We start from the raw sequence: 144,179 nt of genomic DNA, 5'->3' as shown, positions 1-144,179 counted from the left end.
TGAAATGTTCTAATGTTCCCGTTTCATGGCACTTTTAAAGTATCTAATTCTGCTATAACTGGCCAAATAGAAATTACATTAAGAACCAGGAGAATTCAGGGAACATTTGGTTCTCACTCTCCTGGAAGAGTCTTCATGAAAATTTGAAAGACTTAAGATCTTTCTAAAGCAGGTGGAAAAAAAAAGGGGGGGGGGGTGAACAAAAGGTTATTTTCACCAGCTAGTTGTTTTTGGCTCTTTCTCTGGAGTGCACCTCCAAATATCAGAGAAGCAAGAAGTCCCTGAATAGTAATACGAGAAGGATATTAACACCATTAGACACACAAGGAAATGTGCTGCAGGTCCCATTGCACAGCAGCATACAAGTTGCAGAACAAAGACTATAAAGATTTCCTGTCCTTTGTGTACAGTATTTTTGAAGTCTCCTGATTTATTTTGGAACACACAATCTGAATATATTTGATGTCACACAGAGCCCATGTGACTAAGCTATTTCAAAAGGTTAACAACAACCTCTTATACAATGAGGGAGGGATAGCTGTGGTTTGGATGGTACTTGGTCCTGTTGTGAGGGCAGGACACTGAATTGGATGACCTCACAAGGGCCCTTCCAGTTCTATGAGATAGACATATAAAGATTTGCAAAACCCGATGTTTCTTTGAACAGTACTTAAATCAGTGCAGAAGACATAAGAATCTCACCTAGAAGGAGATTATTTGGTCATAACTGTAGTTAAACTACCTCAGTGGTAGATGTCATTTGCACTATTATTTGATTTAAAGAGGAATCATGTACAGACTGTACCTCTCCAGTCCAGCACCCTTGGAGCCTGACCAGTCCTGAACCAGACAATTTGCTGGAACACTGAAGGTCAATATTGTCTAGCAGCATTACCAACACTCCGACCTCTGACTGGGTTTTTAGAAGACATTTTGGGGTAAATTAGAGCTAAAGAATAGCACAAAACACTGAACGTTCCAGGATTAGTGGCTGTAAACAAACTTTATGGGACTGTGGGAAGCTTGGCCAAGCTCATGATAAGTGGACATTCAACTAACAAAAATCATGCCGGACCACGGATGTCACCAGACCAGAGAGTGCCGAATTAGAAATGTTCAACCTGTAATGAATATCCATTCCCAAACTGGATTTAATTTTCTTACCGAGAATATTCCATCAGTCAAAAGACTCACCAATACTAAAGTATATTGTTTCTTTCAGTAAACTATAAGCATTGCAACCCTGACATGTATAACGAATGTCTCCTCCATAAAGATATAATCAAATAGACCCTTGAGTTGCTTTACCTCTAGAGTGTCGGTTTGAATCCAACTCACACCAGAGAGTATGTCTGATGGCATTAAATAGCTGGTGGATCCCACTAGCCTAAAAACCATAAAAAGCCTTCACCACCAGAATGGCCCTGATGAACACCAAGCAGCCAAGGACTAAATAGGCCATAGGAACTTCAGTTCCTTCTCACATTTCAAACATATTCTTCTTCACCAGGATTTAGATACACTACTGGGTGGATTCTAGGAAATGGTGCATGCCAATTGTTTGTGCTGTACCAATTCTGAGGATACATGAAGTAGGGCAATTTCCAGAGTCTTTCATTGGCATTAATTCTCCTTAAAATTGCTTTTAAAAAATACAATTTGTTTGTTGCTGTAGTGGCTTAAGCATTTCTTTCTATTCTGTACTGTCAGTGCCCACGTTTGCAGCATAACTTGCTTTTGGAAATCACCCATGTCTGGAGTGTGCAACCCCTTGGAGCAAGAAAAATAGATGATCAACCGAAAGGGTGACCTTATTATTTGGAAATGACCAGGCTCATTTCACACTAATCTACACTGATAACAACTGCCTTAGAGGGAGAGGCCCCAGTCTCTAAATAGGGAGTATAGTGACATGGACATCTTGCATACTTGCCAGGGTGGAATGCTGGCAAATGGATTAGAATATCTAATCAGACCCTGACCTTTAAATTAAATGCACCCAGTCAACTACCTTCAAATTCTTCAGTGATTTGCTTTCCTTATGCAGTTTTATCTGTATGTGTAAATGCAAATAGTAGAGAAACTCTCCCCTTTGACAATTAATAATTTAGGGGATTTTCTAGTCCATTGGGTAAGTAGAACAGAATGGAGGAAAAGCTGTTTAGGGAGCAGTGAGAAAGGAATATCATTCTCTGAAATAGCAGGAAAATATTTTTAAGTGTCCTCTAGTTTTGCATGTCTCAATTTTTAATTGGACTCTTGAGGCACCTGAAATTCCCAGTAACTTCAGATGGAGTTGGGAATGCCCATTGCTTTGGAAAAACCAACCCATGGATTTTCCTAAAAAAACCCAAGTCATCAAAAACCAGAGACCAGTGATGAAAAAGTTTGCTCTAATGTAGCGATCTGTAAGGATATCTGCTATATACGCTGGTTTTTGACATATTTGCAATTCCGTCAGCATTTAAATCTAAATAAGGAGTATTTTAAAAGGGTAACAAATACCATGTGATGGCAGTGCGGCAGTATTCTGGCAAATAGAAAAAGCCTATTCAATAATGCTTCATTTCAGAGCCTCTCATGGAAAACTGGGGATTTGTTGACAAGCACGTATCTGTGAATGGAAGCTTAGCTCACACTATTTAATGCCATTATGATTACAACTGTGAGCAGCTGGAAAAAATGTTAAAAGTTTTCATGGATCAGTGAATCAGAAATTTTTCCTCTTAACTGTTTAACCTGGTTCAATTTACTGTATATAATCCAACATTTTGTCATTCTGCAATCCATTAAAGTCATTTAGCTGCCCACAGAAATGGATCTATAAAAAAAATCTGCTCTAATAAACACTAATCTCTGTTTGATTTCACATGCATTGCTCATGACATTTTTGTTTTATTTAGCCCCAATAACTATGGCCTGAATTTTGGTGTTTGTGGTCTGGAAGGAAATATTTCCATCACACTAATTTATAGCTGGCATAGGAGTGGGATTTATTTATTGTTTTTATTTGAGGTTGGTACAAAGAATGGAGATCAATTCTCATTGTCCACTCCAGATATTCACAGAAGCTGGAAGCCAAGTTAGAGGTTCTCAGAGACCAAACTAAGAAACTTCCTTGCTATTGTAAGTAACGAGTGTTAAAATGAAGCCCCATGCCACATTAGCCAGCGTTGTTTTGTCAAGCAACAGGTAACCCAAAGAGACCTACAGAATTATCTGAAAAAAAATTAGTTGCTCGACCAAGGCCTTATAACTTTAAGAAAAATGAGAATATTGTTGTAAGCCACTCTTTGAAGAGAGTCATACTGCATTATTTCTAGTTTGGCACATTATAAACTCATACCTCCTGCAAAAAACAGCAAGGAGTCCCATAGAACCTTAGGGTACGTCTAGACTACAGGCTTTTGTCGACAGAAGTTTTGTCGACAGATACTGTCGACAAAGCTTCTGTCAACAAAGCAGCTTGCTTTGTTGAAAGAATTGAATGTAGTCTAGACGCTTTTTGTCGACATGGCAGTGTAGACACAAAGGACAGTTTAGATGCAATAATGCCTTCTGTCGACAGAACTTTGTCGACAAAAGACGTTATTCCTCGTAAAATGAGGTTTACCAGCGTCGACAAAACTTCTGAGTTCTGTCGACGTTATGTCGACAGAACTCAGTGGTAGTGTAGACGCAGGTTTAGTTTTGTCGACAAAAGTCAACTGTAGTCTCGACACACCCTTAGGCCTGGTCTACTCTAGACCAGGCAGGTCAGCGTAAGGTATGCTACCCAGCTACACAAAATGAGAAGCTGGATTTAGCTTACCTTAAGCCGAGCCTGCAGTGTAGATGCTGTGGCGGAGGCTAGCAGGAGCACACACTCTTGTTGGCTTCCTTTACTCCTCACAGAATGAGGAGTACAGGACACCGGGGGAGAAAGGGTGCTGCTCTCAGCATTTGATTTGGGTATCAAAGGCTAGAAGATTGATCTCCGGAGGGTTGATCTTCTCTGTAGTGCAGACAAGTCCTTAGAGACTAACAGATTTTCTAGGGCATAAGCTTTCATGAGTAAAACCCACTTCATCAGCTGATTTGTAGTAGTGCATATATATGCACACACACACACATACACATGCCTCCATAAACTCCACTCCGTTCACCTGATGGACCACATCCAGGTACTGGTTACACCTTTAATACGTGGCTACCCCTCTCAGACTTCATACCTCCTGAAAGTTATTAATTCATCTTCATTCTGCCTACTAAAGATGTGTGTATGTGTGTATTTTTGTGGCACAAGAGGCATTGTCTCTGGGCTAGACCAGCAGATATAATCATGACTCCTGGCTACTTGGTGAAGTAATGTGTTGGGTCAGAGCTCACCTTTCAGGTTCCTCTTCTGCAATAATACTTATCTGATGGCCAGGCTGGGAGGATAAATTCATTAATGTTTTCAAAATGTTCTCAAAGTGAAAGGCACTAAATAAAAGTAATTCAATAAGCTTCGGATTTGACCTCTCCTTGCACTATTTATTCTTGGAAAAACACCTTTACAAAGCTACAAAATGCTCCTAGGCTTCCCTCTCTGTCCCATTACGGTCTCAGCACTTCTCCTCCCACCCTCACCTCCTCCTATTGCTGCTGCTCTTTGATTGTGCTGCCAATTGTATCTATGAAGTTGGATATCACCCCTCCGGGTTTAAAATCCCATGCTACCCAGATGAACCGGGCGGGACATAGATTTGTCCAGGGCTTTGTACACGCCTCTCTGTATCTTTTAGAAATGAAATGTCTACCTGTCTGTCCTTCTCTTTGTGCAACAACTCCTCCACAACATCTAGGGACACCAAATTTGGTAGGTTGCATTCTCTTGCCCTGACAAAGCAAGGTCAGGGTTTGGCTGTGCCAGGAACGCAGAAGGTAGTGGGGATGGAGCTTTTCTCCAACACATGGAAAGGGAGGGGCAGAGAGAGGAGGGTCGTAATCTTCACACTCGCCCCAGGGGACAACGAGCAGGGGCGGGATACTGTAGTGTGAGCATTGGAGACAGCCACACCAGCACGAGACTGACCGGCTTCATGTTGCCAGCCAGGCTACTTTCTATGGGTAAGTGTCTCCTCACCACTCCATAGCTACAGGGCCTGGGCATTTCCTCATCACCATGCTGTGGGGCCTAGGAATTCCTTCCCCCTCACTTATGGGGGCCTGCGCAGTCTCCCTCCCACATCCCTCCATACAGGTGTGTGAAAATTCCCCCCCCACCACCACTGCTGTGAGGCTCCTGTGGAGCCTAGTGATTTCCCCCTCCCTCCCTGCCACTTCACCCAGAGCATTGGGATCCCCTTCCATCACCCCCACACAGAGTCTAGGAACGTCCTGCTACCCCCCTCCCTCACACCCGCCGCTCCTCTTGAGGCCTGGGGATTCCTTCCCTGTCCCTGTGTGCTCACAAGGGCTGGGTGTGGTCTTACACACCCCAGCAATGCCAAGTTAACCTGCTAGTAGGATATAAACTCCTTTTTCATGCTGCTTTGTAGCAAGCTGTGTCTCACTGCTGCAGTGCTGCTGCTGGACACTCAGGGTATGTCTACACTACCACCCAAGTTCCAACTAGGGTGGTAATGTAGTCAACCGGAGTTGCAAATGAAGCCCGGGATTTGAATTTCCTGGGCTTCATTTGCATGTTGCCGGGCGCCGCCATTTTTAAATGTCCGCTAGTTCGGACTCCGTGCCCGCGGCTACACGCGGCACGAACTAGGTAGTTCGGATTAGGCTTCCTATTCTGAACTACCGTTACACCTCGTGCTTTCAATTACTAATCATAGAACACTAGAATGGGAAAGGACCCCAAGAGGTCCTCAAATCCAGTCCCCTGCCCTCACGACAGGACCAAGCACCATCTAGATTACCCCTGACCGGCATCTGTCTAAACTACTCTTAAAAATCTCTAATGTTGGAGATTTCACAGCCTCCCTAAGCAATTTACTCCAGTGCTTAACCATCCTGACAGGAAGTTTTTCCTTATGTCCAACCTAAACCTCCCTTGCTGCAATTTAAGTCCATTGCTTCTTGTCCTATCTTCAGAGGTTAAGGGGAATAATTTTTCTACCTCCCTGTTGTAACACCCTTTTAGGTACTCGAAAGCAGCTATTATGTCCTCTCTCAGTCTTCTCTTTTCCAAACTAAACAAACCCAATTGTTTCAGTCTTCCCTCATGGGAGGTGTTTTCTAGACCTTTCATATACCTTTTCATAGACCATTCATAGAATCATAGAATAGAATAATAGGACTGGAAGGGACCTCGAGAGGTCATCGAGTCCAGCCCCCCGCCCTCAAGGCAGGATCAAGCTCTGTCTACACCATCCCTGACAGATGTCTTTCTAACCTGTTCTTAAATATCTCCAGAGAGGGAGATTCCACCACCTCCCTTGGCAATTTATTCCAATATTTGACCACCCTGACAGTTAGAAATTTTTTCCTAATGTCCAATCTAAACCTCCCCTGCTGCACTTTAAGCCCATTACTCCTTGTCCTGTCCTCAGTAACCAAGAGGAACAAATTTTCTCCTTCCTCCTTGTGACACCCTTTTAGATATTTGAAAACCGCTATCATGTCCCCCCTTAATCTTCTTTTTTCCAAACTAAACAAGCCCAGTTCATGAAGCCTGGCTTCATAGGTCATGTTCTCTAGACCTTTAATCATTCTTGTCGCTCTTCTCTGTACCCTTTCCAATTTCTCCACATCTTTCTTGAAATGTGGCGCCCAGAACTGGACACAGTACTCCAGCTGAGGCCTAACTACTGCAGAGTAGAGCGGCAGAACGACTTCACGAGTTTTGCTTACAACACACCTGTTGATACAACCTAGAATCATATTTGCTTTTTTTGCAACAGCATCACACTGTTGACTCATATTCAACTTGTGGTCCACTATGACCCCTAGATCCCTTTCCGCCATGCTCCTTCCTAGACAGTCGCTTCCCATCTTGTATGTATGGAACTGATTGTTCCTTCCTAAGTGGAGCACTTTGCATTTCTCTTTATTAAACTTCATCCTGTTTACCTCTGACCATATGAAGAGAAATAAAATCAAGTTGGTGCTTAAGGAAACAAATGTTTACATGACAAGAAAAATGTGGGTGTCCTTTTTCAATTCCTTTGTACAAAGTATAAGAATGATTTACATTACATTTTGGTCTGTGTAACACTGCGCCTCTCACCAACAAAGGCGCCTCCTGCTGGACACTCTAGAAATTAGCTTGTCAGCTCTGGAGTGCCCCCTTCAGGCTGGTGTCTTGCCCTATGTTACCTCTTTTTCTTCCACTTTTGTGTTAGGACCCATGTCCCTCCCAGACTGTGGTGTCCTCCCCTCTGAGTACTGCCCTGCCACAGTGCCCCCACACTTTGGGGTCCTCCCCCTCTGAGAACCCTCTATACCCATCTTGCCTCAGTGACCCACTGCCAGTCTTCATCTAGCGCAGTGTTTCTTAAACTTTTTAAGACTGAGGAACACCAAACAATATTTTTTTGTATGGGGAACACCAAGGATTTTTTGTTGAGCCTTTAAGGGCAGCCATTCCCCAGGGAAAAGGTTTTTTTTTTTTTTAAAGGAGGCTTGTCCGTTTAAGGATGGCCATTTTGAATTCTGTGCTCTCCACGGCACACCTCTGACTTCTCCAGTGTGCCGTGGAACACACTTTAAGAAATGCTGTTCTAGTGCTTGCCACAGAGGCAAACTGCAGTCTGAAATGGCCATTCATCATTGGCAAGGGGGTGTGGACTGGCTGCTTTGGCCTACCCTGGCTGGTTCTCTGCAGCCCTAGTAGTTTCATGCCTTGCTTCAGGCCCTGAAGCCTGGGAGCTTACCTGGCCAGGGCTTCCCCAGCTCTGCCTGCCTCCTCCCCAGCCCTGCCTGCCTCCTCCCCAGCCTTGCTCTAAGTCATGAAACATCCAGTTTTCCTAGCAGCCAGTACCCTCATACAACACAGCTGGAGCAAGGGTGAGCCATTCTCCACCCCTCCAGAAGTTTTTATTTATACTGCCCTCAGCTGGGCCCTGATTGGCTAATACCTGCTACAGCTGCTAGCTTCATAGCTCCACCCCTCCAGCCCTCTCCCAGGTTTTAACCCTTAAAGGTTAAGGCTGGGTTTTAACCCTTAAAGGGCCAGTGCAAGACAGACACCCCATCACAGTCTGACTGTTGCTATATGTAAATCTCTTTTCGGGATAACTCCAGTACAGCATAACCTGTAGGTACATATTTTGTATGTCTCTCTAACCTTATAAAAATGTTTGATTTGGATACAGAAAGATGTTTGGTCTCTATGATCATTTTCATTTCAATTTCATTTGTCCCAAACTCAGTTCTATTTCTCAGAACTTAGCTCCTTTTCAAAGAAAAACTCATAGGCTGCGTCTAGACTGCATGCCTTTTTCAACAGAGGCTTTGTTGACAGGTCGACAAAGCCTCTATTGAAAAAGAAGGTCTAGCCTACGATCAGTATTGTCAACAAAGCAAGCCACTTTTTTGAAAGAGAGTCTAGATGCTCTTTCGAAAAAGCACAGCTTGCATGCAATAGCGCCTTTTTACAAAAGAGTACTTTCGAAAAAAGGCGTTATTCCTCATAAAATGAAGTTTACTGCTGTCGACAAAACTGCCACATTCTGTCGACTTACTGTCGACAGAATGCGGTGGTAGTGTAGACGCAGGTATAGTTTTGTCGACAAAATCCAACTTTTGTTGACAAAATCCCGTAGTCTAGACACACCCACAGTGTTCTTACATTACTGACTGTGTGTTGTTCACTCTGTACGTTGCCAGCAAAATTTGTCACCTAGCCTGGAATCCCTCTATCAGGTTGTGAACTTGGAAAGACTTGGGTTCTGTTCCCTCTTTTACGGCACAATTCAACAGGTCATTTTGACTCAGTTTCCCTTTCCACTTTTTGCCTCTCCTGTCTATTTAGACAGTGAGCGGGGGGGGGGGGGGGGGGGGGGAGGGGCAAGGATTTTCTCTTACTGTGTGTTTGTATAGCACTTAGCGCACTGTGGTATTATTGTTATTTATTTAAACACAGACCAGGACTCCCTTTGGCCAGCTGCTGTACAAACCCAGAGCAAAAAACAAAGCTTACTATCTACATGAGCCTGAGGCTTCGGAATGCACACACAATACAAATAATAAATATTATGTATAATGAAACAGCGATTACTGTTAGTGCTCAAGCCAGACAGTCATGAGGGACTCAGCCACTGAGGAATGTGGTGAAAGCATGGTGGATTTTCGTTTAATTCGCCCACTAGAATCCCATTAACAGCTTTAAAGCTTGCTATTAACCCTCCCTACCTCTCCAGTACCATAGCATCCAGTCCCAACTGCTACCCTGGTGTTTCTTTTGGACCTATGGCTTCATAATTTGGGATGATTTTTCAGAAGACATTCCGATTAAATTGACACAACGCAGTGCGCAAAAATAATGATTTCCCTTTGTGCAAGGAAAGGTATTAGACCAGCCTCCTTTAAAAGAGGCTTCTAAAAGTAGCATGAGTTTCAGAAGAGGCATATTTGCATTTTGAAGGCATCGAGTAAGAAGGAGGGAAGAGAGATAGAATGTGGGAGAAGAAAGAAGAGAGCACGCACCTCCACATGACGTATTTATTGGGGGCAGTAGCAGGCATGTAGATTATAGTATTACCAAAAGAAAGAAAGAAAGAAAAGGATTATTTTAATAATTATGAGATTGAAAAATAACAGTTTTCAAATAAAAATTCAGGTTTTCATGTAATCAATAACTTCCAGAAGATTTAAAGAATATATTTATATAGAGGCACTTAAAATAAAATCATGCATGGGCAATATTATTTATTTCAAATAAGGATGATAATTTCAGTGTAATTATTCTAACTCTGATGAGTTGGTGGTTCACCTATGTGTCATAATCCCCACACACCTAACTGCTAATGAAGAGTCTCCTTTAACTCAGTTCCTTTTTTTGGAACAGAAACTCTACTGTCAATTCAGAGTGCCCAATGGCCACCTTTTTCAGTGCCGTGACTACTGTTGTACCACAGATTTATTATTTTAGAGAAGAAAAGAGAGTGAGTGAATGAGATAGTTGGAAAATTGAATTTCTATCCTGCAGGAAATTCTAATATTTTGGATTTTTGTTTTCTGAATCAGAACAAAAATTTGAAATGTTGACATTTCCAGCAGGACAGAAATAAAAAGAACCTGCTGTACCACAAAGCATTTTGGTCCAAGAATGTTGACATATTATAATATAAAATATAAAACATTAAGTATTAATTACCTACAGTATTGTATTACAATTAATAATAAAATACAATATAAAAGTAGAAAAAAATTATCGGTTGTTAAAATGAAATGTGCAACAAAAATGAAATATGTCCCCGAAATGTTTTGATTTCAATAACACAGCATTTCTCCATGGAAAATTACTTAGCTCATTTTTTTGCTACCGGCTCTAATACCACTTGCGATGAATTCTTCTGTTTTGTCACAGGTCAGATTGAATAGCGACAATGACTGTACAGCGTTCCAGCTTGTCATCTGACCTTTGTAACTCAATACTCTCCCACCTATCTAGAGGTGGGCAATCTGCAGCCTACCAGCAGTAGGTGACCCATTGTGGTTCTATGTGTAACCCATGAGACATTTTGTTTACTGTTGCCAATGCACGAGAGTGGCCAGATTCTGCTGGTTTCCCTGCGCTTCATGTTTTTCCTACCGGTATTACCACAGTGATACGCACGGAAAGCAAGAGCACATGAAGTGAGGTGAGTTCTGATTGCATACAGTAGTGATTGTGAGAGCTAGCGCTGCTATGGTTCAATCAACACAACCCACAAACTCTAGGTACGCCAGTGCAGTAAGCAACACTCCCCTATCCTGGGAGACTATCTTGGTTATGACAATCTTGTGGCCCCCTGAGATGAAGAAGGGCTATTCATTTGGCCCCCTCCATGGCCTAGCTTGCCCATCACTGACCTACATGCCACAAAGACCACCAGCACTAGCTAGTGGTCTTTGTGGCACATAGGTCAGTGACAGTTGTGGTGCTTGGTTTTTGATGAGGCCCTGGATGGAGACCTCACACTAATGTCACACTGACCCAGCAAGCCGTTCTCAATAGTAATCATATTTCTGGGTCCGATTTGAATCACCATAACCACAGCTGAGAGGTTCTCTAATTCCCAGTACTCATGTCACATGCCACCATATCCCTCCTTTCTTCCCTCCCTCTCATTCTGTATGTATAAACTAGAACATTTGTTCTCCACTGGGTAAGTCTCATTAGAGCCAGCAAAACTTTTGAGTGTGCAGTTTCTTTGTCAAAAAAGGCACTTTCTATGGGGCAAAAGCAAGTTGAAGCACTGTCAACCACTTGAGGAATTTCAGGCTTGTGTATTTACCTGGGCAACCCAAGTTCAAATTACCACTGTGGAGCACACGTTTGTACCCAAAACTTTTCCTTCACTAGTATTGGCCCTGACCACCAGGCAATTTGCTGGTGGAGGAATCTCAAGGCATGTCTACACTACAGGGGATATTGATACGGCTGCAGTCAATCTTCTGGGGTTCAATTTAGCGAGTGCAGTATAGACCTGCTAGATCAAACGCAAAGGGCACCCCCGTTGGTGCCAGTACTCCTATTCCTCACAAGGAGAAAGGGAAGTCGATGGGAGCATTTGCTCCCCTTGACTTCCTGCTGTGTGGATGGGGATTTAAGATATGTTGATTCCAGCTACGTAGCAGGAGTTGTGTCTCTTACTTCACCCTTCCTATCTGCTGTAGATCAGGCCTCAATGTCTCCTGTTAAAGCTGTATCATTTTGTGTAACTAATTAAATTGTCATTAGTACAAGGACTCAATCTTGCATCTTCCACCTCTCATACAACTGCTATAACCAGAGGATAGAGGGTCTCTGAGGGTATGGCTACACTGCTGCTTTTTTCGATCCTTTTGTCAGAAGAGGCTTTTTCGACATTTGGCATGTCTAGACTGGGCCAAACGTCAGAAAAAAAAAACCTTTTTCGAAAGCCCCCATATTCCTAGTAGAATGAAGAATACAGGGGCTTCCAAAAGAGTGTGTTTGCTCGTCCAGAAAAAAACTGGAAGAGCAAATGCATCCCTGGATGTGGAAGAATTTTTCTGGGATACCTCTGGTATTCCGAGAAAACTCTTGTTGTCTAGCCGTACCTTGAGGCTCAATAACCTTCTTTCTCTTCTGGTGAGGCTGTTCCATTTATGCAAAACACTTGCATAGTCATTGGGCCAGAGACAGTGAGAAGAACCACACAGCCTGCTCCTCTCACAATTTTATAGATTTAGACCATCGGGGGAGGGATAGCTCAGTGGTTTGAGCATTGGCCTGCTAAACCCAGGGTTGTGAGCTCAAACCTTGTAGAGGCCATTTGGGGCAAAAATTCATCAAGGATGGTATTTGGTCCTGCTGTAGAGGCAGGGGACTGGACTCAATGACATTTCAAGGTCCCCTCCAGTTCTAGGAGATAGGCAATCTCCATTTAAAAAAAAACATCTGGAAACAAAATGATTTGGGTCTAAAGAAAGTTTTCTTTGACCTGACATGGACTTTTTTGATTCACCATTTTCCCCCCGGACTTTTCTGACTCAGTTTGACCCAAAGAGAATTGTTTGTGTCTGTGGCCCTGCCGTGAAACTGAAAAAAATCCATTATCTTTTGAGTTCTATTCCTCATTCCTACCAGCTTTAGTTATTTATTTGGCTATTGCAAAGCATGAAAACATAGTTGCCATCAGAGAAATTAGATCTAATCTGATTTCTTTAGCATTTATCTTTTCATTAAGAACCAATTTGCCAATAGTTCCAGCTTTCTGGACAAAACAGAGAAATGGTCTGAGGTAAATAGGAGAAGTTTAATAAGGACAAATGCAAAATACTTCACTTAGGAAGGAACCATCAGATTCATACATACAGAATGGGAAGTGGATGGATCCCTGTTCACTACAGAAAGGGATCTAAGGATCATAGTGGACCACAAGCTAAACATGAGTCAACAGTGTGACACTGTTGCAAAAAACCCAACCATAATTCTGGGCTGCATTAACGGGAATTTGGTAAGCAAGACACGAGAAGTCATTCTTCTGCTATACGCTGCACTGATTAGGCCTCAATTGGAGTATTGTGTCCAATTCAGGGCACCACATTTCAGGAAAGATGTAGAGAAACTGGAGAAGAGCCACAGAAGATCTACAAAAATGATTAAAGGTCTAGAGGACATGAGCTATGAGGGAAGACTGAAGGAATGGGGCTTGTTTAGTTTAGAAAAGAGAAGACTGAGAAGGGACACGATAGCAGTTTTCGAGTATATAAAATGGTATTACAAGGAGGAGGGAAAAAATTGTTCTCCTAGACCTCTGAGGATAGGACAGGAAGCAATGGGCTTAAATTGCAGCCAGAGAGGTTTAGGTTGAACATTAAAAAAAACTTCCTGTCAGTGTGGTGAAACACTGGAATAAATTGCCTAGGGAAGTTGTGGAATCTCTAACACTGGAAATATTTGAGAGCAGATTGGACAGACATCTATCAGGGACGATCTAGACTCATGTTTCCCAATTTTATTTGGCCATGGAACCCTTTTAAACTCGAAAGAATTTTGCGGAACCCTTATAACGGTCTTATATATGGAGATGAAAAAGTAGACCACTGAGAGTGAGTCTGGGGATTTATGGTGGTATATAACAGGTGATCACACCACTGACCATGCACAGCACTGAGTAGTGACATCATCATCCCCACTCTCTGGAGCTGGCATTACACAGGGACACTTATCATGGCAAACACAAATAAAATGGTTTTCAGTAAAATTCATAAATGCTTAAATATTAATTAGTTTTTAAAAATCATAACATTTTATTGTATTGGAATTTTCTCGCAGAACCCTTATTTTCACTTTGCGGAACCCCAGGCTTCTGCTGAACACCGTTTTGGAATCTATGATCTAGACGGTGGTTGGCCCTGCACTGAGGGCAGGGGTCTGGACTTGATGACTTCTTGAGGTCCCGTCCAGTTCTAGTGTTCTACAATTCTATGAAGAGCTCACACCACCGAAAGGGAGGTTTGTATGTTTCACAGAAGCCAGGGAAAAGTTTTTCATGAACATGCTTTCCTTCTTCAAAATGTATGTCTAGTTCTGAGGATAGCAGTTTCTTGCTGTCATTAGCTTGGGCTCTTTCCAGGACAGCCAGCCTGAAAGAAAGCATATGACAAAGTGATACAGAAGGGAAATATGGTAAGATGTTCACCATTCCCGTAAAGCACAATGGAACAAATCCTTCCTTATACAGCAGAAATGCACAGCAAGGGACCTGCAAGTGAAATGGTACATCTAAGGTGACGATATGTCCCTTTTTGGCCAGGGCAATTCCTTTTTTAAGCCCTGTCCTGGCCATCCTGACTTTTTTTTGGCAAAATTGGGCATTTTTCCTATTTGCTCTTTCTGATTTTGATCAGTTGGCAGGAGCAATGGGGGGGGGGGATACCCAGTTTGCCCCAAAGAAGTGGGGTGTGGTGGGGAGGATTGTGTGGGAGGAGACGTTCCTGGAACTGTGTGCCTGGCTCGCTCCTACCCTCCTGAGCTGCGACACCCATCTGCAGCCTGCTGTCCCTGTTGGTGGACAATCAGTTCTATGTGGGCAAGTTCTATGTTGGGGCCCTCCTTATGCAGGTAAGGCCTTCTGGGGCTGCAGTCCTGGAAGGCGGAGAGGCAGGAATGGAGAGGAAAGAGAGAGAGGTAGCATACCCGCATGCAAGAGGGACAACAACCTCTTTGGGGAGGCCATGAAGGCTTCCAGTGATGGGCAACAACCTTGAGGAGGGGGTCCAAGGTTTCAGCAAGTGTATTGGAGTGGATTCTGGGTTTACAATGGTGGGTAGAAAACCTGTTTTCTCTTTGGGAAATATGATCCCCTCAGGTTATATCCCTGCAATTGTACCCAGGCTTGGCTCTCAGGTGTGGCAGGTTCTCATCCTCACTTTGTCTGCATCTTACTAGGTGCCCATGGATAAGTCACTTCCTGCTTGCAAAAGAGAAACAATTCTCTCGACTTCCTTTGCAAAGCGATTTGAGATGACGGACACAAAATGCTGCATAGGAGCTAAGCCTTGTGGTTATTATCCTCATGTTGAAAGCAAGAAACTGACATTCATGACTGTTGATTTTTTTCCATGATAATGTATCAGTGACAGACCGTTGGGACAAGAATAACATCAGTCTCTCTCTGCAGTTCCAGTATCTTTTTTCTTCAAAGAAAATACAATCTCTCAGAGTAGAGAAATAAAAGGCAAGTCAGAGAGAAAGCTCACACTAAGGGCAGGGAGAGTTTCACAAGGAGACATTTGAGCAAATGAAATTCCACAGTGTGTTTTGTGATGATTTCTTGTCCTGTGTTATATAGAAGGGGAAAAAAGTGAGAGGCTGACTAAAGAGGATCTGATGGAATGTCATAAAAGGAAGCACTTTGGCATGTGATATCATACAGCAGGAGTTCTGAAACTTTTTGGCCTGTGGTCCATCCCACTCAACCCAGATCTTTCTGTGGACCACCAGACAACCACTCATGATGACAAAAATGGTGCAGGAAGAGATGAGGGTGCAGGGTCTAGACAGGAGGTAGGGTGCAGATGCAGGCTGGAGGTGGGAGGTAGGGTGCAGGAGTGGGGTTGTGGTGAGAATCTGTGAGGGAGGGTGAAGAAGTACAGTGGAGGGGTGTGATGGAGATGGAGTGTGGCATCTGAGCAGGAGGAGGGTGATGGATGCTTACCTGGCTTCATGACACATGCCAGTCCCAAGCACCACCCCCTGCTGCTCCTGTTGGCCGTGATTCTGGCCAATGGGAGCTGCGGGGAAAGCCTCATGTGAATTGACACATTTGCCTTGAGTTCAGGAATCAGCATGCTAAATATTCTTGCTTTGTTGAGTTTCATCTTGACCATAACACTTTAATCCTGTTACTTTCTGTAACTTGATTTATTAAAAAAAAACCCTAATTTTCTTTTCTTGCTATTTGCTCCCCTCACCCCAACTTCCTTTCAATTAAATCTATCACCTTAATATTAATCCAAACGGATGTTGTTCTGAGACTCAATGCGTCTCATTCTGCAATCAATATATGATAAACACAGATTCAGTCTATAGTCTTCCAATGCTGCATTTTGCAAAACATCTCTTTGAGCTATCTGATCACGCAGCCAGTGTTTTCTAATTCCATCTACTCTCGACATTTTAGCAGCTAAATGGAGTCCAACCACCAGCAGAGAAAGGAAAAGAACCTCCAAACTTCTCCACTTTAAGATATTCAGCTGCAAATTTACCTATATGATGGTTTTCATTTTCTAAATGGGTGGAAACAGTTTAGAAAATGTTGGTTTCTGAAGTACAAGGGCCTACTAATATTTTTAGCTCTACCCACTCTCTTCCCACCTCTGCACAGTGCAGAAATAGCTGCACATGTATTGATTGACATCCGAAATGGCATGCAAAGATGGGCAAAAGAAATAAAATGTAGAGGGAGGGGTGGATGTGGATTTCAGAACACTTCCAATGATGGAGGGGTTTGGTTCAGGTGTCCTATTTGGAATATTGGGCAGATAGATAGGTGCATGAGCAGTATTTATATCTAGCTCTGGGTCAGGAATTTAAATGTCACTAGCACAATACTTATGGGACAGTCTATACCCAGACTTAGCAACTGCCTGTTCAATGTCTCCTTGACAACTTGAATGGCTCTTTCACAGGTTCAATGGCTGCTAATAGGTCTAACCGGCTTTTTCACTTTTAAGTTAACTAGATCGTTTCTGGAGGAAGTAGAGCCACAGACCAGGGATAAAGGTTGGTGGACATTAAGACCCAGTGGGGCCCCAACTTTTCAGGTGCCCTATATAACTGCATATTCTGTGTATGCTAAGGACAGCTCAGCTGTATGTGGTCACATGTCTGTATGGACATATGGATGCTTTCACTTGTACCAGTGCATGGGAGGCAGAGTGGTACAGTGGAGGGGATCTATTTCTAGCTCTTCCACTGACCTACTCTGGGACCTTGGGCAAGTCCCTTCCTCTCTCTCTGCTTTGGTTTCTGCAGCTGTAAAATGGGGATCATAGAATCATAGAATACTAGGACTGGAAGGGACCTCGAGAGGTCATCGAGTCCAGTCCACTGCCCTCATGGCAGGACCAAATACTGTCTAGTCCATCCCTGATAAACATTTATCTAACCTACTCTTAAATATCTCCACAGATGGGGATTCTACAACCTCCCTGGACTATTTATTCCAGTGTTTGACCACCCTGACAGTTAGGAACTTTGTCCTAATATTCAACCTAAACCTCCCTTGCTGCAGTTTAAGCCCATTGCTTCTTGTTCTTTCCTCAGAGGCTAAGATGAACAAGTTTTCTCCCTCCTCCTTATGACACCCTTTTAGATACCTGAAAACTGCTATCATGTCCCCCCTCAGTCTTCTCTTTTCTAAACTAAATAAACCCAATTCTTTCAGCCTTCCCTCATAGGCCATGTTCTCTAGACCTTTAATCATTCTTGTTGCTCTTCTCTGGACCCTCTCCAATTTCTCCACATCTTTCCTGAAATGTGGTGCCCAGAACTGGACACACTACTCCAACTGAGGCCTAACCAGCACAGAGTAGAGCTGAAGAATGATGGTCCTGATCTCTCCTGGTAGACCAAGTGTGTCCATTTTGCCATGTTGATTTCTGCTCGTGAACTTTTCTACACTGCAATTTGGCATGAACATTTTTGAAATTTTATCCTATTGTTATTAACATTGCCAAACACCCATCCCTGTGACCACAGGACCTTATTCTCCGCTGTAGTGGGACCAAGGGGCCTGAGCCATCACCCTGTCCAGTTCGGTATTGTTTCTGGCAGTACATTCCCAGAAAGAAATGAAACATTATCTACCCCCAGCAAACACCAGAAGCCTTTTGCATGCATCAGGGAAGGGAATAAACATATCACGACTGAGCTTCAGTCACTGTAGCTGTTTAAAAGAATAACGTGGCCAGCAAATCCCCTTGCATTCCCATTGTGGATTCAATTTGAAGCAGAATGATTTCCTATTTAATGTGGATAAGTGTAAAGTAATGCACATTGGAAAAAATAACCCCAACTATACATGCAATATGATGAGGGCTACTTTAGCTACAGCTAGTCAGGAAAGAGATCTTGGAGTTATCGTGGATAGTTCTCTGAAAACGTCCACACAGCGTGCAGCAGCAGTCAAAAAAGCCAATAGGATGCTAGGAATTATTTAAAAAGGGATAGAAAATAAGACAAAGAATATCTTACTGCCCCTGTATAAAACTATAGTACGCCCACATCTTGAATATTGTGTACAGATGTGGTCTCCTAATCTCAAAAAAGACATTTTGGCATTAGAAAAGATTTAGAAAAGAGCAACTAAAATGATCAGGGGTTTGGAATGAGTCCCATATGAGAGGAGGATAAAGAGACTGGAACTTTTCAGTTTAGAAAAGAGGAGACTGAGGGGGGATGTGATAGAGGTATATAAAATCATGAGTGGTGTGGAGAGGGTGAATGAAGAAACATTATTTACTTGTTCCCATAATGTAAGAACTAGAGAACACAAAATGAAATTAATAGGTGGCAGGTTTAAAACTAATAAAAGAAAGTTCTTCTTCACACAGCGCACAGTCAACCTGTGGAACTCCTTGCCAGAGGAGGATGTGAAGGCTAGGACTATAACAGAGTTTAAAAAAGAGCTAGATAAATTAATGGAGGTTAGGTCCATAAAAGGATATTAGCCAGGGAGTAAGGAATGGTGCCCCTGGCCTGTTTGTCAAAGGCTGGAGAAGGATGGCAGGAGACAAATTTCTTGATCATTGTCTTCGGTCCACCCCTTCTGGGGCACCTGGTACTGGCCACTGTTGGAAGACAGGATACTGGGCTAGATGGATCTTTGGTCTGACCCAGTATGGCCATTCTTATGTTCTTATTTCTTCCATCAGTTCATTCCCCCAAATCAGTATATGGAATAAAATAATCAAGCAGAAACATCAGACTAAAAAGTCCATTATTCCAATACAAAGAAATGGACCCTTTGGATTTATGGTACGTTTCTTCTCCCTCCCGCTCTTCCCTCCCCCCCCCCCCAAAAAAAAAGAATAGAACAGAACGATAGACTGATATCTTTTAAGTGTTCACAAATCTAGGAAAGAACTTTTTTTTCTAAGCACGAGTAGCTAATTGCAATCTCTTTACAAGTGTTGCCACAGCCTTAGTGTAACTGGCTTTTTCTTCAATTGGATATAGCACATGGAATAGTCAGAAATACTACAAAAGAGGAGAGTTGGATTTAGTTTTGCATTTGTAAATCTCCATTTGGATTTTCCAGATGCAAAATCTAAAACTTCGAGAAAAACCTTCCAAATCCTGGCTATCCTGGTGAGGAATACATTGTACATGTGAACGGCCGACGGTCAAAAGACCATTACTGGTCATTCCGGCCTACGAGATAAATAACGAAATTGTCACACTACCTGTGCCTTATTGGAATGGCGAGACTTGTTGAAGGTTCTGAAATGTTCCGTTTACATTGTGGGTGTGCCATTGGAGTTCCCCTGTCGCCTCCCTCTGCAGATTCTGCTAGAGGTGGGACGTCCCTGGTCTGGCACTCTTGGGACCTGAGCAGTCCTGAACCATGGAATTTGCCAGGTCAGAGGAGGTCAAGTATTCCCTCCTGGCTGTCGGCACTGTGCCCAAGTGCCAGCCCCAGCCACTGAACCTTGTTGGGGTTGTGCTCCCTGCTGCCAGCCATGCTGCCTCCAGACCTGCCCGGCGTGTGCTCCCCACCATGCCTGCCCCTGGCCCTGGGGGCTGTGCCTCCCACAGCCAGCTTGGCCTCGGCTGCACTACTGAGCCTGGCCAGCCAAAGGTCTCTGGTCCAGAAATATCCATGGTTCTGCTGGACCACAGATATTGCTGGACCAGAGAGTCTCAGATTTTAGAGGTTCAACCTGTAGTCCCTGAAGTGCCAGAATGCTGTCAACTCTTGGTCAGCTTCTGTCATGGGTACGTCAAATGCCTCTTCCTGAATGATTCACAGCCAAAATGGTTTCAATCTCTTTTGTACATCATCCACCTGGGCATTTATCTCATTACCAAATCTGAACCAAACTCCTGATTTCCAGGCAGCACTAAATAGGATCAGGCAAGGACCGGAGATGCAAAGCTTCCTCCATGTGTGAAGTAGTTGGGATCGGAGCTGTGTGTTTGGAGCGACCTGTAATCAGCAGACTAAAATACCTTTCCTGTGCCATTCTGTGCCTTCTAGATAGGTGCACTGTTTCATAAATGAATTGCTTTTATTTGTATTGAGGTAGTGCCGTGTATTGACTCAGTGATCAGGCACCCAACATGGTAGAAACTATCCACATTAGGAGAAGATGGTCCTTTTCCCCAATAGTTTACTATCCAAGACTAAATCTACACTGTCACGCTATTTCGGAATACTGAAGTATCCCAAAATAGCTATCCCGTATCAACAAACCCATTATTTCGGGCTCACGATTCCAACGTCCCTGTAAACCTCATTCCACAAGGAGTAAGGGACCTTTTGGACTAGTGGGTTAGTTCAAAATTTGGTGCTGTGTAAACAGCGTCAAATGACAAAATAAGCAATTTCGAAATAAGATCAAAATAAGATAAACAATTTGCATAGCTCAAATTGCGTATCTTATTTCAAACTACAGTGCAGTGTAGATGTAGCCTATGGCACCAATCTTGGAATGATTTACACAGGAGTTCAAAGGTATGCTCTGTAAGTTGTGCTATTGAGACTACAGTGTACAAAGTCAAGTATACGCATAAGACTTTGCAGGATTGGATTCTAATTATAGGCAACGTGCCAAATGGATATAACAAACATTGCAGGAACAGGGGGGAAATACTGAAAGACTTATGATTAGTAGAATAAGCAGTGCTTTGATGATTAGTGATTTCATTCTATTCCCCTTCCCTCTTATTTTGATCTGAAATGGCCCCCTGAATCATGATTTTCCAGTTTTCTCTATGGAAAACATAACCCCCTTCTCCCCGCCCAAAAAACAGCTAGCTTTTTGTTTTTCCAGAGATATCTGGATTTGGCTGGATATGTCAGCTGGATTCTCCCTCTATCAAACAGCAATATACACCAAAGGACTTGTGTTTGGCTCATTGAACCGAATGACTGCCAGGTCTTGTACCTAAAATATGCTTGTAAATAGCATCTTTAGTTCTAAGGCTTTAATCTCAGTGATTCAAAATGAGAGAGCAGTTCAATTAACTCATTAGTAGGATAATGAGAGTTCTTATTATTATTCTTCTAACAAAGACAAAAGAGCCATGGGACTTTCCAATCTTCTGGGAAGTACTGGCAAGACAGGAGCCCATAGTGTGACCATATGACATGCTAACACTGGACATTTTTTTAAACACACAAATTATTTCATGAAAGGTGGTTCCTGCTCTCAGTGACCAAGCATCCAACATCCATGGGCTTTACTGGGAGATGGGTTGTGATTATGCCTCAGATTATTACCCAGAAAGGAAGAAGTTAAAGGCACAGAGGGTGTTCTGACAGGATATACCTGGCTCACAATCATCGTTCATTGTACGATACTCAGAAATCGGTTTCTTTTTAGCTGTTCCTTTCTATTTGGTAACTGGGTGGATGTGTCTGCTTCCTTGCTTTTCCTTTCAAATGGCAGCCAGCCAGCTTCTTATGAGAAGGAGCGGAGGCCGTTGGTATTTATTCGCGGCTGCAGATTCCTGATCAAAGACAGACAGGTACCCATTAATCTAAATCCATTGGATTTAATGTACTAGGCAGGATCTGGAATGCTTGATTTGTATTAATATCACCCCCTTCTCATCTCACACCCCTCTCCCTCATCATGAGAGCATCATGCGGCACAGTTTGTCCTTCTCCATTTCAACTTGGCAGTGCCCTTGGAGGAGCATCTGACGCTGCACGTAACCCTACTCCTTGAAGACTTATGCACATGCCAAGGAACTCTTTCCAGAGGGTCATGGGCCCTCATATTGGACACAGCACTGAAGGGCGTATTTATAATGTGACCTTTTGCCAGAGCTGCATCTATTGATCTTATGTGACAGTTGCCAACCATGCCAACAATGTAGCATCTCGGCTAAGGATGTTCTAGCATCTCTGCCAATAGAAAAGAGACAGGACATAGTTTTAATTAGCTTAGGGGCAATTTTCAGTTGAGGCTGCAGGAAGTGGATAGGACCAGATAGCACTTTGTAAACTCTCAGCTAGTTCAACACATCACTTATCACATAGGATTTCCCTTTCCTTACTTCTTGGCCCAGTTATAAGTAGTCAGGGAAGGAACTGTTGAGTACGGTACAGAGAAAAGATACCCAGACCCCACCATCCATATATGAAAACACTGAGGCTTAGCACTGAAAAAATTCCGTCAGGTTGCCACCATGATAGCAGTATCTGGCCTTGTTGTAGGTGGCCAAAATTTCTGCTTCTTGGTCGGGGGTTGGGAGCTGGTGGTCATGGTGTGTGTGTGTGTGTGTGCGCGTGCATGTGTGTGACCATGCACAGTTAAGCTAGGTCTACACCCATGTTCCCCCTAATCTTTTCCATCAATGTGTGGAATAATTTTTTTCATCCATGTGTGGAATAATTTTCATGTGCAAGGAGGCATGTGCAAATGTGCACCATCAGGACAAACACAAAACCTAGCTGTGGGTGCTCTGCTAATCAGTGGGGTGACATTCGAATTACTCCTGAATGGCCGCACAAGCCCACGGCTTACAGGGAACATAGATCTACATGTATGGTCATGCAAAGACTATATACATTGCACCCCTTCTCTCTCCAATATATAAATAATGGTGAAGATAGTGAAGCACTGATTAGGCGAGTAAATAGCCTGTATGGCTCTCTGTGTTTCTTAACAGTGCCTCCCACAACTATGGAGGTGTGACGTAGTGGGGGTGCTGTCTGCTCTGTAACCCAGGGTCCCCCAGTGCTGTCATGTGTGATTCCCCTTGACTCACCCACATGTGTATTGGCCCAGACATGAGCAGATAACACTGCTCTTCTTAGGGGGAGAGACAAAGGAAGGGAACTGGAGACGAACACCTAGCTGGGGGCAGGATCTGGGAGTGAGGCGATTTTGGGAAAGAACACATGAAGGGAACAGACTAAGGTGGGTGCTGAGGGTTGAGGGGGGGCGATAGACCCCCTAACTCAACGGGTCTGAGGCATCTGGGCCCTGACTCCTGTAATCACATTGCGTCTGTGCTGTGCTGTTTCCTGGAGGAGCAATAACCCCCCTCTATTCTACTGGCTGGTGGAGTCTGTTCTTGCTGTTCACTCCGTCTGGGGGCACCTGACATTAGCCACTGTCGGCAGACAGGATAATGGGCTATATGGACCTTTGGTCTGATCCGGTATGGCTGTTCTTATGCATAGCAGCGTAACGGAGCCTCTCCCCACTACAGATAAACCTCTGGCATCAGAGAAAGGCTCTGGCAGAGGAAAGCAGCGAGGAATGAGTCTGGCAGCTCCCCACTTCTGGAGTGTGGACACAGCTTGGCCGCGTCTAGACTGGCATGATTTTGCGGAAATACTTTTTACGGAACAGTTTTTCCGTTAAAAGTATTTCCGCAAAAGAGCGTCTAGATTGGCAAGGATGCTTTTGCGCAAAAAGTGCTTTTGCGCAAAAGCATCCGTGGCCAGTCTAGACGCTATTTGGCACAAGAAAGCCCCGATCGCCGTTTTAGCCATCGGGGCTTTTTTGCGCAAAACTATTCTTCCCTGTCTACACTGGCAATAACACTGGCAAGTATTCTTGCGCAAGAGGGCTTTTTCCCAAGCGGGAGTGTGAAAGTATTTGCACAAGAAGCACTGATTTTGTACATTACAAAGTCAGTGTTGTTGTGCAAATACTCGCGGCCGGTGTAGACAGGCAGCAAGATTTTGCGCAAAAACGGCTGCTTTTGTGCAAAATCATGCCAGTCTAGATGTAGCTGTAGAGCGAAGCAATTAATTTGTTTTCATTGTGTCAGCTGATTGAAAAGAAAAATCTGTTGCGGTTTTTCTTAATGGATAGGCTGTGATGCCAGACATCATGACAAGCAGTCCCGGGGGATGCAACACATTAGAAATATTATTACTATTCTAAAATCATGCCAGTCTAGATGCAGCCCTTGTGTTTTCAGTCCGGCGCATAGCTGCATGGACCCTGTGCCCTGCCACTGATGGAGATAAGACCTTAGTCTCTGAGGGGCTGGAAAGGACCATCCATTGCCAGGGGAAGCAATCGATCCATTTCACTACTGAACTGAAAAAGCAAAGAAGCGGGCAGTGAGGGGAATCAGTGGTGTTATTATTGATGAAGGGATTCTCTTATTGACCTAAATGTGCCTGCTCAGCAAAGGATGCTGAGTGACAGAAATAGAGCACACCTGGGGGGGAGAAAATGTCACAAGTTAAAGTTGATTAACTCTAGTGCGAGAGGAGAATGAAATGGAAAAGCCAATTCTGTCTAAATGGAACCTCATAGAAACTTCTCCTTTACCAAACCTGCTCCCGGTACCCAATATCAGCCTGGCACTTAAACCCTCAAAGGGGTTGAAATCAACACGAGTCAGGATCATAAGAACATCAGAACGGCCACACTGGGTCAGACCAAGGGTCCATCTAGCCCAGTGTCCTGTCTTCCAAAAGTGGCCAATGCCAGGTGCCTCAGAGGAAGTGAAGTGAACAGAACAGGGAATCATCAAGAGATCCATCCCCTGTTGCCCATTCCCAGCTTCTGACAAACAGGCTCGGGACACCAATGGCTAATAGCCATTGATGGATCTGTCCTCCATGAATCTATCTAACTCTTTTTTTGAACCTTGTTACAGTCTTGGACTTCACAACATCCTCTGGCAAGGAGTTCCACAGGTTGGTTATGTGTTATAGGAAGAAATACTTCATTTTTTTTTGTTTTAAACTTGCTACCCATTCATTTCATTTGGTGAACCACTAGTTCTTGTGTTATGGGAAGGAATGAATAACTCTTCTTTCTCCACCCCAGTCATGATTTTATTATATATCCTTGGAAATAGCTGTGATCCTACTCATCATCACTCACTTCCAGAGTTTAAACGAGCATCTGACATAAAAAGAATACAGCAAATTAAATGTTTTGGATTTACAAATGCTGAACAGCAATGGGGGCTTAGGCAGCAACCAGAACCCCTTGCACAGGTCTAATGAAGGGTTGATCCCTATCAATATCAATATTTTCATCTACTACAGTAATTAGGCAGTAGTGGTTGAGTAAGGGAAGGAAGCATCCAGGAATAAACATCCAACCCTGGACACCATTCAAGAGAACTGTCCGAAGGGTTATGATAAAGGCCATGGGACTGGACAGGTGGTTTCATCCAAGGTTGCAAAGTGGCAGCAGGTTACACAAATGCACAAGGAACAAGGAATCTAGCTAGAATGCCCTGCGCATTTGTGGTGTGTGACTGTGGGAGGGAATAGGCAATGCGTCCTGGGAGACCATTTTCCAGAGCCAGACTAGAACACCTTATGCCACATGCTGATTCATTCTGTAAATGCGTGAACGATTCCTGCAAGAAAAAAAAACAGGGGACTAACACGGGCAAGTGCTTTGCTCTACAAAGCTTGCAAAAGCTGCAATAATGTGCTGCCCTCTTGTGTCGAAAAGGATACAATTTCCTCCCTCGAAGTGCATTTGCAAAAGCAATGACCCATTTTTGGGTTGGTATGGTGAAACACCTTGCAGAAAGGCTTGATTTTCCAAAAATACCGAGGTCCTTTCAAGGTGTTCCAAGAGCCACAGACAAAACCCCAAGTACACAACATCGCTTCTGAAAAGGAAAGACTGTTTCTGTCCTATTTAGCAGCGGAAAGGAACACCACCTCCCCACCCACACCTGCACTTGCTTGCTCTTCTCTGAATTCTTACAAAAGGAAAGTTTCAGATCTTCGCACAGGTAAACATAGATCTAAATGAGCCAGTCTCTGGTAGCAGCAGCAAATATGAGAGGAAGGTAATAACAAGCTTGATCCACAAAGGGAATTTGGAAGCACCATCACAAGACCTAGCATTAGGTGTCCAGCTGCCCTGAGGAATTCTCCGCCTTCGCTTAGGTGCCCGGTTCTCCATACAATGGGCAGAATTATGTGCCTAATAAAAGGGACCCTCAAATGCGAGTACACTCAGTGAGGGATCAGCCAGGGCTAGGCAAAAGGAAATGCTGAGGAGAGAGGTATGGCCTAAATTCCACCAAGCGTATGTCTACACTTGCACCCTCTTTTGAGAGAGGGCTGCAAATGAAGACATTCGAAATGGCAAATGAAGATTTAAATATCCCGCACTTCATTTGCATAATTGTGTTATGGCGCTATTTCAAAATAACAGACCCTGTTAAGACACGGTTATTTCAAGAGAAAACCCTTCTCTTGAAATAACTGATAAATCTCATTGTATGAGGAATGTGGGTTATTTCAAGAGAAGGGTTTTCTCTCGAAATAACCATGTCTTAACAGCGTCTGTTATTTCAAAATAGTGCTATTTCGAAATAGCGCCATAGCGTGAATATGCAAATGAAGCATAGGATATTTAAATCCTGGCTTCATTTGCAATTCCATTTGCATCCCTCTCTTGAAAGAGAGTGCAAGTGTAGACATACCCCAGAGAGTTAAGCAGTGATACTTGTCTCCACTTGGGATTCGTGGCTGAGATCCTTTTCCCAAGGGTCATGCCTATGCCAGCTCAGTCCATTCAAGCAACAGAAAAGGGGGGTGGGGGTGGCATCAACTTTTCTGCAGCCCAGTGGCTGGCTACACTCATCTGTCATGAAGGAAATCCAGCCTCAAATCCCCACTGCCTGAGTCAGAGAAGGGGTATGAACCCATCTCTTTCTACCCCCTTGTGAGTGCCCTGACCACTGGACTATGGGGTAGGGTGAGGTTTGATCTTCACTCTCTCCTGTTGGTGATAGGGATATAAAGCATTAACCAATTACCCAGGAAGCATTCGCCTTATTGGCATCCTTACCATGGTAACCAGCTAACCAATGCCTGGCCAGAGCAGGCCACTGCCCATGACGTGGTATGGTAGGTCTTGCCCACCCTGGTTGGTACAGCCCTCAGTCTGGTGGGTCCAGATGGGCTGGAGCAGCCCCCTGACAGTGCTGTGCTGCTCCAGTGGCCCTTGGCAATGCAGTGGGCCGGTTAACCGGTAAACATATAGTTTAACTGGTTAACATTTTAAATGGGATTTTATATCCCCAGTTAACCATGCTCCATTGTTCATAAACATTTTTCTTGCCATTAGCTTAGGGGCAGGAACCTGGGTCTCCCAGGAGAATACCTTGACCCTTGACTATAGAGAGTACTCATAGTATTGTCTATCACTCTCTATAAGTTGCACGCCTATGAATATCCAAGCTGTTTTGTCATGAGAGTTTGGATTGGTCACTGAAAGATCCATACAGAATGTGCCCTAAGTAGGGATTGGTCACTTAAGTCACATGGTATATTTTCTGTTCTTGGATTGGAAGATCTAAGGCCTAACTCCCAGCCACTCTCCCCACCCCCACCAGGCTTCTTCGCAATCACAGGCTCCCAGCGCTGATGGCGGCCCCGCCTCCCAGCCTGGGAGTCCCAGCTGGTAGGCGGGGCCGCGATCACTGCTCTGGATGCTTCAGAAGCCTAGCCGGGGCGGGGGGGCTGGCTGGGAGTCCCAGCCACTCCCCCCATCCCCGCAAGGCTTCTGTGCAATCACAGGCTCCCAGCGCCGGTGCAATCACAGGAGTCCCATCTGGGAGGCGGGGTTGCGATCGCCATTCTGGGTGCCCCAGAACGGTGTGGTGTCCGGTATTTTTTGGGAGACGATCTGGCAACCTATACGGTGGGAGAAATATATAACACAGATTCATTGTTTGTTTTCTATGCTCTATATTCAATTTTCTGTTATCATGTCTTCCTTATGTGTACAGGTGAGCACTAATAAGTCTCTTTGCACAAGGGTATCCCCCTAAACACAAATACATGTTCTCAAATGGATGAAGGATCTCTTTGTGCTGAACTAGATGTGCTGGGGGAGTGGCAGCACCCATTGGCTTGATGTGGCTGTCATCATACCCAAGGTTTGCACTTTGGTGTAATGGTCCTTGGTACCCACACAATGCATACTGTGACAGCCCCCTGGAGGGTTCCTCCCCAAACATTCAGAGGAACAGGGTGAACATTTGCAGAGAAGCAACAACCACAGCAAAAGTATAGTGTGAACTGGAGAAACTATGCAAACAACATTCAAAGACACCCTTTGGGAGCATTAAAGATGTTGCGAGCTTTCTGCCTGAAGAATTCCTCAGAAATCTTGTTGTCTGTGAACTGGAAACACTCAGAATATTTAGCATGCACAGGTCTTTAGTGGCATGCTCCTTGCTGAATCTGAGCCTACATCATGTTGTTGCCATATTGCTAAAATCTATGGCTACGTCTACACTGGCATGATTTTCCGGAAATACTTTTAACGGAAAAGGTTTTCCGTTAAAAGTATTTCCAGAAATGCACGTCTAGACTGGTCCCAGAGTTATCGTTATAACGATGTGCTTTTCCGGAAAAGCGGCTGATTTCTTACAGTAGATTGTCATTGCTTATGCGGAAAATCAAGCGGCCAGTGTAGACAGCTGGCAAGTTTTTCCGGAAAAGCGGCTGATTTTGCGGAAAAACTTGCCAGTCTAGGCACAGCCTATGGGTACATCTAGACTACATTCATCTGTCGAAACAAGAGATGCAAATTCGGAGCTAATTTGCATATCTTCTTCCGATCGTGTTATTGGAAGAGGGTTTTTTTTTAAGTGAAAGCAGTTTAGATGAGTTTTTTTTAAAGAACCCCCCTTTTTCGAAAGAACCCTGTACACCTCATTTTTTAAAGAAAGAAAGATTATTTTGAAAAAGGGGGGCTCTTTCGAAAAAACCCCATCTGAACTGTTTTCACTTTTGAAAAAAAACCTCTTCCGATAAGACCATCGGAAGAAGATATCCAAATTAGCTCCAAATTTGCATATCTGCTCTCAACAGACTAAAGTAGTCTAGATGGATCCTATATGTTTCTATATGCTGAGATTTGAATTCTGTGGAGAAAAGGGGGGAAAGGCTATAGGGTTTTTTCCTTCCTTGGTGGTGGGTTTTGTAAGAAAACACCTGAAATGTTGCCCCAAAATGCCACCATATTATTTGGAACGTACCTTGTCCAGCTCTCAAAGTATAATTCAACTCTAACTTGCAAATTTAACTAATGTTTAGTACAGGTTTAGCCTCTCTAGTCTGGCACTCTCTTGTCCAGCTGCATCCATGATCCAGCATGAGTTTAGTTAGCAGAATGTCCACTTTTCATAAGAGTGACCAAGTTTCCTTCAGTCCCATGAAGTTTGTTTACTGCCACCTGTCCTGGCTCTCTGTAATGTACCCCTAACAGTCTTCCAAGAGCCCAGCAAGAAGTGGAAGTGTTGGAAATGCTGCTAGACAATATTGACCTCCTGCAGTCTGACAAATTCTCTGGTTCAACACTGGTCAGATCCTGAGGGTGCCCAACTAGAGAGGTTTAACCTGTAGTACCATTGAACCTTGCTCTGTTTGGAACTGCCTGGTACTGCCTGTCATTTTTATGAAGGGGCATGGAGGCAGAATGATTGGCCACATGCTAATGATGGTCTGTGTTCTCTCAGCTATGAACAGAAGCGAATGTCTGTTAACGTGACTCAGCAGGATGTCACACAGTCATTAAAAGACCTCCCCAAGACAAACCCTCATCAGTATGGTAATGAATATGTGATGCAGAAACACCAGAACATTGGTTATGTGGCTCTTTTGTTTTCTAACATTCGATTAGCATCATGTCCTCTGAGCGTTCACTGTACTGAATGGCTTAATTTCCAAAACTCACCAAAAACGTATCAAAATAAGATAATGCATGACATGGGACACCTAAAAATGTGAATCCTTGTAAATGGCAACCTTTGAATAAGAAATTATGAACAAGAACGAATGGTTTGAATAACTGGAAGCTTTCTCGCCTCCCGTAGTCATTGCCCTTAACTTTATCCCAGTGTTACATAAACTTATCTGTTATATCCACAAGATGGAGCTCTAATGACACAAATGAAATTCGATTGAAATGTATTAGAACAGTGGCTCCCAACCTTTTGGAGCATATGGACCCCTTTTCAATCTATTAAAATTTCACTGAGCCCCCCTCTCTGGGGGAGAAGAGAAAAAAAAGAGAAAGAGAAAAAAAAGAGAAAATTAAGAATGGATCATTATTTTTAAACTTTCCATGGATCCCCTGCAATACGGACCACAGGTTGGGAACCACTGTATGAGAAGAACACAAAGAAAACCAACTGTGATATGGTGCTACACACATTTTAAACATGGGGCAATTTCCAGTTATTGCCTGGTTTGTTTGGAGTTTTTTACAAAAAAGTCAGTGGTTCTTTTCTCTGCCTTCTCACTAAGGAACACAAGGTAGACTGGGAGTACCTGAGGATTCTCTTCAGTTTCCAGGGTACCTAGAAGAGAGGACCATTGATGGAGGTCTCATCACGAGTGAGAGGTCCAACTTCCAACTTTTTCTTCGGAGCACCAAAGCAGACTCCCAGGCCTCCATCTTGAGGTGGTGTAAGGGGTTTGTTTTAGTTTAAGCTAGCATCAAAAGAGTTGGAAGTTGGATGGTGCTTTCGTGACTTCATTCCAGGAAAGAAAAATGAAATATTAGCAGTACGCACATTAAGGACATTGGCACAAATAACATGAGCAACAAAGTCAAAGATTAAACCAACACATTCTCTAATATTTCCTGATTTGGTGTCTATGTATGGCAGTAGATAATATAAAATCATAGGTATATAGGGTAACACAGTTATGGTGTATGAAACACAGTATTGCTGACTGATTGGAAACTCTCTGCCTCGTTCACTAGCCTCTTTTGTTCAGTTGGGAGAGCATTCAACAAGATTGAAAGATCCCTGCTCTAATTTCAGATCTGGATAAGTCTCTGCTTTTGAGACCTTATATATAATGCTGAGGAGCAATAGAGAGAACCTTCTGATAGAGAACGAGAGCATTATGTAAGCCAAGAATAAAGGCTCAGCTTCTGAATGTTACATAATTGTCTTGAGCATCTTACGTGTAAGTAGAGATGCAAAACAGAGAAATATTTCCCTCCCCCCCCCTTAAAATACCATGGGAATTTCATATCTGAAATGAGTTCTGAGATCAGAAAGCTGACAGGATCCCATAGGAATGGACCCCAAAGACCTACGGTTTAATGCTTGACCATTTTTTAAAATGTGTTTGCTTTTGTTTTGTTTTTCCCTATGTACTTCTCTACTTCCTAATTTTGGCAGGAGCTAAAGAGAAAATGTGAGGGGAGGCCGTTTTATTATACCGTCCTCTAAACTGGCTAGAACATAATCTCACAAGAGGGAGACTGTGCTGACAAGTTGTCTAAGTTCATTCTTAGACCAAGAAGATTTGGATAAGTGGAGAGAGAACTTTTGGTTGCTTATCCAAAGTGAACATTAGTCTCTCTTGAGACCCACACCCTAAAGTATCAAGATGTGATGATTCTGCACTATAAAGGGTTGAATGGTCTTAAATTGATTGTCCTTGGCCAGGGACACTCCTAGACAATTGGGGTGAGACAGGAAGGCCCCCACAAAGATATTTGCAGGGGGAAATGCAATGAGAAATACTCTTGCTGCTGCAAAAAAATCATTTAAAGAAGTAACATGGGCAAAGCCCAAGCAGAAATTCCAACTAGAGGCTCCCTCCTCAGCCCTAAGGACGTGGCTGGTACACAAACTCAGCACATCATGTAGGCCATGCATGAAGAAGCCCCATTTCATCCCGGCTCTCTCAGCCAGGGTGGTCGTCTGTGTGGAAAGCCTAAAGCAAACAAAGGTAAGCTACGACCAGATGTGGGTAGGCTTTCAGGTTCACTTGGTGTTCCAGGCGTAGGCAGCACATGCACGCCCGCCTGTGCTTTCTGCACCGAGAAATGGGGGATGGGCGGGATGGGGGAGGATAAAGCCTAGTGACCAGACCACACCTCTTGCAAACCTTTCCCTCCACAAGGCTGCAACACCGGAACCATCTGAGCAAATATAGGCCTTACTCAAAACCTCAGCAACTGCTGATCCGTCAAGGCTATGCTAAACAAACTCTGCTGAACAATTTATAACTTGACCCCACATGATGCCTGGGCTCCGTAAATGGAGTCTCTGAAAGGCCTTTTCATGCCAGATACACAGGGCTAAATTAGCCAAATCTATAGCCCACCCGCGTCACCCCTCTTTTCATTCTTCTGTGAGAGGTGATCCCTGCGGCATACTGGTTTTCAGAAGCCAGTGGGTGCAAGCCATTTCTCCTTTCCTATTTTTGACAGCATGCACCTTCCTATTGCCCAGCACAAGAAAGCTTGATTTTCTTACAATTAAAATGTGAGCCGCTGAGAGAACGCGTGCTCCTGTGACACCTTAGCGCATGTCTACAATGGGAAATTATTTCAAAATAATTAAATTTGAAATAATAACTTCTGAAGGAACTACAGTAGACGACCAATAATCCGGCACCTTTGGGACCTAAGTGCTGCTAGATTATCGGATATGACAGAGTACCAGGAGGTACGACAAAGGGGCTTACTCCCAACCTAATCCCCCTCCGCCCACCTTATGGTCAGGTCCCAGAGCCGCCGGTACAGCCACGAATCTCCCTCCAGGCTCTGGGCCACGTTGCTGAGCGACCGGCTTTTCAACGAGCTGGCTGGGATGCCGTATGCAACCCCGTCCCTCTCTCCTCCCCTTCTCTTTCCCAGAGTCAAACACCTCCCCTCCCTCCTGTCACCCAATCCCCCTTCTCCATCAACCTTGTGTCCAAGTCCAGAAGCAGCTGCCTGTGTTCAGCGGCTGGCTGCTAGCACGTGCAGGATGTGTGCACTGGGGACCATGAATGGAACAGCGCGTGTGTCAGTGCCCCGGCCGTGAGAGCCTCTGACCTGAGCAGTTCTGGGTTCCAGTTGATGCCGGACTATCAGGAGTGCCAGACAACTGGATGCCAGACTATTGGGCTACGTCTACACTGGCAGGATTTTCTGGAAATGCTTTTAACGGAAAAGTTTTCCGTTAAAAGCATTTTCAGAAAAGCACGTCTAGATTGGCAGGATGCTTTTCCGGAAGAGCACTTTTTCTGGAAAAGTGTCCGTGGCCAATCTAGAAACGCTTTTCCACAAAAAAGCCCCGATCGTCATTTTCGTGATCGGGGCTTTCTTGCAGAAAACACTACTGTGTGGTCTACACTGGCCCTTTTCCGGAACAGTTTTCCGGAAAAAGACTTTTGCCCGAACGGGAGCAGCATAGTTTTTCCGGAAAAGCACTGATGATTTTACATTAGATCGTCAGTGCTTTTCCGGAAATTCAAGCGGCCAGTGTAGACAGCTGGCAAGTTTTTCCGGAAAAGCGGCTGATTTTCCGGAATAACTTGCCAGTGTAGACACAGTCTTGGAGTTTTCCTGTATTTTGAAATAAGCTTATTCCTTGAGGAAAGAAGAAGTACAGATTTAAAAATAACCAGCCTGTTATTTCAAATTAACTGGCTAGGTATTGTGGATGTACCACTTATTTTGAAAGAAAGGGGGTTATTTTGAAATAATTCCCTAATGTAGACCAAGACTTCGGCTACGTCTACACTGTGACGCTATTTCGGGATACCAGAGCCCGTTATCTCAGGCTTGCTATTCCAACGTCCCTGTAAACCTCATTCCACGAGGAGTAAGGGACGTTTTGGAACAGCGAGTTATTTCGGAATTTGGCACGGTGGAGACAAAATAAGCTATTTCGAAACAAAATCGAAATAAGATACCCGATTTGCATACCTTATTTCGAACTACGGTGAAGTGTAGACATAGAGATAGGGACTCACCAGAATATACAGAATCATGAGCATTTGTGGACAAAACCCACTTCATCTGAAGAATTAGAGTGGATGTCACTTTGTGATGTCAGTCTTCTGATGTCATTCTTCTTAAGCAAGTGACATGACAACATAATGTGCTGACACTGATGGGGAATTCTAGATAATTCCACAGGTTATGTGGCTTGTCTGGAGCACTTACTGTCATGGCTCCTGGATCCTGTTCCTGTTGTGTGTCGTTGGGCAAGTTCTGTTCTTCTGTGCCTCAGTTTCTCTCTGTGAAAGGTTAGGTTATAGCTTTATAATCTGTTTTGAGTAGGGTGTGGTGAATCCATAGAACAAACAATAGTGAAGAAGACTAAAACTCATTATGTTGAAGGATAATATGAGGGGGGAAAACCCACCATTCTTGAGAAAATCTGAATGACAGCTGGCCTGTGTATTGCAGACAGCATCTCTGTTTTAATGTCACATGATGCAATTTTGCGTGCACAATTTAGCTCCTGAGACTTTGAAAGGAGAATCCAGGATGAGAGTTCCAGATAGAACATTTGGCATACGGAGACAGTTAGATAGATGAGCTAATTATATGGGTTTTAAAGTTTTGGGGCGACTCATCTGTTGTGTCCCTCCAGCATGCAGGACATCAATATATTGTAAAAAAACAGGCATTATGGTTCTTTTGATAAACAGGGCAGCTTCTTATCTACTCTGCTACTCTGGTGTGCCTACACTGCATTTTTGTACTGTGGGTGGACGGATACTGCTGAAGTTTACACATACACACAAAGAATGTTGCAGGAATTAGCACCTTAGAGTCAGTCTAAGTATGCCCAGTGGCTCCTGGTGGGTTTGCATGCTGGCAGTTAGTCTGAACTGCCCATCTGACTCCCCAGCTACATTGCTATACTTCATATGCTAGCACTTCTCAAATTGTCATATCACTACCTACTCGAGCTGGGAAGCACGCTTTCAGCTGTAGCTAGGTGTACCCTTCGAGGTAGAGCTGACCAGAGGGTGACAATTCCAATTTATGGCAACTTTTGAGGTTTCAGAATTTGTTTTTATTCCATGCTGGAATGAAAGCAAAACCTGTCAAACATTTTGTTTGTGAAAACTGCCCGAATTTGAGTTAGTTCTGCCCCAGAGTGTTAGAATGTCCATTTTCTAATGAAAAATTGGAGGTTTTAGGTTCATGACTAGGCATGGGAGAATTTGATTTTTATCTTTTTATCATTTCAAAGCATAATCCCAATGTTATGTTAAAGTGTTTTTTTAATAGTGATTTATGTTTAGACGGTTTTGCAGAATTACAACATTTAAGCATTTTTATTTTTATTTTTTTGATGGGAGCTTTTGGACAGGGTTTCAATCATAATTATTTTATGACAGTTGAGGTTGAGGTTGAAAAAAGTTAAAGTTTTGTAGCCTTTTAAAACAGAAATGGTCAGGCACACATGTCAAAATATACAAAGTAAATATCCTTCAAGCAAGCAAGCAAGCAGTATTTTTCTGACTTGGCCTAACTAAAACATTTTGATGAATATTTATGGAAATAGTTTTCATCAGTATGTGTGTACTATGAAATCAACGTTTACTAACATTTGCTGATAAAAATCGAATATATCCCGAGTTAGATAAATACCTCATTTATATCTAAATGATGGTGAAGAGAAGGTGCTTAGAATGTTAGTGTAACCACAAGCCCAAAATAGATACTTTCAGATAAGGCTTTGATCTCAAAGCTCAGATCAGCTTCACTGAGAGATTTGTTCTGGGTTTGTGAACTTTTTGAACAAACCTGGATCCAGTTTGCAGCACATCTGCATGATTCATGGTTCGACAAGAAGAATATTGTGAAGCTCAGGGATGTTCAGAGTCAGGATTGTAGAGACAGAGGTTAACTGCAATCACTGGGGTTCTGTCAACAAAAGTGGCCTTTTATCGACAAAACTATACCTGTGTCTACACTACTGCCGAGTTCTGTCGACATAACATCGACAGAAGTCGGCAGTTTTGTCGACGGTGGTAAACCTCATTCTACGAGGAATAACACCTTTTGTCGACAGAGTTCGGTCGACAGAAGGTGTTATTGCAACTACACTGTCCTTTGCATCTACACTCGCATGTCGACAAAGTGGCTTGCTTTGTTGACAGAACTGGATGTAGTCTAGACACTCTTTGTCGACAGAAGCTTTGTCAACAGTATCTGTTGGCAAAGCCTCTGTCGACAAAAGCCTGTAGTCTAGACGTACCCTGGATGTGGATTCCACCATCCCCACCAATCTTTGGTTCAATCCCATCTTATTTCAAAACTAGAGCTGGTCCACATGGAGTGAGGGCAAGAATTAATGTTTTGCAAAAAATATATATATATTTCCCATTGAGGCAAGCATTTCTATTCAGAAACGGCATGTTGCATTTTGAAAGAGTTCAACCTTTGTCAGTCAGAGCCATGCCAGCATTGCATTTGAGTAGCTCTTGGATGCTGCACTGGGTGAAACCCGACGGCTTGTTTTGTGTTGTTACAGTTCTGGGCTTCACTTGAAATCAAACCGAATCAGATTATGAGCCTGGCAAGAGGGCCAACACCGATCAAAACTGCTGAGTTTCTTAGAAGTCTACTTCTGAGTCACCAGTGAGTCTCTTATCCACACACAACTAACAGGTTTAGTTCTGTCCAAACCACAGCACAAAAGACAGTTCTCAGTGAATTGAGAACAGAAGCATAACCTGGCTTCAGTTGACGTGCTAAGTAGAAAGTCCCTGCACAGACTGCAGTTAAGTAGCGAGATTGCCATTTCATGCCCATATAGGGTGTGTCCACATGGCTCCATCCATGGAGCCATGTAGATTAGGCTGATTGGCAAAGGAAAATGAAGCCGTGATTTAAATAATCGCGGTTTCATTTAAATTTAAATGGCTGCTGCGCTGAGCCGACAAACAGCTGATCAGCTGTTTGTCGGCTCAGCGCTCTAGTCTGGATGCTCCCGCGCCAACCTGAAAGCCTTTTATCGACCTCCCCATTATGCCTCGTTGGATGAGGTTTACAGGGGAGGTCGATAAAGGGCTTTCATGTCGGCAGGGGAGCGTCCAGACTAGCGCGCAGAGCCAACAAACAGCTGATTAGCTGTTTGTCAGCTCAGCGCGGCAGCCATTTAAATTTAAATGAAGCCGCGATTATTTAAATCACGGCTTCATTTCCCTTTGCCGAACAAACAAATCTACATGGCTCCGTTGACGTACCCATAGATAAAAGGCAAATAATTTAACAGGCCAGCTCTACATGAAACTAGTGATAATAGTTGATGTGCAGGCTACTGGATGGATCTTTGCAAAAACCTACTTGCTGAGACAGAGCAGGGTAATTTGTCACCTAGAGCTTGGTCCCCAATGCTTGTTGCTGAGCGAAGTGGAGCCAGAGGATTAGTTGGTGTCGGCTTTGTTTCTGCCAAGACAACGATGTAAACAGGGACTCAAACACCTGCAGCATTCAAGGGGAGAAGAAGAGACGAGGCTGGAAAAAATAGGTCTTTTAAACAGCCACTATCTATCCGCTTTGGAGACAATACTAATTTATGCCACATCCTGTCTACTGCTCAGTAAGCTATACATCTGCTGTATTTCCTCCATAAATGTCTTGTAAGACCTGGACTGAATGGCAGTGACAGATAGTGTCGAATGTCAGGGACATCAGAATTTCAGCACAGGATGTTCCATTGGCATCTGATGGGAAGGAAGGCTTTGTGTCTAGTGTAACAGGCGGGGGCTGTATAGGACTCTATTCAGTTCCAAGGCCAGCTATTAACTTTTTCTAGATGAAACCTATTTGTACTGGAATGTCCTCAGGGATATGATGTGATGTGAATTAGTGTTGTCTCAAAAGAGGGTAGAGGCAGACCTTTGAGCTCCTGACATGGATGATGCTATAAAATAGGAAATATTTTGATTATTATTGACATGTAGCTCTTTATAAAGCACTGTGTTCTGACAGCAAAGCTCGGATGGCAGCCAAAGCCATCACACTCAAAGAAGCTGCTGTCAGGAATGGTGTTGCCTCCTTGTATAAACACTTGCATGACCTCACTGACAAGAAAGGTCATTCACTCAGTGTGGTCTTCTCCAGTTCTGGCCAGTTAATCAATGTGGAAGCGGAGTGTGTGGCATATTGGTGTGACCATTTCAGCCAGCTGCTCCAACGCACCGCTGATTTCTTTGGATGTTGATACTAAAGCTTCTGCTGAGTTGACCCACACTGCAGATATGTTTCTCAATATGCTCTAAAATGTCTCACACTGAGTAGAGTGAGAAAGCTCCCCCCTTTCTGGGATTAGATTTGATTAACCGAGAAGCATAACAGCCGCATAACAAAGTTCAGCTCAAATTTTCTCCCCGGTCTTGGCTGTTCCTGAGGTTGCTCCTCAGGACTGCGCTCAGCCCACATGCTAGATCCTCTCTCTCTAACCACACTCCCACCTATCTGGAATGATGAACTACCTGCCTCAGAAAGTCAGCAGAAGCCATGTCAGCTCAGCCATTGTGTGTGTGGTGGAGAGTTCCAGGCGGACACTGACAAATTATTACAATTTGCTGACAAATGTGTTACCCAAGAACATATGTGGCTGTCAAGTTTTGAAATTAATGAAAAAAGAAGGAGAAATTATAGTCAATAAAATAGATGTTTGGTGGTTACCACAAAGGGAGCAATGAGGGTCTTAAATATGAAAAAGCAGGAGGCCTCCTTGGGTGTCAACTGTTCCTTGTTTGGAAATGGGGAAGAGGGTGTGACCTGCTGTGAATTAATCTGCCATAAAGCATTCTCTAACATCCAAAATGAAAATCGGAAGCAGATGAATTGGATTCTGTCTTTTCACTGTACGCAAGGATGACATACAACTGAATCTCTACCTCAGCGTATCACTGCAGCCAAGGAGACGGACATCTACCTTCCCACCTGAAAGAATGTGACACAATATGAACCCTTGCAGGAAATATGTATGACAAAGGGACACTACGCATGCCAATAAATTAACCACTTCAGCTGGCTGATTTCTAAATTGAGTTAAAAAAGCAGGGAGAAAATCATACAGTATCTTAACTGCAAAGAGAACCAGGCCTTGGCACTCTGAGGCTTCATCCACAGTGCCGGTTCTGCTGGCAGTGAGTATGCAAATGAGGTGTGGGTTAGCATATCACCATGTCTCATTTGCATAATTTATGCACGTTTTTGTGCAAAGACGCATAAAAGAGAGGCATAAGGATCTTGCAGAAAACAGAGTTTTTGCACACAGAAAAAGTCCACACTACTTTTTTCCCCACAAAAATGGCGTGCGTACATGATGCAAATGAGGTGTGGCAATATGCTAATCTGTGCCTCCTTTGCATACTCACTGCTGGCAAAACCAGCAGCGTAGATGAAGCCTGATAGTTCTGACTCAAATTACACAGACATAATGGCGGGGATGTCAGTGGATTTATTCCTGACGTGCCTTTCTTCTTTTTACACACTGAAACAGCCCAACGGTGATTGTGTATACACAAGGTCTTCTGGTGGGGTATATTAGCAAATTCCTTATCATTATTCTATGATAAGGTCTTCTGGTGGGGTATATTAGCAAATTCCCTTGGAGGTGCAGTGCTTGATCCCAGTTGCCCATGAACTACAAGTTGATGAGAGGAAGAAAGGATTGAAGCTTGAAAATATAGCGGATTGTTTAGAGTTTCCATTAATTTCCATGGATACCAACAAGAAAATGACCATAAAACTGGGTCGTTCTTTGACACAATTCCAACATACTTCAGTTTCATCATGGTCAAAATCTATCTTCCCACCTGCTTTTAGGAAGACGCTGCTATTGTACTAGTAGCCGTGAATGTTCTTATAGGGAAAATCTCAAGAGTCACAATGGTCCTTGGCTAAGAAATGACAGGTAGTGATGAAGAGACAATTATTCTTCTTTTATACTTTTTGTTATGCTTCAGCATGTGGTATTAGCATGTGTTTCTTGCCCCCGACCCTCCTGCCCCCCAAAATAAAACAACCCAGAAAGTGTGGTATGGGAGATGAAGGAAGAGAAGGCCTCCCTGAAAGAAGCAAGGGGAGCATAAAACTGTCAGCTGTGTGTGAGCTGAAATTCCCACGACCTCTGGGCTGAACATTGTAAATAGACTTGGCACCAAATTCTTGCCTCGGGAAAACAGAGTGGGGGCAGGGCGGGGAAACAAACAAATAAATAAGTAAAACCCTCAGCTGAACCCTGCGCCAGGCTCTTCACACAAATGCGGTGGCATCTTTTCTCTTCTGACCCTGTGATCAATCCAAAGCGTTTTTGGATTTGTGGGCTCCCTATTCCTGTACCTCCTCTGAACGGGGAGCAGAGCATGCAGGCTGCAGGAGGCTGAGGGAGATGGTGGAGAGGTTAGTCTGTAATTTACTCCCACTGTATGGCCACAAAGAGGTGTAAAAGAGCCTCCATGTAAAGAGGAATTTCGCCTACTTCGGGAATCCTGCAAAGAGCTCACGCTGTTGTTTTCGGAACAATACGACATTATTATAATTACAGGCCTTGGTAAGCCATAAATGCCTGGCATGCCCTCCCCTCCCCCGCCCCACGGTTGCTTGCAGCCACCACTGTTAATGTGCTACATTCTTATGCGCACCAAGGAACAGGCTGAATTATGCAAGTGACCCATTTCCCCGTCACTCGCAATTACACACCAATATTACTGACATCAGTGTGCACAGGCGGAGCAGCCCAGCACAAGCAGAGCACTTTGGGGGAGTGACACAGACCCTCCGGCATAAGCCAGGGTGGAACAAAATCTGGCCCACAAGTGTCCCCCAAGTTGGAGCGTGCTCAGAGCCAGCCTACTATTCTGCTAGTTCCCGTCCCATCCGTATCACTCTGGCCCCACCTGACAGCCCCACTCAGACTACAACATGCAAGAATATGGTACCACATGCTACGAGACAGAGGGGCTCTGGTTCCCCCTCTAGAAGTTGCGCCACACATATTGCCCCAGGAAGGGGAAGTTCATTGCTTCAAGGCTTTCGAGGTATGTCCACGCTGCAATAAAATAGTGTCCCAGCCCAAGTCAACCAGGCTGACCAGGGTGGGGAGGGAGGAAGCGGACAAGTGCCCTTCGGCTTGGTGATACAAAAGGGCACAGAGCTCCCATCTGCAAGAGGTCTGGGATCTTTAAACCACTGCCGTGTGGCATGCTCCAGACCTCGCTGAGGGCTGACCGGGGGAGGTGCCGTGTGTAGCCTCAGCCCTGCCTCTTATGTCTGAGGCCCCACTCCATCCTGGCTTCTGGAGCTGGCCCCCTTCTGCCACCACCCTCCACCTTGCCCAGCGGTCCAGCCAGCCTGCCAGCCCCAGTGAAGTCAACTGACTCGGGTTTCTTCTGCAGGGCTAAAAACACGAGTGGAGATGCTCCGGTGGGAGCCCAGGCTCCGAAACCCAGCAAAGGGAGAGGGGCTTAGGGCTTAAGCCCAAATGTCTACACTCTGTTGAGCCTTATGATCCACATTCCATGGGGCCAGGCCTGTTGAAGAGGGGAGGGGGGCAAAGGAGGCAATTGCTCAAAGGGGCTTATGGGGCACGGCGGCTACTACGGCAGCGGTCTGAGCTCCAGGCCCTTTAAATCACCACTGGAGCCTCGGGTGGCACGTCACAGAACCCTAGGCGGGTGCGCTCTGGGCAGCACTTGGAGGCGGAAGGCTGCAGCCCCCCAAAGCACTGCCCCTTACAGGAGCACAGAGCTTGTCCGTCCCTCCCCCCTTGTCCAGGGGCCCGGCTCGTCTGTCAGCTCGCCAGCCTGAGGCTATCAAGCCTGGGACTTGCTCTGAGGTCTTTTTTGTTTGTTTGTTTGTTTTGTTGTGTAGGCACCTTCTGTTGCTATGAGCCGAGGATGCGGTGAAGGCTCGATCTTTAACGGGGTTCAAAAAAGAGCTAGATAGATTCATGGAGATTAGGTCCGTCAATGGCTATTAGCCAGGATGGGTAGTGATGGCGTCCCTAGGCTCTGTTTCTCTGGAAGTGGGAGACAGGGGAGGGATCATGTGAGGATTGTTGTGATCCCTCCCTCTGGGGCATCTGGCATTGGCCACTGTTGGCATTATATAGTGTGAAAAGTAGGGAGGTTCCCGATGGGCCCTCACTGAAACATTTTCCTTTGCTTTCGGTGGTGGGATATATCCTTTCCTCCCAAAGTCCATTCAGTAAAGATCTAGCCTTCACCGCATCCTATGGCAAGGAGTTCCACAGGTTGACTGTGCGCTGAGTGAAGAAAAAAAATACCCTCTGGCAATATGTAAAAGAGCTCAGAACATGTCAGTGAATTGGATCCATGACGTTTATGAGGCTGTCCCTATAAAACATTAGTCCCTCCCCAGGTTTCTGTCTTTGTACTGGACCAACTTCTGTTGATGAAAGAGATCAACTTTTGATGTTACGCTCCAGAGCTTGTCACTCTCACCAACAGAAGCTGGTCCCATAAAAGCTATTACCTCACCTTCCTTGTCTCTCTCCTGTCCTGCGATCACCTCACCTAGGATCACAGTGCATATCTGTAAGGCAGGGTCTCTGGGATTCCCAGATTTACTTGCTTTTGGGATGAACACTAAGCCTAGCCTAAAGCTGTGTTTATGGACAAAAGGTGCTGAGGTCTTCTCCCTGCATGATAACTGTAGCAGATGCGAGTATGTTGCCTGGAAATGCAAAGCTGATTAAAAAAAATAGCCCACAATGTCTTTGATGGCAAAGCTGTGTCCTGAATACCAACAGAGGCACTCAGCCCCTCAGTTTGATGCTGATTTGCATCACCGGGGTGGGGGGATGGGGATGTTTCTACCATTCAGGGCATAATGAAAAGCCAATCAGCCGCTTTTTAAGGCGCTTGTGAATTTCACAGTACCACGGAGCTGCCCACCTTTTATTTACTGTAAGGGCTGAGGTTTCCATTGGCGGCCTGATTGTGCATCTCCCCACAATGAAAACATTGGCTCTTCCTGATTCAGACAAAGCAATGCAGGCATTCCCTTTCGGCTGCCTGGAAGCTGGGTTCAGCTGGTTGCCAAACCATAGAAGCATCTGCTTCTGCCATCCAATCCGCCACTTTTCCCTCGAGGCCTCATATCCAGACATTGTCATTTCAACACGAGGCGCTAGAGGTATTTATTAATCAACCTTTCGCTGAACGGAAGTCTGGTGGCCCTTTCTTAAAACAATCTAACCCCCTCCCCCGCCATCCCTAACACCACACAAAAGAACATTCCCCCCACCGCTCGGTTTGACAGAACTGGGAAGAGCTGAATGGTGCTTCTCTTTAACTGCCGGGTGTTTTGCATGCCTGTATCAGAAAGTTGGACATTCCCCATTGTTTTGGAAACATTCTGTGATGGATCACATTTTAATTGGCATTGAGGGTTACAGAGAAAAGGGGTACCATGGGAAGTTATTAGAATAACAACACCGCACACCTGCAAAAGTATTGAAACTTCATGGCAGGCATATTAACTGGCCCCCAAAGGGTTTTTCCCCCCCTTCGATGCAAGTTCCTCAATAATAGAGCTCAACACACCATGCCTTTTGATGTTTCTTTTTTACCTTTCACTTCTAGTAAAAATGCAAGCTTTGATTCATTGTATTTTACAATCCCAGCTTGTATTAACAATATCTAGCTCTTATACCACACTGTTCACCTGCATATCTCAAAGCACATTATAGAAGAGGCAAGCATTCTTATTTCTATTTTACAAATGGGGAAATTGAGGCATAGAGTGGGAAGTGAGTTGCCTGAGGTTTGGAATGGTTACTCTGAAATAGCTTATTTTAAAATAGCATGTCTACACTGCAGGGAAGCCTCAAAATTAATCCGAGGCAGGCTTCCCTAATGTAAACGTACTGTCTCAATTTAGAGCCCGAGGAGGAATAACTCAGAATAATAGTCTTTTGAGGGGCTATTTTGAAATAGCAGAAGTGGAGTGTCTACATCGCACCTATTCTGAAATAACTATTTTGGAATAGGTGTTATTCTTCGTAGAATGAGGTTTACAGAAGTCAGAATAAGCCTTCCGTTATTTCAAAATTATTTCAAAATAACGGAATTGCTGTGTAGACGCTCCTATAGTTATTTCAGAATAACAGCCTTTATTCTGAAATAACTTTGCTGTGTAGACACAGCCTTAATGGCCAAGTGACAGAAAAGAAGTTGGAACCTAGAGCTCTTAATTTGCAATATAATACGCCATCCACTGGATCAGATTAAGAGCTGGTCAGAAAGGGTACGTCTGCACAGCAGCATTATTTTGGAATAATGTTCCTTATTCCAGTATAACATTATGAGCATCTACACATCAATTCTGTTATTTTGAAATACATTTGAAATAATGGAAGGCTTATTCTGACTTCTGTAAACCTCATTCCATGAGGAATAACACCTATTCCAAAATAGCTATTTAGGAATAGCCGTTACAGGCTGGGGACCAACCAGCTAAGTAGTAGTTCTGCAGAAAAGGACCTGGGGATTACAGTGGATGAGAAACTGGATATGAGTCAACAGTGTGCCCTTGTACCCAAGAAGGCTAATGGCATATTAGGTTGCATTAGGAGGAGCATTGCCAGCAGATCCAGAGATGTCATTATTCCCCTTTATTTGGCTCTGGTGAGGCCACATCTGGAGTATTGTGTCCAGTTCTGGGGCCCCCACTACAAAAAGGATGTGGACGCATTGGAGAGGGTCCAGTGGAGAGCAACCAAAATGATTAGGGGGCTGGAGCACATGACCTACAAGGAGAGGCTGAGGGAGTTGGGTTTGTTTAGTCTGCAGAAGCGAAGAGTGAGGGGGGATTTGATAGCAGCCTTCAACTTCCTGAAGGGAGGTTCCAAACAGGCTGGAGAGAGGCTGTTCTCAGTAGTGATGGATGCAGAACAAAGAACAATGGTCTCAAGTTGCGGTGGGAGAGGTCCAGGCTGGATATTAGGAAAAACTATTTCCCTAGGAGGGTGGTGAACCACTGGAATGGGTTACCTAGGGAAATAGTGGAGTCTCCATCTCTGGAGATTTTTAAGTCTCAGCTTGACAAAACCCTGGCTGGGTTGATTTAGTTGGGATTGGTCCTGCCTAGGGCAGGGGGCTGGACTTGATGACCTTCTGAGGTCTCTTCCAGCTCTAGGGTTCTATGATTCTATAAGTTCTATGATTCTATGAGTAGCGTGGACAATCCACTGCTGCTGTTTTGAAATAGCTCCTCCCCAGTGCTATTGAAAGTAATTACTCCTCAGTGCCTCCTGGGGCTCTAAATGGAGGTAGCATGTCCGCATTAGGGGAGTCTGCCTCAGACTAATTTTGAGGATTCCCTGTAGTGTAGACGCAATAATTCGAAATAAGCTATTTCGGAGTATTTCTTCTGGAATAGTTTATTCTGAAATAATCGTGCTGTGTAGATGTAGCCAAACTGTCCTCCCCCTCCTTCCCCATGGAAAGTGTTGCCAGTTTATCCCAAAACCAAAAACCTGAAAAGTTTTCTGCTGAAAACACCTCCAAATTGTGGTTTTCAGTGACATGTCAAAGAGTTTTCAAGGAAAACAAACACTTTCTGGAAAATATTAGTTAGTTGAAAGCCCAATTTTTCCCTAAGGGGGGAAAAAGTTTAGAAGGAAAATTTTCAACCACCCTAATTCAAAGTTGCACTTCAATCAATAAAGAACTTCCATTTCGGCTTGGAAGCGTAGATACTTCTATACGTTTTCATTCTATTAACCCCTAACACTTCACTCTTCCTCATTTTCCCAGGACTGTTGTGAGTGCAATACTGTTTATACAGAACTACACAAAAGCAGTGTCCAAACTACAGCAACTGAAGAAGCACTTCTGTAAACCAGCTGTTGGCTTTCTGACCACTATCATCTCTACCCAACTATACAAGTCCACAGGACATGATGGTCAAATTACTCGGTCTTCCTTATCTGCCCTACAGTTCCCATCTTGGAACAGCCTCAGTGGTAGCAACAGCGGGTAATCTATCTATTCTATCTGTCTGTCTGTGAGTCTGTTTGTTCAAGAATGTCTCCTAAACGGTCAGAGGCAGGGCCACCACATTTGGTAGGCAGCTTCCTCTTCTCCTAACTCAAAGTAAGCTCAGGGTTTGGCTGTGCCCAGACAACCAGAAGCCCCAGGAAAAGGACTGTTTTCCATACTATGCAGAGAGGGGCTGCTGTCTGGAGGGACGTGATACTGAGAGTGTCCACGGGGGGCAGCTGTACCACTGAGTGGCCAGCAGAGCTGGGGTTCCACCATCTTGCCTGCCAGCACACCAAGTAGCTCTCCCCCTCCCTTCCCCCCACTCCAAACCCTTCCTCCCCTGTTCCGGTCCTTGGCCGCAGTGCTGTGTGTGGGGAAAGTCCCCTGGCAGCTGGGGGTGGTGGTTTGGTGGGAGAAATGATGGCCCTGATGGCTGGGGGGGCAGGGAGAACAGAAAAGGCCTCTGGCAGGTGGTGAGGGGCTTGGGGTTACCAGGTGTCTGGTATTCAACCGGACAGTCCGGTTCTTGGGCCCTCTGTCTGGTTAGAAAAAAAATGTCTGAAAATGCTGGACATGAGCAACGTCCGGTATTTTCTGGTTTTCTCGCTGGGTGCCCGAGGGAAGCCTGGCGGGGGGAGTGGCTGGGAGGGGGCGCGATTGGCGCTGGGAGCCTCTGGTTGCATCTGACATAGGAGTGAGGCCTTGGGGAGGAGGAGAAGCCCCGTCCGTGCTTCTGAGTGCTAGTCAAGCACGTTGTGGAGCCATAGCTGGACTTGCTCGCGCTTCGCCAGGACCGTGTGCGGGACGGGCAGCGCCCTGAGATCTGCATGTGACTGGGTCAGTCCCGTTCCCCGATGGCCGATTCTCTCCCCCCCACCAGCCCCGCTCCCTCGATCCCTCCTGACCAGCCCTGCTCCCCCCAACGTCCCCCGACTAGCCCTGCTTCCTACTGGCCACCCCCCCCCGATCTCCCCTGGCCAGCCCCAGTGCCCCCATCTCCCCCCGTCAGCCCTGCTTCCCATCCCCCCCCTACTCCCAGCCAGCCCTGCTTCCCTCCCAGCTGGTCCCCCCCATCAAGTGTGTCCAGTATTTGTTTTCTGAAGCTACCTGGTAACCCTAGAGGGGCTGAGGTGAGAGAAAACCCTCGTGCCAGATGGGACACCCCCAACCCCACCCTGAGCCCTTCCTCGCTCTCCAACCATCATTTGCACACACCCCTGCCCCCAGCCTCCTGCACTCCCTGCCCCCCACATTCCCAAAGCCCTGTCCTGAATCCTGCACCCCCCACACTGACAGCCCCTGCCCTGAAGGACCCGGACAACACCAGGTAAGTCTGCTAGTTTTAACATTAAAAAGAGGCTGATGTCAAGAATTCATTTCTCAGTTTCACCAATATAGTTTGTGACTGCGTTGGAAGTAATTTACATTTGCACTGCTGGAACTAAGAGCAAAAATGTAGCCATAAGCTTTTAGATACTGTATTCTGTGAGGGTCCAGTGAGATTTCAAGTACCTTCAATTCCAATTGGATTTGAGGATGCTGAGCAAATGACAGAAAGTACTCTGTTTTACCTGGGCAGTCTTACTTATCAATAAGGCCCTTTGTTTCCAATTTTTTATTTTGTTTAAATTAAAATTAAATTATTATTTTTTTGATAAAATTAAATAATTATCAAAACAGGTTGAAAATCCACGCAACAGACGAAAACGGTTTTCTGAGTAAATATCAGAGTTAATACTGGGTAGTGGGAGGAGAGAAAAAGAGCAACATACAGCACAAAGTAAAAGTTTATCATTGATTAAACCATTTTATCTAATCCCCACTACAAAAGTGAATAAGGAAGAGTTATTTAATATATGGAGTTACATCATCTCATAGAACTGGAAGGGACCTTGAGAGGTCTTTGAGTACAGCCCCCTGCCCTCACAGCAGGACCAAGTACCATCCCTGACAGATTTACCCCAGATCTGTAAATGGCCCCCTTAAGGATGGAGCTCAGAACTGTGGGTTTAGAAGGCCAATGCTCAAACCACTGAGTTATCCCTCCCCCCTATAATGTACGAACTAGGGGTCATCAAATGGAAATCATACCTAGCAGGTTTAGAACACACAAAAGGAAGTTTTTCTTCACTCAACGCACAGTTAACCCGTGGAACTCCTTGCCAGAGGATGCTGTGAAGGCCAGGACTTTAACAGGATTCAAAAAAGCACTAGATACATTCATGGAGGTTAGACCCATCAATACTTATTAGCCAGAATGGATGGGAATGTTGTCCCTAGCCTCTGTTTGTCAGAGGAGAGGGATCACTTGATGATTACCTGTTCTGTTCATTCCCTCTGGGGCATCTGGCATTGGCCATTGCTGGAAGACAGGATACAGTCCAGATGGACCTTTGGTCTGACCCAGTATGGCCGTTCTTATGTTTTAAAGCACAATTCATGGCTGGTGACTTGCTCAGTTACGTTTGACATACGGGGCTTCAGTGCAAATTCTAAAGGTCCTGGGAGCCCGAGGATTGCAACTGTGTTTTCCAAGTATCATGTCCCAAGCATGTTCTTCTATGGTGGCTCATGCCAGTTTGGCTGTGTGATGCCAAAGGGAGTTGGGGTAAGGTCTGAATTGTCGGCAAAAACAAATAAATCGCCCAACATCTGAGCTCTGTGCTGCACAAAGAGTCCCGCAAGAAGAGGAGTAGGAAAGTTTAGGCTTCCTGTTACATGGAAGAGCCCAGCAACCTGAGAAACCATCTATGCATTCATTCTCAAATGCAGGTTTCCAGCCCTTGGCCTTTTGGGGGGCCTGGAAAGGTAGACTCACAGGAGGGGCATTTGCCACTGGTTATCTACTAGTCCTGGTCTGGGGACTATCTGCTAGTCCCTACACTAGGGAGTTGTTTCAAAATAACCCCCCCTATTTTGAAACAATAAGCAGAGCATCCACACTGGTTATTTCGAAATCTGTACTCCTGCTTTCCTCGGGGAATAACGCTAGTTCGATTTTGTTATTTCGCGGTTTGTTATTCCGAATTTAGTTATTTTAGTGGAGATAGGCCCCTAGACATCACTGGGTGCTCATGGTCTCCTAGTACAGGAATCAGGCAATGTATGGTACTCACGGGCAGTTAAAAACTTGGGAAAGATGTTGGGAAAAATCCAAATATTGAGCTTTTTGTAGGAATTTTTCAGCTGTGTGCAGTAAAAATGGAAAACGCAAGGTCCTATGTATGAAGCCTGATTTTGAGGTAAAATATCAGACCTAGACGGCATGAAACCAGCATGCTGCTCCCTGCCATGGGATTGTTACGTGACTTTGGGAGAGTCATTTAACCTCTCGGCATTTGCTCTTCTCCTCTGTAATTATTAATGTAGCTATCTTACACGTGAAACAAGAAGATTCTTTAATTAACATTAAATCATAGATTTAATGACACAAGATTTAGAGCTGTTGAGGCGAAAGGTGCCACGTAAGCAGAACGTATTATTTCTATGGTCTAATTCAGTCTGACTTCGATGCAGCCTCCTCCGTGCGCTGCACAATGTCTTGCAGGGCATACTTCCATATTTGCTCACCGGTGTGTAGATGGGTGTTAGTTTTTGCACATTGAAAACTCACCTGGCATTCAAACTGCCTGTGTGAAATTCAAGTGCATATTAGCCACTGGATCCACAGTCTAATGCACTTTATATTACTCATCTGATTGCACAGCAACGCCAGGTGAATTATGAATATCTACTGTATGAGACCAGCAACATAAATATAAACAGTTTTACTGGGAAATGATTTACCACGTGCTGCAATTTTTTCGGTGTAAAGCTCACACAGCCCCGCTTGGCTCCTTGGCTTCATTCCCAACTCAGTTAGGCTGCAAAACTTCCGATGACACAGGTGGGATTTTAAGGAAATAAAGAGCATCAGGGGGAACGCCATGCGCTTGTTGATCCATCTGAGCCCAAACCTCTCCCTGCCCTGGTCTTTGTATCTCTTCTTACGCATCCGTGACTTTGGTGTCGGGCCCAGAGGAAGGACCCATAGCCGAGATAAAGAGATCAGAGCCAAGAAGCCAGACAAGAAATATTTTTATCAGATGGGATACAGATGAACATCTGTGCAGAGGAAAAAAAGCCAAGATCTGCGTCCTTTCAACGTGAGAAGTCAGAGTAGACGACATATTAAAATGGGCCTTTGGGGCATTTCTTCTGCCTTGCACTTAAAGTGACAGCCTCCTTCATTTTATGGTTATCTTTTAAGCAGTTTCTTCCAAGTCATATTGTGAGCCCCATAGTTTTACAGAACCAGTGCCCTCTCTCGGATGGCAGAGCCGCAGCTACCTGTGGCGTTGCCAACAAGGGCTTTTGCTGTGAGACACAGCTAAAGGAGGATCCTGCCCTGTCAGTTATTTCCAGGCATTACCTCAGAACAATTGTTCCTAAAATCCCCAGTGTTTTCACTGCTCCACATCAATTGCCTTTATTTTCGAGACTAAAAAGAAGTGACAGTAGATGACAGCTGCAATCGGCTCTTTTTGCTGGGCATTCTCATTGTCCAATGTCATTTCTGAATTGCTCTGGCTGGTGGTGGTGGAGGGAGGGTATTCAATATTCAGACTACCGATTCAGGCATGCATCCCCTCTCCATGACCTCTGGGGAGCTGTGTGAAATATTGGAATCAGCTCTCCAGCTACAGTTAGTTGAGAATTTTCCAACAGAATTCTCCCCTCCCCCCGCTGGAAAATGCCAATTCAGCAAAAACAAAAGCACTGGTTTAAATGAATTTCTCAATTGTATTTTTTTTAGTTTCAAAACTACTGGAATGTACTGTTTCAACAGTTTCTAAACCAAAAGCTTCATTTTCTGATTCAAAATGACTTTTTGTTTGGAAATTTTATTTAATGTACACTAAAAAAGAGAAAGTACGTGAACACGGGTGACCCAGTGGATACACAGTGTACTTCAGCTCTCAGAAGGCCTTTCCCCCAGTCCCACATCAATTGCTGTTAAGCAAAGTAAGCAGTCATGGGATAACTAGTTAAAAGATAGGAAACAAATGATAGGAATAAATGGTCAGTTTTCACAGTGAAGAGAGGTCCCCCAAGTATCTGTACTGGCATCAGAGCTGTTCAACTTATTTATAAATAATCTGGGGGGGAAAAGGAGCAAAGAGTGACATGGCAAAATTTGCATGATACAAAACGACTCAAAAAGTTCCACACGGACTGTAAAGAGCTACAAACAGATTTCACAAAATCAGGTGACTGGGCAACAAACGAGGGCTATGTCTACACTGAGGAGAAAAGTCGGGAAAAGTCGGTTTGCAATTTGCATATCTTTTTCTGCTTTTTTCCCGAAAGAAGCTTTTCCAAAATTTGGCCCATCTACACGGGGCCAAATTTTGGAAAAAACTCCTCTTCTGGAACATCCCTTATTCCTCTCACCGAGAGGAATACAGGCATGCCAAAAGAACATGTCTGCTTTTTCGGAAACTGTTCTGAAAAAGCAGATGTGTTCCATGAATGTGGCAGAGCTTTTCCAGGATACCAGAGGTCTAAACATAGCCTAGGACATGAAACTCAGTGTTGATAAATACAAAGTAACAAACATTTGCAAACACAGCCCCAGCTATACATAAAAAACGATGAGGTCTAAATTAGCTGTTCCCACTCATGAAAGAGATTGTGTGGTCATTGTGGATTGCTCTCTGAAAACATCTGCTCAATAGGCAGTGCCAGTCAAAAAAAGCAAATGAAGTGTTAGGAACCACCATGAAAGAAAGAGATAATAAGACAGAAAGTAGCATAAGGCAGTGCTATGCATTCCATCTCAAAAAAGATGTATTAGAATTGGAACATATTCAGAGGAGGGCCACAGAAATTATGAGAGGGGGTATGGAACAGCTTCCACATGAGCAAGGATTAAAAAGACTGAACGTTCATCTTAGAAAAGAGACGACTGAAAGGGGGCTCGGACAGAGGTGTTTACAATGAGGAATGGTGCAGAGAAAGTGAATAAGGAAGTGTTTTTAGGCTTTCAAATAATACAAGAAACAAGGGGCGAACCCGATAAAATTAATAGGCACCAGATTTAAAATGAAGATAAAGGAGTATTTCTTCACACCGCACACAGTCGACATGTGGAACTCATTGCCAGCGAATGATATGAAGGCCAAAAGTGTAACTGGGTTCAAAAAGGAATTAGATACGTTCCTGGAGGATATATCCATCATTGGCTATCAGCCAAGGTGGTCAGAGACATAACCTCGTGCCTTGGGTGCCTGTAAATATCCACTGGCAGATATTGGGACTGGAGGACATCAACGGATCACTCAGGACTCTGAAAAAGATTTGGAGGTCAGCTAATGTGATCTTCAGCTACATAAGAAGGGGGATCCTGACTAGATGCAGAGAGGTTATTTTATGTCTGTGTTGGACACTGGAATTTTTCAGACAGTTCTAGTGTCAAGGTGAGAAAATCCTTGGCGGGGAGGGGGGGAGGAAGGAAGGGGGCAGCTCTTGAATGGAAGGGATGGGGCTGGAGGTAGACTTCTCCCTTGGTCTGTCATTTACTGCTGGTGGCCTGGAGCCCCAGGGTAGAAGCTAAGAGTCCTGGAACTCCTGTGGCATTTTGAAGAGCCTGGGGCTACTGGCCACTGCTGAGGTAGCTAGGAGCCCCGAGTCTTTTTCAATCACGGGGCCCTGAGGTAGCTGCTCTTTTTGCTCCCCTTGTTATTTTGAAATAATAACTCCTGCTTTGCTTGGGGAATAAGCTTATTTCAAAATAGTCATTTTGGGAGCTATCATTTCGAAATGAGTTATTTCGAAATAACTCCCTAGTGTAGACATGCCCCTTGTTATGATGTATGCAAGTTCTACTGTCCTATAGTAACCCCATGTGTGTGCCTCAGTTTCCCAGGAATAGCTAGCTAGCGATGGAAATGGTGAGTGTGGTAACCTGATGCTCTTTGTAATCTGAGCCCAGGAAGGGGGTGGGACCAGGTGACATGTTTTGCTTGGGGAAGGAAGACAAAGGCTCGAGGAGGAGCCTGGTTGGGGGGCCGGGGTTGGGACCAGTCTGCAGGGAGTGTGGCAGTCTGAGCTGGCTTGGGATGCAGGACAAAAGCCAAGCCCTAACTCTGAGGGCCCGCTCCTCAAGATGGATGGTAGCGACTGTCTCTGGTTCCTGCGCTGCCACGTCTGTGCCATGCTGCATCCCTGTTGTCTGATAAACCTTCTGTTTTACCTGCTGGTGGAGCGTCACATCTAGTTGTGGCCGGGGAGTGCGACCAGTGACTCCCCTGCACCGGGTTGATGCGGGGGAGCAGCCCCATGATGCCATCTCAAGTGAACAAGCAACACTACATGAAAAGGAAAGAAAGCAAACAAAAGCACCCAGCACAACAATAATTCGTCAGGCATGCTCCACAGAGCTAGCATCCACTGGGCAAGCTTCAATGTACAATCTGAATCCTTGGACTTACAGCATAAGAACATAAGAATGGCCGTACTGGGTCAGACCAAAGGTCCACCCAGCCCAGTATCCTGTCTGCTGACAGTGGCCAGTGACAGGTACCCCAGAGAGGGTGGACCGAAGACAATGATCAAGCGATTTTTCTCCTGCCATCCTTCTCCAGCCTTTGACAAACAAAGGCCAGGGACCATTCCTTACCCCCTGGCTAATAGCCTTTTATGGACCTAACCTCCATGAATTTATCTAGCTCTTTTTAAAACTCTGTTCTAGTCCTAGCCTTCACAGCCTCCTCTGGCAAGGAGTTCCACAGTTTGACTGTGTGCTGTGTGAACTTGCACCCAGGATGGCTTTCTGCCACCCAGACAAGAGACAAGTAGATGGGCAGTAAATAAATTAGAATGTCTCTTCTGCCCTTGTGCAGGGGCCGCTCTTTGGGCAAGGAGGCAGAATAAATGATGTGTGAAACGTGAGATGAAAAAAATCTCTCGCATTGGAGTTAGAAGGCAAATTGGAAAACTCGCATTGCAATGGCACTAGCAAGGCAATTATTCTGATTTTTTTAAAGAAGATTAAACTGTCTCCCCTCTGGAATTTCCTGATTGCTGGGTGCTTTCTTCTTCATGTAGTTATCGATATACATAGTTACACTGTTAGTGGGGCCAACAGTGTTGCTGGGGCCCTAAGCAGGAAGGGAGAGGGAACCTACTACACACCTCGAGAAGAGGCGGGGCATCAGGTGGAAGAGGTGAGGCTGGGACAGAACCCCTCTCTGTCCCCAGCACCCAATCCTGCCCTGAGCATGCCATGCAGCACTCCAGAAGAAATTTAAAGAGCCATTAGCAGAAGTGGCAGCTGGGAATTCTGGGCCATTTTGTCTTGATGGGTCCCAGGGCAGTTTCTCCTTTGTCTCCCTCACCAATGGTAGGCCTGGCTACAGTAATAAATCCATTTCCACCTACGGCTATGTCTAGACTGCAGACATCTTTCAGAAGAAGCTTTTCTGGAAGAGATCTTCCAAAAAAACTTCTTTCGAAAGAGAACGTCCACATAGCAGAAGTGCAACGAAAAGTGATGTGCTTTTTCGAAAGATAGCATCCACAGTATTGGACTCTATCTCGCATTTCAGTTGTGATTAATGCAGACGGAGTGGCCACCAGGGCACCTGTACTTTTTCCTGGAAGCCTCTTCTTTCAAAAAAACTCTCTCTTTCATGTCCACACACGCTTTTTCCGAGAAAGATTTTTTGGAAAAAGTCTTCTTCCTTGTAGAATGAGGTTTAGCGCCGTCAGTAAACCTCCTCCGTTATTTCGACTTTCTGTGAAAAGAATGCAATAGCAATGTGGACCTAAGTATAGTTTTTCCAGAAAAACGGCTGTTTTTCTGGAAAAACTCTGCAGTGTAGACATATGCAAAGTTGTCGCTGTTGTACATGCTTGGAGCTCCCAGCAACATTTGGGAGAAGCTAGATCCCCTTCTGCAAAAGCACAACCCTCTCTCACAGACTTGAATTTTCCAGGATTTCCCCATTTTTCCATTTCTTAAGAAAATAATCTGCCATCTACAGTGTGTGGCTCCATTCCCAGAGGCTTGGTTCTCAAAAGGGCCTATGCTGTGAGGCACCAGGAAGGGCTGCCGGTGGCAGGACCACATTTTCAGACCCCCCAATCTCTATGATTCAAGAAGAAACAAAGTGCAATTAGGAGGCCATATCATTCTCTGGTGGAAATCCACATAGCTCCATTCATGTCAATGGAACAGCATAAATTGACACTGCCTGAGAATCTGGCACCAAATTTTTATGCGAATATTTGAAGTTTTTTTCCCTTCTAGTTCTATCATAGAATACTAGAACTAGAAGGAACCTCGAGAGGTCATCAAGTCCAGTCCCCTGCCCTCATGGCAGGACCAAACACTGTCTAGACCATCCCTGATAGACATTTATCTAACCTACTCTTAAATATCTCCACAGATGGAGATTCCACAACCTCCCCAGGCAATTTATTCCAGTGTTTGACTACCCTGACAGTTAGGAACTTTTTCCTAATGTCCAACCTAAACCTCCCTTGCTGCAGTTTAAGCCCATTGCTTCTTGTTCTATCCTCAGAAGCCAAGATGAGCAAGTTTTCTCCCTCCTCCTTATGACACCCTTTCAGATACCTGAAAACTGTTATCATGTCCCCCATCAATCTTCTCTTTTCCAAACTAAGCAAACCCAATTCCTTCAGCCTTCCTTCATAGGTCATGTTCTCTAGACTTTTAATAATTCTCATTGCTCTTCTCTGGACCTTCTCCAATTTCTCCACATCTTTCTTGAAATGTGGTACCCAGAACTGGACACAATACTCCAATTGAGGCCTAACCAGCGCAGAGTAGAGCGGAAGAATGACTTCTTGTGTCTTGCTCACAGCACACCTGTTAATGCATCCTAGAATCATGTTGGCGTTTTTTGCCACAGAATCACACCGCTGTCTCATATTCAGCTTGTGGTCCACTATAACCCCTGGATCCCTTTCTGCCATACTCCTTCCTACACTTTTCTTCCCATTCTGTATGTGTGAAACTGATTGTTCCTTCCTAAGTGGAGCACTTTGCATTTGTCTTTATTAAACTTCGTCCTGTTTACCTCAGACCATTTCTCCAATTTGTCCAGATCATTTTGAATTATGACCCTGTCCTCCAAAGCAGTCGCAATCCCTCCCAGCTTGGTATCATCTGCAAACTTAATAATCGTACTTACTATGCCAATATCTAAATCGTTGATGAAGATATTGAAGAGAGCCAGTCCCAAAACAGACCCCTGCGGAAACCCACTTGTTATACCTTTCCAGCAGAATTGTGAACCATTAATAACTACTCTGTATAGATTATCCATTCAACCTATATATCATGTGAAGTATATACAATGCTTATATCTGTAGCTATTCACATTATAAAGAGAACGAATGGATAATCTACCCAAACAAAACATCAGACTTTGAATGTGCCAGAAAAAAAACCTTCTATTGCTTGCAGGTGACTGCGATATCCTTGTGAAAAATTGCATCTCTATATAATCAACAAATTTATCAGGCACTGCCTCACTACACGACTACCAGGAGAAGGAGAATAGGGAGCAAAGGGTAAGTATTCCTAATTCCTGATCTGCTTCAAGCAGCTAGAATATTTTTGCAGTGAAATCCCCTTTCTGTTGAGAATTTTTGAATTCCTTTCTCTCACCACACCCAAACACCAGACCAAAACCAAAACCAAAACTCATTACCTTTCCAGGGCATATAATGGCTAAGAGTCAGAGCCAGATGTACTATATTTTCAAGTCTAAGACTTTCCACAAGAGCAGAGGTATCAAACAGACTGACGAAGCAAAATTTCATCTTGGGTAAGTACATTCTGCCTATCCCACCCCTGCAGTCTCAGATTTTAACTTCACTTAGGCTATGTCTACACTCGCGGCTTCTTGCACCAGAAATATGCAAATGAGGCTAAGTGTGGAATATTGCCGAGCCTCATTTGCATACCAAATGAGCCACCATTTTTGCAGAAGAGGCTCTTGCGCCAGAAAGAGCTGTCTACACTGCCCCTTCTTGCGCAACAAAAATCCTCTTGTGCAATGATGTTACGCTGATTATTTTTCAGGAAGGACGGCATTACGCAAGAGGGTTTTTCTTGCGCATGAAGGGGCAGTGTAGACAGCTCCTTCTGGAGCAAGAGCCTCTTCTGCAAAAATGGCAGCTCATTAGGTATGCAAATGAGGCTCATCGATATTTCTCGCCTAGTCTTATTTGCATATTTCTGGTGCAAGAAGCTGCAAGTGTAGACATAGCCTTAATGTATATCTGCACATCAACATCATTGCGAAATAGCTACTGTTATTTCAAAATAACTGAGTCCATGCCTACACAGTTATTTCAATATAATGTCAAAATACTGCCAAGCTGGATGTCTTCTTACTTTGACTCCTGAAACTCTCAGGCTACGTCTACACTGGCCCCATAAAACAGAATAGTCATACAAAGCAGGTAAGTCAGAATAGGGAAATCCATGGGGGATTTAAATATTCCCTGCGGATTTAAATAAACATGTCCGCTGCTTTTTTTCCGGCTTGGGGAAAAGCCGGAAAAAAGCGTCTAGACTGGCGCGATCCTCCGGAATACAGCCTTTTTCCGGAGGATCTCTTACCTCTTGCAAGTAGGAATAAGAGATCCTCCAGAAAAGGGCTTTATTCCGGAGGATCGCGCCAGTCTAGACGCTTTTTTCCAGCTTTTCCCCAAGCCGGAAAAAAAGCGGCAGACATGTTTATTTAAATCCGCGGGGAATATTTAAATCCCCCGTGGATTTCCCTATTCTGACTTACCTGCTTTGCATGACTATTCCGTTTTATGGGGCCAGTGTAGACGTAGCCTCATTGTATAAGGAGTAAGGGAAGTCGGAGGAAACGTGCTCTATTTCTAAATAAGTGCTGTGTAGACGCTCCCGATTTAGAAATAAGTTATTTCGAAATAAGTTAGGAATTGACGCAGTTCAATTTGAACAGCTTATTTCGAGTTAAGCCCTGTTGTGTAGTTGCACCTTTACTGTCCTAACTCAATGCTATCTAATTGCCATTTTTCTCCCCAATGTAACTGCAGTTTTTCAGTGATTTTTTTTTATACTCTGCATCTCTTAATCACCATAGGAACATTGTCAGACTTCACTAGTAATCCCAGATTGGGCTGTGTTGCAGCACGCTGGCAATGCAAAATTGCCATTAGCCCAGCTTAAGTGATGGTTTTACAGCTGTGTTGTGTCACTGGGGAGCTGTCTAGGGTTACCAACTTTCTAATTGCACCAAACCAAACACCCTTGCTATGTCCTGCCCCTTTTTCAAGGCTCTGTCCCTGCTCACTCTATCCCCCCTCCCTCCTTCATTCACTCTTTCCCCGCCTCACTCACTTTCACTTGTCAAAGGCTGAGGTGTGGGAAGAGTGAGGGCTCCCGCTGGGGATGTGGGTGCTGGAGTTGGGCCGCAGATTACAGTTTGGAGCTCAGGGTTTGGGTGCAGAGGTACGGGCTCTTGGGTGGACAGGAATGAGAAGTTCGGGGTGCAGAAAGGAATCCAGGGTGCATGCTCTGGGAACGCTTACCTCAGGCAGCTCTCAGAAGCAGACGATATGTCCAGCTCTGAGGCAGAAGTGCAGGGAGGTGTCTCCTTTCACTGCCCACATCCACAAGACACTGTCCCTCACAGCTCCCATTGCCCACAATTTCCGACCAATGGGAGCTGCAGAGCCAGTGTTCAGGATGGGGGCAGCACACAGAGCCCCACTGGAGGTCCCTGCACCTAGAAGTCAGACATACTGGCCACTTCTGGGAACTGGGTGGAGCCAGGACAGACAGGAAGCCTGCCTGGGCCTCGCTGTGCCTCTGACTGGGCTTTTAATGGCCCCACCAACAGTGCTGACAGGCCTTTTCAACCAGGCCTGGCAACGCTATGTGCTAAGCAAGCAAAGTCCACCAGAATCTGGCCCTAGATGTCCATAAAGTGTACTGCTAAGATCATGAGCTACAAACCATCATAAAGTACAGAGAACTGCAGGTTGAATCTTTCTAGTCTGGTTCCCTCAGGACCTGACCAGTGCTGAACCAGAGAATTTTCTGGACCCGGGGAGGTCAGTATTATCTAGCAGCATTACCAGCACTTCCACTGCTTACTGGGCTCTTCGAAGACATTTAGGAGTAAATTAATTGCTAAATAGCAGCACAGGACCCTAAGGCTGTGTCTAGACTGCAGGGTTTTTTCGAAAAAAGTAGCCTTTTTTTGAAAAAACTTCACCTGCATCTAGACTCCAGCCGTGTTCTTTTGAAATTAAATCGAAAGAACGCGGATTTTCTTTCGACGGTGGTACTGCTCGTTTCACGAGGAAGAACGCCTTTTTTCGAAAGTGCTCTTTCGAAAAAAGGCGTTCTTGAATGCAAACAGGGCTTTTTCAAAAGAGAGCATCCAGACTGCTTGGGTGCTCTCTTTCGAAAAAGTGGCTCACTTTTTCGAAAGAAGAGGTTGCAGTCTAGATGCTCTTCTTTGACAGAAGCTTTTTCGAAAGTATCTTTTGAAAAAGCCTCTTTCGAAAGAGGCTTGCAGTCTAGATATAGCCTAAGAGCCAGCACTGGTGGCTGTAAACTAACTTTACAGAACTGCAGAAACTTGGCCACACCCATGATACGTGGGAATCTGGCTAACTAAAATCACGCCAGACCACAGATGTTGCCGGAGCAGAAGGTGCCGGACTAGAGAGGTTCAACCTGTATTATTGCTCTCGAATACAGCATATTTCTCATTCACCCATGCAATGCAAATGTGAAGATGCACGAATGGAAAGAACATAAAGTTCAGAGAAGCTAGCTCCCATGCCTATGACTTTGCACAGGACGTACTTGATCTCAAAACCGTAATGTAAATACAAACAAACTACTACAGACCTCCTAGGGCGACTAACTTTCATCAAACCTTTTTTTTTTTTTGCAATCTTCCTTGAGAGCTGTCATGTGCTTCTGTCCTAAATTCAAACCAAACTTGTAAAACACCTGCGATCCCCAGGTGGTTACAGATGCCGCAAAACACCAAAGGACCCGGGGTAGGTGCCTGGCTCTGCACTGTGAGTGATTCAGGGTATTATGCTGCCTCTGCAAATGACAGCAGCCTGCAAAAGACAGTCATCTTCCCTCCTCCCCCCCCAGCACTTTGCTAGTCTTCTCCACACATGGAACAGATTAGCTTGGCCCTGCAATGTTGTTAAATAAAATACTCACAAAGAAAATACAATTATTGCTAAAGTGAAAACATACCGCATGGGATTATTAAAAAAGCAAGATGTTTTATATTGTAAGGATGTTCAGCTTTTTTTTCCCTCTCCCCCTCCCCTTCATGCTGTGAAAGATTGGCATCAAGACATTGCAAAAGTTAGTGTTAAACTTTTCCATCTGATCTCACTGTCTCACAGAAGGTTCACACTGCATAACCCGTGTCATCTTGCGGGGCTGGGCGGGAGTCGCTCACTCTCAGCTGAGCACCTTGTGGGTGTTGGCTTGGCTGCAGCAGGGAGCTGGTTAGCATGCCCTGATTTAGCTGCCAGCCCCAGTAAAAGTGACTGTGGCTAGTGGCCAGCTGTAACATGGATCCTTTTATACTGCCGAGACAGCTCCTACACCAGGGCTACGTCTACACTGCATGATTTTCCAAAAATGCTTTTAACGGAAAAGTTTTCCGTTAAAAGCATTTTTGGAAAAACACATCTAGATTGGCACGGACGCTTTTCCGCAAAAGCACTTTTTGTGTAAAAGCGTCCGTGGCCAATCTAGACTCGGTTTTCCGCAAAAAAGCCCCGATCGCCATTTTCGCAATCAGGGCTTTTTTGCAGAAAACACTACTGTGCTGTCTACACTGGCCCTTTTGCGCAAAAGTATTTCGGAAAAAGACTTTTGCCCGAACGGGAGTAGCATAGTATTTCTGGAAAAGCACTGACAATCTTACATGAGATCGTCAGTGCTTTTCTGGAAATTCAAGCGGCCAGTGTAGACAGCTGACAAGTTTTTCCGCAAAAGCAGATGATTTTGTGGAAAAACTTGCCAGTCTAGACACAGCCCAGTGGATTTCAAACTTTTTCTCTCATGACCCAGTTGAAGAAATTGTTGATGTCCGCAACCCTACATAATTTGAGTGGAGTGTGGGCTCCAGGGTGGGGCTGAGAATGAGAGCCTTAGAGTATAGGAGGGTGTTTTTTTGGGTGGGGGGGTCAGGGCTGTGGCAGGAAGGACTTACTTTGAGCGGCTTCCAGTCAGTGGTGCAGCGGGGGGGGCTAAGGCAGCTTCCTGCCTGTCCTGGCACTGCAGACCATGCTGCCCCCCAGAAGCAACCATCAGCAGGTTCCCAGTGCTCAGGGCAGGGGCAGTGCATGGAGTCTCCCACTCATCTAGGAGCCGGGCCTGTCACCGGCCGTTTCTGTGGTGCCAGGACAGGCAGGCAGCTTCCTTTGCCCCCCCACCACCCTCTGCTCACCTGATCCCCCTGCAGCATGGAGACCCAGGGCCTGACATTCCACCCCCCAGGCCTGCGTCACGACCCGTCCTTTGAAAACCACTGCCCTACACAAAGGGAAGTCTCTCCTCTCCATTCCTGGACAGCTAAGCTGTGCCATCTGAACAACACCAAGTGGGCAGAACGAGCCAGGGAATCCAGCCCACATACTTCTCATTGCCTCTTAGTTTCCTGTCTTTCGTGATCCGTGGATCCAAACGGCGCCTTGGATGGAAATCGGGATCCGTTGATGAGGGCTGAGGTGAGTGGTTTGAGGAGTTCCCCCCCCCACCCCGACGAAGCTGAGTGCCTTCTCCTTGTCAGTTGGTGGGCGTTAGCACCTCAGGACACATTAATGTAGGCCTCAGATCCCGAACGGTGGCCCTGTGCCAGAGAAGCACTTAACCATGGGCTTAAAAAGTTACGGATGTGAGTCGTGCTCATACAATCAAGGCTTAATTTTAAGCAAACGCTCGAGTGTTTAGCTGGATGGGGTGAGAGCATGCAGCGCTTAGCAGATGCCAGGGGAGCTAATACAGGAATGTAATTTAAGGACAGAGCTAAGTAAAGGAGATATGAAGCACTCTGAATCAGCGGGGCTGGCAGCTGCACCAGATTCCTGGGCAAGACAGGGGGCCCTGCTCTGTGCCCCAGAAGGGGAGGGGCCTTTGGAGGAAGGGGCGGAGTTGACTGCAGCACCCACTCCCCCCAGCCCTTGCCACTGCTCGCAGCACACCGCATCAAGTTCTGGCAGCGATGGGCCTCTTTGAATCACTGGTCCCCAGGAAAATTGTTCCCTTCCCCACATCGGCGGGCCTGCTCTTAATATTAGCATTTAGTCTTAAGCAGCACCCCCATGGCCCCTCCATTCATCATTCTAAATTGCTCCATTGATAAAAGGCAAGCGTTTGGATACATTCCCCTCTCCATTCAGATTGTCTGCTGAGGCTGTACAAAAACGTTTGCACCTTGGGAACCTCATTTTATAACTGCCCAGGAAGAGCACGGGGAACTTGACGGATGATTGGCTTATGGATAGAACTACTGCCTAAAGCCCGGCACCAGAAATCCTGATGATTCTTCACCACAATGTCATTTCCAGATGTCTAACCTCTAGAAATCAGCACCGCTGGGAATAATATTACAGTAGATGTACAGCAAGACAGATCTGTACTACAGAAACCATTGCAATATACATAGGGATGGGGGAGACATTACCCTATCACTCCCCTTTCCCAGGGCTCAAACGGTCCGGTTATTAGACTGAAATTGGTAAATCCAGAATAATAAACCAGATGTCTCCATTTTAAATAGGTTTTGTATCATCCCTTTAATTACATGTTAAAGAATCCCAATTATATGATAGAAAATTACAGCAGGTAGAGATGGGAAAAAAACATCTAAGGTCATTCTGGCTTAGGTATTTGCTAACACATCATTGGTATGATGTGTTAGTGGTTTACTAGCCTAGTTTAAAACTTCTCAAGTGGAGCAAACAATTTTAAAATGAAAAGCAAACAAAAAATAATTAAAAGTTAAAAAATGTCTCCTGATTTATAAAAAAAGATCAAGATTATCTTCCGAACATGAATTGTCTTGCAAAGTCATTTGGAAGTAGAAAAACAGCTTATGGAATCAGAAGGGTGTTTGTCCTGTGATGACATCTTGGGCACATATATATAAAACATTGGTTTACATTTCTGACATTTCTTGTGCTCGGAAAAAAAGTTAAAAAGCTGTGGTATGTCCAGCATGCTGCTTTTTTTGCACGGAGGAATGTATGTACCTTAAACGCTGAATGGTGGAACCCTCTTTAGAAAACCAAATATTAAGGAAAGTATTTGCCATGGCAAAAATAATAAATAGTGATAGAAAACTGCTGACCACAAATTGTATTACGAGAATTTTGTTCAGAAATGTTATGTGTAAGGCAGAGAGTTAAATTAAACTGCATTACTTTTAATGGAATCACTAACTTTTTATTAAAAACAAAACTCCAAAAAACATTGCCCTTTTTTGGGTCTGTACTGACTCAGTGTGGCCTCCTTCTGACCTGGAAGGGGAAGGACTCTCTAAGATCCCTCAGTGGGCGGTGCCAGAGCAACCCAGGCCCACCCACAGGAAGCAGAAAGGTGGGGCTGGGAATATAAAAGCAGGGGCTGAGAGCTCAGTTGGAGCCCAGCAGCCGAGCAAGCCAGATGCTCTCCCCGAGCTCCTGAGAAGGAATGCGAGGCTGTCCCGCCATAAGAGGGAAGACTGGAATGGACCACCTGGGCCACTGCCAGGCCCAGAAGACTGGCCCAGCCACCATGATTGCTGCCAGGCCCAGAAGACTGGCTTGCTTGGCCAGATCCTCTGCTGGGCCCAGGAGACAGTACTGCATCACCTGGACCTCTGATGGATCTGGACCCGGAACCCATGGACATGCTGATAGCACCAGTGCCCCCAATGGACCCTGAGAAGCAGAGGCCAAGCCAGGTATGTCCCCAGGGGAACTGGGAAGTAGCGCAGGGATTGCCAACATTGGGTCAGCTGAGGATATAGAATCATAGAACCATAGAGCTGGAAGAGACCTCAGAAGGCCATCAAGTCCAGCCCCGTGCCCAAGGCAGGACCAATCCCAATTAAATCAACCCAGCCAGGGCTTTGTCAAGCCGAGACTTAAACACCTCTAGGGATGGAGACTCCACTACTTCCCTAGGGAACTCATTCCAGTGCTTCACCACCCTCTTAGTGAAATAGTTTTTCCTAATATCCAACTTGGACATCTCCCACCACAACTTGAGACCATTGCTCCTTGTTCTGCCATCCCTCACTACTGAGAACAGCCTCTCTCCTGCCTCTTTGGAACCTCCCTTCAGGAAGTTGAAGGCTGCTATCAAATCCCCCCTCACTCTTCTCTTCCGCAGACTAAACAGACCCAACTCCCTCAGCCTCTCCTCATAGGTCATGTGCTCCAGCCCCATAATCATTTTGGTAGCCCTCCACTAGACCCTCTCCAATGCATCCACATCCTTTCTGTAATTGGGGGCCCATACCTGGACACAATACTACAGCTGTGGCCTCACCAGAGCTGAATAAAGGATCAGGAGGTCAACTGGGCAGTACGTTGCAGCCAGGATCCCCATTGACCTAGTGACCTGGTCGGCGTGTTGCAGCCAGCATCCTCACGGACACAGTGGCGTGTGCTGCCACTGTTAGGGCTCTGGGCAGGGACACAGTGGAGCGGGTTGGCGGGTTTTCCCTGTGCTTGTCAGCTCTCCGCCAAAGAAGGAGACCTGTCTCTCCCCTCATTCCCCACCCCCACTCAGTCTGCAGACCTTCCTGAGCTTTAAACTGTGTAACTGTTTGTACTGTTTGCCTGTTGCCCCGTCCTGATCCAGGGCAGGGCCTTATATACTGTTTGCATCACCTGCAGCCAGGTCTGAGCCTTCAAACTGTTCATCGCCCCGCCCAGACCCAGGGCCTGGGTCAGTGAACTATTGCTCAGCTGGAGCACCGGCCTGAGCCCCTGGACCTTTGCTTGCATCACCCTGAGCTAGTGCCAGGGCTCACGGGCTGATACTTGGACAGGCTGTAGGTCAGAGCCCTTAGACCCTGGTGGGTCAACCCAGTAGCAGGGCCTGACAGGCCTACCCGTCAGTCGGAGTGCAAAGTAGCAAGGCGGCTTGGCCTCCCTCCACCCAGAGACCGCTACATGGTCGCATACAAATGGTGAACTAGGTAGTAATTTATGTAATGAGTGAATGGAATTTAGGGAGCCCTGGTGTGTAGTGGTTAACAGGGATGTCTTCTAAGCAGTTGACTGGGTTCAATTTCCAGCCTCCAGGTCAGCTCTTCCTTTTATTTCACCAGCAGAGTGGTGAAGCACTGGAATGGGTTGCCTAGGGAGGAGGTGGAATCTCCATCCATAGGGGTTTTTAAGTCCTGGCTTGACAAAGCCCTGGCTGGGTTGATTGAGTTGGGATTGATCCTACTGTGAGCAGAGGGTTGGAATTGATGGTCTCTTGAGGTCTCTTCCAACCCTAGGATTCTATGTTGTACGACGACAGACAAACGTTGCTAAGAAACACTTGCAGTCCGTGAGATTCCGGCAAGAAACAAAGCTCCTTTGGTATAATGCAGTAGTATTTAAGAAGCAATGTCACGACAACAACAGCACAGCTTTTCTTCACCTCTGTGGAAGTACAATAGCATTCATAGGTCACAATGAAGATGAGCATCCTAATGCAATTTACTAAATTTCTGTGGTATTGTGGCCTAATTCTGTAGTCCTGACTAGGGCTTCACTCTAATTGTGGTTAATGATGTTTTAGTCTCCTACTTAGTCTTCTGTTCTAGAACCCTCTTTATCATAGTAGTCCTTAATTGTAACAGAGGGGCCTACCATTAAAATGGATGCCAACCTGGATGTAAGAAGGAAAGGACATGCCAGTGATAAGATGTTATTCTAGCACGTGGGACACCAGGGTACAATTCTGTGCTCCTCCACCTGGGGAAAGTCATTTAACTTCTCTATGCCTCAGTTTCCCATCTGTAAATTGGGGTAATAGCACTGCCCCACTTCACAATGGTCTTGTGAGGGTAAATAGAATCATAGACTACTAGAACTGAAAGGGACTCCGAGAGGCCATCAAGTCCAGTTCCCTGTACTCATGGCAGGACCAAGCACCATCTAAATCATCCCTGACAGATGTTTGTCTAACCTGCTCTCAAAAATCTCCTGTGATGGAGATTCTACAACCTCCCTCAGCAATTTATTCTGGTGCTTTAATCACTCTGTCAGTAAGGACGTTTTCCTATTGTCCAACCTAAGTTCCCATTGCTTCTTGTATCTCCCTCTGCTTTGTAACAAATGTTTAGTTACATGATAGCAGTTGTCACCTCTCAGTCTTCTCTTTTCCAGACTAAACAAACCCTGTTCTTTCAATCTTCCCTCATAGCTCATGTTTTCTAGACCATTGATCATTTTTGTTGCTCTTCTCTGGACCTTCCCCAACTTTTCCACATCTTTCCTGAAATGTGATGCCTAGAACTGGACACAACACACCAGCTGAGGCTTAATCAGTGCAGCGTAGAGGAGAAGAATTATTGCATTATTTCTCACAACACTTTGGTTAATACATCTCAGAATATTTGCTTTTTTTTCAATGCTGTCACATTGTTGTCTCATATTTAACTTGTGGTCCACTATGACCCCTACATCCCTTTCTGCAGTGCTCCTTCTTAGACTGTCACTTCCCATTTTGTATGTTAAAGATAGCAAAGTGCTCATATACTTCAATAAAGCGGGGTTATATTAGTACTTAAGACAGACTTCCTAATGGGAAGCCACACAGTTAAAAATCACATCAAAACCTCTGAAAAACTCACCAGTCTGAGGGTGTTCAAATAACGAATTTGTTAAACAAGGCACAATTTTAGACGGAGAGGATGACATGGCCAACAAGCCGTTGGTACCTTAAAAGTATTTGAAGACACAATTATCCAGCCAATATAAATTACACTGGCACAGTTAGTGGGTTTTTTTTTAATATAGAGATATTTGGAATGCAAGGGAAAAAACCCTAAACTTCCAAGTGTCAACCATTTCATAGACTATGTACACTCCAGGAAGAAACTTGGTTATGAGCAAATATTTTATTACAAATCACATGCCTCCCAGGAACAGGCAGCTGAGAAGGCGGGAAGAGATTAATATTGGGAGCTTTGGAACTTCCAAAGCCATTCCACAGCTCCTTGATTGAAGGCATTAACTCTTATTTTATTAACTTTGTAATGCCCTTCTAAAGTCCAAGGAGCTGCCTCGGAGTCACTCCCCTCCCACCGTCAGTAGGATTGCCCTGGGGATGTTGCTCCGCCTAGGTTTAAGCAGCAGCTGGCTGTGATTAGAAGGATTGAGAGGATCAGGGCTTGATTAACTTTCAGCTGCTCTTGGTTTGCCCAAGTTCCTGCAAGAGAATTAATCTTTTGGTTCTGCTAAATGTTGGGCCCTAATGGATATCAGACTTTTTGAGCCCACCCAGATGACAAAATACTAGGATTCCCTGTTGTCCTCTCAAAGGTGAAATTCACATGCAAGCAAAAGGGTGTCTTGCATATTTCAGGATGACAGGGTCAGCCCGTACAGCTGTTGATATGCAGTGCCAGGTATCTCTCTTTCAATCTATCATCTATCCATCTCTCTAGTTTTCACCTGACTTCTCTTTCTTTCATTTTTATATTCAAACCGACAATGTGATTGTAACCCAAAGCAGTTACCTTCCATCTTCAGTTATGTGTGAGTCACTCTCCTTAAGGCCAATGAGCCTGCGCTTACGTGATGCTTTGCATAGGGATGTCTTTCAGCACCAGCTTAAGGTTAGTCTCCACACTTTGCTGAACTGGGATTTTAATCATGGACAAAGGTGTGATCCAAAGCTGTGGAAAGTGAGAGTCTTTCCAGTTGTTTACATGAGTTTGGGATGAGGATCTGGAAGAACAAGGGAAAAAAATTCCAATATTCTGAGTTTTCGGAGTGAAGAACGCCAATGGTGGGGGGAGGAGAAGACACCATTGGGACTCAGTGATTTTAAAAGGCTTGGAGTTTTGGGCCCCTGCTATTGACCAGGGCCCCGGGCCCTTGAGATCACTACCAGTGCCCAGACAGGCTGCTTCTAGTCCCACCCCTTCTATCTGAGGCCCCTCCCCTTGTGGGGCCCTGGAGCCAATCCACCTCCACCCTATTGCCCAGGGTCTTGATGCTGCCTGCTGGTAGGAGGAGAAAGCTCAGTCATTCCTAATGATCATGCTGCTCTGGTTTGCCAACCATATGTCTATAGAACTGGATGGAAATAATTATTGTATCCTGTGGCTATCATTTCAAGATTCCTAACTGGAATGTTAGAACAACCCAAGAAGTGCTCCACTTAGGAAGGAACAATCAGTCTCACACATACAGAATGGGAAGCGACTGTCTAGGGAGGAGTACAGCAAAAAGGAATCTAGGGGTCATAGTGGACCACAAGCTAAATATGAGTCAACAGTGTGTTGCTGTTGCAAAAAAATCAAACATGATTCTGGGATGCAGTAACAGGGAGTGTTGTGAGCAAGACACGAGAAGTCACTCTTCTGCTCTACCCTGCAATGATTAGGCCTCAGTTGGTGTGTTATGTCCAGTTCTGGGCACCACATTTCAAGAAAGATGTGGAGAAATTGGAGAAGGGCTAGAGAAGAGCAAGAAGAATGATTAAAGGTCTAGAGAACATGACCTATGAAGGAAGACTGAAAGAATTGGGCTTGTTTAGTTTGGAAAGGAGAAGACTGACAGGGGACAGGATAGCGATTTTCAGGTATTTAAAAGGGTGTCATAAGGAGGAGGGAGAAAAATTGTTCTCCTGAACCTCTGAGGATAGGACAAGAAGCAATGGGCTTAAACTGCAGCAAGGGAGGTTTAGGTTGGACATTAGGAAAAAGTTCCTACCTGTCAGGGTGGTGAAACACTGGATTAAGTTGCCAAGGGAGGTTGTGGAATCTCCATCTCTGGAGATATTGAAGAGCAGGTTAGATAGACAACTATCAGGGATGGTCTAGACAGTATTGGGTCCTACCATATAGGCAGGGGACTGGACTCAATGACCTCCTGAGGTCCCTTCTAGTTCTAGTGTACAAAGATTCTATATTGACCCTATGATAATCCTTCCCAGGTTGTAGGCTGTGCCAAGGTCTTACTGAGTTAAGAGGTCAGGAGCTTGATATTGTGTTATTTCTCCCACCAGAGCAAACTGGGTGTAAAAACGCTACCCAATCAGAAGAGCATCATTTCACACTTACTTCACATGTGAGTAAGTGTAATCATAGAGAGCAGATTAATGGAGAATCATGCCCGGGGAGTGTCAACAATATTGTGTGGCTGTGATGTTTCCTGGGAGTACCTGGGGGTGTGGAAGTGCTCCCTGGTTCCACAAGCTTCTGGTCACACAACACATTGTCTTCTAGGTCTCCACGGGCATCATTCTCCATGCACAGGTCAGTCAGAGGCACACAACACCCTCAGGGTATGTCTACACTACCCCGCTAGTTCGAACTAGCGGGGTAATGTATGCATACCGAACTTGCTAATGAAGCCCGGAATTTGAATTTCCCGGGCGTCATTAGCATAAAGCCGGAGCCGCCATTTTTAAAAGCCGGCTAGTGCGAACCCCGTGCCGCGCGGCTACACGCGGCACGGGCTAGATAGTTCGAACTAGCTAGCTATTCCAAACTATCTGTACACCTCGTGGACTATATATGCACCCACATAAGTACTATCATGGCAAAAATCCAGCTAAATATGGGTATGTCTACACTACCCCGCTAGTTCGAACTAGCGGGGTAATGTAGGCATACCGCACTTGCAAATGAAGCCCGGGATTTGAATTTCCCGGGCTTCATTTGCATAAGCGGGGAGCCGCCATTTTTACAACCCCGCTGGTTCGAACCCAGTGCAGCGCGGCTACACGGGGCTCGAACTAGGTAGTTCGGACTAGGATTCCTATTCCGAACTACCGGTACACCTCGTTCCACGAGGAGTAACGGTAGTTCGAACTAGGAAGCCTAGTCCGAACTACCTAGTTCGTGCTGCATGTAGCCGTGTGGCACGGGGTTCGAACGAGCGGGGATTTAAAAATGGCGGCTCCCCGCTTATGCAAATGAAGCCCGGGAAATTCAAATCCCGGGCTTCATTTGCAAGTGCGGTATGCCTACATTACCCCGCTAGTTTGAACTAGCGGGGTAGTGTAGACATACCCCCAGTCTTTTTATTCTGTCTTCGTATGGATTCTGTTCCATACCCTCACTCATGTCAGCTGCTTGACCCTGTACTTTTTCCAATTCCAATATTGCTTTATTGAGATGGAGTGATCACATCAGCATGCTGTTTTCAAGCGGTGGTTATATCATGGATTTTTATATAGAGGTTTTATGATATTGTCTATCATATTATCTATCTTTTTCCAAATGGTTCCTAACATTCTCTTAGGCTTGGTCTACATTATACTTGGCAGCTCAGCTTAAGTTATGCAACTCCAGCTACGCAGAATACGTAGCTGGAATCTGCTTACCTTGGTGGCACCCCCACAATGGGAGGCCAACAGGAGCAAATGCTCCTGTCAATTTCTTTTACTCCTGGCAAGAGCAGGAGTACTGGACACTCTTTGGGGCACCCTCTGAGTTCAATTTAGCAAGTCTTAACTAGACTTGATCAATCAAACTCTGGAAGATCGATCGTGGTAACATTGATCTTCCATGGAATGAAGACATGGCCTTAGCTTTTTTGTCTGCTACTGCACGTTGAGCAGATGTTTGCAGAGAACTATCCATAATGATTCCAAGATCTCTTTCGTGAATGGTAATATCTAATTTAGATCCCCATCATTTTGTATGCATGGTTTGGATTATGTTTTTCAGTGTCCATTACTTTGTATTTATCAGCGTTGAATTTCATCTACCATTTTGTTGCCCACTCACCCTCTTTTGTGAGATTCCTTTGCAACTCTTTGCAATCTGCTTTGCACTTAACTATCTTGAGTAATTGTATACGTTTTGCAAATTTTGCCACCTCACTGTTTACCCCTATTTCCAGATCATTTATGAATATGTTTATGAATATGTATGATCCCAGTATAGACCACGAAGGGAACATCAATATATACCTTTCTCCATTTTGAAAACTGACCATTTATTCCTGTTCTCTTTGTTTCCTACCTCTTCAACAGTTACTGATCCGTGAGAGAACCTGCCTTCCTATCCCATAACATGCCAATTCATGGGCACGAAAATATATTATGTTCTGTGTGGGCACGATTAAGGGCAAATGCCGCCAACAAAACCAAAAAAGAAAAACCTGGTAAATGACTAGTCAAGCCTTCATCCAATCCTTTTTAAATGACACCCATCACTTGGCCTTTTCCATGATATAATTCAAAGGACAAGAGGGGAACTGCTACCCGCTTTACCTGTTGGGTGGATTGACAGTCTGCAGAATTTAGAGTGTATTAGTTCAGCATGTTTTCACCCATCCTGAATTCACTTTCAAATATAAAAGGTTGAAATGGTGGGGAGTGGGAAGCGGGGAGGGGTTGCTAGTCAGAGTTCAAGCCTCTGGCAAACATCTTGTTGCAGCCCTGTATGTAAGGGCCACTGAGGGTATATGGTGCATATCTCCTCGGCAGAGCTAGCTCAAGAGTTAAAAACAAACTTCAGATTTTTTGGAATGTAACCGGCAGATGAAAACAAATTAACTTTTCATTGTATATTTTAACCCAGCGTCTGCTTTAACGTTCCGTTTTACAGTTTTTCATGATAAATTCCTTGGGTTGCCACCTCTCGCGGAGGTGGGCTATTCCAGGTCGGCTCCTTCATTAATCATATGCCTGGCACATTGCTTATAGGTTTCCAAATGCACAGATCCCTCTTCTCAGCTTGTCGCCCCACTTGTTGCAACAAACACACTGGAAAGCCGTGTTTGTTTTGCATGTCAGACATGGTTAGTGTTTGATTTGGGGGCCTCTCATGCAAAGTACAACATGGGCAGGCTCAGGTTTCTGTTCTGCCATGGAAGTGACAGCGCACCGTTTAATTTAAATGACTGCACAGCAATGTTGCCTCTTACTTTTTCCATCCGTGTGCAGAATACATTTTGTTATGTGCACCGAGGCATGTGCAGATGGGCACCACCAACACATGCTACTGGCTGCGGAGGGTGTGGACACTCTGCTAATTGTCTGGGTGGCATTTGAATCTCTCCTGGGTGGCTGGCCAAGCATTCACCTTACAGGGAAAATGGCGTGTCTGGAGATTTACATATTACCATGATGTATCTGGAGATGTTCCGATATTTGCTTCAGTTATACTCTGGTTCAAAAGGTCCACAATTCTGCCATGCTTTTATGGAGAATATATTAACAAATGTCTAAGTCCGGCCAAACTACTCCAAAGAAATATCTTTCTGCCCTTCAAAACTGAGCAAACCTTAGAGCAAACCTGCTGACTTCCATAGCAGGTATGGAACATAAGATAAATTTTACACAAATAAGAACTAGTTTCTGCCTTAGACACAGAATACCAATGGTAGATAATGTGATTGGAAGCTGCAGGATAGTACACCTGGATAGTACATAATTTCTCAGTGTCCACAACTGTGAGGATAATAACGTATCCCAGATATGTAGACTGAGCTAGCTTAAAATGCTTCCTTAATTTACCCCATGTATTGTGGGTCACATATGCAGGATAGAACAACGCCCATACTCCTGAAGCATATTGGTTAGTGGCCAGAAAAATTACAATGTGTAGATATAACAAAGTCAGTTTGATGCTGTACATCAGTTTCCACTTCAAAATATTGCTGGCATGACCTGTTGTATTACCTTAATGATATGGGAATGTGGCTGGATTCCTCCCCCCCTTAAATTAACATGTATTATTTGATGGTCATTATTAATTTGGGAACTTTCTATGTAGATGTGCCTTATTTTAAACTAGATTTCTCACCAGATATTCCATGTCATCTGTGCAGTGATCACAGAGGAACATCTCCATCCTTAGCTATGTGTGCACTTTGATTCTGCCTTCCAAGAATCATTGTGAGAGTCTCATTGCTGGCTCCATACAAGCCATGGTGTTTCGGAACCACATGACTTAACAGTTGACAATTAGTTTCATTTGTGTGGGTTTTTTTTCACATTACTCAGCACACCAATCCACTCTGCAGACTCCAGGTGTTAAAAAGCATGTGAGACAACAAGGGTAACTAGACGAGGCCAAACAGCTTCTGGGGTTGCTCTCGTCTTCTCCTCTTTTTATATGCTTGTGACTTTGATATGGTGCATATCTCCCCTTCAGGACTAGTTCAAGAGTTCACAACAAACTGGAATGCAATGCCAGTGGAATTCCACCACGCCCCCAAACAGGTGTGTGGGGTACGCCGTCCTAGGTTAGATCAATGAGTCTCCAAGACTACTTGTGCCTATTGCTAATGCTTCAGAAGACTGCAAACACGCACACACAAATAGAATCTATAGTGCAATGCTGAATGTTGGAAAGAGGGGTGGAGAAGAATCATTCATTAACTCTGTAGTGATGTGTCCTGGAAGCGTGAGCACGAATTATTTTTATTTTGGCTTGTCCTAAACACATATGCTGTTAAAAATCTATGAAACTCGCATACACCCAGGGTGGCCAATGTGGGGCAAAGGGGCCTGGGGATTTTAAAGGGCCTGGAGCTCCAGGCCTCTACCACTGTTACTATGGCAACAGCAGCAGCTGGTACCTCTGGCCCTTTAAATCACCACTGGAGCCCTCGCACTGCGGTCCAGGCAACGCTGAGGTTTGGGTGGAGGAAGCTAGGCCCCAGCCCCAGCTCTTCCACCCAAAACTCCACTTTTTCTGGGTGGGCCTTGAGCTGAGCTCCCCACACCTAGCCTGGGGCTTGACAAAGTCTGTCACTAGCCATGCACACTCAGGTTTTCAGACTCCATTTTTTTTTCAAATTTTCAGCATCTCATTGTGTTTCTCAACAGCAAAAATGGTTTCTGTATGACCCATTTACAGTTCACCAGCTCAAATGGCTGTCACCCACTGCTCTCTTTTCCATTCCAAAAGAGAGTCAGTTAGAACAATAAATTCAGTGGCACTCAAACACCATCTATTTATTTTAAAAGTCTGGGCAGAACTAGTATCACTAGGCATCACGGTAGTTCTGCAGTATTAACATTATGAATTGCCTGCCTGCCTGAACTCTGAAATGCAAAATGCTTTAACATGCAAGGTCAGCTATGTCAGGCTTACTGGCTGCTAATGAAGCTGGGGTGTTTAGTTCAGCTTGATTTCCATCCTAATTCTGGCGTATCTACCAGCCAGACCCCATGCAATTTAATTTATGTCTCAACATGAACACCACCACGGTGCACTGTTTGTTGCCACATTTTTTTAGGGTCAATGTTATGTAACACAAGTGGTGACATTAAATCACCAAACATAGGAGATGTTGGAAACACAGATTCAGAAATATTCATATTTGGCTCTTCAATAAGACAGAAAGAAATTCACACTTGGTGCTGCTTCAAAAATTCTAGGGTGTGTCTAAACTACATGGCTCCATTAATGGAGCCATGTAGATTAGGCTGATCGGCAGAGGGAAATGAAGCTGCAATTTAAATAATCGCGGCTTCATTTAAATTTAAATGGCTGCTGCGTTGTGCCGACAAACAGCTGATCATCTGTTTGTCGGATCAGCACGCTAGTCTGGACGCTCCCTCACCGACCTGAAAGCTCTTTATCGACCTCCCCGTTATGCCTTGTAGGATGAGGTTTACCGGGGAGGTCGATAAAGGGCTTTCATGTCGACAGGGGAGCGTCCAGACTGCCCCGATCTGCTGACAAACAGCTGATTGGCAGAGTGGGGCAGCCATTTAAATTTAAATGAAGCCACGATTATTTAAATTGCAGCTTCATTTCCCTTTGCTGAACAAACAAATCTACATGGCTCCGTCAACGGAGCCATGTCGTCTAGACGTACCCCTACTGTCTCTCTCTCTCAGGTTGTGTCTAGACTACACCTCTCTGTTCACAGAGATGTGTAGATTAGGCCCATTGAAATTGCTAATGAAGCTGGGATTTAAATATTTAAATAAACATGGCTGCCGCTTTTTTTCGAAACGGAGTTTTTTTGAAAAAAAACACACACCAAAAAACCCGGCAGTCTAGCCTTTTTCAAGAGATCCTGTAAATCTTATGTTTTGAGGAATACAGGATCTGTCAAAAAAGGCTTTATTTTCAACAGATCTGTGTTTTGACAGCTGGGTTTTTTTTAGAAAAAATTCCGTTTAAAAAAAAAAAGTGGTGGCCATGTTTATGCTAATGAAGTGTGGGATATTTAAATCCCTGTTCATTAGCAGTTTCGATGTGCTTGATTTGCATCACTCTGTTAACAGAGGGATGCAGTCTAGATGTAGCCTCAGGATGCTACAGGTTGGACCGCTGTAATCCGGACTTCTCTCATCTGGCAAAATCTGTGGTCAGGCATCTGTGGGTGCTAAATCAGAGAGGTTTAATCTGTACTGCTAATGGTTACCTTTACAATCAGTGAATATTAACCCCTGCCATGAGTGAAAGCCAGCTATGTGGTAATCTTCCCTGATTGTATGTCTTGTGTCAGGGACCCAGAAATAAAAAGTGGTCCCTTACCAATACTTCTGTGTGCCACTCCTTGTTACAGCTACCAGAAGTCAAGGTTACTCATCTTGTAGGACATTCATTCAAAGGGCAAGTTCTCAGCCCCGCTTTGCCACATGGGGAGTCAGTGTGGGTCAACCCTGAAGAAGGGTCCACACTGTGTCATCGCCATGGGCTGCCATGTTTTCTGTCCATGAGTATAGAAAGGCCTCAACCGCTCTTCCAACATACAGACTGCAGCATCTGCTAAGGTGAAGGGGACAGAGCAAATTGTGGATGTATGTTGGTGAAGTGAAAATTGGCTAGGGCTGAGAATGAGGACTGTCACACACAATCCCAGGAGGACAATCGTACCAAGATGGAATTGCAGAGCATTTTGAAATGAATCTCTAAATAATGTTGATTGAGCCTGCACAGAAGATGAATATCTTCTTCCGAAAGCTTTTTCATAAGCATTTTTTTTTAAAGAAAACAGTTTAGACGTGGTTCTTTTGGGGAAAAAAAAAAAAACCTTTCTCGACAGAACCCTGCACGCCTAATTTTTTTGAGGAAGAACGGTTCTTTTGAAAAAGCGTTTTTTTTTTTAAAGTATCATGTCTAAATAGCTTTCTTATGCGAAAAAAAAAGCTTTCGAAAAAGCGGTCAGAAGAAGATATGCAAATTTGGTGCTAATTTGCATATCTCCTTTTGAGAGAAGAATGTAGTTTACATGTACCCTTGGTTACTAAAAAACTTAAAAAATAACAAATAGTCTGGTAGCACTTTAAAGACTAAATAATATGTAGATGGTATCATGAGCTAATGATACCATCTACATATTTTTTAGTCTTTAAAGTGGTACCAGACTATTTGTTGTTTAAAAAGGTTTTCCTGTTACAGACTAAGTTGGCTACCCTCTGAAGCTTTTGGTTATTAAAATTTTGCAGCCCACTGAGAAGAAGGAGGGCCACTCATGCGGACCACTCACTAGCCTATGTTGCCCATCTTGGCTAGACCTTGGCCCTTTAGTGGACAGATTGTGCTGTTTTCTTTAGCATCAATATATTTTATGATCTGAGTTATCACATTGATATAAAATCTGAATTACTGGATTTGTTGGTGAAAAAAGTCAGCTCACTGCAAAATCGAGTATCTATGTGATTCACCAACAGGACCTCATCCAAAGCCCACTGAACTCAATGGAAAGACTTTTGCTGGATTTGTCTGGCTTTGGATTGGGGCCATACCAAAGAAGGCAGAATTCCAAATGTCAAGCGACTTCCCTTTGCTCCTGACACTTTGTCTCTCCAAGCATGGGTATCCCTAAAGAAAACAGCCTTCCCAAATCAGATTAGCTCCCCCTGCCTTGAGAAAACCAGATACTGATCGCCACATTCATTACCTGTTATCTTGGTCAAAGAAAAAATACCTTGCCTTGAATTGGATATAGGTCTTTTTGGCAATGCAATATCAGCTTTCAGAGCTGGAATCCCCTGCACTACCGTGCTGCCAAAGGGTAACCCATATTTATCCTTTTTTTTCACTTCAAATGAAAAAACAATATTTTCCCTCGGGTACTGTGGCAAGCTTGAGGTAGCAAATCACACATTTCTGGATTTCCAAGCTTTATCCCCCCAAGCCTACCTGATAATACCATTCTCCCGTTCTCAGTGAATCATATATCCGGTGTTTTGCCACCCAATTTATTTGATCTCCAGGGAAGATATATGGCTTCTGCTGAAATATTAAACAAATGGGAAAATTAAAGTACAGGGAAGGGTAAACAATACAGCAAAGCACAATTTCCTCTCCTCAGAATGAACTGAATGTGGGTCTCTCTTTATCGCTTACCCCATTCTTGGCACCTATAAGGCCCAGCGACGGAGTGGGGAGGGGCAAACGGGCACAAATGCCCCAGAGTGTGGCAATTCTAAAGAGCTCTGGGCTCCCGGCTACCACCACTGAACTGCCCTTGGCCCTTTAAATTGCAGCTGGACACTGTACGGCACTGCAGGAGGCTGTAAGGGCTGGGGGAGGAGCAGCGTGGCACGCTCCAAGTGGTGCTCAGAGCTGGATTCTCCTAGCCATGCCTTTTTTGCCTAAGGCCCTGCCCCTTTTCCAGAAGGGGGAAATATCCCCTCCTTTCCCAGGGGCTAGTACTCCCTCTAAGTTGTGTGGCGGCACAGCCCTGCAGCTGCTTAACGAGCCCCACCCAGCCAGCGGTTCAGGGCTCCATGCATGGAGCTGCCAGGCTGCAGGAGGGAAACTTCTCCTTCAGCAACAGCAGCAGCTCGCTGCTGAGGACAGAGCAGCGAGTCTCTCCCAGCCGGTAAGAAGAGGGCGTGTCCCTACCAGCTGGGAGCAACTCGCTGCTCTGTCCTCAGCAGGGAGCTGCTGCTGTTGCTGAAGGAGACGTTTCCCTCCTCCAGCCAGGCAGCTCCATGTGCAATTCCTGAGCCCCTAGCTGGGCAGGGCTCAGTAAGCATCTGCAGGGCTGTGCTGCTGTGCATTTGAGAGGGAACATTGCCAGGAAGCTGGCATGGCCATCGGCTCCCCTGGCTCTGATCAAGTTCTGCTCTTATGACATTCTCCCTCAAACCAACAGGAGTGGCAAGGGTATGTCTTAGGGCAGAATTTTGCAGTAAGAGTAGATTACTAGAATTTTTAAATCTGAAAATAATATCTCGCTCACCGATGGAATGTTTTGGATGTGGAACATTTTTCTTTCTCGGCCTTTCTTTGTCATGGCTCCCTCTTTTGTATGTAATCCTTCAGCCAGTACCAGTTGGCAACCAAAAGGGCCGGGTTTAATGTCTGGGGGGGAGGGGCGGTCCCTTCAACAAGGTCACTAAAACTGGCTCAAGCTCCCACCCAGTAAATTGGGAAAATTCCAACCTACCCATTGGGTGCCTTTCAAGGCAATTCTTCCCCTCTCGCAAGCACTGAGTCAGAGATAGAAAACAGTCTGTTTAATCACAGTAGGCAAGCATCAACCCACAAGACCACACATAAACAGTGAAAAACCCGTAACACGAACAACCTGTGGGCCCCAAGGGTGAAGTCTTTTTCCTAGAGGTCTTTAGTCCAACACCACTTCAAACACCCCCACTTACAGCTCTGTCCAGTCAGTGCAGACCCAGACACAGCACCCTAATGACTTCCCTCATAGAGTCTGATGTGATGCCACCTGTGTGCTGCTCCAGCTGCCCGCTGGTCATTCCCACCAGCCGCTCCGCTGGCTGCCTGTCGCCACTCCTACCGGCCGCCCACCACTTGTTCCCGCCAGCCGCTCCGCTAGCCGCCTGCTGCCATTCCTACCGGCTGCCTACCAGCCACTCGGCTGTCCATCCGCTGTCACTCCTACCGGCCACCTGCCGGTCATTCCCACCAGCTGCTCCACTGGCTGCAATCAATCTGGTTCCAGGCCAAACCAGTGATTTCAGCTCTTAGTGATTTCAACTCTTTAGCCACCACCCAGGCTGGCAAAAGATTCCAGCTTCCACTGGACTAACAAAAAGACTCCAGATGGAGTCTGCTTTAGGTCTATCCTTAAAAGAAGGGGGGGAAAGGGAAGGTTGAACCAGTCTTACAGCTCATACCTGGCGAGCATAAAGAGCATGAAGCAGGCTAACTCAAGCCCTCCCCCTCCCCAACTCAGTACACTCAACTCTGGAAGGGGGAGGCTTGTTCATCTGAGACCTCTTACAATGATGGTGTCTCTCCTGAAAGCACTGGTATCATATTTTACAGTTCCCACATTTAGGGGTAGCATGATTTGTGACCCTCACAACAGCCCACATTAGTTATAATACATCACATTCCATTCCAACAACTGATCCTCCATCAGCCCTGGCTGAACTGGATTTAATAACCACACCTCAGATTCCTTCCCCATCCTGACGTGAGCTGTCTTTACATATCAACAGATAACAGTTAATTATCTTGCAGAGCTAACCAATTTAAGTGAGCATACCCACCTCCAGGGCAGCTCTCTCCTTTGAGCTGGCTGATAGCAAGCAGTAACTCAGTAACCCTGCTTACATTCAATATCGTTTTGTTTTTTAAAATCAAGCTTTAAAACTAGAAAACAAGTCCATAACTAGATGGAACCTTGAAATGATGATCTAGAGAACAAATTGCCTTCAGGAATAACTGAAGAGATGCTTTCAGTTGTCTGGGTAATCCACCACTACCTCTGGTGCCCAAATGATGATAAGAAGAACACGTCTTAACAAACATTTTCACCTGTGGTGAAAATCCTCAGTCCGATATTAGAATGGTAGCCAAATCAAAAGTACCAGTAACCTGGGGTAAGTTTCTATTGGCGTGCATGACAAAGCTCTCATTGAGGTTAGAGAGGGCAGGATCAGATCTCTGGATTACATGCTTTCTCTGGCAGTGCCCTAATGTGCAAATACTTGAGACACAAGTAACTATTCATGCAGGTAGCGTCAGTGAAGTTACAAGTTTTCAGATTCAGTAAGTCGACAGAAATCAAGATATACAAATCTTCATCAATGTGACAAAGTCTCCCAATTCAAAGAACCAAAATGTATGTCTCTCAAATGAAAGTACAGAGCTCAAAAGCAAAGCATTCAAGAGCAAAAGAAATGCATGTAATTTTATATTTTCACCTATCCTGAAGGGTTAGCAACATTCTGACAAGGGGTAGTCAGAATCAAACTTCTGATAGGGTGCGGCTACACTGCATTGTTATTTCGAGATAATTACTGTTATTTTAAAATAACAATGTGTCTACACAGCTATTCTGTTACTTCAAAATAATTTTAAAATAATGGACGGCTAATTCCAAAAGCTGTAAACCTCATTCTATGAGGAATAACGCCTATTCCGAAATAGCTATTTCAAAATAAGGTGTGTGTAGATGCTCCACTCCTGCTATTTTGAAATAGTCTCTCATCAGGGTCTTTCTAAATTATTCCTCCTCAGTGCCTCCTGGGGCTCTAAATAGAGGTAGCACATCTACATTAGGGAAGCCTGCCTCGGACTAATTGTGAGACTTCCCTGCAGTGTAGACTATTCTGGAATAGCTTATTTCATAATAAATTCAGTGTAGAAGTGCCCATAATAACTAGTAAGTAAAGGAGTGTGCAACTATAAAAGTAGTCTACGTTGGAAAGCTGTCAGTTCAAACTGCGACCAGATGCACAGAGCACACTTACTTCATCCTAATGAAAGGGGGAAACACTTCTCCTGGGTTTTACATTTTGGCCATTACTATTTTACAAGCAACACCGTCATAGGACATCACCACATCAGAGACTCATACAACTGCACATCCACTAATGTGATCTATGTCCTCAAGCGCCACCAATACCCCTCTGCCCTGTATATTAGCCAAACTGGACAATATCTGCACCAAAGGATTAATGGATACAAATCAGATATTCAAAATGCTAACACATAGAAATCTGTAGGAGGGGAACATTTTAACAAAGGCTTGAACTGGGTGACATATTATAAAACCAACTTTCCATAGATTTAATACCCCATTGACATAAAAAAGCTAACTATAGGACACTTCCAATCCACTCATTTAACTTCATTAGCATCGGGACTGCAATTGACAGGTACTTTTTTTTTTTATTGTAAGGGTCTCCTTTTTTCTCTCCATTCTAGTTCATCTCATTTGATGAAGTGAGTTTTGCCCACAAAAGCTTAAGGTGCCCCAGGACTACTTGTCATTTCCAAATTAGATCAATTACCTTTAGGCCCAGTCCTGTAGGCATTAATCACATGCGTTATCTTATGGACCCAAGTGTTCCATTTTTGTTGATTTGCCATCACTCCCTTGACTTCAGTGGAAATACACCAGTTCCTGCCAGCTGATGATCTTATTCGTTGACTTCAATTTGTGTATGAGTTTTCTCTAACTTAGATCAGTTTTACCCTCTTGTACCTCAGTTGACTTCAGTAGATAGGAGGAAATGCTCCTTTTGGCTTCCCCTACTCCTCGTGACTGTGAGGAGTACCGGTGTCCACCAGGGGTCCTCTCAGCATTTGATTTAGCGGGTCTTAATTAGACCCACTAAATTGAATGCCTGAAGATCAATCTCCAGCACAGCCCAAGTATTGCTAGCTAGCATATCTCTTTACCTGCAGACATAGTTATCACAACGTGAATTCACTTTCATGTAGGACTTAACTCTCCACTACCTGTAATGGGGGCACATTTTGTAATTTACTTCATGCCTTCGGCTGGAGTACTCTTCCTGGAAAAAACAACAATATACACTAGTCTTGATTTGCAGTGTAGATCTGCAGATACAAAGGTTATCAAAGTCTCAATAAATATTCTCCAGTTCATGGCTTCTTTTGTGTTACAGAAGAGGTACATTTATAGTGGTACTTGAGCCTTTTGCTAACGCAATCACTGCAGAGCCAGTTAATTTAGACAAGCAGCAGGAAAATAAGTGACTGTGCTCCAATTTGGGAGATGCAGTTCGGTGAGGTCCTTACATTTGCACCAGCCTCAGAGTTTTGGAAAGGTTAAGGGGCAACTTGCCCAGTCTCTGAGGGCAAATACAGCAGCACACTGTTCATCCCTAGCATACAGAGCTGCACATTTTGCAGGAGTTTGGGGGCACTAGAGTAATTCAATAATTAAAAAATAAGTCTTTAAAGAAAATATTTTTCCTGGACAATTTAGAGGAATGAAGGGGACCCTCTTCTGCAGCACAGTGGCTGACTTTTATCCCGGCAGGATGCAGTTTCTAATTTAACAAGGCATGAATTTAAATACATTAAGCGCTAAACAAAACACTGGGAAAATTGGCGAGGTGAAAAGCCACTGCCCCTCCTTGTCCCGCTGTCTTCTTTTTGTTGGCCGCTGGGCTGGGAGACACAAAATCAAACTAAGCAACATAACCTGTCTGCGTTTTATTCAAATTAGCCAATTAAAACATCAAGTTGAAATGTCAGCGAACATGCGATGGCCACTCAGGAATTAGAGCAGGAAGGCATCCGTCTGTCTTCACCACAAAGCACTGAAGATTTTTAATTCCATTTCTGCAAAAAAACTATGACATTAGATTACAGCCATGAAAAACACCATCTGTAATGTGCCCTGCCTGCCTGGCTGTCATCAACAGTTGCTTTCCCATAAAGCTAGATTGAGTTAAATGCCTTTTTCGTCCTCAGGAACTATTTATCATATACTGGTTCTTTCTCCAAGGTGTGACAGTCTATCTTATGGAATGGCGTAGACATGATACCCTGGGCCAGATCTTCAGCGGGTGGAATTTGGCATAGCTTCATTGACTTTACAGCTGCTGATTTTTACCAGGTGAAGAGCTGGCCCAAGATGTACTTTGAAGACTTATAATAATGTTTCTAAAATGCAAACATTGGTATGGAACACTTACGGAGACTTTAAGCCAGAGGAACTCTGAGAGATGACAGCTTTAATCCCTGAAATAGCTTAAAGTGCTATTCAGCTTTTCATAGAGTCATCCATTTTAAGGCCAGAAGGGACCATTATGATAATCTAGCATGCATAATACAGGCCATAGGATCTCACTCAGTGATTCCTGCATCAGGCCCATTACTAGTACAGGTTGGACATCCCTGGTCTGGCACTGTCAGGACCTGACTAGTCCTGGATGAGGGATTTTTCAGTATTTTTCTGGACCAGAGGAGGTCATGTCTTGCCTCCCTGCAGACAGCCACCCATCCCCACCCTACCCCCCTCCACTGGGCTGCCTGGCTCCCCCCACAGCCCAGCTGAGCTGCCAACCTCCCCCACTTCAGCCCAGGTGAGCCATGTGCTGAATCCCAAGCCCCACAGCCCAGCTAAGTCACACACTGGCTCCTGTACCTCCCCTCCGCCCCATCCCACCCCTCTTCTGGACCAGAGAGTCCCGTCTATATAGTGGTGTGACCTGCAATTGAACTCAACTGTCTTTTTTAGGAAGATGTTCCACAATTTTGGATTTTCATGTTTTAACATCCCCAGGATGCGAAGCAATTGGTGGTACAATATTTCACCTCCACATGTGGAGAATGACAATGGAATACCCCCATAAAAGTGTGGAGGGGGAATTGGTGACGTTAATCATGTTGAAGAAACATCAACCTTCTCTTGAAAGGGAAGGATGATCCAGTGGGTAGAGTGCTAGACAGGGACATCTGAATTCAAGTCCCTACTCTGTTACAAATCTCCAATGTGGCAGTTGACAAGTCATTTAGTCTCTCTCTGCTCAGAAGTTTCCCCTCTGTAAATAGTACTTCTGAGTACAGTACAGTATTGTGAGATACATCTTGTAGATTCAAGCATGCAAATGGAACCATTTCCTTTCTCTGTCCCATAAAGAAAGAAAGAAAAAGGGAAAAACGAGAAAATGTCTCCATAATGTTCATTTTTAGATGTAAGTCTATGTTCCCTACATGTGATATCTGGCAGGATAACTCCTTATAAAAGTTATATATGTTCATTTCAACAGAAGTGTCTGTAAATAATGTTCTTGACTCTAGGGCAGATCAGGATCACAAGTAATATTTTGGAACTGTTCCTGGTACACTGCCTTTCATATTCGGGTAAAACTTGGTGGGGGAAAGAGTTATTTTCGTTTTCATCTTGACATGAGTCCTCATTGCTCTCTGGCCATAAATGTCTTGTTTCTGTTCTCATAACAAGAGTTAGGCCATGTCTTCACTAACTGGAATATCGAAGCTACCATGATCAATTTTCTGGAGTTTGATTGAGCAGGTCTAGATAAGACCCACTAAATTGAACTCAGGGGTGCTCCCATGCTTGTCTGGTACTTCTGCTCCTGTGAGGTGTAAAGGAAGCTGATGGAAGCATTTGCATCTATTGGCCTACTGCTGTGTCCCATCAAGGAAACTTGAATCAAAGTATGTTAACTCTAGCTATGTAATGAAGGTAGCTGGAGTTGCATATCTTGATTTGACCTTTTCCTTTTCTGTAGATCTGGCCTTGGCTCTTATCCAATGCTGACATAAGCACACTGGACTGGTTGAAGGGATCGGGGAGGGAGGTGTGCAGCCCTGGCAAAGGTGTTCTGGTGTGGAAATGAAAACTGCCCATCCAGAGATGGATTAAAGACCTTCATCCTGCTTTTGAAAAGCACAAAAATGACAGTAGCTCCATTTTCCTGGACATTTTTCCTCCTTTCAGTTCCGCAGAATCAAGTTCTAGTCATCAGCATATGCTCTACTCAGAGATTTCTTCTCATGATCTCCTGCTACCACCACAGTATGTGTCAGAGCAGTGCAGCTGTGCGGTAGCATCAGAGAACTGCCCAATGTATCTGTCATGTATGGATTTTCAGGAGGTTGGATTTCATTCCTCACAGTCTCTTTGTAATTGTCTTCCCAAATACCCTGCTATGTCTTCTCTTCTTTCTGGAACTTGAGATCCTCTCAGATCTCCTGTCATATTTTTCACAATCCTTGTCAGGGAATGAACCCATGTGAGTTCCGTCTGAACTTTCAGGAGTTCAAGGGGAATTTTAAATTGGGCAAAAAGAGTTTACCAGCCTTAGCAACAGAAAAGACACCTGGGGTGAAGTTTCACAGTCCAGCTAGTACTATTCCTGAATTCATTATGTATTGAACCTTGGAGACTGGTCCGGCCTTAAATGTTTTTATATGTTAGAGGAGATACAGTGAGATTCTACTTGGCTTTCTCCTCTGTCTCCTCTTTTTTCAACTGAAGGATGCACAGCATTTCTAATATTGATCCTTTGGGAGCTAATTATGCATTGTTGTGCCCCTTGTGTAGTCATTTATACCGGTGCAAAGTGAGTGAAGGGTGCATGAAAAAAATTACCACTTCCAAATGGTAGCATTACACATCCACTTTGCACTTCTGTAAATGAGGGTACGTCTAGACTACAGGGTTTTGTCGACAGAAGTTTTGTCGACAGATACTGTCGACAAAGAGCATCTAGACTACATTCAGTTCTGTCGACAAAGCAAGCTGCTTTGTCGACATAACAGTGTGGACGCAAAGGACAGTTTAGATGCAATAATGCCTTCTGTCGACAGAACTCGGTCGACAAAAGGCGTTATTCCTCGTAAAATGAGGTTTACCAGCGTCGACAAAACCGCTGAGTTCTGTCGACATTATGTCGACAGAACTCACCGGTAGTGTAGACTCAGGTTTAGTTTTGCCAACAAAAGTCCACTTTTGTCGACAAAACCCTGTAGTCTAGACACACCCTGAATGTCTAAGGTACATGACCACAGAGAACCACACCCCTACTCTGTGCTTTCTACTAAGAGATTATATATAAAGCACCCAGAAGAAGGCTACATCTTCATTACTGGGAAAATCTACACTTCATTCCAGGTTGATCTTCTGGAGTTTGATTTAGGGGGTCTAGTAAAGACCTGCTAAATCAAATGCTGAGGGCACCCTGTTGATGCCAGTACTCCTCAATTCATGAGAAGTAAGGGAAGTTGATGGGAGCATTTAGTTCTGCCAGCTTCCCCTTGTGGAGATGGCACCAAAGGTAGAATCAAGGTATGTTGACTCCAGCTACACAATTAATGTTGCAGATGCATATCTTAATTCTACCTTTGATGTAAGTATAGACAAGGTGTACGTCATTTGCAAACCCCAGGAATGTGCTGCATAATCGTAAGTACCATCTAGTGGCACCTAACAATATATACTAATTAACTACTTATAAACAGAGAGCATTTCTGGAACTTGTATATCTTAGGAGAAGTAAAAGAGAATCTAAAATTTAGACACTGGCCTGGGCTTGCTGCTAATTATAAAGAGGTATTCCCCTCTGTCAATAGAGAAAGACACAAACATAAACTTGACACACAGGAACTTCTTCCTGCCACCTCCCCTATTCTGCCAATACGGACCTCAGCAGCTGCAGCTTAGAGTGTGAGCTTCAGCTAGTCCAATGACATCCCACAGTCCGTGGGGAGTACAGCTGAAGCAACATTCCCTGCTGTGATTTGTCCTCTGGTAGATGAAACAACACTGAAAGCAATAGGTGATATTGTCTCCATGCTCTGAAAAACTCACTGCAGGGTCTTCTTGTTTCAGTCATTTAAGAATTTGCAGAGAGAACCTAGATGACGGGTACCTGCAGAAGACAGGGAGGGACATACAGAGGGACAGGGACATGTGAGGACACCCCATTTAGCAATTAAAGTTTTGGCAGGGGCACAAGCAATGTTCCCTCTATTGTTTTCCATCCACGTGGGGAATACATTTTATTATGCACACCAAGGATGTATACCACATGCTTCCTGCTGTGGTTGCTGTGGGTGCTCTGCTAATCAGCTGGGCAGCATCTCTCCTGGGTGGCCATCCAAGGCTACGTCTAGATTGCATCCCTTTTTCATAAAAGGGATGCAAATTAGACGTATCACAATTGCTAATGAAGTGGGGATTTAAATCTCCCCCCGCTTCATTAGCATAAAAATGGCTGCCGCTTTTTCAGCACGGAGCTTTGCCGGAAAAAAGCGCCAGTCTAGACACGGATCTTTGGAAAATAAAGCCTTTTCCGAAAGATCTCTTACCCCTTATTTTAAGAGGGATAAGGGATCTTTTGGAAAAGGCTCAGGATTCTTCTCTGGAACCATGTGTAAAGCATGTTGGAAAATGTTGAGTTGTGAATTTTTTAAACAAAATATGGACTTTTTTTGCAAAAAAAAATCCTTTTTTTCCCCCTCACCAACATGTGATATGTTGGCTTTGTGTATCATATCCACCTCTAGTGGATGGTCTGCATACATGTTAATTATATACCTCTGTACAATCTGTGGAACTCCTTGCCAGAGGATGTTGTGAAAACCAGGACTTTAAGAGAGTTCAAAAAAGAACTAGATAAATTCATGAAGGACAGGTGCATCAATTATTATTATCCAGGAGGGACATGGATAGTGCCCCTCACCTCTGTCAGAAGCTGGGAATGGGTAACTGGGGAGGGATCACTTGAGGATTCCCTGTTCTGTTTACTCTGTCTGAGGGCACTTGGCATTGGCCACTGTTGGAAGACAGGAAACTGGACTGAATGGACCTTTGATCTTACACATATGGACCTTCTTATGTTAATGATAAAATCCTGTTACCAATAAGTTGAGGTTCTCCTTCAGTTTAAGTAGTAGAGGCCTAGAATTGACTTTAAAGGTCCTGAGATCGCTGTGTGCTGATGGCCCACTGTTGTTACATGCATAATAACTTAAGGTGACAGTAGCTCAGAGTTGTTTTGGATGTTCACATTAATCAGATGCTTGCAGATCTATGACCACTCCTATGTTTACAGGTTACATTTCAATAGGAACACATTCCTATCAAGTCTTCCTCTACAGTTCTCTGACCACCACAAAGGATTATTAACCAACTTCATTGTTATATCCATTGCGGTAGCACCTTGAAGCTACCATATGCTAGGCAGCATGTAAAACACATGATGGCTACGTCTACATTGGCCCCTTTTCAGAAAGGGGCGTGCTAATTTGACAGGTCGTAATAGGGAAATCCGCGGGGGATTTAAATATCCCCCACGGCATTTAAATAAAAATGTCCGCCGCTTTTTTCCGGCTTTTAGAAAAGCCGGAAAAGAGCGTCTACACTGGCCCCGATCCTCCGGAAAAAAGCCCTTTTCCGGAGATCTCTTATTCCTACTTTGATGTAAAAGTATTCCTACTTTGATGTTTATTCCTACTTTGATGTATTCCTACTTTGATGTAAAAGTATTCCTACTTTGATGTTTATTCCTACTTTGATGTATTCCTACTTTGATGTATTCCTACTTTGAAGTAGGAATAAGAGATCTCCGGAAAAGGGCTTTTTTCCGGAGGATCGGGGCCAGTGTAGACGCTCTTTTCTGGCTTTTCTAAAAGCCGGAAAAAAGCGGTGGACATTTTTATTTAAATGCCGCGGGGGATATTTAAATCCGCCGCGGATTTCCCTATTACGACCTGTCAAATTAGCACGCCCCTTTCAGAAAAGGGGCCAATGTAGACGTAGCCATAGGGAGAGAAAGTCATTGCCTGGAAGGGCTTACGCTGTCTAAACAGTCAAGACAATTGAACGGTGGGAAAGAAAATAAAGGAGCAGAGAAGTGACATGACTTGCCCAGGTTGACAGCAAGTCGGAGGCAGAGCTAGAATTAGGAATTGGCCCCTTTCCACCTAACCATACTAGCAATATTCATTTATTCCTTTCTCGTCTAGACAATTTCCACGTCCATTTGTCTTTAGAAGCTTCTCAGAACAGTTCTGAGTACAACTTCCATAAATATGTACAGCCTACCATAAATATGCTCTATAAAATCTCAAGGGAGGAAAGAACAAACCCAGTGAAGGCATGTTAAAAATAAAATGAAGAAAGGGAGAATGAGATGTGGGAGGAAAATGACCAGACAACACAGGCTTTTAATTTGATAAGGCGATGTGGAATATTTTGAAAAATAGACCAGAGTTATCTTGGAAAACTGCATAGCCAGCTTGAGCAAAAGAGCAATGTCTAGACCCAACTCAGATGTTTCTTGCAACGTACAAACTGGGAAATAAAACCATCTATTTTCTGATTTTCAAAGACATTGAGTTATAAGCATGGAGCGGATATGATCTAGGGTGTTCCCTCCACTCCAGAATTTCCTGTGCAAACATCATGGACCGTGTTTTTTGGAGGCACACATAAAACCAGTTTCATGTCTGTAATAATTACAGTGTGGCAGAAAAATTAAAATTTGCAATTTTCCACATCCTGAGCAAGAAAGCAGGACTAAGCATACAAACCTAATTACACATAAAATAAACCTGGGTGTTCTGATGTATTCCTTCTGCTAGTTTGAATTTTGTGAAATAACTCTTAAGATTTTGAACTCTGTCTTATGAATGAATATGTATAAGTTTAATAAAAATGTCACCCTCTTCCCCTCCTTCTCACCCCCGTATATATTTGGCACTCAGATAGTAAGGTGCAGAGTGGATTAGAAATATAACTGCTACAAAGAGAGCACTATGTCACGTTAGAGGAATTTTGAACAGTCAAAGGGAAAATTCTCCATTTAAAGTATTAGACCACAATTTTTTGCTATTCAGTCTTGGTGGCTCTTCAGGTGGGTGCTAACAATGTCATGACTTTTTTTCTTTTTGGAAAGAAGAGAAGATAATTCTGATGTGGCCATCATGAAGGGTTAAATCCAGAGATGATGAATAAGGAGGTATAAGTTTTGTCCCCTTACACTACACTCGCTTGCAACAAGAATCTTTCTCTTCTGCTTACATGCACTTTGCCAAGTTGTAAGCTAATTGAAGATTACGTGACATAGAAAATCAAAGAATACTAGAACTGGGAAGGACCTTGAGAGGTCATTAAGTCCAGTCCCCTGCCCTCATGGCAGGACCAAGCACCATCTAGATCATCCCTGACAGATGTTTGCCTAACCTGCTCTCAAAAATCTCCAGTGATGAGTTTTCCACAACCTCTCTAGGCAATTTATTCCAGTGCTTAACCACCGTGACAGGAAGTTTTTCCTAATGTCCAACCTAAACCTTCCTTGTTACAATTTAAGTACATTTAAAAAAGCTAGAGATACATATAAAGTTGAAGTCTCAGTTAGCAAGGTTCTAAATGATGTCCAAAAATGTTTGCATGAACTTTTGTTTGCCTGTCAATCACTGTAATATTAAAGCTTTAATTTCCTCTCATTTACAAGTTACAGTGTAACATTGCTGATTTACCCCAATTTAGAGTCATGTTCCCATTATTTAAGTCAGCAAGTGTTTTGAGAGTAGCAATATATGAACTACAGAATATTTTGGAGTGTTTTCCCCCTTTGTCTTAGTATCCAAAATGATGTATCTAAAATAATCTCATCTTCTTAGGTGGTAAAACGAACTGCAATAAAACAGGAGAACATTCTCCCAATTTTATTTAAAATGGACTTTCAAAACTCATCATTGAAGGCAAATTTTGGAGGTTAGTTCCTGTCCCATTTCCTTCCCTCCTTCCTTCCTCTGCATCTCTCTCGTTCTCTTTTAGATTTCAACTCTGTGTTTTAAATTAGTTATGCAAAATTAAAAGAGGGGTCAGGGGACTGAAATCATTTCAGTGTGACAGGATGATGTTATTTTATGTGAGTCTAAATGAGGCTTTAGAAAATGATATGGCATCCCTTAAAAGGATCTGCTGTGGTCAAAGACCGCTAAGGCAATGGAGGAAGATTCCACAGGGACAACTGAGAACAGACGTCTGAATCCCAGAGGATGGAGACCACTGTTTATTTTTCTGCATGGAGAATTAATATATGTATCCATCTTCCACCAGCAGCCCTGAACCAGTGAACATAAAGGAAACAGCATGAGAGGGGGAAAAATTGCATGTGTTTTTTTTTTCTTTTTGGTTTGGATTTGTTTTCCTGTTCAGTATTTGCCTGTTATTTTTTCTGCTTTCTATTTTTAGGAACTTTGTTTTGCTGTTTTTGGGGGCAGTTCATCTGTCCTGTGCAGGTATCTACAGATTCTGATGAAGAGGTGTACAATTTAGTGGTTTTGGCTAATTTCTGCTTGGAAGATTAATTGGAGGCCTTGAAGTGTCACATTTGTTTAAACAGTTTTAACGATAACAACAAAAAAGACTTAGCCAGAAGACCAGACATGGAATCATTTTACTATCTGTTAACTGATACATTAATTTATTGTTAAAACTGAAATACTCCCTACTTCATCTCGGGATATGTTTAAAGCTCTATTCTGTTGGGGTTTTTTTTTGTATTTGTTTGCTTTGAAATGTTCATTCTTTTATCTACTTGTTGCCCAGCAAATAATGCATCATGCTATGAACTGTATTGCAAATGTGTAATTGTGAGTTTATAACTTGTTCACTTTCCACACCCCACCACAGTGGTTTGGAAAGTTAACATATTAAGCAGATATAACATATTTGAAGTTGGGAAAAATGATTTCAAGAGAAGAGGAAATATTAGACCAGTTTTCCCATGATTCACAGTGTTCATAAATTAGAGGACTCGTGATTCTAGCAGGTCAGTGCAATCTTGAGTAATCACATTCTCCCTTAGTCATTTTTCCCTGCAATGTTGATGCCAGTGTTTATAAAAACATCTTAGGGACATAGGAATTGCTGTACTTCATTGAACCAGAGCTGTGTCACCAACAGTGCCAGTAGCAGAAGATGAGGAGGTGGAAGAAACTCTGCAGTTCAGATCACCTCCCAAAACTTTTTATTACTAATAATAACACAAAAATAGTAAACAATCAGTCAATCAATCAATCAATCCACAATGTTCATTGTAGCTATTTGCCATAATAACTTCCTGTCCTAAATTATTGCAAACTGTTGTTTATGGTTGTCAGGTGTGGCTCTTTCACCCCAGTTGTAGCTATATTTAATTGATGGACTAAGTGAGCTCTATAGAATATGCAAAGCTGTCTGAATGTCAGCTGATAGAAAAGTACTATCATTGTGAAAAAATGATGTATTACTACATAGAATAACTGAATGAAATTATCGTGTAGGACTATTTTATGCATGTGGCGCAATATATGGACTTCTATGTAGAGATAGATAGATAGATAGATAGATAGATAGATAGATAGATAGATAGATAGATAGATAGATAGATAGATAGATAGATTAGATTTGGAGAAGCAAAGTGAGGGGCATGGTAAAAAAGGAAGGTAGAATTTAAATCAGTTTCTAAAACCACACAGGCAGCATTAAGAGTCAAGAGAGCTTTCATGCTTCTCACATTTCTTATCAATCTACATTCCTGCTCCCAAAATTAAACTGGATTTTCCACATTCATTTTCATTCTGAGCTCTCTTTATTTAGAGTATGAGAAGTTAAAAAAAAATCTCTGTATGCTGAAGTCCTTTTCAAACTAATGATACACAGGCTAAACCTCCACTCTAATCCATAGCTGTCTGTCATGGTCTGTATGTAGCATGCTAAGAATAATAGAAACAATAAACTTGAGCTCCACAGAAGCATTTCACAGATGGATTAAACTTGTCGTATGTGGATTTTTGCTTTTCTGTCAGTAAGTGGAGACAGGGTTCCCATCTAATCCAATTTTATTGTCAGCAGCTATTTTGCACATGTATTCTTTATGTCCTCATAATTCCTCTGTGTGTGTGTGTGTGTGTGTGTGTGTGTGTGTGTGTGTGTGTGTGTGTGTGTGTGTGTGTGTGTGTGTGAGAGAGAGAGAGAGAGAGAGAGCTGTAAATGGTAACAGTTTATGGTCCCTTATAGAGTAAAAATTTCACTGCACAGGTCATGCCAAGTCACAACTGGAAATATCCTGAAACCCAGTGCTTTTGTGTAGTTAATATTCTGAGCCCACGGTATTTAACTTAGTAATTTTCTTCTCCCTGTACTGTTGTATTGTTCACTCAACCTGTATTTTCCAAACAAGGGGAATTAAAACTGCTAGTGGCTACAGTTTGTTGGCCTGTGAAGTTCTCATAAACATAACAGTCACTCCAAGACCTTGAATTCAAGATTCTGTCTGGTTCCAGAGGATATGTTCACTCTGTATCCATGTAGAGTGTTGATAGAGGTTAGAATCATGCATGTAGTGCTTAGTGACAGTATTCTCCACTACCTTGCAAGAACCTGGGTTTGATCTCTAATTCACTTCTGTGTTCACCAGGCTTTGGAGCACTGCAGAAGAACAGCCTGGAAGAAGTATACTGCCATTGCTTATCAACAACACCTCTGGCCACTGACTTTGTCTCATGAAGAAGGATGGTAGCTGCAATAAAGGGCCTTGGGATAAAGATAAAAGAAATGGGTTTCCTCAATATTACACCCCAAATACCGATGGTGAAGAATAGGTACATAACAATCTGTCAGGGTCTGTCAGAGTCTGGCTTCTAGAATTAGGTGAATGTTTTCCATGGGAAAAAATCCTGCATTGGGAAAAAGTTGTTTTGCTGGAATTCATATTGAGGATGGGGAAAGAAAATTGGTTTTGAAAATTTAATTTTTTTTATTTATTAATAAGAAAATCTGAAACAAATATTGTTTTGAATGAACCTTTTAAAAGAAAAAACTTTTTTCCCATTTATCTGTTACTTAAAATGGCATTCAATGTGCCTTTTGTAAAGTGATTCTTTATTCATTTTCTTTAACTTCATTTTCCCTGCTTCATCTCCTTTAAAAAGTCCCTTCCTTTTTTCCTGCTGGTAAAATAGAAAAAAAAGTATGTGAAAATGTGACATCACCCTGTACTTTTAACTATTTTTTTATTATTTATCATCTAGACAAAAATGTAACTTCTTCACACATTCTGCACACATTTTTACTTTTTCTTCCTTTCCCCCAATGTAATAAAAAAGAAGAAAAAAAATCCATTAATTGAAATCAAAACCAAAAGCTTTAGAACTCAACCCTCCCCAACAAACAAACAAACAAACAAACAACAAACAAAAAGATATTTGAAGTTGAAATAGAACTTGTTGGTAATATTTCAAAATGAAACTTTTTTTAATTTAAAAGCATTATTTCTAAACTCCACGATTCAGGTCGAAACGTCACGTTTTTGCTAGAAAAATGTTAAAAGGTAATTTTTTTGCTTCAAGAACTAGTGTTATCCAATCAGCTTTTTATTTTAGAACAATGTCCAGATTAATCTCCTAGGGCTTGTCTACACTACGAAGAAGATCAACGCTGCCACAGTCGATTTTCTGGGGTGCGAATTAACAGGTCTAGAGAAGACCCGCTAATTCGCTCTGAGATGGCATTCCCATTGATGCTGGCAGTCCTGCTCCACACCAGGAATAAGGGAAGTCAACAGGAGTGTGTGCTTCCATTGCCCTCCTGCTGTGTGGACAGTGCCAAAATACAATTTAAGATATTTCAACTCCAGCTATTTAATTAACGTAGCTGAAATTGCATATCTTAAGTCGACTTTCCCCTTTTAATGTAGACTGAGCCTTAGTTACAATTGAATTAAAGTGAAGTTATTCCCCACTTACCCTAATCTGAAAGAAGAGTCAGCTCCATAGTCTGTAAAGAGCTATAAAATCCTCCCAGATGAAAGTGATTATTGGACAGAAAGGGACAACGTGGGCTCGTCAGTGGCCCTCCTTCATCTCAGTGGGCTGCAAGATCGTTGTAACCAAGGCAGTCTCCTGGGGTACGATAGTTTTGCTTTTTGCGCTTGCGTACGTAGAATTTTCAGGATGTGCCAATTGATCTGTAGCAGCGCTTTGATTGGATGCAGAGGGAGCGCACGGCTCTCACAATATTTTGCACCATCAGCATGCACCTTGCTTCCTGTGCCTTTGCTTTAAGTGCGTGTCATTTTTGTAATACCAGTGGGAATAAACGACATGGATGCAAACCAGCAGAACGTGCCAACCCTGCGCTTGGGCAACAGTAAATAAAATGTCTCATGGGCCACACATAGAACCCCGATGAGCCGCATGTGGTCCACGGGCCACAAGTTTCTCAGCGCCGCAATAGGAATTGAGTAGAGTTTTTATTCTTTTAATTCTCTATGGGCACATGTGCCACTTATGTGTTGTGACAATTGTGCGTAGTAATCTATCGAGGTTGCAGATTAAGTCGGTGCTTTCAGGTCCTCTTTTCGATGGATGGTTCACAACCTGCCACAAGAATAGGTGATAGGGTGTCAGTGCATTGGAATAAAACGGTGTCTTCTGTTTCTCCTTCCAACGGGCGAGCCACATATTGCATAGGATTGGAAATGAAATAGCCCTGTACTTTTCCAGCTGCACAGACTGTACTGTTGAGCATTCAGTTAGTAAAGAGAATGCCAATATATTAACAAGGAAAAAAAAAAGCTGAATTTGACCTTATGGCATGTGATTGATGCCGTGTTGAAAGCTTGTTTAAAGGGCTGCACATTGCAGCTCACTTGAGAAAGAGAAAAAAGAACAGGAACACAAAAAGCAAGTTTCCTGCGTCTCGGGATAGATGAAATCCAAGGGGCTGCAGAGGGCACTCATGAGCTTTGGTCTTTCGGACCCATCTGAGGCAAGGGAAAGTAGCACGCTGCTTCTTACAATTTATTATTGAAAAAAAAAGTTTTAACCCTCTTTAGTAACCAGTAGAACCACATCAGATCAAAATATTACAGCTTCTCCCTTTTTAACCACTAATAACACGGTGAACTAATTTATGTTTTGATTTGAGGTTTCATTCTTCCATTTCTAAAAAATATTTAGAACCCTCTTACAGCCGTACCTTTGACAACAGAGAGTATCTTCTGCACAGAGAACTCCCATGCTTCAGAAGAAGCGTTCTTCCTGCGTGGCTGACAAGTGGCCATTTATCAATTTAGTTGTCAAGGTGCAAGAAAGGAGGGATGAGAGTAAATATGAACAAATAATGAACAGGCCTGAAGGTTTGCTGTAGGGGCTGAACACAATGGAATGCTCCTTTAGTTTATTTTTTGCATGTCTCTTCAGTTTCTGATTTTGGCTTGGGAGAATAAATGAAAATTAGAGAAAACCCCAAGTAAAGCCTTTCCTGGAGTATTTTCAGCCTGACTGAAACCATCAAGAACTGGAAATATCCCAAGGCAGCCTCTTCTGATGAGATTTGCAGCCTGGTGAAGAGACTGAACAGGGAAGCTTCATGTGATCTTCACAGGCAAGCACTTCATATTCCTGAATTCTGATTCTGCAAGAACTAAAGATGGGAAACCATATTGTTGTTTGAAAACTGGTTTTCAGACTGTGGGCTACTCATGCCAAGTCTGACACGTAGCACAAAGTTCTGCTCTGGAATCAGCAGCATGGATCTCTTCAAGCCAAGCTAATGCCAGGATTACACTGAACCTGGAAGGCTGGTTTAAGGCTGGTTTACCTTAGGCTGAACTTGGAGCCATCATCACTGTGGGAGGCTGATGGGAGCCAATGCTTCTGTCGGCTTCCCTTCCTCCTCACAACTGCGAGGAGTATTCACGTCCACCAGAGCTGCCCTCACCATTCAATTTAGCGAGTCTTATGTAGACCCACTAAATGGAATGCCAGAAAAATCTATCTCCAGTGTAGCAAGTGGAGACGTGGCCTAAGATTTCTATGGATACTCACCATGCATTTCCTGCCAGTAACTCACGGATACATCTTGGCTATTAGCAACCCCATGGGTGGGTGTCCCTCAGCTTTAGACTGCCAGAAGCTGGAACCAAGTGACAGGGAGTGGATCGCTTTACAAATTGCTCTTTTGGGTTCAGACTGTTTGAAGCATCTGGCACTGGTCAGTGTCAAAGATAGGACACTGGGCTAAATGGACCATTGACTTGACACAGCATGACCGTTCTTGTGTACAATGAGGGAGGAATATGCCCTCAGAGTATGTCTTTCTGTGGATTTTAGTAAACTATGGGTCCAGTCCACAATGAGCACATAAAGCAGGATTAAGAGCTCACCTACAGGAGAAATTACTGGCATGACTATATTGGTAGCAATGTAATACTATTATACTATACTCTATACCCATACTACACAATACTTTATACCAATAACTCCCCATGTAGAAACTCTTATCTTGACATAACAATGCCTAACTGTAGAATATATTTATACTGGTAGTTTGCTACAAGTTGAACTTCTCTAATCTGGCACTCTCTGATCTGGCAATATTTGTGGTCTGTCATGATTTTAATTAGTTAGAGGGCCACTTATCATAGGTGTGACCAAGTTTCCCGAAGTCCAAAGAAGTTTGTTTTCAGCCACCAGTCCTGGCTCTCAGTGTTCTGTGCTGTTATTTAGCTCCTAATTTACCCTTAAATGTCTTCTAAGAGCTCAATAAAGAGTGGAAGTGTTGGTAATGCTGCTAGACAATATTGACCTCCCATGGTCCACCAGGCAGGTCCCAAAGGTGCCGGACAAGAGAGGTTCAACTGTAGTAAATTTCTGTGTTCAGACATCCTAAATCTATACCTGAAAATATACAGTGCAGTAAAAAGGCATGGTAGCAGGTATCTATAAAAAGATGTGGGCTAATTTTTCACACTAAATGAATAGTGCCTCCAATAAATGAAATCCATTCAATGCCACTCATATATCGTTAACCGATCCCATATACAAATAATGTAGTCCATTCTTAAGCGTATGATCTGTATGACACATAGGACCTTTCTTTGGAGGAGTCATTGTCTGGTTGTCCTCCATGGGGAATTTAAAGATGCCATAACACCTTATAAATAGGTTTACAAATTGCTGCCTATCCATAAATGATCCAGATTGTGTGTAAACTATCCTAGAGTGTGTACCAGCTTGATTATTTCCTTAACTAACAACCAATCCTTAATATATCTCTGAAATAGAGGTGAATGAAGGAGATCCGGTTTAGCCTAAAGTTCAGAGGTGAGTCTAAATTAGCATTATTGCTCTGATTTGATAGTGATGAGATTTTATGGCTGAACTCAGAAGACTTTATTGAGATCCACATTGAAAAGAACCTCCAGCCAGAGGAACTGAAGACGAGTAGAGGGGAGAATGAGACTGTGGTTTACTTCTTGGTTGTTATTGCACCCAGTGCAAGAATGCTGGCTAGAACATTCAGGGTACATCTACACTATAGAGGAAGATCGAAGCTGCTGCTGTCACTCTTCCAGGATTCGAATTAGCGGTCTAGTTAAGACCGCTAATTCAAAGTGAGAGAGGCACTCTGGGCGATGCTAGTAACCCGGCTTTCACGAGGAGTAAGGGAAGTTGAAGGAAGAGTGTTCTTTCTTCAACTTCCTGCAGTATAGACAGTGCCAAAAGTCGAGCAAAGCTACTTCGACTTCAGCTATGCAATTAACGTTGCTGAAGTTGTGTACTTTAATTCGACTTTGTCCTGTAGTGTAGACGTGCCCTCAGTGATTTAAATCCAAATCTGACTCTCATTTGTCCTGAAGATGGATGGTATTTGGATGTGAGGTTGGGCTATAAAATAAATGCTCCATTTAAAAACAAACTAGTAAACATACAAACAAAAATATCTCTCATGGAGTTCTCTACATGGGTATCATCATGGGTGGCAGGTGAAGACTCATCTGGGAAAGGCAAGCCTCGGCCCCTCCCCTTTTGCCCAAGGCCCCGCCCCTGGATCCTAGCTCCAGCCTTTCCAGCCTGATCCTTCCTGGCCACCTGGAGTTGCACCTGGGGTTGCAGTACTGCAGCTATAGCCCTGGCTTCAGCCCTCCCTGATGGCAGGGGAGCAGGGCTGCTGCACCACTGCCCCAGCTTTCCTGGCAGCTGGGGCATGTAGGCAATTTTGGGAAGTCTGTTCCTTCCCTTGCGCACATCACAGGCCACCAATGTGTGTTATCTGCAATATTTAGCAGTCATGAGTGTGTGGGTTAGCTCTGACTGGTCAGATGTGTCTCATGGTTTTGTTTCTGCTCTGTAATTTGATGCACGCACTCGCATTTTTGCAAGCTCAAGGCATGCAGACGAAACAATTGGCTTCTACAGGGACTTTGCACTTCACATTGTGAACATTCATGTCAACACATAACTGGAGTATGAACGGCGCTGTACAAAAAGCTAGAAGGCGTTGTGATAGGTTGGAAAAGGAGGTTTCCTTTTCTAATCAGCATGCCTCAAGAAGCAACACATGGGACTTTTCTTTCCACATATCCAACATATCCCTGGATAGGTTACACATTTTACAGTTAATGGCAGACAGCCAATTGGGTAAGGTAATTTAATGACTATTTTTAATTACTACGGGGTGCTGGTGACAAAACCAGGATGGTTTTATTTGCACCTACACTAGAACTCAAACCACTTAAAAAATTCTAATGGGAACATGTATCTGAAACATAAAAACAAACAAGTCTACATCTTGACTGCATGTTCTCCCTAGGAATCACAGATATTTAAGCTAAGAAAAACTGATGTGTTTTAGCTTATAAAAATAGTAAAACAGTAAAAAGGTACCACATGTTCTTTCTGTATCACAAGCCAAACAATTGTTATTCCATTTAAATCATGTTCTGCCATAATGCCGTAGTAGCCTTGCAAACCATAGAATCTACACTGCGGAATTATACTCTGCTACGAAAGCAGCGTGGGTTCTGAGCTTAACATCTCATTTGCTCGCACACTTTTTATTAGCCCCTTTCATGAGGAAATAAAATATCCATATTTCCTCCCCCTCCATAATCAACCTGCATTGCTTGAGAGCAAACGAGCTTTACATGAGTGACACCTCTAGTTGATAAACTCAGCTGCCGGGCTGTTTGAGGATTCAGCTGTTAGTCATCAATTGGCTTCAGCAACTCCATGTGTCGGCTGGGCGGAAGGCAATGCCAGATCCCATACAGCCTCAGAATGCTAATCGGCAGCTGTGGCCTGCTCTGTTTATTTTTTTCTTTTGAAATAGCCACACAAATAAGACACTGGCACAGAATGTCAGTGCCCCTGGAGCGTACATATGATATGCAAGATTCATTGCCTTTCTTTTTTCTTGTTTCTTCCCCCCTTCCCCTTTCTCCACCTCCTCCTTTTTTTTTTCAGAATTAGAACAAGAGCACAACTTGCCTGGTAGTAAATCTGTCAACTGCTTGTAAAGGTCCTAATTTTTTGTCTGATTTCAGACTGTTCCTGGCACTCTTTTCGTGCACTAACTGAGACGGCTTCAAATCCCTGCTGATGCGCCATCCATTCTAAACGAATGCACCTATTTTGTGTAGGAGACAACGTGGAGATGGTTGAAAGTCCCACCTCTGAGCGATGCTTATTGGAACAGCCTGTTGCTGCTTCTTTCACCTGCAGATTGAAACTTGGAATAACCTAAGAGTCATTTGCCAAAAGATAAAGCTTTAGGATCTATACCGATAGAACACCTTGTAGTCCATAGCAAGAAATCTCCCGAGTGGGAGATTTTCATATGTGACAAGATATGTAAGAACACAAATGCCATTAAAAATCAGTGACATTTGGGCTCCTAAATACCTTAGGAATATGTTCCCCTAAATCCCCAAAAGTAAAACCAAGCACCGCAGGCTGTATACAAAAGACCTCAAAGCCTAAAATTGGAGTTCTGAAAACTAATAGCATACCAGAACCTAAAACACACTGAGCCTGATGTTGCTGTCATTTATTGCAGGCTAAGCTAGGAGTAAAGAATTCATTTCTCATGTGAATGTGTGTAACTCCACTGAATGACACGTAGCATTTTCCTGCCTGGGGGAATTTGGCTCAGTGACTGTTGTTCAAAGATCTTTGCATGCCCTTTCGGACGGTTGAGTTTGGGGAGTTCCTCAGTAACTGTATCATCTCCGCATGTATGTAATAGCTCCAGAAATGAAGTGAGCAATTGCTGCTCACACAAGCTGGCTGTGTCTACACTGGACCCCTTTTCCGGAAAAGGGATGCAGATGAGACAAGTCGGAATTGCAAATGAAGCAGGGATTTAAATTTTCCCTGCTTCATTTGTATAAACATGGCTGCCGCTTTTTTCCAGCTCGGGGCTTTGCCGGAAAAAAGCCAGTCTAGACGGGGATCTTTCAGAAAATAAAGCCTTTTCCGAAAGATCCCTTATTCCTGATTTTAAGAGGAATAAGGGATCTTTTGGAAAAGGCTTTATTTTCCGAAAGATCCCCGTCTAGACTGGCGCTTTTTTCCGGCAAAGCCCCAAGCCAGAAAAAAGCGACAGCCATGTTTATACAAATGAAGCGGGGAAAGTTTAAATCCCCGCTTCATTTGCAATTCCGACTTGTCTCATCTGCATCCCTTTTCCGGAAAAGGGGTGCAGTGTAGACACAGCTGCTGTCTTCAAAGAGAGGTGCTGGCTATTTTAGTGGAGAACAGTTTTAAAAGGGGAAGCCAATTATATCAAAAGGCACCCAACATCCTGCTAGCATGTCACAGAGGGTGTGTCTACACAGTAGCGTTATTTTGGAATAATGGCCTATAAATGCGAGCCTCTACACAGCAATTCCATTATTTCAAAATAAATTTGAAATAATGGATGGCTTATTCCAACTTCTGTAGACCTCATTCCACGAGAAATAATTCCTCTTCCAAAATAGCTATTTTGAAATAGCTCCTCACCAGGGCCATTGTAAGTAATTTCTCCCCAGTGCTTCCTGGGGGTTTAAATCAAGGTAGTGTGTCCACATTAAGGGAGCCTGCCTTCGACTAATTTTGAGGCTTCTCTGTAGTATAGACATGCTACTTTGAAATAAGCTATTCTGGAGTATTTCTTCCAGAATAGCTTATTCTGAAATAAGCGTGCCGTGTAGATATACCCAGAGGTATATCTCTCCATCTATTGAGCACTTCCCACAGAAGTGATAAAATCTTTCAGTCTTTCAGTTAGTATACCAATATAATCATTTATCTAATTGCTTTCTCCTTCAGGCTGCCCATTGGTCTTTTCTGAGTTATCAAAGAATCTTATTGGTGCTGTTCTTCCTCTACTACAGGAGTGGACAATAAGTAGCCCATGGGCTGGTTGCAGTTTGCCAGTGGGCCACCAGATGCATTATTTACCTGCACCTTCATGGGTATGGCTACTCGCAGCTTCTATTGGTTGCCGTTCTCAGCCAATGGGAGCTGCGGGAAACAAAGTCCCGGTCTACGCCATTTCCCACAGCTCTCATGGGCTGGAAATGGCAAACCACAGCCAGCAGGAGTTCTGAGTGGCCATACTGGTGGATAATTCATTTGGGGCTCACCTGGGGCAAACCCCACCCCTGCTGTGCAACCTCTCTGTGTTAGCCTTCTCTTTGCATAAGATCTAAAACTGGTTTGTAAGCTTCTTGGAGCAAGGACTGATGAGGGGCTACAGAATCTCCACTGACATAAATCCTCATGAGTCCCCCAAGGAGAGTGCAGGAACGGTGATTTACTCCAGCTCCATAACTTGACTGAGCTTAGTGGTGCTATCTGGATTTACGCTAGGTCAGGATGTTGCCCCAACTGTTTCTCTGGGTAGGAAAGATTCTCAGTCACTTTGGGGTGCTGTTATTAAAACAATAACATCTGGTTAATGTGCACTGTGTTTTGGTACCTGGAGTCACCTCCATTCAAAATTCACCCACCCAGCCAGAGGTTCCTAATTACTCTCCAGAAATTCTAAACACATTCTTCTAGGCCAAGGGTGGGCAATATAGCCTGTGGGTTCACCAGGGTTAGCCCTTGGGGGATTGACACACTCTGTATGTACCTGCACCCCACAGGCATGGCTGTTCACATATCCCATTGGCTGTGGTTTGCCATTCCTGGTCATCTCCCATTGACTGGGAACAGTGAACCATAGCTAATGGGAGCCGCGAGTGGCCATATTTGCAAAGGTACAAGTACATACAGCTGCTGACAGCTCAAACTGCATCTGATGCACAGGCCATATTGTCCACTCCTGATCTAGGGTCTGAGATTGTAAATGGGAATTAGAAAGGTCTATGTTGTTGACTTAATGACTGGCAGTATGAATCTGCCATAATTGATTTTGAGCGGAAACAACTCAAATCCACTGTATATTTGAGAGAGTTTATCTGTCTATCTGACTTTCTGCCTGTCTGTTCAAGAACTCCTAAATGGTGAGAACTAGGACCACCACATTCAGAATGCAGCTTCCTCTTCTCGTAGCTTAAAGCCAAGTCGGGGTTTGGTAGTGCCAGGGAAATGGGATGGGCCTGGAATGGGATTGCTTTTCATAAAACAATGAGAGGCTGCGGAGGGCAACCAAAATGATTAAGGGGCTGGAGCACATGACCTACAAGGAGAGGCTGAGGATTTGGGCTTCTTTAGTCTACAGAAGAGAAGATCGAGGGGGGATTTGATAGCAGCTTTCAACTGCCTGAAGGGATTATCCAAAAAGGATGAAGAGAGGCTGTTCTCAGTGGTAACAGATGACAGAATGAGGAGCAATGGTCTCAATTTATAGTGAGGGAATTCTAGGTTGGATATTAGAAAAACCTATTTCACTAGGAGGGTGGTAAAGCACTGGAATGGGTTACCTGGAGAGGTGGTAGAATCTCCATCCCTAGATGTTTTCAAGCCCTGGAGATGTGATTTATTTGGGATTGGTTCTGCTTTGGGCAGAAGGTTGGAATCAATGACTTCCTGAAGTGTTTTCCAACCCTATGGTTCTATGCTTCTATGAAAACCATACAGAAAGGAGATAGAATCACCAGGCAGGTGAAAGGGGTTGGCTGGAGAAGTGCCCCTCACCCCCAATATCCAGGAGTGCTGTAGTCCCGAGCTTCTTATCCCTCAGGCACCCTTTAGGGAAAGCAGGGGGAGGGAATTGAAGCTCTCCCCCACCGATTCATACAGAAACATTGCTGGCTGTTCCCTTTTGTCAGGGAGTGAGGAGAAAGTGCAGTTTGCTCCATTCCTCACTTTGGCTGAGTAGCGCAGGGGGAGATGGACCTGAACCTGCCCCAGCTCGGCACCCCTCCCTCCATCTGGGCCAGCTGCAGTAGTCGTGAAGAGAGGACATTGGGGTTGTCCTCTCTCGCCAGGGCATCCTTAATCCTGAACCCCTCATCCTCACCCCAGAGCAATGATTGAAATGAAGCTGGGGCATTTTCATTTTATTTTCCAAACCACAACATTTAGTCGAGGTAAGGACCCAAGCAACACCGGGTAAATCTTCTAGTAAACAAGATGTAAAGACTACAGTCATCATGCTTTCCAAGGGGGTGACATTTGGTGGAGTTAGAAAGGATGGATCAGAGATATTAAATCAGTATGGGTATGTCTACACTACCCCGCTAGTTCGAACTAGCGGGGTAATGTAGGCATACCGCACTTGCAAATGAAGCCCGGGATTTGAATTTCCCGGGCTTCATTTGCATAAGCCGGGCACCGCCATTTTTAAATCCCAGCTAGTTCGAACCCCGTGCCGTGCGGCTACACGCGGCACGGAGTAGCTAGTTTGGATTAGGCTTCTAATCCAAACTAGCTGTACTCCTCGTGGAATGAGGAGTACAGCTAGTTCGGATTAGAAACCTAATCCGAACTAGCTACTCCGTGCCGCGTGTAGCTGCGCGGCACGGGGTTCGAACTAGCCGGGATTTTAAAATGGCGGCGCCCGGCTTATGCAAATGAAGCCCGGGAAATTCAAATCCCGGGCTTCATTTGCAAGTGTGGTATGCCTACATTACCCTCTTAGTTCGAATTAGGAGGGTAGTGTAGACATACCCTATGGGATAACTGCAAAGTGAATTACATAAGCATTTGCAAAATGGAATTAGCATGCCCTGATACTATGGGTGAATTGGATGGGCTGATGAAAATGGCTGCAGCCAAAATTTTGTGGTATGGCGAGGAGTTCCAAAAATGTCGTCGGCCACCAATAAAGTACACATTTCACCTTTGAAAGTTTTCCTTAGAGAAGCTCAAACTTTCTACCTGGAGCCCCCTTTTCTTGTGCAATCAACGAAAAATTCAAGCGGCAGAAAATAGATTTCAGACAGACTTTTTGGCTGTGTATGGAAGTCTGAACCGGGATGTCTCACACATAACAAGGGGTCAAACAATAATCATGTAGACCAGAGTTACTCAACTTTGGAAGCCCCGGAGGCCACAGTGATACTCACAGCACATGCCAAAGGCTACAACTTAAGTGTGGTTGCATATACATGCAAATATATATATATACTAATATATGCAAATAGCTTCTTTCACTCTGATGGGCATGAATACAAAGATTAAAGCAAGACTACACAACACACAAGGACCCATTTAAGTCAGTTGTGCTGATATTAATATGTACCCAATTTCCACCTATATGACAGCACTTTTAATGAGCAGCGACAGTCCAGGAATTTAACTACTAAAATGCATATCAACAGAAGATCATTATATTTACTACTTTTTTGTTTTAGCTCCCACCCACAGGCCGCAAACAATTGGGCCACAGGCTGCATGCCACGTGTTGAGTAGCCCTGATGTAGAGTATAGCTGCTGTATGGGTAACGTGAGAGATACTAATGAAATCTGTTGTCAAGGAAGGAGAAAAACATTTGAAAATCACCGCTGCTGACTAGCAAGTGTTTGCAAACATGGGAGGAGATTAGTATTTAGTATCTCAAGGAAATGCTTAGGATGGTGACATCAGTTTGAGACTTAGGGGGAGCAGAGAAGAAATGAGGCATGTCTACACTACAAACTTCTGTCAGCTTCAGTTAAGTCAACATCCAGCCGCCTCAGTAATTAAATCAATGGTCTGTGCCCACATCCTATTCCTTATGTTGATGGAGTACATCTTTACTAGCAGCGTTTGCATCAATACAGACAGCAGTGCATTATGGGTAGTTACCCTACAGGGCAACTCATCACAGGAGCGTGAGGAGGTCAGAAAGGCTTGTAATGCCTCAAGGGACCAAAACATTCTTGCAGGGGGCACTGGGGGGACAACTTCAGTTTTCTCCTTCCCTCCCAGGTTGTCAACTGCAACCTGTAACATTTCATGCCTTTTTTCACAAGACTGGAATAGCCATGTGTACCCCGTCTTCCAAGAAATCTGGACCCCATTCAGCTATGCACTCTTGTGAGGATCATGAACATCATGCACCTTATCCTGTGGTATTTCCAGAGCAACAAGGGGAGATACCCAGTAGAACATTGCAGTATCCTTCCAGCAGCCCAGGTGAAAGCTGCAGAATGAAACAACTCCCCATTGCTGCTGACAGTCATGCACCAGCTGAACAGGGCGGAGCCCCATTTCCAATCCTGATTCTGGGCACTGTGCGGGAGATATTGCCACAGTGGGGTCCCCGAACTGTGGTAGGGTGATAGATGGCATGTGTGGTCTTATCTTGACACAAGATCCTCTTGAAAAAGAGGACATAAACATAAAAAGAGACTTTCCAATGGTGCAACAAGCATCACCAGGGAAGCTTTAAGGGCACATCTACACAACACACTTATTTTGAAATAATACTCTGAAATAAATACTCCGAAATAGCTTATTCTGAAATAATATGTCTGCACTACAAGGAAGCCTCAAAATTCGTCTGAAGCAGGCTTAATGTGGACATGCTACCTCTATTGAGAGGCACCGGGGAGTAATTATTTTGAATGGTCCTGGGGAGGAGCTATTTCGAAATAGCAGCAGTGGAGCGTCCACACTCCGATTTTGGAAGAGGTGTTATTCCTCCTGGAATGAGGTTTACAGATGTCAGAATATGTAGTCTGTTATTTCAAATTTATTTCGAAATAATGGAATGGCTGTGTAGAGGCTCACATAGTTATTTCAGAATAACGGCCGTTATTCCAAAATAATGCTGCTGTGTAGACTTATCCTTATTGACCTCAGCATGGGCTATCCAGGGAAGGTGAATAATGTGAGTATCATTAAGGATATAGCTCTGTTCAGAAAGCTGCAAGCACAGGGACTTTCTTTCTGGAACACAGAAATAACCACAGTGATGCTGAAATATCTGTAGTGATCCTGAGAGACCCAGACTACCCCTTACTCTCATCAAGCTATGCACCGGCTACCTGGCCAGCAACAAGGATTCAGCACATGCAGATGAGTGGCCAAATGTGCCTGTCGTCATTTAAAGGGTTGCTGCCTCAGTTTACTTACTGGGGGTATGTCTACACTACCCTCCTAGTTCGAACTAGCGGGGTAATGTAGGCATACCACACTTGCAAATGAAGCCCGGGATTTGAATTTCCCGGGCTTCATTTGCATAAGCGGGGAGCCGCCATTTTTAAAACGCCGCTGGTTCGAACCCAGTGCAGCGCGGCTACACGGGGCTCGAACTAGGTAGTTCGGACTAGGCTTCCTATTCCGAACTACCGGTACACCTCGTGGAACCCACCTGTACCGGTAGTTCGGAATAGGAATCCTAGTCCGAACTACCTAGTTCGAGCCCCGTGTAGCCGCGCTGCACGGGGTTCGAACCAGCGGGGTTTTAAAAATGGCGGCTCCCCGCTTATGCAAATGAAGCCCGGGAAATTCAAATCCCGGGCTTCATTTGCAAGTGCGGTATGCCTACATTACCCCGCTAGTTCGAACTAGCGGGGTAGTGTAGACATACCCTGGGTTAGACATCAGGGAAAGAACTACCCCAATAGCTGCCGGATGTGTACTTCATAACATATGTGAGGCAAAGAGAGAGACGCTTCCATAGGAGTGGGATGTGGAGGCAGGTAGATTGTTTACTAATTTTGAGCAGACAGATTTAAGAGTTTTATGAAAAGCATACAGCATGGAGCACAGCATCCCAGGAATTCATAAAATACAGTACTCTGAATGAATTCCATTTGGGAAGAGTTGCTAATTTTCTCCCTCCTCTCCAGTTTCTATTTTATAGGCCTTTTGGTACCTACAGATGTCATTGTCTGTCTGTCTGTCTGTCTTCCTTCCTTCCTTCTCAGAAACCTGTATCTTTTATTTCTTCTTTCTAGATCATTCCCATGCTCAGTTCTTGTCTCACAGAGATATGTGTGTATGTATGTGTAAATGGAGAGATGGGTTCTCAAATAGCCTTTTACTATTCCTGTTTACTCTTGTAGAAGAGCACAAAAATGCAACAAATGCATGTTAATTACACCTTTAATTTCTCTCATTATCTTGTTTTAGGGCTCAGTGCCAATCCAGAGGATGGCTTAGTCACAGAACTTGTGTTGTCCTGCTATAAGGGGGGCATGCTGATAGGTAATGTAAGGTGAAAATATCCCTTGAATTGCAGGGAGCTGTACTCCTTGAAAACCAGTATGCCAGAGGCGGAATGGACTTGGTCGTGACAACCTAAATATCAGTCAACAGTGTGACACTGTTGCAAAAAAAGCAGACACGATTCTGGAATGCCTTCACAGGAGTGTTGTGAGCAAGACACCAGAAGTCATTCTTCCGTTCTACTCTACGTTGATTAGGCCTCAGATGGAGCATTATATCCAGTTCTGGGCACCACATTTCAAGAAAGATGTGGAGAAACTGGAGAACTTCCAGAGAAGAGCAACAAAAATGATGAAAGGTCTAGAAAACATGACCCATGAGGGAAGACTGAAAGAACTGGGTTTGTTTAATTTGGAAAAAAGAAGACTGAGAGGGGACATGATAGCAGTTTTCAAGAACCTAAAAGGGTGTTACAAGGAGGAGGGAGAAAAATTGTTTTCTTTGACCTCTGAAGATAGGACAAGAAATAATGGGCTTAAATTTCAACAAGGGAGGTTTAGGTTGGACATTAGGAAAATATTCCTACTTGTCAGGGTGGTTAAACACTGGAATAAATTGCCTAGGGAGGTTGTGGAATCACCATCATTGGAGATATTTAAGAGTAGGTTTGACAGACATCTCTGAGGGATGATTTAGATGGTGCTTGGACCTGCTGTGAGGGCAGGGGCCTGGACATGATGATCTGTTGAAGCCCCTTCTAGTTCTAATATTCTATGATTTATGAACAAGCAGAGGGTTGGGCCCAAGTATCTGCTGCGATAGGGATCTTCCCATTTTCCACCCCTGGCCACGAAGCAGAAGGAATGCAAGCCTCAAATTTTTTTCCCATGCAGACACCCTCTGGAGCTCCCCAGTTCTCAGCATCATATTCAGGTTGTGCAATGGAGGAAAAGATGGGAGCCTTTGTTATCACTCACTTTCTGCCAAATATTGTTAGTTTTAGGTTCTTAGTTTGTTATTCTCTGCAGTCATTATTGCTTTAGTGCTTAAGTCCCATCATTTGGATTTTATTTTAAATTACTCATGATATTTAAGAATGGCAAAGTTCAAGTTACACAGGCAGCCACTAATGCACATTATTCAAGGACATTTCCAGCAGTCTACTCCAAACATTCTTTGTGGTGCTTCGCAAATAGAGGCAGTGCTCAGTTGGCCTGAAATGTACACTGCAAATATTTTCACAACATTAAGGATGAGCAAAATGATACTTGGGTCACTTCAATTCATAATACAGACTTCCACCCATGTTTAATTTGGATAGCACCATTTGTTTTCCTGAACTCCCCTCCCATTCCTAAATGAAACTAGGAGCAAACCTAGTGGACCATCATGGTTTTAAGAAAAATAGACTTTAAATTGATCTCCTGAGTTCCTCCTTACCTTTCCCACTATTCGGTCAGGAGTACTGTTGCATGTCTTACTTAGATGCTAGTCAATACTCTGGGGCTACGTCTAGACTGGCATGATTTTCCGGAAATGCTTTTAACGGAAAAGTTTTCCGTTAAAAGCATTTTCGGAAAAATCGCATCTAGATTGGCAGGATGCTTTTCCGCAAAAGCACTTTTTGCGGAAAAGCGTCCGTGGCCTATCTAGACGCGGTTTTCCACAAAAAAGCCCCGATCGCCATTTTCGCTGTCTTCACTGGCCCTTTTGCGCAAAAGTCTTTCGGAAAAAGACTTTGCCCGAATGGGAGCAGCATAGTATTTCTGTAAAAGCACTGATGATTTTACATGAGATTGTCAGTGCTTTTCTGGAAATTCAAGCGGCCAGTGTAAACAGCTGGCAAGTTTTTCCGCAAAATCAATTGATTTTACGGAAAAACTTGCCAGTCTAGAGACAGCCTGAGAGTATGTCTACACAGTAAAGTTATTTCAAAATAACAGTTGTTATTTCTAAATAACTTTCCTAGCATCTACACAAGCCCACTGCTATTTCAAAATTAATTCGAAAGAGCAGAGGGCTTATTTCAAAATTGGTAAACCTCATTACACGAGGAATAGCACCAATTCCAAATTTGCTATTTCTAAATAAGCGCTGTGTAAATGCTTCTTTTCAAATAGGGGGCCTCCAGCTCTTCCCAGTGTGCCCTGCTAGCAGCTGTGGACACAAGGTAACTTCTGACCTGATGCCCTGCTGCAACCAGTTCTGGCTGGCCTTAAATGTGATTCAGCATCCAATCAGTGTGGACGCGCTATTTCGAAATAACAAAAAGCTATTTCGAAATGCATTTGTGTGTAGACGCGTTATTTCAAAATACGATATTTCAAAATAACTATTTCAAAATTAGATATTTCAAAATAATGCAGTAGTATAGACATACCGGCTACGTCTGGACTGGCATGATTTTGCAGAAATACTTTTAACGGAAAAGTTTTTCCGTTAAAAGTATTTCCGCAAAAGAGCGTCTAGATTGGCACGGATGCTTTTGCGCAAAAAGTGCTTTTGCGCAAAAGCATCTGTGCCCACTATAGATGCACTTTTGTGCAAGAAAGCTCTGATGGCCATTTTAGCCATCGGGCTTTCTTGCGCAAAAAATTAAGGTGTCTGTCTACACTGGCCCACTTGCGCAAGTATTCCCTGAGCGTGAGCGTCAAAGTATTTGCACAAAAAGCACTGAATTCTTACATTAGAACATCAGTGTTCTTGCGCAAATTCAAGTGGCCAGTGTAGACAGCTGGTAAGTTTTTGCACAAAAGCAGTCACTTTTGTGCAAAATCTTGCCAGTCTAGATGAAGCCACCCTGAATTAGAGAAGAAGGAGTTAGGATTTAGAAACGCTGGACTCAAATTCATGACTTATAACATGTTCCCTTTGTGATCTTGCTAAGTCACTGAGGTTATGTCTACACTACAAAGTTAATTAGATCTAACAACCGTTAGTTCGAATTAACTTTCATAGCGTCTATACATACAAACCGCTAGTTCGAACTTAATTCGAACTAGCGGAGCGCTTAATTCGAACTAGATAAACCTCATTCTACGAGGAGTAACGCCTAGTACGAATTAAGTAGTTCGAATTAAGGGCTGTGTAGCCACTTAATTCGAACTAGTTGGAGGCTAGCCCTCCCCAGCTTGCCCTGGTGGCCACTCTGGGCACAACCGGGGAAATTCTTCTGTCCCCCTCCTGGCCCCGGAGCCCTTAAAGGGGCACTGTCTGGCTACAGTACTTGTGCCAGTTGCAAGCCTGCCAGCACCCAGCCAGCAGACTCTGCACCTGGCACGGCATGAGCCAGCCACCCACTGCCACCCAGCCCTCCACCTCTTTCCAGGACCAGGCTGGTGGCTCCCAGGAGCCTGCCCGGGGCTGCAAGAGGTGGGCGCCCGCCTGGTCTAGTGCGGAGATCGTGGACCTCATCCAGGTTTGGGGGGAGGCCTCCAATGTCCACGATCTCCACACTAGGAACAGGAAAGTGGCCGTCTAGGGCAGGATAGCTGCCTGCCTGGCCACCGAAGGCCACATGAGAACCCAGGAGCAGGTTTGCATGAAAATCAAGCTGGTCCAATGAGACCCCCGACCCTGAGCCCTGAGCTTAGAACATAAGAACATAAGAATGGCCGTACTGGGTCAGACCAAAGGTCCATCTACCCAGTAGCTTGTCTGCCGACAGCGGCCAGCACCAGGTACCCCGGAGGGGATGGACTGAAGACAATGACCAAGCGATTTGTCTCATGCCATTCATCTCCAGCCTTCCACAAACAGAGGCCAGAGACACCGTTCTTACCCCCTGGCTAATAGCACTCCATGGACCTAACCTCCATGACTTTATCTAACTTCTCTTTAAACTCTGTTATAGTCCTAGCCTTCACAGCCTCCTGTGGCAAGGAGTTCCACAGGTTGACTATGTGCTGTGTGAAGAAGAACTTTTGCTTATTAGTTTTAAACCTGCTGTCCATTCATTTCATTTGGTGTCCTCTAGTTCTTATATTATGGGAACTAATGAAGAACTTTTCTTTATTCACCTTCTCCACATCACTCGTGATTTTATAGACCTCTATCATATCCCCCCTCAGTCTCCTCTTTTCTAAGCTGAAAAGTCCCAGGCTCTTTAGCCTCTCTTCATGTGGGACCTGTTCCAAACCCCTAATCATTGTAGTTGCCCTTTTCTGAACCCTTTCCTAGGCCAAAATATCTTTTTTGAGGTGAGGAGACCACATTTGTACACAGTACTGAAGATATGGCGTACCATCATTTTATATTTCCCCTCCTCCTTCTTCCCCTGGCTTCCCCCTTCCAGCTCCCTCCTCCCAGGTTTCCACCTCCCCTCTCCCACTCTCTCTCTTCCCCTCTCCCACCTACTTTCCCAGTCTCCCCAGAGGTTACCCCCCCCCCCCAGTTTTGTTAAATAAAGAGAGTTTCTATTTTTGAACACACGTGTCCTTTATTTTTTAGATCAGGAAGGGGGGTTATGGAAGGGGAAGTGGAAGGAAGTGAGAGAGGAATGGGGCACAAGCCCTGGATGGGGAGGACTGGGGTGGCTCTGCGGGCTCCTCAGGGTGGAAGCTCTCCTGCAGGGCCTCATGGATCCTGACAGCCCCCTGATTGAAACCCCCGGATGGCAGCCTATGGCAAATGCAGCCAGGCTGATGGCTGAGTGTTGTGATGTGCCGAGTGTGGGCACTCCAAGACAGGACTGCTTTGCTGTCCCTCATCGAGGTAGACAAGCAAGCGGGGAACCCTGAGAACTGTTTGTCCAGGGTGGTGGTCAGGTCTCTTTAAGCACAGCCGTTGGCTAGCCTGAGGCAGCAGCTCCACACTCTGGGGGTATGTCTACACTACCCCGCTAGTTCGAACTAGCGGGGTAATGTATGCATACCGCACTTGCCAATGAAGCCCGGGATTTGAATTTCCCGGGCTTCATTAGCATAAGCGGGGAGCCGCCATTTTTAAATCCCCGCTGCTTCGAACCCCGTGTAGCGCGGCTACACGGGGCTCGAACTAGGTAGTTCGGACTAGGGTCCTATTCCGAACTACCGTTACTCCTCATGAAACGAGGTGTACCGGTAGTTCGGAATAGGCACCCTAGTCCGAACTACCTAGTTCGAGCCCCGTGTAGCCGCGCTACACGGGGTTCGAAGCAGCGGGGATTTAAAAATGGCGGCTCCCCGCTTATGCTAATGAAGCCCGGGAAATTCAAATCCCGGGCTTCATTAGCAAGTGCGGTATGCATACATTACCCCGCTAGTTCGAACTAGCGGGGTAGTGTAGACATACCCTAAGTCCTAACCTGATGCCCTGCCGGCACTGCTTCCAGCCAGCCTTAACTTCGGTTCAGGGTCCACTCAATGTGGACATGCTAGTTCGAATTAGCAAAATGCCAATTCGAACTAGTTTTTAGGTCTAGATGCACTAATTTGAATTAGCTTAGTTCGAGTTAATTAATTCGAACTAAGTTATTTCAAATTAGTGCTGTAGTTTAGATATACTCTTAGATGCTCTGTGACTGATTTTCCCATCTGGACTTTTAGGATCCGGATATTCAGGCCTGCCTAGTACTGACTATACTTTAAGAATATAGGTGTATTCTTACAGCAGTATAAAAACTAAGAATAAAAATCACAGTTTGATCTGTGTGTGACGGTCGCAGGCTAAAGCTTTTGGCTAGTCCAGTTCTGCTCCTCCCTCCCCCCCCCCCCCCACACACACACACTATAGAAAGGAGGTGGATGCATTGGAGAGGTTCCAACGGACGACGACCAAAATCATTAGGGGGGCTGGAGCACATGACCTATGAGGAGAAGCTGAGGGATTTGGGTTAGTTTAGTTTGTAGAAGAGAAGAGTGAGGGGGGGATTTGATAGCAGCCTTCAACTTCCTGAAGGGGGTTCCAAGGCGGATGGAGAAAGGCTGTTCACAGTAGTGACGGATGGCAGAACAAGGAGCAATGGTCTCAAGTTACAGTGGGAAAGGTTGGATATTAGGAAAAGCTATTTCCCTAGGAGGGTGGTGAAGCCCTGGAATGGTTACCTAGGGAGGTGGGGAATCTCCATGCCTAGAGGTTTTGAAATCTCGGCTTGCCAAAGCCCTGGCCGGGTTGATTTAGTTGGGATTGGTCCTGCCTAGAGCAGGGGGCTGGACTTGATGACCTTCTGAGGTCTCTTCCAGTTCTATGATTCTAATCATATTGAAACAAAGCACATTCCAAACTATTCATATTGAAATAAAGTAATTTGCGGTTGTTAGAAAGGCCATCCAATCTGTAGCCTTCAGCTAACGGGAAGAGCCTAGACGATTTAAAGGAAACTTACATTGATAGCTTTCTGTCTGGCAAGGACCCACTTATTAGTTGGGGTTGCAAAATCCTCATTTCTTTATTGCTTTATTATTATGCTCCCCATCTCTCTATTTTGTATATATAGTGTTCAGTCTGGTTCTTTGATTATTTCTGTATCCGGTATAATTAATTATGGTGGGTGTAAACCAATGAAGGGGGTGGGCTATAATGGGATATATAATCACATTACAATAAGTTAGGTCTGGTTAGTTAAATTTCAGTAGAATGAATGGTTAAGATACACCTGAAAATATTGCTATATATGTTAACGACAAACAGGAAAGGGGTGGGAAAAAAATGGAAAAAAGAAAGGAAATTAAGCTGGATTCATGCTTTGCTGGAAGCAAACCCCAATATACATCCAATTGTTTGCATCTCCAGACTTTGGGCATTGCTGTTTTTCTGTTCACATGAGAAGGACCAGGAGAAGGACCAGGAAAGTGGGAGGGTGAAAGGATGAGCCTTTTAACATGGGCAATAGGTTTCACCTAATTTCCCTACCTCATGGGGGTGCTTTGAGGCTAAAGATATTAAAAGAATAGGAAGTACTCAGACACTATGGCAATAGGAGTCATATTATACTAGCTGAACTGGACAAGAAGGTGCTATGTATCAGTCTACGGACACTGATACAATCTAGAATAATATCACAAATAATCTAGTCAGTGAGGTAAAGTTACTGGTATAACTATGTGACGATATTAGAATTTCCTGTAGAATTGTATTGGTCTAATTTAACAGGAGGCAGGAATGCAACACCATACATCCAAAACAAACCAACGAGTCTGGTGGCATCTTTGGGCATGTCTACACTACGGAGAAGATTGACCCTGCAGAGGTCGATCATCTGGCATTCGATTTAGCGGATTTAGTGTAGACCTCCAAATTGAATGCTGAGAGCAGCCCCCACTGGTGTCCTGTACTCATTCTCTGAGGAGTAAGGGAAACTGACAGGAGCTCCTGTCCGTCTCCCGCAGTGTAGATGCTACGCCAGCTCAGCTTAAGGTAAGCCGAATGCAGCTACACATTTTCCTTAATTAGATGGTGTACCTTAAGCCGACCTGCCTAGTCTAGTATAGACCAGGCCTTGAAGATTAACAAATTTAGTACACTTAAGCTCTCATGAATTGCAACTCATGAAAGTTTATGCCCTAATAAATGTGCAAGTACTTAAGGTGCCACCAGACTCCTTGCTGCTGTGGCTGAAACAGACTAACACGACTAACTCCCTGAAACAACACATCTAAAAGAGTAGCCTCCAGCATCCACTTGAGAGGCTACGGGGCAAGTTGTTAGCTGATGTGGGTTCAAACAAATTGCAATTTTATTTTTTTTTGGCCAAAACTCAGTTTGGATATCAACTAAAAAGCCATTCCCAGAAGAAAGAGAGTCACTTGTGAGACGTGTCTAGGGATGAGACACAAAGGAATTCTGAGGATGGAGTTTCTAGAGCCAGGGACTGGTGAAGAAGGCATGCATACGGGCTGGTTTACCATGTTCAGTTCTGTTTTCTAAAATGCTTTTGTTCCCATTAATAATATTCAGCATCAGGAAGTCGTTAATTACCCCCATAATTACACCCTATAGCAGTGGTGGGCAAGCTGCCACACAGGGGCCACATATAGCCCATTGGAGGACTACGTGTTGCCCAGAAGAAATTTTGTTTACCATTGTCCACACACCGGGTTGCCAGATTCCACTGGTTTCCATCCACATAGGTTTTTTTCCTCCCAGTGTTACTGAAGTGACACACATAAAGCAAGAAGCCCAGGAAGGTTGATTGCACACAACATAGACTGTGAGAGCCGGGCGCTCCCTCTGCACCCAAAGTGCTGCTACAGTTCAGTCGGCACACACTCTGCAAATTCTAGGCACACAAGCGTAATTAGCCAAACTGCCCTATCCCGGGAGACCATCTTGGTTATGACAATCTTGCAGCCCACTGAGATGAAGGAGGGTCACTAATGTAGCCCACTCACTGGACTAGGTTGCTCGTTGCTAATCTAAAGGAATAGAAACTATAGGGTCTGCTAGGCCTGCTAAGGTCGTCATGGTCAATCCACAATGGACTGGAATCAGGGTACAATCTAAGGGTACGTCTAAACTACATGCCTACGTCGACGGAGGCATGTAGATTAGACAGATCAGCAGAGGGAAATTTAAATTTAAATGGCTGCCCCGCTCTGCCGATCAGCTGTTTGTTGGCAGATCGGGGCAGTCTGGACGCGCCGCGTCGACAAAGAAGCCTTTCTTGATCGGCAAAGGTAAACCTGGTTTCACCATCCTAAGGCTTCTTTGTCGACGCGGCGTGTCCAGACTGCCCCGATCTGCCGACAAACAGCTGATCGGCAGAGCGGGGCAGCCATTTAAATTTAAATGAAGCCGCGATTATTTTAATCGCGGCTTCATTTCCCTCTGCTGATCTGTCTAATCTACATGCCTCCGTCGACGGAGGCATGTAGTCTAGACACACCCTAAGAGTGACACTACCCTACTCCAGGCAAGGGTAAAGGGGGCCAAGACCTGGGAATCAGAGCACACTAAAAGAGACCCAGAGGGTGTGTCTAGACTACAGGGTTTTTTCAAAAAAAGTGGCCTTTTCTCAAAAAAACTTCCCAAGTCTAGACTGCTGCCGCGTTCTTTCAAAAGTAAATCAAAAGAACACGGCAGTTTTTTCGACCACAGAAAATCTCGTTTTACGAGGAAGAATGCCTTTTTTCAAAAGGGCTCTTTCGAAAAAGGGCGCTATGTAATGCAAACTGTGCTTTTTCAAAAGAGAGCAGCCAGACTGCCTGGGTGCTCTCTTTGAAAAAGTGGCTTGCTTTTTCAAAAGTACTGGCTGTAGTCTAGATGCTCTTTTTTGAAAGAGGCTTGCAGTCTAGACGTAGCCAGAGAGGCCAGCGGCCCAGCGAGCCCACTAACTATGACCAGTAGCACAGATGAATGCATGGATCTTGTGGTCTCCTCTATGTGCTCACTACCTTCTATGGGGTGGCAATAGAACATCTCAGGATATGTCTACACTACAGCGCTATTTCGAATTAGCTTATTTCGAATTAGTTAATTCGAAATAAGCTAATTCGAAATAATGCATCTAGACACAAAACCTAATTTGAAATAGCATTTTTCTCATTCGAAATAGCGTGTCCACATTGAGTGGACCCTGAATAGAAGGTAAGGCTGGCAGGAACCAGTGATGGCAGGACATTAGGGTTGGACTTAGTGTGTGGGGTTGCTACCTCAGGCTAGCTGAGGTTTGTGCTTAAAGGGACCCTACCCCCCATCCCGGACAGACAGTTCTCAGGTTTCTCTGATTGTTGGTCTAACTTGCTGAGGGACAGCAAAGCAGTCCTGTCTTGGAGTGCTCTTCTTGCCCTCACTTGGGACACCACGGCACTCTGCAGCATGTAACCAGACCTGCCCCTGGGGACTCTGCTGCGTTTCATGGATACATTGCCAGCAGACTTGCTGCACTGTCTGCAGGCTGCCATCTGGGAGGACCATTGAGGGGCTGTCAGGATCCAGGGGGCCCCGCGGGAGAGCTTCCACCCTGAGGAGCGCTAACTGTCTCCCTGGGCTGCCCCACCGGGGGCTTGTGCCCCATTTCTCCCTCTCATCCTTCCACTTACCTTTCCCTAGCCCCTCCTTCCTGATACACTGCTCTACAGCCAAAATGCTTCTGAAATAAATGTAGTCAAACGTTACTAATTCTGGGTCACTGAGAACGAAAATGATGCTTAAAATTTTTGATTGGGTCTAGTTTTCAAGATATGCTATTGGGTCAGTATATACGACCCTTGACTTGTGAATGGTGGAGGATAAGTGAGTTATAAAGGGAAGGGATCTCAATTTAAACCAGAAATTACTAAAGTACATCTTTGACTGGATCTATGAATAAATCTATGACTGGGTTTGGACAGTACTTGCTTTTTAGGCAAAACAATGAATGATGCAATCTGAAGCTGGTATTCCGTCATACATGATATGAATTGTATCATGTTATTCCTAGAAGTCATGGATGTTTTGCTGCATAATGGCAATGTTTTGCCATCAATTCCAGTTGGTCATGCAGTCCATATGAAGGAAACCTATGACAACATGAAACAACTTTTGAGGTGCATAAACTATGACCAACATTAGTGGCAGCTTTGTGGCGATTTGAAGGTTGTTGCTCCCTTGCTTGGTCTGCAGACTGGATACACAAAGTACTGCTGTTTTCTCTGTGAATGGGATAGTCGTTCAAGAGTTTCCCACTACATCAAGATAGATTGGCCACTCCAACAATCATTGGAGCCTGGGAGGAAAAGTGTTCAGCATCCACCACTTGTTGAATCAAGGAAGATTTTGTTACCACCCTTACACATCAATCTGGGTCTGATGAAGAACTTTGTCAAGGCCATGGACAAAACACAAGCAGCTTTCAAGTACCTCCGTGGAAAGTTTCCAAGGTTAAGTGAAGCTAAGATAAAGGAAGGTGTCTTTGTTGGCCCTCAGATTCGTGAACTTCTTCGAGATGATGCATTTGACCATGCACTGCGTGGCAAGGAAAAGACGGCATGGAAAGCCTTCCAGTTAGTGGCAATAAATTTTCTCGGAAACAACAAGGTAGACAACTACCGGTTGTTGGTGGAAAACCTCCTCAAGGCATACAAAAGCCTTGGTTGCAACATGTCACTAAAGATACATTTTTTGCACTCTCATCTAGATTTTTTTCCACCGAACTGTGTAGCAGTGAGCGATGAGCACGACGAGCAATTTCACCTGGACATTGCAACAATGGAGAAACGCTATCAGGGCAAATGGAGCCCATCAATGCTTGCAGACTATTGCTGGACAGTGACAAGAGATGCTCCATATAATGAATACAAGAGACAAGCCAAAAAGCGCCGAGTAAACACTGAATAGGACTAAACTATGTACATAATAGTTTTTTGCCGTTTGTTTCATAATACATTTTATTTATATAACCCTTTTGCTGATTTTTAAAGTGTTACATAATCAGGACAGGTGAAATATTATCTTATAAAGCAACCACACACACATGAAAAGACCTAGGTTTACAATTTATGATTAATACTCTATTATCTACACAATATACATAGACGTATAATGTCAAAACTTAAATATCTTGGAAACAGTAGCCAATCAGTTGTTTTAATTGTCATATTTGAATTCAGCACATCAAAATACATAATAAATAGCACATTTTATCTCTGAAGCAGACGACTTCTAAAAAATTGTAGACCAGTGATATTAAATAAAATGCACTTTTGTCTCAAAAATGCAAACTCTGTTTATTTAACAAAACTGTGGGGGGATGAAACTCTGGGGAGATTGGGAAGGGTGGCGGGAGAGGGGAGGAGAAAAGTTGGAAGAAGGGAGGGGGAAAACTTGGAGGAGGGAGCTGGAAGTGGGAAGCAAGGGGAAGAAGGGCGAGGGGAAGCTCAGCGCTCAGGGTGGGGGTCTCGCCAGGACAACTGCCTCCCAGCACCACGGGGGAGGGGGCCTCGGCATCCCCAGCGGGATGGGAAGGAGGTTGCGGAGGTTGAGGTGGGCTGTGTGGAGATTGAGGAGGAGAGTGTGGAGGTTGAGGAGGAAGAGGAGGGAAGGGGGGCAAGAGTGGGAGGAGGAACAGTAGCCGGGGAGGCAGCAGGCGCAGGACAGGCACGCTCTGCACCAGGGCCTGCAGATGGTGACAGATGGCATGACCCTGGGCAAGCAGCTCCCACTGGAACTCCAGGTCATCCTGCACCCACTGCTCCATCATCCGAGTCTGGGCTCGAATGGCCTACAGGTGCTGCTCTCTGTACCCCTGCCACGTGGTGGTGGTCCTGCTGAGGCCGCGGGTGCAGAAGCATGTCCCGGGTGGGGTGGTGCACCCTGCATGAGCAGCTGGTGTGGCTGTAGAGAAAGAAGAGAAGTGGTCAGCTCTCCCTGGGGACACAGTGGATGATGCCCAGACCACCCGCCGTGAGGTGAGGGCAACTGTGCCCTGCACCATCAGAGCTGATGTGCTTGCACAGAAGCCATGGTCAGCATGTCCGGCTCTGCCTGGGAGTGGGAGCTGCCCCGAGACTGCACCCATGGCACTGTGCTCTGTATAGTGCGCCCGGGGTGGGAGGCATATGTCCCCTGCCCCTAGGCAGAGGGGGCATATGAAAGGAGGGCGTCCTGCTGTGTCCCGCCTTGGGGTCGGGAGCATGTCAGGTCTCTTCACACACACATGTGGCTATCGGGCCACGGCCCCTGTGTGGCACGCAGCTGGAGCCACCTGCCCAAGGGTGGCACGGCACATGCCCGCACATGCACAGGTGGCTGTGTGATCCGTGGGACAACCCTGCTGACTCTGGTGCCAGGACAGCTGGTGGTGGCCCCTCTGCTGTACCCAGGTCAGGGCCCTCTGGTTCCAGCTCGCTGCCTCCTGGGTGAGTAAGGACCACCCCACCCTCCAGGATTTGGTTGAGGGCAGGGAAGTAGGGGTAGGTGGCAGCCCCTACTGCAGTGCCGCCCCTGGTAGCCCTGGCATACGCCTGCCACAGCTCCTTAACTTTCAGGCACACCTGCTCCTGGGTGTTATGCAGCCATAGGTGGCGGCATTCCTCCAACTGGTGCGGAGATCATGGACATTGGGGGTCTCACCCCACCCCACACAATGGCAGCCAGCCATCTCTGCCCAGTCCCCCAGCACCCAGGGACCAGCCAGGGGCAGTAGACGGTGCGTGCCTGCCTTGACTGGTGCAGAGATCATGGACATTGGGGGCCTCCCTCCACAACTCAATGAGGCCCATGATCTCCGCACCAGTCCAGGCGGGTGCGCACCGTCTACTGCTCCTGGCTGGCCCGTGGGTGCTGGGGGACTGGGCGGGGGATGGCTGGCTGCCACTGGCTGCCATTGAGCGGCCACTGGGTGAGGGTCTGCGGCTGCTGGCAGGCCTGGCTCTGGCACGTGCCCAGTGGCCAGACTCTACCCCTTTAAGGACCCCAGGGCTGGGGGAGAGGAGAAGAGTTTTCCTGGTTGTGCCCAGAGTGGCCACCAGGGCTCCCTGGGAAGGTCTGGAGGCCCCCTATTTCGAATTAAGGCTGTGTCTAGACTGTAGAGTTTTTTCGAAAAAAGTAACCTCTTTTCAAAAAAACTTCACCTGCATCTAGACTACAGCCACATTCTTTCTAAATTAAATCGAAAGAACACAGCTTTTCTTTTGATGGCAGTACTCCTCATTTCACGAGGAATAATGCCTTTTTTCGAAAGTGCTCTTTCAAAAAAAGGCGCTATGTAATGCAAACTGTGCTTTTTCGAAAGAGAGCATCCAAACTGGTCTTTTTCGAAGAAGCAGCTTGCTTTTTTGAAAGTACTGATTGTAGTCTAGATGCTCATTTTCGAAAGAAGATTTTTTGAAAGTATCTTTTGAAAAAGCCTCTTTCGAAAGAGGCTTGCAGTCTAGACATAGCCTAGGTGTCTACACAGCACTTAATTCGAAATAGCTATTTCAAATTTGGCATTATTCCTCATGGAATGAGGTTTACCAAATTCGAAATAAGTGCTCTGCTATTTTGATTTTAAATTAAAATAGCAGTTTGCATGTGTAGACGCTATTGAAGTTAATTCAAAATAACGGCTGTTATTTCAAATTAACTTTGTAGTGTAGACATACACTCTGTTAAAACATTGTTTTATTTGGGGGTATTTTAGGTTTCAAAAAACTTCCATGAATCAACACGAAACAAAATTTTCATTTGTTTCAAAATGTGGGTTCCTACCCAAAACCACCACCTTTCCCCAGTTAAGAAGGAAACGTTACGTCAAACTCAATATTTTCAGATCTTTCTGGAAACATAGTCAAAGCAGCTACCTGACAAGATCCATAGCCTGGTTCTCTGAGAAATTGCTAACATTGCAAGCTATGTGCAAGTTGTTCAGAGATGAAACTCAGAATCTGACTCATTTATGGTAAAAACAGACTCGGCATCTTCACTTTTCTTCTCTTTCCCTCTTTGAAAGACACTTACACATTTGCACTGCATGTTTATTTAACTGAAACATCCTTGCTTGATTTTGCTGATTCAGGAAACCACTTACAAGTTACAAGAGGCACTTAGTATACCTGGAAGAAAGATCTTTTTGTTCTCATGTATTCCTGTGAGATGTAGTTTTCATCTGAGGTGTTTACTGGTTGTCACCACTTTACATTAAAATAAATCACACAGAAAAGCCTCACAGCTGATAAATGGAACTTTCTACTAGCTACCAGGAAAGCCATTATGACCAGTCTTTTCAGAAAGACCTGACATTGGAAGGTCTCTAGATGGAACATGCTTTGTCTCACATATGCTGGTGTAAATGAGGAGTAACTCAGTTGAAGTCAATGGACATATACCAGTATGGAAGCAGTGGAGGGGAAAGGAAAGCCATTCCTTGGTCCTTGGAAAACCATTGAAAGGAAATCCCTAAAGTAGAGCCAAATGGCAGGAGGATCCTAATCAATTGAAATTGCATGAGGCACAAATAGTGCAAAGATCAAAGTGTAAGTCCTTGCAGAAATCTAATTTTTGGACTGAATTACATAGAAAAAAAAAGGAACCAAAGAATGAAGAATGTTGAGTACAAACAAAGGCTGTAAGGCTGACTGGCAGGCAGTGTAGCTGTATGAATAGGGTCACTGGGAGCTGTCGAGAATATAGGAAAAGGCTCAGGAGAGCAGATATTCTTATTAAACAACGTGGCTGGGATTCTCAAAGGTTGAGCATCTAAGCTTATGAGTAGCAACTAGATCCAAAGTTGCTGTCATTGAGTTTGGAAGCAAATTTCAGCCTCAGTCTTCCATGCTTAAACGAGTTTCTAATTAATACAGATCAGCATGAGACCTATGTGATAGGGAGTTTATTCCATATCTAGCTTCCTTTGAAGCATCTATTATTGGCCACTGGCAAGGACGGATATTAGTTTAGATGGACCTTGGGTCTGATCCAGAATGGCAAGACCCGTGTTCCAAAATTCCTCAGACCAGCTCAACACTAGACCTGGAAGCTCAGCTTAAGTTATGCAACTCCAGGTATGTAGAATACACAGCTGGAGTCGGCTTACTTTAAATTGAGCTTGGCACCATACCCATAGCGGGAAGCCTCTGGGAGCAAACATTCCTGTTGGCTTCCCTTACTTCTCACAAGAACAGAAGCACAAGCTGCCAACAGGGGTGCCCTCCGAGTTTGATTGAGCAAGTCTTAACTAGACTCACTAAATTGCACACTGGAAGATCAATTGCAGCAGCTTCAATCTTCTGGGGAGTGAAGATGTGGCCTTAGACTTCTTTGAAAATTCAGTAGTTTTGAATTTCTATCAAAAATTCTGTGGTGAGCCAGGTGGGACAAGAAGGCAATTTCAGTTTTCTCAATAGTTGATCATTTTTTAAATATAAAAATGATGAACATTAAAAAAAATGAAAAGGCTGGCTAGAAAGCATTTTTTAATATTGTTTTAGTTTACAAAATATAGTGGATCATATAGTGCCTTGTGATGACTCATGCAGTCGAAGGTGTACAAATAGGTCTCTCATCGCAAATGACAAAATTAGAACAAATCACCTCTTAAGGAGAAAAAAGTCTCTGAAGCCATCATTTGTTACTTGCTTTTGCACAGAATCTCTGGGAATCTGATTAATTACTAATGCAAACTCAAACTTTTAGCTGGTAAATGGATCAGTGTTTGCCCCCAACAGGATCACTTGACTGGCCAGAGTATCTAAGTGGTATTTTGACATAGATTAACAGAATTTTAGGCTCGGAAAAACACAGGAAACCTGGTAAGTGTTGCATATTGTGGGGCTTTCTTGAAACTCAATTCTACTTGAAAGAGCATCTCCATATAAGTCATTAACAGTTATAGTAAAAGTGATATTGACACAAAATTTCAAGTTCTATCTATCTATCTATCTATCTATCTATCTACATAAGATAAGAACTAGGGGTCCCCAAATGACCAAATTAAATTAATAGGTAGTAGTTTTAAAACAAACAAAAGGAAGTTTTTCTTCATATAGAGTTCAATTAATCTGTGGAACTCCTTGCCACAGGATGTTGTGAAGACCAAGACATTAACAGGGTTCAATAAAGGACTAGATAAATTGATGGTGACTAAATCCATCAATGGCTATTAGCCAGGATGGCTAGGAATGGTGTCCCTAGCTTCTGTTTGTCAGAGTCTTGAAATGGACAGGAGAAAGATCATGTGATGATTCTCTGTTCTGCTCACTTCCTCTGGGGCACCTGGCATTGGCCACTGTTGGGAAGACAGGATACTGGGCTAGACAGACCATTTGTTTGACCCAGTGTGGCCCTTCTTGTGTTCTTATATTCTTATGTTATCTATCTATTATGTTTCTGATTCTTATAGTAGACATTCCTCTATCCTTTTAGTCCAAAAAAGCACAGAAGATTGATAGCAGGTTGGAACATATTTGACAAGTGTTTAATAACTGTATCAACCTTTGGATCTGATGCTTCTTCCAATCCAAGTCTGGAAGGGAACTAAAGTGACAAGTTTGTTTCTGAAGAAATCTTGTCATTTTCAATTTGATTTACACCTCAGCCACATTTTGTATCTTGTCTCGCTGTCTCAGAAGTCAGTAACAAAATTCAAAATTCAGTTTGAGATGTGGACAGCTTTGATCAAATTCTTTTCTATTTTCTTTCAAACTGGTTTGCAGATCATTGTATTGCATCCAAGTAATACATTTTCACAAGCACACTGGGATACTTATTTTGTTTGTTAATTCAATGAACAATCTAATTAAAACACAATATTCCCCAGATAAATGAAAGTGTTCCCTCTGAGTACTGCAAAATCATAATAATAATTCTTCAAATATCAAATGATTTTCAAATCTATCATTGATCGAAAGCATGCATTCTTCTGACACATTGTAGACTCTTTTTGCAAGTGGCATTCATTTTGTCTCCCTTTTATGACCATCAAACTCCAAAATAAAACTCTGTTCCTTTCAATATAGTCTGAGTTTGCACATCAGGTTGAGAGCTGAACCAAGGAAACCCTGTTGCTTTAAAACCTCTCATAAAATCAAATATTATCTTTAGAAATCCTAATCAAATTAATCTTCAACTCCATCTTCCCTCTCTTCACCCTATGACTTCATCCTGAGTTGGCCGGAGTGTGACCTGAATCTCATTTACTTCCCATTAGAAAAAGCGAAGCTAACTCCTTTAAAAATAATAATAATAACCTTTCAATTACCTTTTAAACTCTTAAAGGAGTCTTGACTCAATGTGACATCATTCACTGATAGTTTTAGCACCTGGACTTTATTCCCTTGCTGCTCTGTACTATCTGAGTTAACACAGATAACTAGACAGTGAAATATTAAAAAAATATTTAACAATTGTTGGCTAATTTTCAACATTTTAGAATATTTCCATATTCCTAGATAGATATGAGCAGACTGTAAGAACAGCACAAACACTAGTATGGAGGAGATAGATAGACATGGAAAGAAAGAAAGAAAGAAAGAAAGAAAGAAAGAAAGAAAGAAAGAAAGAAAGAAAGAAAGAAAGAAAGAAAGAAAGAAAGAAAGAAAGAAAGAAACTTATACTATATGGCTGTGTCTAGACTGGCAAGTTTTTCCGGAAAATCAACCGCTTTTCTGGAAAAACTTGCCAGCTGTCTACACTGGCCGCTTGAATTTCCGGAAAAGCACTGACGATCTCATGTAGACAGCACAGTACTGTTTTCCGCAAAAAATCCCCGATAGTGGAAATGGCGATCGGGGCTTTTTTGCGGAAAAGCGCGTCTAGATTGGCCGCGGACGCTTTTCCAGAAAAGCGTCCTGCCAATCTAGACGCGCTTTTCTGAAAATGCTTTTAACGGAAATCTTTTCCGTTAAAAGCATTTCCAGAAAATCATGCCAGTGTAGACGTAGCCTACATGTTTTCCTAGTTTCAGATCAAAAAGACATTAATAGGATCCTGTACAGGTTTCATTCAGTCATCATTATCTAACTAAATCTGAGCATAACCCTTGCTACTGATGAATGGCTATGAAAATTCTACCCTAAAAAAGGTAGTTAAAGCAACTGGGTTATGATACAACTTTTTATTTATAAGAATAATATTTTCCCCAGGGCCATATCTTACTCCAATTGAAGTCAGTGGCTTACATTAAAATCAATAAACCATATTGCAGCCTGCTTCTAAGCAGTACCGTAATTTAGCAAATATACCCTGCACCTGAATAAACCCCGAACCCGAGTATACCCCATGGGTTTTCCCTTTTGAGTTTAGGAATCCTTGTATACCCTGCCCACGACTATAGCCCGCAGGAGAGACTCAGTGAATAAAGCCCCTTTAATCACCTGTTAATGAGCCAAAGCTGATGATGGTAACGCGAAGCTCTTGTAATCAGAAAATTACGATACTCCTCATTGACCTCAAATGGGAATTTTGCAAAACAAATGATAGTAGGCATAGGGAACATTTATTTTACTTGGAGCAGAATTGGGCAACTGAACTAAATGTCTACTAGTGTCCCTTTTAGGAATCAGTTATGGCAGAATGAGTTGAAAGATATCACACAAGTTGTGGGCTATTGTGTGTGTCCATAGAATCATAGAATCATAGAATCATAGGACTGGAAGGGACCTCAAGAGGTCATCGAGTCCAGCCCCCCGCCCTCAAGGCAGGACCAAGCTCCACCTACACCATCCCTGACAGATGTCTATCTAACCTGTTCTTAAATATCTCCAGAGAGGGAGATTCCACCACCTCCCTTGGCAATTTATTCCAATATTTGACCACCCTGACAGTTTTTTCCTAATGTCCAATCTAAACCTCCCCTGCTGCACTTTAAGCCCATTACTCCTTGTCCTGTCCTCAGAAACCAAGAGGAACAAATTTTCTCCTTCCTCCTTGTGACACCCTTTTAGATATTTGAAAACCGCTATCATGTCCCCCCTTAATCTTCTTTTTTCCAAACTAAACAAGCCCAGTTCATGAAGCCTGGCTTCATAGGTCATGTTCTCGAGACCTTTAATCATTCTTGTCGCTCTTCTCTGTACCCTTTCCAATTTCTCCACATCTTTCTTGAAATGTGGCGCCCAGAACTGGACACAGTACTCCAGCTGAGGCCTAACTAGTGCAGAGTAGAGCGGCAGAATGACTTCACGAGTTTTGCTTACAACACACCTGTTGATACAACCTAGAATCATATTTGCTTTTTTTGCAACAGCATCACACTGTTGACTCATATTCAACTTGTGGTCCACTATGACCCCTAGATCCCTTTCTGCCATGCTCCTTCTTAGACAGTCGCTTCCCATCTTGTATGTATGGAACTGATTGTTCCTTCCTAAGTGGAGCACTTTGAATTTCTCTTTATTAAACCTCATCCTGTTTACCTCTGACCATTTCTCTAACTTGCTAAGGTCATTTTGAATTATGTCCCTATCCTCCAAAGAAGTCGCAACCCCACCCAGTTTGGTATCATCCGCAAACTTAATAAGTGTACTCTCTATCCCAATATCTACATCATTGATGAAGATATTGAACAGTACGGGTCCCAAAACAGACCCTTGAGGAACTCCACTTGTTATCCCTTTCCAGCAGGATTTAGAACCGTTAACAACAACTCTCTGACTACGGTTATCCAGCCAATTATGCACCCACCTTATCGTGGCCCTATCTAAGTTATATTTGCCTAGTTTATCAATAAGAATATCATGCGAAACCGTATCAAATGCCTTACTAAAGTCTAGGTATATGACATCCACCGCTTCTCCCTTATCCACAAGGCTCGTTATCTTATCAAAGAAAGCTATCAGATTAGTTTGGCATGACTTGTTCTTCACAAACCCATGCTGGCTATTCCCTATCACTTTATTACCTTCCAAGTGTTTGCATAGGATTTCCTTAATTACCTGCTCCATTATCTTCCCTGGGACAGACGTTAAACTGACCGGTCTATAGTTTCCTGGGTCTATAGTTTCATGTACTGATAGAGCCATCAGCCAAAACAATTCTTGCTAAATTCTTGATAACAATTCTTGCTTACTATGCCCTTATCACAGCCATTCAAGGGATACAGTGGAAGTTTAACATATTTTATCAATGACTGTGTCATCAATTATATTACTACAGGTTAAATCTCTCTAGTCTGACACCCTTTGGACCTGATGGGTGCCAAACCATAGAATCAATATTGTCTAGCAGCATTATTGACACTTCTACTGCATACTGGACTCTTAGAAGGCATTTAGGGGTAAATTAGAGCTAAATAATAGCACAAAACACTGAGATCCAGGACTGGTGGTTGTAAACAAACCTTATGGGGCCATTGGAAACTTGGCCACACCCATGAGAAGTGGACATCTGGCTAACTAACATCATGCTGGACCACGGATATTGCTGGATCAGAGGGTGCCAAACTAGGGTGATTCAACCAGAAAAAAATTACTTCCTCAGTTGCCATAATATTATACTTTTCTAAATGCTTTCATTATCTACAATCATTTAATAATATATCCATTTTATATCTCTCTCTTCTAGGTCCAGATCCTGCACCCTTAAAGTTGATGGAAGCTTTGTTGTTAGCTTTAGTGACGATACACTCAAACATACATTCTGCTTTTTTAATGTTTCCCTCCTCCCAACCCTTTCCAATTCTTTCCAGTCTCCTCACAATCTCACCAATGCTCAAATTTTCTTTTCCCAGAGTAGCCAGTGCCATGGGTGCAACAGTAGGGGTGCTGGCACCCCCTTTGTCTTGAGATAGCAATAGCAGCTAAAAACATGGTCTCTACGTTCAGCACTCCTGCTTTCCAAATGGTTCCAGCATCACTAGCCAGAACATAAGAACTAAGGGTCACCAAATGAATGTAATGAGTAGCAGGTCTGAAACAAAGAAAAGGAAGATTTTCTTTACACAACGCACAGTCAACCTGTGGAACTCCTTCCCAAAGGATGATGTGAAAACCAGGATTTAACGGCTGCAAAAAAGTACTAGATGAATTCATGGAGGTTAGGTGCTTCGATATTTATTAGCCAGGATGGGTAGGAATGTTGTCCCTGGCCTCTTTTTTTTGTCAGAGTCTGGATATCGGTGACAGGAGAGGGATCACTTGATGATTCCCTGCTCTGTTTATTCCTTCAGGGGACATCTGTCATTGACCACTGTTGGAAGACAGGATATTGGGCAAGATGGACCTTTGGTCTGCCCCAGTATGGCCATTCTTATGTTCTTACTTGACCATTTTTATAATATGGGGAACCTGTATTTCTGTCACTGTAGTGTGACTAGATCTCACTATTCTCCACAGCTACTAGAGTCTTCTAACTCACCGCACTGTGACTGCATTCTGCAGGTATTGAAGAGATATTCCCCATACGTTCAGCATTAGCTGATGTCATGTGAGTGATCACCCATTGATATCCCTGTCAGCCTGCTGCCCAAAAGAATTACTTGAAAGTCTGTTCCCAAATCCAACCCTTTCAAGCTGCAAAGCAATTTAATGTTAGGACCTCAGCTTCCTGCCTTATTGCATTAATGTAGTGTTTAATGCACCCTAGAGGAACTTGTTGTTTTGTTATTCTTAATGGCCCTGCTTACTCATTTTCCATTCCTACAAGATAGTTTTTAATGGATTTGATACAACACCAGAAAGCCTCCTTGGCGACATAGTTAATGAACACTCTGAACTGGAAAACTTTACCTTAGAAAATGTCGTATATCAAATGAATGGGAGCAAAGAGGATAGTCAGCTTTTCAATGCAAGTAGATATAACATCATCAGAATTTCCTCCTGAATGTACCATTTGGAAAAGATGAGTGGAACTTGGGGGAAGAGGGGGTGATGGTGGGCAGGCAGAATTTGTTTTTCCACAGTGAAAAGTTATTTGCCACTCCTGGGAATGCTTTACCAACACCAACTGCAAAAATATACATATTGCCAGTTTACATTAGGGATAATATTGTGACTGCATTTAAACTGGGAGAAACCACTCCATCAGTCAAAGGAAGATTTCAGGGATGTGACCTTGAGTAATGTTCTGGCTTAAAAAAAACTGTGCATTTCATCATTAATAATATTTTGTAGGATTTTTTTTTAAATTTGTTCAACGTGGACTTTGTCAGCCAGAAAGGTAAAACCTCTCCCATGTTCCATCTTTCTGCATCTTATTGCAAGCAAGAGGAATCTTTATGAAAATAATTTGTTTGCCAAACTGAAAAAAAAATAACATTCCTGGGAGCGAGAGTGGATTCATCTAAGGTCTCCTCTAATTATAAAATGGGCAGATTTGCAGTCTCAGCAGCTAGGATTGTGAAACACAACTAAGTAAGGGAGAATTTTCTCTTCTGGAAAGGCCTTGTTACTCTGGCTAGGCAAACCTTTCATAGCCAAACCTGAAAGGAGATAAAGCTCGCTTAGGGGGCATCTATGCTGCACCCTTACCTCGAAATAAACAATGCAATTTGCACTACACAAATTGCGTAGATTATTTTGAGGTAATTTCAGAATAGTTTCTTTCAAAATGTGGAACTGTCTACACAGTGCCAAATTTCAAAATAAAGCACTATTCCGAAACGTCCCTTAATTCTTGTGGAACGAGGGTTACAGGGATGCCGGAATTGCGTGCCTGTTGTTTCAAAAGATATTTTGAAACAACAGGCTTCCTCAAAAGATGCGGAATAGCTATTTCTAGATACTTCCAGTATCCCAAAATAGCTCTGCTGTCTAGACATAGCCTTAGCTAAAAATAGCCAGCTCATCTGATAAAGTAGATGGTTCAAGATACTATATACTATAGGTTAGATAGACATCTATCAGGGATGGTCTAGGTCTAGACAGTACTGGGTCTTGCCATGAGAGCAGGGGACTGGACTCAATGACCTCTCAAGGTCCCTTCCAGTTCTAGTGATCTATATATTTTTGTTAGTCTGTATGATGCCACACGACTACTTGTTATTTTAATAGCCATGCTAGTTAGTGCTTGACTGATGGTAATTTCTCTCAAGTAGACATCTCTCCAGCTTGTGAAGAACTGGATTGAAATGTCCAGTGTGTACTTCCTATGCCACCAAAGAACTAATAGAAATGAGAAAGATGTCTACCTGAGAGAAATCACCATCAGTCAAGCACTAACTAGCATGGGTATGCAGTAACAACACGCCAGCCAATGGGGACATATCTGTAACTTAGTCTTGCTCCTGCTACATCCAAAACTTGCAAGGGATTCTACCCTCAGTCCCTTCCTCCCACATACTGAAATCCAGCAAGAATGACTATTCTCATGATGCTGGGAATCTTAAGAAACACACCATGAGACTGATGTTCAGGTCTACGCTACACAGGTTCTGCATTATTCCCAAAGACAGCATGCCCTATTTACCATGTGTTTGTCTTTTCTTACTGCACACAATCAGCATTCTTCTTAGATCTCCTTCATCATACCATCTTATCACATTAACTGAAATATTTCCAGGCAAGTGTACATAAAGGCTTGCAAAGAAATGATGGACATACAGTAAGTATGGTGTCTCTTATTCATGCTATTGTACTTTCAGCATCAGAGACACCCTTACACATATGCATGTGCATACACACACACATACACACATGTTGCTTCTGGTGCCAAGTCCATCTCTGCAGGGTAAGTTATCAGTCCAGATTCAGTGACAGATTAGTCACCGTGGGAATTTGGTTCCTCTATTACTCATGCCATTCTGCTTACAGACAGATTTATGTATCAGGAAAAACATACAAAGGGAATCCAATTTACTTGCACAAGTTCCTGGTCTGTTTGATTTATGCTTGAGTAAATAAAGACATATGCCTTGTAAGTCTTTGGTTCCTTTTCTCTCCATATATCTATGCACAATTTATCAGCCTCTTTCTTTTCCAGATTTCTATTTTGAAGGATTTTCAAATGAAGCTGAGATATCTGAAGGCAGTATCTTTAACAGTTTGAGGCTCCTTAAATATTGGAATGATTTTTTTACGTGCTTCCTGCGCCTCTCACCTGATTATTTAAAACTGGTTTATAGGCATTCCCAGGCTATGTCTTGAGTAAACGGAAGATTGACACTGTTAGAATCAATCTTCCAGAGTTTGATTTAGGGGGTCTACTTAAGACCCTCTAATTCGAACTCAGAGGGCACCCCTGTCAGCAACTAGTACTCCTGCTTCTTTAAGGAGTAAAAGAAGCTGAGATCTCCCACTGTTGAGTGGCGGGGAAATGCGAAACAAGGTATATTGACTCCAGTTTTGTAATTAACATAGCAGGAGTTGTGTATCTGGATTAGACCTTTCCCTTTTGTGTAGACCTGGCCTTTGTAAATCTCCACTACACCCCGCAGTTATAGGCAAAAACATGACTATTATATGTATTTTACATGTGATAAACATATAGCTACATGGGAGCAAGTTGCAGGGCCAGAAACATGACTCAAGAATTCTGACCTCTAGGCTCCCAGTTTTAACTACTAACCCTTAATTAACCATTAGCTATGGAGCACACATAACCATTTTAGCCAATTGACTTTTAATTGCTTTTCTTCAGATCAATAGAAGGATCATGGCTAGAATAGCCTGGAAAACCCACATTATTTCCCATGGAAATTTTAATGAGAAAAATCAATTTTTGCAAATGTTTCAACCAACATGCATCAGGCTTTCCAAGCAACATTGAAACAAAACAAGGGTTGCCATTATGTCTTAGTTCAAAAAGACTTTTTGAAATAAAAAAAATATTACTTGACTTTCAACTTAAAATGTACATTCAGTTTTTTGGGAAACAGAAAAAAATTATATGAGATTTTTAGGTACTAGATTTCCCCTCCCGTTTTTTCTCCCACCCCTTTTCTGTACCGGAAACAGTGAGAAAAAGTTAAAAAACAATGAATGGTCCTGCAGCAACTTAGAGACAACAAATAATGTAGATGGTATCATGAGCTTTCATGGGCACAACCCACTTCTTCAGATGAATGGAGCAAGGGGTCCAGAGGTACAAAAAAATAGCAGGAAAAGAGGGGATGGGGAGGGAAAGAGAAAGAGAAAGAAAAAAAAAATCTTGTCAAGTAGAGTGTCCGTGCTTAATGAGGCTAATAGACTGGACTGTAAGTGCCTGATATTTAGCTTTTGATGTCATTAGGGTGTTGAATGTAGTGGCATACCCAGTTCAGGTCTTTGTTCAAACCTTGATTAAAGGTGTCACATTTGCAAATGAAGGCAAGTTCTGCAGCTTCTCTCTCCAGCTGGTTTTTGAAATTGCTTTGTAAGAGCATAGTCACTTTTAGATCCATTAGCAAGTGCCTGGGCAAGTTAAAATGTTCCCCAACAGGTTTCTCTGTGTTACCATTTTGAATATCTGATTTGCATCCATTAATCCTTCGCCATAGAAACTGTGCAGTTTGGCCAATATACATGGCCAAGGGGCATTGCTGGCACTTGATGGCATAGATCACATTGGTGGATGTGCAGTTGCATGAGCCTCTGATGTGGTGGCTGATGTCATTAGGTCATATGATGATGTCGCTTGTATAGATATGTGGACAGAGTGGGCACCAGAGTTGATTACAGGGGTGGGTTCCTGGGTGAGTATGATGGAGGTGTGCTATGGGGTTGCTGGAAAAAATGTTTCAGGTTGGGGGGTTGTCATTTTCCAGGATAGGTTGTAGATTGTCAATGATGCGCTGGAGGGGTTTAAGTTGGGTGCTGTAAGTGATGACAAGCGGTGTTCGTTATTTTGTTTGTTGGCCCTATCTTGTTTGAAGCTGAAGCCTGGGTATTCTCCTGGCTCTGTCAATCTGTTTTTTCACTTCCCTGGGTGGGTATTTAAGTTTTAAAAATGCCTGATGGAGATCCAGTAGGTATTTGCCTCTGTCTGTGGGACTGGAGCAAATCCGGTTGTATCTTAGGGCCTGGCTGTAAAGAATTAATTGGGAAATGTGTCTTGGATGGAAGCTAGAGGTATGTAGGCAAGTGTAACAGTTTGTAGATTTCCGGGGTAAGGTGGTGGAAATGTGGCTGTTGTTTAATGGTACCTTAGTGTCAAGGTATTGAATCTCTTGTGTGGAATGGGAGGCTAAGGTTGAGGGTGGGCTGGAAGTTGTTGAAATCCCACTGTGAACGTAGAAAAACAGCAGAAAAGTGTGTGTAGGTTTCTCTTCGCTTTCTTTCCTTTCTCACCTCTTTCCAAATGTTTAGTAAGAAACCCAGTCCTGTTCCCATTGGTATTTTGCAATTGATTCCATCATAACTGCATACACCCAGGCACCCACACACATCCTGCAGACATTGGCGTGTTCAAAATCTCAATCCAAGTCTGGTTTGGGACCAGACTGAAATACCAGACCTGAACATCCCTTAATATATGAGAGTTTGCAATCTGGCTTCACATCCAAATTGCGATGGTGTCTTTTCTAATATTTTTGCATAGAAGAGAGAGAAACATGCCATCTGTGAACACTGTGGGAACTGCAGCAGCGGGGACTGTGTGGGGATATGTTCATGACAAAATGTTAGTGAATTTGTTTTGGCTGCTGTCTAAAAGGGGCATGACATTTTTATTGCTAGCAGATTTAACCAAAACTGGTGAAGTATTTTTTTGGGGGGAAGGGGGGATTTTTGGAAAATAGAAGGAAAATGTACATATTTATTTAAAAGAATGTTTTTCAAAAACTCAGGAAAAAATAAGTTTGTATTAATAAAAGAAGGAAAGTGATTCAAACAATAGACAGAGCTTGTTGGTAGACAATATTTGCAGGATTTTTGTTGTGTGCTGGAATAAAAAGGGGATGGGGGTTCAAGAGTGAAGGCAGCAGGCTCAGGGGTTGAGTGCTCAGAGCGGAGGGTTGGAGGGGGCTGGCGTGAGGATGGGAGAGGGTTTCAGGACACAGGGTTCCGAGTAGGCAGCTCAGAGCAGGGATAAGAGTTCAGAAATCAGATCAGGGGTTTGGGTGTGTGGAGCATGCCCCCTAGCCTCTCTTTGGTAGGGCATCTCCTCAGCAGGGGCTGTACTGGGCTGAATAAAATAACAAGGGGACATTCAGTCCAAGTGGAAGGCAGTCAATTTAAAACTGATCCATGCTTTTCTACCCGATGAACCAGTAAACTGTGGAACTCATCACAACAAGGTTTCATAGAAGCCAGGAGTTTAGCAGGATTCACAATAGGAGTGTGTGATGGGTTCGGGGTGCGATCACCCCCTCCCAGGTCGAGAGGGGGGGTTCGGCAGACCCCTTCACCTCTTTTTGGGTTCGTCTCGTGACCGAGCTCCTAGTCGGAAGCCCGGGCAATCGGGTGCGATCACCCCCCTCCCTGGAAGGAAGGGGGGGGGTCAGCGGACCCAGTAGTCCTTACCCATCCCTGCGGGGTGGGGTCTGAGCCCCTTAGTCCGACCTCCACTTCCTGGAGGTGCGTGACTTGATTCTGCTACACGCCTACGCCGGCGTCGCTCGGAGCTGGACGCTCCTCTGGTGGAGGGAGGGGGACCCGGCCCTGCCCTCTCTCCGGGTCCCAGCCCGGGGCCCTAAGCATCGGGGCTTGCTCGTGCCCCGACGCGGTAGACGGGGGTCACTCCGCCCGTAACCCGTCTACCCACGGGCACCAGAAGGCTTACGCCCTGGGCTGCTTCCTCCCTTCAGCCCACGCCCTTGAACGATCCGTCCATTCGCCCGGCTTACTGTGCCTCAGTTGGAGGAGTCAGGGGCTGGTCCGTACCAAACCCGGGGGCCATCCGTCTTCCACATCTTCTCGCCCAGTCGGGCCGCTCCCTCCGTGGTCGTCGCGCACTATCCGGGTCACTGCTGGAGCCTGGGCTAGCGGCCCGTCTGCGATGGGGGCTGGCTTGGGATCCCCGAGCGCGGGGCTGCGCCACCAGCCACGCTCGGGTGCATCCCCGGTCCGTCCTGAGACGCGATCTACCTCCCACTCCCCCGGAGGAGACCTCCTCTCCCTGTGCCGGCGGGCCATTTTAAACTGTCCCGCCGGCCCTGACGTCAGCCGCCGGCCCCGCCCCCCTGATGACGCTGCCGGCATGTCGGTGGCGTCCCGAGCGGTGCTCGTGGCCCCTCCCCCTAACGTCTCAGGGTGGGGGCTGCCTGCCTCGCGTCGGCACAGCTGTGTTGCCAGATTCCAGCTGCTGCCGCCACCGCCGCAGCCACGGCTTCGCGAGCCCCTCAGGCGACTGGACCACCGGGAGTGCGGGCCAGCGTCGGCCCGTCACAAGTGGAAAGCAAAACCATCCAATACTAGGCATAAAGATTAAAATAAATATAAGCTTTGGAAAGGTTAAAACCTCTCAAATGTCAGGGCAGAACCTGACATGTAAATAATGGAGATTAGGAAATAACTTTCTCTGGGGGCAAGATTCTCCATTACTGCCTACTGCAGTGGTGCGCAATCTTTTTTGATCAGCGACCCTTGTGGCGCAGGGGCCACCAACTGCCGGGCCCGCCCTCAGCCAGCTAGATCTAAGTGCCGCACCGCGGCCGCCAACAGCCGGGTCCAGCCCTCAGCCAGCTAGATCTAAGTGCCGCACCGCGGCCGCCAACAGCCGGGCCCAGCCCTCAGCCGGCTGGATCTAAGCGCCACACTGCGCGGCTGCCAACAGCCGGGCCCAGCCCCTGGCTGGCCGGATCTAAGTGCCGCGACCCACCAGGAAGACATCTGCGACCCCGTTGGAAGTTACGACACACAAGTTGCGCACCACTGGCCTACTGCATGGTTACTTGGACCTCCCTGGTGCCAGCCACGATCAGAGACAGAATACAGGAGTGGATGGGCCCCTGACTTGAACAATTCCTATGTTCCGTTGAAAGCATCTCACAAAGCTGAATTCCTTGTGAGTTCTCTAGGTCGCCTTTGATCTTGTGAATGTCAGTGCACCTTTAATGGCATACTGAAGCACACACCTAGCTAGAGGCAGGCTGAATCCCATGAAGGCCAGCTCCGGTAGCCCCAAAGCTGCTAGGAAATCAAGCCATTAATGTGAATGTTTATTTGGCTATTCTCACTACCCTCAGTTCCTTTTGCTGTTCCGTTCTACTAAACATCCTGCAAAAATATTTATCAGAAGAATGTGGTAACAGATCTATGGAATCCTCCAAGCCTGACATCAGGTTTCTTGCACCAGGGGACACTCCGAGAGAAGGATGGCGAATGACATCTCAGAAATACTGGGCAACCTACAAGATCACTGATGTTTCTGCAAATTAATTGGAAGCCCGTGGTCAACCAAACTCTTGTACAGTAGAAGCTGGCAAGATCTCTCTCCCCTTGAATTAGAAGTAAGCCCTACCATAAAGATGTGCATAGTTTCCACACAGATGTTTAGTTTATGAGCATTCAGGGGGAGTTTGTTTAAATAGATTTGGTGCCGTTATTTTTAATAGGATTGAAATTTATAATGGTGCTTTTGTTATAATCTGTCTTGACATTGAGGCCAAATGAACGCAATGGAATGCCACTTAAAATAACAGGTCTTGGGTTGAGTGCAATTTACAATAACATCTATTGGTCCATGTAGGGCTCTGGGGTACATGGGCAACACACTGATTCTAACATACAAAACAGCTGATAACACATGCCAGAGCGTAGTGTGCTAAATCCAGGGTAAGAAATCATTTTCTCGGTATAGGAATGTGACAGTATAAACTAAGCCATATTCACGATGGTTCTGAAAGTCACACTTCAGTAGCAATATTCTGCCCTCAAATAATGTAAGCACACCGTTCCCAGTGACACGAGGAACTAAATTCCTATGGTAACAAAGACCTATGCATTTTCAAGGTTCACGGTGGACTGTAATATTTCAAATGTCACTAAAGGAGGTTTTACTTCGCTTTCAGTTTTGTGATGCAGCATGTTGTTTCTTCTAAGATGAGGAGGCTTGTCTGAAGTCAAGATCTATGACCATCTGGCGTGTTCACATCTTTGAGATCTACATTTGTACAAGCTTTCCAGGTCACTTTGGCTATGTCTACCCAGCACGGCTTAACTTGAAATAAGCTACGCAAATGGAGCTACATCCATGGCGTAGCTTATTTTGAAATAGCTTATTTTGAGGTTTGATGCTGTCTGCACAGCACTTATTTTGAAATAGAGCAGTCTTCCTCTGACTTCCCTTGTTGGAGTTGGAGTAAGAAGTCCTCTAGCTTGAAAGCATTTCAGCATGTTGAAATAACTGCCGGCTGTGTAGACACGGGCTATGTTATTTCAAAATAACTAGTTATTTCGAAATAATGTTGCTGTATAGACATAGCCTTAGTTTCTTTATGTAATATGACAATATTCATATCTCATGCATCAGAGTGCCTATTTCATTAGGTGGAAATTACACTGGTCTGCATAAGTCATTGACTGTTTTGAATGGAGGCAGACTGTGTCAAGAAATCTCATGATCAAAATTATAGGTAAAAAATTGAGTTCTTTATTCAATTTTCACTCAGTTCTTAATCAATGACTCCTTGAAGTCATTGTATAGCAGGGGTCTCCAACTACCTGTCCATAGGCCATTATAACTATAATTAGCTCCCCGTTCTCCCCTCTCCCCATGGTCCTCTGTCACACTTGGGGAGGGCCTGGTGCCACATAGTGGCAGTGGTTGTACCCCCACCACACTGCCCATGGCTTGAAGGATGGGGAGTCTTGGGCCAGATTGTTCAATTGCTTCAGTCAGGACTGGACCTCAGGCCACGAGTTTGAGGCCCCAATTTACAGGATTAACCTTTGTGTCTGGAAAACCAGGTCTTTATTTCGGTGCTTTTATTTACAAAATATTCAATTTTCTTTTTAGCCCTGATGAATGCTGAAGAAGGGAGACTATCACAGAATAATCCTTTAGATCTGTCTCACTCTTGTGTAGACAAATTTCCTTTGTAACTTAAAAATAAAATTTGATCCCTTATTTAATATTTTCCCCATCATTGTGCAGACGGCAACATTGGGTGACACTAAGTCTAGTGAATTGGGCCATGCACCCAGGTTTACTAAGTATTTATAATATTGTGGGATTGTTCATTGTGAGCATGAAGAAAGTAAGGATACTGATTCTGGAAGCCATCTCTGGGCAAAACTCTGAAGGGGTTAAATTAAAATTCCTAATGTAGAGATTTTACAAGATCAAATCCAGGGTACTATCTCTTCTCCATCAAACCAACCCAACACGGCATGAATTTGTAAGGTAGTACACTTAGGACTTGGCTTTACTACAGGTTAAGTTGGTGTCTCTGCAATCGATGCAGCAGATATCAATTTAGCCAGTCTGGTGAAGACATGATAAGTTGATAGGAGAGTACTCTCCTATTAACTTCAGTTTTCAGCTTCAATGAGGGGCAGAAGCTATGTCAATGGAAGGGTGTCTCCTGCCAACATAGCACAGTATAGACAACACTTTAGGTTAATGTAAGTTACTCTGACTTGATTTATGCAACTTACAGAACTTAACATATGTAACCTAGATTGATTGACTTTGTTAGTACCAAACTATAGCTTACATTTGGTAAGGTCGCTTCCAAAGTACCATCTTGAAAACATGAGCCTTACTTCCTTGGGGCTAACTGCATTTAGTGTCTCTGTCAGATATTTCACTATTATCTCTATTGCCAAAAAGTTAGCATGAGAAGGATAAGGAAGCTGCCATGATAACAACATAAGTTTCTGCTCTCATCACATGATATAGTAATTATGTCCTCCCATTCCTATCCCCAGATAGTCTGTGTTTGAAGAGAGATTCATAGTTAGATAATGAATCAGGAGGGAGATGTAGAGAAAGGACATGTTGATGATATAAGTAAAAAGAAAGGGTATTGTCAAATTATTTTGGAATTAGAGGAGGAAAGATCAGGGCAAATTCCCTGAAACCACACACAGAATTCAGTAGGGAAGAATACAGGAAAAGGGGAAAGGGGAAATCAATAGCAGACAGGGGAAATCACTTGTGAATCAGATAATATAGCATGAAAGCTGCTGCAAAATCAAAACCTGTAAAGAAAGGTTTATGCAAGTTCGCCTGACACCAAGGGCAACACAAGCCATCCAATGAGAGCCAAGCCAGTTTGGTTAAAATATTCTGCTCCATAGCCCAATAGACTATAACTCAAAGAACAACAACTGTGGCTAAATCTCCTGATTTTTTTTTCAGTTCCTCACATTGTTCCGAAATGTTCCTCTGCTGGGCCGAAAGGATCGATGCCTGCAGATGGAAGCATGGGAAGGGGGGATGTTATTTTGTGGTTTAGATTTTAAACATTGTATAGTTTAAGCCAGTAGTTGAGCAACTTTTGAATTAAATAGACTGTAACAATGGGGGGGGGGGAGAATAAAACCCTTGGGCTGTGTCTACACTGGCAAGTTATTCCGGAAAATCAGCCGCTTTTCCTGAAAAACTCACCAGCTGTCTACACTGGCTGCTTGAATTTCTGGAAAAGCACTGACGATCTAATGTAAAATCATCAGTGCTTTTCCGGAAAAAACTATGCTGCTCCCATTTGGGCAAAAGTCTTTTTCTGGAAAACTGTTCCGGAAAAGGGCCAGTGTAGACAGCACAGTAGTGTTTTCCGCAAAAAAGCCCCAATCGCGAAAATGACGATCAGGGCTTTTTTGCAGAAAAGCGCGTCTAGATTGGCCACAAATGCTTTTCCACAAAAAGTGCTTTTCCGGAAAAGCGTCCTGCCAATCTAGACGCACTTTTCCGAAAATGCTTTTAACGGAAAACTTTTCCATTAAAAGCATTTCCGGAAAATCATGCCAGTGTAGACGTAGCTTTGAAGTATTTTTTTTATGAACAGCTCTAGTGGGGATGCATCTGGCCTATGAACACTGATTTTGGTGGAAAACAGTCTTCAGCTGGGATTGGCACCTTGGATTATTCCGGTGTGATTTTTTATCACTTCTTACCAGTATTCTGTGTCCTTATGTAGACACCCAGCCTGTGTCTACACTAGACCAAGCAGGTCGGCTTAAGGTACGCCATCCAACTATGCAAAATGCGTAGCTGTTTTTGGCTTATGGTAAGCTGAGCTGCCGCAGTGTCTACACTGTCTATGTGCTTTTTCTTTTGGAAAAAGCCTTCTTCATTGTAGAAAGAGGATTACGAACACCAGAAAAAACCCTCTATTCTTTCGATTTACTTTTGGAAGAACATGATTGCAGTGTGAATGTAACTCAGGTTTTGTCAGAAAAACAGCCATTTTTCCAACAAAACTCTGTAATGTAGACATACCCAAAGAAACAGGACTGTCATCACCAACCTTAGTCTTTTGTTCGCATGTTTGAGCCATCAGTAAGAAAATCCCATGGTTCTCCGAAGAGGAAAAACAGGTGTGAAAGTGATTAAAATGTGTTGTTCAAATTGACACAATGTTAACAGTTGAAGATATGGAGAAGGGAAGCTACGTGAAGGCTCAAGACAGAAAGGAAGTGCTTATAGTTGTTTATGAGTACGCCTGTTTTTGTCAGTCTATCATTCACAGGTAAATAATGTCAATCCATCTGAAACTCAGACTCCCTCATTGCAGTTAAGGGAAAACGAAAGTTGACATCACTAGATGTCGTGCTTTTGAAATGCTTAGCAAACCTCAGTAGGAGTTTGGCTCCATGCATATGGCTATGGCAAGCAACTAAAAATACTGGGGATAGTATTTCACTTTGTTGGAAGGAACTACTCTCTCGAACAACAACGAGCAAAGACTGTACTGGAATAATAATATAAACTTGCAATGATTTTTAATGTTATACAGTATTTGTTAGCAAATTATTATACTCTTTATCTGCTACAGTGCTGCTTTGGGTCCAACAATGGCTTTCTTTCAGGCCACATGGGAGGTATGTAAAATAATTATTCCAAATTATTCCACCATTTGCATTTCTTCTGTTTACAATGGCCAACATCATGTTATATATACCATGCCACCTACCAATGCATGAGACCTCCCTGATACCTCATCAGCTTTTCAAGGAGATAACTTTTGGCAAGTTCCCCCACAGCTCATATTTGTAGTCCCTTTCTACCTGTATTTCATCCTCATGCAATGTAGAGAGCATATAACAGCAAGGGAAATTATGGAGACAGGATCCAGGAAATCATGTAACTAATATGTGAACAAAAGGGAAAGCAGATGGAAAGGATGTGAACCACAGGGAGAAATTTTCTTCACAGGCAATTTCTTTCTTTCTTTCTTTCTTTCTTTCTTTCTTTCTTTCTTTCTTTCTTTCTTTCTTTCTTTCTTTCTTTCTTTCTTTCTTTCTTTCTTTCTTTCTTTCTTTCTTTCTTTCTTTCTTTCTTCAACTGCTTCTTCAGTAGCAATGAAGAAACTTCATTGACTTTAGTGGATGCACCCTGGAATTACATGTATGTAAATGAGATTAAAATCTTTAGCTTTTATGATTACAGCCAGGGATTCCACTCTTAGAATCTAAGGGCGTATTTTCTGCTTGAAGAGCAGTGATCATTTGGAAATGTAATAAATGGCCTTGTGAAAGAAAGAATATTTTCCTTCTGGAAAAATCCTATTCTTTGTGAATGAACGTAGAAATCTTTTAATAGTCTTTCTCTACCATCCTTTAGTAATAAATGAAGGCTCAAAAATGTATAGGAAGATCATTACATTCTATAGTTTAATTGTGTAATTTCTATAGAACCCTATTACATTTATGTTCGTTTAATCCTTGTTAAATTCAACAGGACTTTCTTATAAAAACTTGGCTGTTGAATGCCACATTTCTGTGGTACAGAGTATAACACACCATAAGTCAGGCCTTTTTAGCCAATTTCAAGAATCGTTACAAATAAGGTAGTATGGGCCTGGTACAAACTGGAGTCTTTCCATGAACTTTGGATCTCTTTATCAGTGTGGGGGGATTTTAATTTTTCATTTGTTCAATTAAGTTTGTGATTCTCTCTTTGATGTTTCAAACTCTTGATCAATACATGAATATGGGAAACTTTTTTTTCTGATATTCACTGGTCCTTCAGTCAGCCAAGGAAAAGCACAAGAATGATCCCACTGTCTAAGGTTGGGAAGAACAAAGACAAGAAAAAAGGAATTCCACTCCTCAAGTATAATTAACTAACAATTTTCTGATTGGGATCAGCAGATTCAAATACTAGAGCTGGTCAAGAAAAAAGGACACATTTCTGAACTTTTTGATGAAAAGGGGGCACAATATTCACAAAAAACACATCATTGGGACCAACTTTTATCAAATTCAACCAGTTGAGACTGGATCAGATTTCTACGCACCTCAGCGGTAGCACAGAATGTTTATATCATCCATTTTGGGATACCTAAGGAAGCTTCTTCCTGTTCCTTAAACCTAGATGAGAAATATCACCAAAGGGGTATGAGGTGGAAAGCAAAACAGAATGAGATTTAAAGTTCACTCATATCAAGGACGAAGTAACTTAACCCCATATTTCAAACACACTTCTTGAAAATTTAACGTGGGCTTCTTAGGTAAGTTGATAACCCAGAGTCACTCAAGTCTTCTGGAGACAGAGAGTGAGTTTGGTAGTTTCAAAGAGATTTTGGCCAATTGACCTGATAAGTTTTGTCAACTTATG

At 44.0% G+C, this 144,179-nt stretch overlaps 1 long non-coding RNA gene across 1 annotated transcript; it reads left to right on the top strand.

Moving 5' to 3' along the window:
• The first annotated feature begins 34,211 nt into the window (after window positions 1-34,211).
• Window positions 34,212-93,680, top strand: LOC142819174 (uncharacterized). Its single transcript, XR_012896974.2, has 4 exons — window positions 34,212-34,331; window positions 45,846-46,067; window positions 90,602-90,695; window positions 93,388-93,680. It is a non-coding gene; the product is annotated as an uncharacterized LOC142819174 (long non-coding RNA).
• The last annotated feature ends 50,499 nt before the right edge of the window (window positions 93,681-144,179 follow it).

The sequence above is a fragment of the Pelodiscus sinensis genome, chromosome 20, assembly GCF_052426305.1.
Source record: "Pelodiscus sinensis isolate ZL-2025 chromosome 20, ASM5242630v1, whole genome shotgun sequence".
Taxonomy (NCBI): Eukaryota; Metazoa; Chordata; order Testudines; family Trionychidae; genus Pelodiscus; species Pelodiscus sinensis.
The sequence above is the reverse complement of the archived record's forward strand: the minus strand, read 5'-3'. Positions and strand labels throughout refer to the sequence as shown.